The sequence below is a fragment of the Alligator mississippiensis genome, chromosome 2, assembly GCF_030867095.1.
Source record: "Alligator mississippiensis isolate rAllMis1 chromosome 2, rAllMis1, whole genome shotgun sequence".
NCBI lineage: Eukaryota > Metazoa > Chordata > Crocodylia > Alligatoridae > Alligator > Alligator mississippiensis.
This window is the reverse complement of record NC_081825.1, coordinates 188,423,324-188,567,502: the sequence shown is the minus strand read 5'-3', so window position 1 is coordinate 188,567,502 and position 144,179 is coordinate 188,423,324. Positions and strand designations below refer to the sequence as shown.

Genomic DNA, 144,179 nt, shown 5'->3' with positions numbered 1-144,179 from the left:
AAAGTTTTCTGCTGCAACAGAAAACCCCGGTGCAAGAGAATTCCCGCCATTTGCATGCAAATTTGTGTCCCACTATTGGCCAGTTCTAAATTATTCCTACGTGGTGGCTAGTAATTGGCTTGCTGGCCGTATAAAATTCTGTGTGACTTCCGCCCAAGTCAGAGAACTTTGAGCACGCTGCAGAGTGCCTTTAAAGATTCCTGACTTGTGGCTGAGCTGATCGATAGCTTGATCACCTATCGATTCTTCTCCCCATCACCAAGCGCAATCCTTCGACGTACCCTTTTCCCTGCCGGCCTGACTCGTGTACGGATTCGCTGGCCTGAGCTTTGCCAGCTGGAGCAACTCGTGTAGTTGTTTAAGCGACCGGACCACCTGCGTCGGGACTACTAGCGGTGTAAGTAAAGCTTTTTGCAACCAAAACGCTTTGTCTGCCTCTCCATTCACCAGCCCGCCCAATGACCGAGTAATTTCTAAATTACCTCAAGTCGGCTCCGGCTGTCTGAGACAACTACTAACAAAAACTACAAGCTCACTGTATGGCAGGTTCCTTATAACAGCAGTGAGTTAAAGAATGTGGCTGTACATCTGACATTTTGTCAAGCAGTGTCAATGATAACGATGACACCTGTCAGCTTCTCAGACATGGATGCCTGTGGATGTGTGATGAGCAGACAGGCCTTTCTATTGTATACATCCAAGGCTCCACATCTGGTTATGCATCAACCAGAGTATAACATTGTATAATAGAAGTTTAATCACATCTGCCTATCACTCTGTACCAGAGTCCAAAACTGTAGATCACAGACTATACTGACTGGTCATAGGGTATTAGCTTCCCTTGCAGTTCCATCTGGGGAAACCATAACAAAACATATAGCAGAAGTAAGAGATGAAGAGTAAAACTGGAAGGCACAGCCTCAGAAAAAAGGTTCCCTTTCCGTGGCCAGCTAAAAATAGCTAAATACTTTTCAAACGTTAGTTTACTATGTAAGCAACTGCCCCGGGAATGTTATATGATAATGACCACTGCAGTTTGATGCCACCTCTCAATATGGTCTCATCTCAGTTGGATAGCCAGATCTCTATAAGAAAATGTAAAGACTGGGAATTATGTACCAGTTCAAACATAAGAATGAAGACTACAGATGCCCCAGTTAGTGCCACTAATTTAACACTTATGCCAGCAATTTCGCTACATGAGAAATATTGGCTTCTTGATTTAGGAACCATCAAGATCAAGGTCACATCTGCTATCTTGATTAACTCTTCCAGTGTGGCAGTTCCAGAGAAAGCATATTAGGCGCCAGTTATCCCCACCCTAAAATACAAGCAGGTGGTTTGAAAACTTTTTTCTGAATTCTGTTGAATTTTAGGTGACTTGAAAGACTTCTGAGACATGAATCTCCAAATGGAAACCCCTCTGCCCCAGCAAAAAAGCTTCTTTATGTACAACTCTTGGCTGGATAAGTAGTAAAATTGTGACATTGTAAGAGGCTGAATGCTGATTCAGGAAAGCAGTCCAGTACTTGGCTATCCCCATTGCAGTCAATGGGATTTAAGAATGTGTGCTTGGCTCAAGTGTGGCAATTGAACAGGGAAGGAATTTTTATTTAGATTTTTTACAACACCTGTTTAACTGCTAAGCCTCACAAACACTTCGTGGAAAAATGAGTTCTTTGTTAAAGAGTTAACAGTCCTAGTGATTTAACAGTGAGAAAGTTCTCAATATACATATTTAGACCTCTCCTCGACACCACCCAAGAAGTTCTCCCACAAAGCACATGGCATTTAATGTTTTCACTCTACCTTTGAACTTAGACATTAAAATAAACTTTTCAGATATTCTTCATAAGAAAGTAAAACAGACTACATTTAATTTAAGAAATATTTTGTAAATTGGCTTTAAGATGAGCAGAACGTATTATAATGATCAGCATTGCAATTTTAGTTAAGAAAAAGGTGTGAACAACACAACTCCTTTAGTAAGCACCATGGAATTTTTTATGGGTACAGTAAAACAAAATCTAGTTTTACATCTGAACTGAAAGATGGGACTTTCAACAGTACAACATCTTAGAAATACAGAGCCAGATTATAAGGAAAGTGTCTCTTGTTTCAACACCACTTCCTGTTGAACCTTTGGATTTCCTTTGGCTGTTTTCATCCATGTGTGGCCTTATTTTCATTGTTACAGATGAAAGGAACCCAACAAGGAAGTGATACAGTTTTAGCTGCCCCATGATGTACGTATCTACAGCTGACCACTCTTTGTTCAGATGCTTCAACAGTTAACAGTTCACAGTTTGGAGTATTAGGATCTCAAAAGTATGAGCACAATAACTAACTAACTAAATAAAATGCATTTTTTTTCAAGGGTGTCTGAGAGATTTACTGCTAGCTAAGATGGTTTTCAGTTTGCAGTGTGCCTGAGGCTTTATTTGTAGAAGGTGGTACTTTCTTTTACCCCAGTGTTGAAAAAAATGCTGTATCACATTTGATTCAAATACCAGCAGGTGATCGTGGTAGATATGGGTTTGCAGGTTGACTTTAAAATGTGGATGTCCTTTAGATCTGAGAGCTGTGGTTTAAAGGATGCATTGTAGAAGAAATACACAACCTGTAAAACATAGGAAGCTGGTCCCCCATCACATTTTCCAATCTGTTCTTGAGCTCCCCTTGGCGGGATATGACTTCTCACTGTCCCCTACATATAAAGCAGAGCCCATGGGACAGCATCTGTCCCAGCATGTGATTTAAACCATTCTCTGGGTAAGATCTGGATAGCTGCTCCTTCTTTTTCCTCTATCAATGACACTTCAGACTTGTGGGGGTGATTGAGCATTGTTCTCTGAAGGAAATGGCTAAGCCACTCTGGATTAGACTGGCAGATTTGTAAAATGGCAGCATAATATTATCCCTGCCTTCCTCTTCTCCCACAGCAGTTCTTATCAGTTGGCCTCCCTACAGAGTATAAACTGCCCTTCTCAAACTTGTTGCTGCCTTACAGGCAATCACAAGGAGCCACAAGTCCATCCTGGGACTTTCTACCTTACTTCTAGTTACCTTATCTCTAGTTACAGAACACATAGCTGGAACTACCATGTAGGTCCTCCAGATGGCCTTTAATTAACAGACTTCGCTGGAGTGCCAGAGACACTTTTTGTCATTCCTGTGAGCAAGACTACTAGGCAGGTCCAGCTGCACTGGAGTTGAAAAAGTGACCACTCTTTTATCCTACATGAAGGGATATCTTTCAAAAGGGCACAAGACCAAATTGCCCTTTTGTCTGATAAAGACCATTACATCTACTATTGTACCTGTGAAGAACTGGACACTACTCAGACTGCTGAGGTCCTAGAAAGTAGGCCTGTGCGAAGCAGCTAGTATTCGCTTTGGATTTGGCTGATTTGGGGGACAGTGATTTGATTTGGTGATTCGAATCACTGTCCCTAATCGATTCGGCTGAATCTGATTTGGAGATTCAGCTACTGCCAAATCAGCTGAATCTCCGAATCATACAGGCCCCACCCAACGCCCTCTCTCCTAGCTCCCAGCTCTTTGGAAAAAAAAAGCTCCCACTCACTGGCTGCTGCTGGGCAGAGGGCGATCCCCACTGCCCCATACTGTGTGGGGGGCTCTGCCACAAGCCCCCTGACCCCCTCCCACTCTCCCAGCCCCTTCCCCCCACCCCCCATGGCTGCCCTGCCTGCTCCAGCTCCCAGCCCTTAAAAAAAAAAAGTCATGACTCACCAGCTCCTGCCCAGCGGGGGGTGAGCCCTGCTGCCCCACACTGCCCACTGTCCCACACTGCATGGAGGGCACTGCCATGAGCCCCTAGAGGCCTTGAGGCTGCTGCAGCAGCTGGTGAGTTTTTTTGTTTTTTTTTTAAAGGGCTGGGAGCTGGGGCAGGCAGGGCAGCCAAGGGGGGGGGGGTTGGGGGGCGCTCAGGGGGGCTGAGGGAGCAGGCAGGGGTTGGGACCTGCCAGGGGTCCCTCCATGGTCCCCTCCCCGCTCTTTCAGCCTCCCCTCTTCTGACCCCTACTTACCAGCTCGAAGTCCTGGTCCAGCTCCCTGCTGTAGCCAGCGGGGACTGCCCAAATTGCAGAAGGTCTCTGAATCTTTTCTGAATCAGAGAGCTTTGAATCAATTCAGACCTTTTAATTGGTCCCCTGATTTGATTTGGATTCAGAGATTTGGCCGCCAAATCAAGCCGAATCTCCTCCAAATCGAATCAGTACCCAAAGCTTTGCACAGCCCTACTAGAAAATGCCAACAGGAAAGGAGGTTTGTTTATTGAGGTACTGATGCTCATTCACAATTTGAGTCTTTAAAAAAAAAAAAAGTTGACTGAAGATATTTTTGAGTTCTCCAGCTTGAATATCCTTACATTTCCAATTTTATCTTTGCCTGTACAACTAGCAATGGCACAAGAGAATGGGTGGAAACACTGGTCACAGAGTTGTTTATAATGAGGCCACATGAAACACTGGAGAATGCAGGGCAAGGCAGAACCTTGCCTTGGCAATGGAATGAATACAATTACCTTTATCTCCGTGATCTAATGCAAGCATATATCAGTAAAAGTTCAGAACTCATCAGCCTTTCTTAGGTTCTCTGATACCCTGAGACATTGTCAAGAACACCTGATGAGGAATAAAGCTCCATTTAATGCTGTATTTCTCAGGTTAATCTCTGGTAATTTGTCAAAAAGATCAAAAGGTAACAATCAATATCCAAGTATCTTCATGGGATGAAATACTGGGTCCTAAAGGATTCTTTAACCTAGTGCAACAAGAACAAGCAATGGTTGGAAGCCAAAGCCAGATAAATTCAAACACAATATCAGTTTTTAAACAGCAAGTGTGATTGACCATTGGAATAACTGACCAAGGCAAGTGGAGGACTCTCCATCTCTTGGAACCAAAGCTAAATGCCCTTCTGAAATGCATGATTTAGTTTGGCAATTATTGGGCTCACTACAGGGGAAGCTGGGTGAACTTCTGTGGGCTGTGTTATATGGGAAGTGAAGCTGAATTATCTCAATGGTCCCTTCTGGCACAGCAATCTATTCATCTAGGGTACAGATGATAACCAGACAGATGTTACTGATCAGGTTTCTTCTTTGGCTTGAAAAAAACTAGAGATGACCTCTATTAAGCTCACTTAAAGGCAGAGAAGGTGGTGCAGAAGCCCTTCTAGCATGTTTGGCAAATTCTGTAGACCAGGATTAGGAGCACAACCCTGGGAGGGAATGTGCACAGACCGAGGGAGAGCATTCTGCATGCAGAACTGGGATAAAGCAGGCTTAGGCATGCTTCTTTACACTGTTATTCAGGGGTCAGTGTCCAGCTAGCCCTACTATTAGCAGCAGATGAAGCTGCTGGTTAATTGAGTTGCAGCCTCCTCTCTTCTCAAACCTAAAACTTCCTTTCCTTCATGATTTGCCTCTGGGAGAAAAGGTGGTACCCCCGCTCAAAACAACTGCCACTACTTAGGGATTCCAAGTGGGCTTGAAACCCCTCTGCTTCCCTTACAGGGTTGAGAACAAGGAAAAAATAATTTCATGGTCATTATGAGATTCTCTGCATGTAGAGCGGCAGGCAGCCAAATAACCAGGGCATTGTTTCCTTCAAATAGTTTCCTCCTGCTGTAGAAACTAGCTCCAAAATGTGACTGAATTAAAGGGGTGCTGGCTGTGATTCAACCCATTCAGTCTTTCACCTACAGCCCATAATATGGCTATATTCACTTTTGAGCTTGCTTGTAAATAAAAAGTATTGCACTGTAAATCACCCAACTCTCCCCTCACTAAAACACACACAAGCTACATTAATTAAAGCAAGCTCTCCCTCCCTATCACAATTACCTGAAGGGGGAGGGAAAAAAAAGAGAGAAAGAAAGAAACCCCACAGCCAAAGTCTGCATTCTTTGGCTCATCACAAGGATGCATTGTGAAGGCTGATTAACATGCATATAGCACATACACACAATCAAAGCTAAAATAAACTTTTAAACCCGGAGCTGTCTCTTTTCAAGGAGGGAAGGGGGAGAGAGAAAGGGGAGGGTGTTGCATTGCCAAGCTTAAAATTCACGATGCAACTCCATAGTGAATGGACACAACGTTTGCCTGTAGCTGTCTAAGAAGAAACAAAACCAAAGAGAAACCACACGACCTCCAAAAGGATTTTTTTTTTTTTAATTTCCAAATCGTGCCTTAGAGACCCTGAATGGAGCCTCAGGCATTTTCAAATGAATTTAAGATGAACAAGAAGGGAGCTGGGGGAATAGTTATAAGTGTTGTCAATCTTGGAGAATATTACAGATGGAAAAGGCCAAAAGAAAAAACACAAATCTTTTCTCATAAAGAGAATTAAAAAAACCCTTTTGCTAAAATGGTAAGGAATAAACATTAAAAACAAAACAAAACAAAAAACCCCACTACAAACCAATAAGAACACAGTGATCTCTTAAAATTCATACACCTTTCATGAATATTAAGGTAACAGATACAGTTGCTAAAACATCAAGAAATGCAAGTGATAGACTTGAATGTTAACTCTGCTCCTTGCAAAGCATGAAGTGTCCTTGGGCCCCAATCCGGCAAGGGTTTACTCACACACTTCACTGAGTATGCCAGTAGGCTCACACTGACAGCATCTAGGATATTTTTTTCACTCTTGCATGCTTACATTAGTATCTCCTGGAGTCAGATCTTGCAGCTTTTATTCACTCAAGTAAACTGCATACAAGTGGCCCCCAATGAAACAAACTGAATCATTCCAGGGAGTGAGCATTCCATGGTCAGCTCATTGTAGGCTCAATTCCCCATCAACATTTCCCCATCGTGTTCTCATTCATACATGTACAACATGATGTGCTGGTCTTCTTACTTATGCTGGACAAGTACAAACTACATCAAAATGCAGTCATAGAGAATTGGGCCCCTGTGCTGGGTAAGTTTCCTTATCTGGAAGGAATGAGCCTGTTCCCTTTACATTTGTACAGGGTCTAGCACAGCAACATCGTGATTTATTGGAGCCTCTAAGTGGTGATGGTAAATATTTCAATTTTATCTTATGTATGCTCATTGAAGTGGTATGATAAACCTTCCCCCTGCACCTTTGAGACACACTCAGCATCTCTGAACATCCTCTCCAGATTATTACCAGAGGGAGGTACATTAAAATGGTTTATGGTACTTAATGATTTCTTGTGTCACTGCATCTTCTTTTATAGTAGTTAATGCTACAAAGATATTTTAAGATTGATTTTTTTTAAGCTCCTGGATATACTTAAGGAGCATCATGAAACTTATGCCGTTACAATAAGAATGTATTCAGAGTAAGCCTGTACCCTACCAAGGCCCAGGTCCTGCAAACACTCCCAGATCTGCCTAACAGTAGTAACTCTGAAGTCTTAAAGTTAAGCATGTGGGTAGCACTGGCATGACGGTTGCATGTTCTACCTTAATGCTATCTTTACTGACGCTCACATATGTACAAGTCTTAACCCATTTTAATTTCACTATGGTTATTTTTAAGCAATTAAAGTCCAGTTATTACTCTTGAATGTTCAAGCCTTTTTTTGTAGAGCCGAGGAAAATGCAATTTCCTTTTGCCTAGAGAGCCAACTTTTTCAAAACGTGACCTATTTGTGGACTGAAATTCATCCTAAATGAAGTTTTTCTATATTTCAATTCTTGCTGCCATTCTAGCTAAAGTTATTTATGGCATATTCTAGACTGTACTGGGATCTTTGCAAATACTTAAAAAATAGGTCCCTGCCCCAAGCAGCTTAGTGAAAGGAAGTGACCCTGTAACTTTATATGAGCAAATGGGTCCACTGAATACAGTCAAATGACTCACAAGCTAAGTTCCTCCCATCTACTACTGTTTGCAAGATTGGGTTGCAAGGGATGGGCTACCTATGTGGCCCATAGCACCCAACTTTTCCAAGAACCATGAAACATCATTCATTGGTTCTTCAAGATACACAGCATGGACAAAATTTTCCAAAGTGATCACTGCGTTTGGATACTATACCTGGAATGGCTGATTTTCTGTGATGTTATTCTTTGCAGCTTTGCACCTTGACTTCATTTACCCATGTGTAAAGTGAGTACAAACTGCTGTGGTCTTATATGGCAGCAGTGTGAAACCACTTTATATGGACACAAGATAGTATACAACTGGGGCCTTAGGTCTACTTTAGGACATGTCTCACTAGGACTTTCAGACTGGTGAAGAAGGATGAAGACCCTCATTTCCGTATCTGGGCCCCTCACATTCTCCTTACCACTCTCAATTGCCTAACAAACTTCCCACCCCACATTTTTGATTTATGGAAATATGCCCTATCAATAACTTGCCCCAAGGAGCATACAAAAATTAACCAGCCCACACTCCTGAGCATCTTTCCATAGCAGAGACAAGGCCCTCCCTGAAAAAACAGAGTTCCAAGTTGCTGAACTCCATCACTCTTCATCTCTAGCAACCATTTGGGAAGAGATTAAGGGAGTCAAGATGGTTAGGACCCTGAGTTTGCCTCTGGGGAGAAAGCAACAACTATAGATTTATGTGAAAGGTGCTTGTATACCAGGGTAATTAATAACAGTTTAAAACCCCAACATAGATGAACACCTTCCACTAAAAACATCCCACTAGTTGCACCAGATGACCAAATCTAGGGACCATTAATTTATGCATCTCCACTTACATATTGTAGTGCTACATGAAGAAAGCTGTACCAGGTAGGTAAGAAACAAGCCAGAAAGGAGCTGATCCAGGGCCCACAGAAAATAACGGAAAAACTCCCATCAGTTTTGGCATCAGGCTCACAGGCTGTATTAATGAAACAAATGCCTGAGTTGATATTTCAATCCATTACAATTGTTAATTGTAACATATTCCATGTAGCTAACAGGATTTAGGAAGCAAGCAATATATATTTGCAGCAGCTTTAATTTCTGAGAGGCATTTAAGTGTAAGCACATGTAGAACACATTGTAGTAAACCAATCTGGAAAGCAAAGGCAAGGATTAGAGTGCCAAGATCCAAATCTGGAAAAGGTCTCAAGTACTTAGCCTCATATTCCTGTTAAAAAGCTATTTGTCACCTGTAATCCCAAGAGAACCCACAGCCAGTGAATCTCTTGGAGATAATAAAGACCTCCCTCAGGGGGGGAACAGTGTCCCCTCTTCCAGATACTCACCCCACTTAACTGAGTTCCATACCTGTACTTTCACAGCTACATTCAGATCCTAGTTTACAAAACACTGCTAATGTATTTCTAACCATTTACCTATGAATAACTAAAGAGCTAATTTAGCCCTGAATGTGTTTTGTAAACAGGGAACTTAATTTAGTTCCCAGCCCTTCAGGGTGGCCAGCACTATAAAAGCTTAAAAGCTGTAAACTGATTTAGTTGCAACTACATATGAATCATGCCCAATAAGGTAGAGCCCTAATACATGCATTTCTAATTAAGCCAAAACATTTTGGTGTCATCACAAAGATGGAAACCACCACTAAATTCAATCACTGTGAAATTCAATAGAAGTCATTATCTAACCTACACAGATTAACGCTCAGACCGTAATTCCTGATCCTCAACCAATGGACAGATAGGCAGAGGGGGGACAATTACAACACTACCTTTGAATTACAACTCTATTTGCAACAGCGTCCCCTTGTTGCGAGGAAGGCTAAAAGCATACTGGGCTGCACTAGTAAGAATGTTGCCAGCAGATGGAGGGAAGTAATTATTCCTCTCTATGTTGCACCGGTGAAGCCACATCTGGAGTACTCTATCCAGTTTTGGGTTCCCCGCTACCGAAGGGAGGTAGATAAGTTGGAGAGAGTTTAGAAGAGGGCTGAGGAACATGTCTTATTAGGAGAGGCTGAGGGAACTGGGCTTATTTAGTCTGGAGAAGAGAAGACTGAGAGGGGATTTAATTAGGGGTACACCAATAAAGTTTTTTTGAGCTGATACTGAAAGCCAATTATTAACCAGCTGCATCAGCCGATACCTGTTTGGTTGCCAATATGCAGCCTGGCAGCTTGAAGAGCAGTGTCTGGCTGGTAAGTCTGTTGTGGGGAAGGGGTGGTGGGGGGGGAGCAAATCGAGCCCTCTTGTGAGGGAGGGAATGGGGCAGGGGCAGGGGCAGGGGCAGGCACTGCCCAGCCAGGCTGGGGCAAGGCAAGGCATGGGACAGAGCTGCAGCTCTTCTGGGACGTGCAGAGGGGCGGGGAAGGGGGAGCTGCTCCTGCCACTGCATATACCCCTGGGGGAGGCACAGGGAGAATGTGCCCCCCAGATCTGTGTGCAGGGCGAGAGCAGGTTGCCACTGCAGGCTGGGGGCCAGGGGCCATACCAGCTTCTTCCTGGTGGGGGTAGGGCTGGGCTGGGGCTGTGCTCAGGCTAGGGCAGGGTGGGCAGCAGCAGCACTGGGAGAAGGGGTACAGGGGGGCTACACCACCCTGAAATTCACTGTAGCCCCCCCCTGGAGCCACCCCTCCCAGTGCCACCATCCAGCCTGAGTGCAGCCCTTGCCCAGCTCCCCCACAGGGAAGAGGCTAGCACAGCCCCCAGCCCTCAGTGTCTGCAGTGGTAGCCCGCCTCTACCCCACGCACAGATCTGGGGGACACATGCTCCCTGGGCTTCCCTCGGGGGTATGTGCAGTGGCAGGAGCCACTCCCCGCCCCCCTCTGCGCTTCCCAGAAGAGCCACAGCTCTGTCCCGCACCCTGGCCGGGCAGCATCTGCCCCTGCCCCAGCCCCACTCTCTCCCTCACCGCAGGGGCCTTAATCTGCCTCCCCCCCCATACCCCTTCCTTCCCTCCCACAGACTTACTGGCCGGACACTGCTCTCCAAGTTGCCAGGTTGCATTCCTGGCTGTGTGCACACTGCAGCCATGCACATGTATTTATTGGTGACATTATTGGCCACATCAGCCAAAAAAAGCTGATTGGTGATAATGTCAATTTTCCTTTTATGAGTGCCGGTATGATATAGACTGATGTATTGGTGCACCTCTAGATTTAATAGCAGCCTTCAACTACCTGAAGAGTGGCTCCAAAGAGGATGGAGCTAGACTATTCTCAGTGGTGGGAAATGACAGAACAAGAAGGTTGACAGAACCTGGAGGTTTTTAAGAGCCAGTTAGACAAAGCCTTGGCTGGGATGATTTAGTTGGAATGGTCCTGCTTTGAGCAGGGAGTTGGACTAGATGACCTCCTGAGGTCCCTTCTAACCCAGTTTTCTATGATTCTAATTTTATCTACAACATAAGAGTTTAGCCATTAAAAAATAAATCACCCAATTAGCATAGTGTTAACATATGTAATTTTTCTTCCGTCTCAAAGCTCCACTTACATTCTTCAAATACTGCAGGAAACAGTTACCTTTCCTAGAATTGCCTAGCTGCCAATGATGGAGCTTGGGTTGAGGCTCCTGTGTTTGAAAGTAATTTCAGTACAAAGAGAAAACAGAATGTTTGAAAAGAAAAGGTGTGCATGTTGGGGATGAGAAATAGCAAGGAGAAAGTCAGAGACTTCCTTCCCACAGCATCTCATCTCTAATACATGCAGAATAAAGGCATGTCCCAGCCATATTCAACCAATTTAATTTGTACTTTCATTCATTTCAGGGCTCAGTTTACAATTGTCTCTACTTTCCCTCAGCATAGTTTATGGGGCTTCCTAATTTCTGTTTACAGACCTGGCTTAAATCAGGGGTGTCAAATGCATCTGGCTTTGCTGGCCATATGAGGGTTGCTGGGCCAGTCTGCCGACCAGATTAGGACCAACTCCCTGAGCCATGTGCAGCATCTGTGCAGCATGCACTTGTCCCACTCCGGGGCTTGTGTTGCATGTGACTTGTGGATAGACTTAGTGCTGCACACAGCACAGGGGAGGCAATCCAGGGTGCAGGCTGCATGTGGCATCCCACTGGACCAGGCCTGTTCACTGGCTCCAGGTTGGGCCCGAGGCTGCCTACACATGCCGGACTGAGCGCACAGGGCTGGTCCAGTGGGACACCACATATAGCCCATGCCCCAGATTGCCCCCCCTGTGCTGAGTGCAATACCAGGTCCAGCCCCTACAGATTGAACCCTGGGACTGGTATGTGCTGCACATGGGATGCAGGCTGGACCAGCTGTGGTTGCTGCAAGGGAGCTGGCATAGGGCCTGTGTTGCATGTGGCTGCATGTGCTGCATTTGTCCCTACTAGATAGGCCCTGTGTGCTGGCTCCGGCATGACCTGATCTGGACCAGCCTCAGAGTTGATCCAGCGTACATACTGCATGCAGCATGCACTTCCTACCAACCCCCTGTGCTGCTTGCAGTGTAGGGTCCAGCCCATGTGCCACGGGCAGGGCCAGGGCTGATGCATGCCCCATGGTGGTCCAGAGACCCACACACAGCTCCATGGGTCGGATCCAGCCCACAGGCTGTCTGACACCCCTGGCCTAAATACCTAAACTTTGTAACAAGGAAGAAGAATTTTCATCTTGGGAGACAGACAGATTAAGTGACTTGCACAAGATTTTACAATTTGTGGAAGAACTAGCATTAGAATCAAGATTTTACTCCTTTCAATCAGGTTCCTTAGTTGCAAGACTGTTACTCTCTCCATCTAATCCAACCCTCTACACAGCCTAGAAAATGTGGATCTTCCTTTTGAAAGCTCCTATGAACGTAGGCTTTTCCTTAACTTTGTTATTAGTTCTACCTCTTCATATAAGACATCTAAAAATGTCTCATCCTTGTCCTAATTGTGAGGTCCTTAGTGTCCAAACACAGAGACACATGCTTAACTTTGAATCAAATGGAACTTTTCACAGGTTTGAATTTAAGCATGTTTGCCTCATTATTTTAATTTTTCCTTTCCCTGTATCATTGCTCTCCAGAGCTAATTCATTTCTGAAAAAAAGATGTGCTTTGTGGCGGATACCCTTTATCATACTGTGATATACAGAATATGAGGTCTGTATACTCTTTGTTTACATAATTGCCATGGATTCCCTTTCTTGTTGTTACATGATGAATGGCCTTCAGTCATATCATTTAACGTATCAAAATGCAAAGGAATACAGGATGTTACTGTATAACTATTGCATGGTATCTGAACCAGGTAGGTTTATTACAAATACAGAGAGTTCCAGCGTAACATTTAAATCTGTTAAATGTGTTGGGGAAACACAGTGTATTCTATATAAACATATTTTACGGGCAACACAGATTGCACATACTGAGATTAAGGCTGGGTTCCAAGCATAATGGCAAACTTGCACAACCTTATGGCAAGCCTAGCAAGAGTTTGGTATTTTTCCTAAAGCTCTACATTCTGAAATAAAGAGATTGCATGACGACCTCCACTTTGATTAAAAAACACCAGTTCCTTGTTCTCACTGGAGCAGAAAATAAAAGTTTGAAAACTTGGAGCGAGTGAACCCTAGGAGCTCAGAAACCAGAAGACAGAAAAAAACACTGGGAATTTTTTTTTTCTTTTTAAAAAGACCCCATGATATTCAAGGCAGAGACTCTCGATAGAGTTGGGCTCAGATTTAGGATTTCTGGGTGTCTGGTGCTGGCAAAACTGTCTGACCTCTTCTTTTCACACCCTCAATTTATTTCTGAACTCTCCCACGTGTCATCCCAGTCTGGAACATAACGTACAAAAGGCAATTTTTATTGCAGCCTCGGAGTTTGTAGAGAGCGGTCACAGAGGTGACGGGGGGAGGGAGGGGAGGGGGAGGAGTGCAATAAGTTTATTATTCAACTGCTGCGACACAGTGCAAAACCACCTTTTCTATGCTGGTGAGTCTCAACCAGGGTGCCATGGCATCCTGGGGTGGCTTCAAGTCCTTTTAAGACATGCCCCTTACCATGAGCACTGTGTGGGGTGCCCTTCAATATTAGCACTGAACAACATGATGCACGATAACCTGGGGACTTCCAACAGGTATCTGGAGCCTCCAAACTATTCTCCCCTGTTTTGTTTTGTATTTTTTTGCAAGGGAAGAATCCCTCTAGTATTTTTCCCTGCAAAAACTAAGAGGAGGGTTTTCTGAGGAGGTGGGGGGCCTCTGGGCTAAAAAGAAAAAAGAAAAGGTTGAGAGCCCAGTGCCTTGTGGGTGGAGAAGGTGCTTTGGCAACATTTTATAGAAGCAGGGCATTGGCTACTCTGGTCCCCCTGCATTACCTGTGGCAGGTTAGGGTGTTAGGTCTTTGTTGTGCCAGGGTTGAAGGTCTTATGTAGAGTTGAGGATAGGGTTGTAGGGGATGGCTTGAATAGGGATGATCCTGCCTTAGGCACAGGGTTGTACTAGATGATCTCCAGAGGTCCCTTCCAGCCCTGCTTCTCTATGACTTCATGTGTACTCCATCTCCAGATGCATGGGGGGAGCAGGTCAGAAAAGAACCCTCCTGCAGGCACCCTGCCACAGGTAAAGCAGAGGAAACACAGCAGCCAGTGTCCTGCTTCTACAAAACATCATCAAAAAAGCATTTTTATCCACCTACAGGTGCCTAGTGGTTCTCAGCCTTTTTATTTTTCAGCCTGGAGACATCCCTCAGAAAATATGAGCCTTCTAGTCTTTGCAGCCTGCCTGGCTGCTCTCCCTGCAGGTGGAGAGGGGCTGGGGGCTCTGACACATTCAGGTACGTGAGTAGAAGGCAGGCAGGGTTCTTTGGATAAATGTGATCTCTTTTATTAGATCAACTCAATAGCTGGAAGCAAACGGTGCATGCCCCCGGTGGTTGGCGGGGCACAGCAGTGGTGGGAGCACGGCAGGCAGGAACACAGCACCGGTAAGTGGGAATCGGCAGTGGGGTGGCGAGTGGCGACCACCCACAGGCACCACTGACAGTGTTGGCAGCGCCCTTTTACAGGGCATGCACCGCCACGCTCAAGGGGTGCATGTGCACCCATGTGCACCCCCTACGTATCGCCCTTGGCTGGAAAAATTGTTCTTTGCAAGCATTCGGGCACAAACACCCTTCTTCAGGCACAGAGACCATTTGCTGGAGTTTTGTGTTCTCCTGGACAAGGGTGGAGGCTTTCCTGCCCAGAAGCCATGCAGCCGCCTCAGAGAGAAACAGCGTTGCTAGGTCTTAAATATGAAATTATCGTATTGGAAGTTCAAAGTTATTATATTTGCTAAAAAGCTATCATCCACTGAAAAAATATGCAGGTAAATCTTATTTACTGTATATTGCTCACTGTAAGGACCAATGAGTCAGTGAGAACTGGGTTATCAAAGCTGAAGCATTTACAAGGTCTGTTCAAAAAGTATCGTGACTGAATGTAGCACAGGATCTTCCAACTTCAACCCTAGTGGGCAAAGGGATGGCGACAGCAAGGAAGAGGAAGAGAAAAATGGAACTGAGGACAGCAGCAGCGGGCTCTCCAGCAGAAGCTGGAGTGACAGTGACATGGATGACAGGCAAACTGAGTATGTGATCCCACAAGTGGGGTGGGGATGAAAGGAAGGGGTTGCCTGGTCTGAGAGACCAAAGCTTGTTTGTGCGTGTAGCGAAACATTGGAAACCCCATTGGAGTGGAGGATGTTTTCTGGCAGTATGGCTACTTATGGTTCTGGACTGACTCTTGGATTTTGAATTTGTTTTGGCTAATGTGGCTTGGAATACAGAAAATTAAAAAAAAAAACTGGTACAAAGTATTGGGCGTGGGGGATGTGACTTTGCTGAATATGTCTGGGCATGCTGGGACTCCTGTGGACAGGTTTGCGGCTCATGGTGTTTTCCCAGTTTTCTGTGGCCAGCGGTTGACGTAAGATCGTTTGTGTCTTGTGTCCCCTTTCATTATGTCAGAGTGCCCAGAACAACACGTGTGCATTACATTTTGCATGAAAATCAGGAAAATGGCAAGTGAAACATTTGAATGACTTAAAATAGCATTTTGTGATGACACTATGAGCTGTGCAAGAGGTTTTGAATGGTAGTGTTGGTTTAAAGAAGGACGATCATTGGTCAAAAGTGACGAGCTTTCCGGACACCCTTCAGCATCACAAAATGATGAAAATGTGGCAGCGGTTCACAGTTTGATACAAAATGATAGGCGATTGACTGTCCGTGAGATAGCAGAAGAAGTTGAAAGTTCTGCTGGTTCATGTCCTTCAATTCTAACTGGCGATTTGGGAATGAAATGACCAGAAAAACGACCAAAAACATAAGTGTCCGACTCTTGGATGCTTCACCACAACAACATGCCTCCCCACTCAGCACAGCTTATGAAGCAATTTTTAGCCCAATTTTAGCCAAGCACCATATCCCACAAGTGCCGCAGCCTTCATATTCACCTGATATGGCCCCATGAGACTTTTTTCTCCTGCCTCAACTAAAGAAAACCTTGAAAGGAAAAAGATTTTGTGATGTGGAAACCATAAAACAAAATGTGACTGAGCAGTTTTTAGAGATTCCACAAATTGGGCAGGGGCCTAGACCTGATGATCTTACGAGGTCCCTTCCAGCCCTAAAGTCTATGAAATCTGTGAAATTGCTTATCACAGGTACTTCCAACAATGGCAGAAATGTTGGGAGAAGTGTGTGGCTGCAGAAGGAGCATACTTTGAAGGAGACTAAACCAAAACCCTTGTAAATAAAATATTTTGCTTCCTACAGCATCAGTTTCGATACTTTTTGAACAGCCCTCCTATTTTGAGGCAAGCAGTCCTAAGAAAGCGCTCACAGCAAACCCAAAAGTCAGTTAAAACTTGCTGGGAGTGACTTGGGTTTTGCATATGCTGCATCAATTTGTTGCTTCAGAAATTACTGGGGATAAAGGTTGTAGCCGTGTCCATCTAAAAGTACAAGCAGTCAGCGTGGTAGAGGTGATATCTTTTATTAGACCAACTAGGGTTCAAATTACACTTTGAGTCTTGGGGGGGCTGTGCAAAAAAATTGGGCTGCCCATCATGATGCCCTAATAAAATTGGAGACCCCCAGATTATAATTTTCAAATCTTACAGGGGGCCCTTTGGTCAATTATGGGGCTGCCCCCCTGATCTCCCCCATAATTCACACCCCGAGACCAACTAGACAGCTAGAAACAAAATTGTTCTTTATTATAGAATCATTGAAGGACCAGAAGGGACCTGTAAGATCATTGAGTCCTGTCCCCTGCCATGGGCAGGAGGTAACTGGGTTCAAATGAACTCCACGAGGTGCTTGTCCAGCCTCCCCTTGAAAACCTTGCAAGGACATATTTGGGTGCTGCTCTGAGACAAGAAGAAATGCACATCTCCAGAACTCTTGGTTCAGAGATGATACCTTTTATTAGCCCAACTAAGAAGTTGCAGAAAAAGATCTTTTGTTTTTTGTTGTGATTTCTTAGTTGGTCTAATACAGCAGTACCCAACCTCAGGTCACAACCCACATGAGGGTCATGGGGGCAATGCCGGTGGTGCTGCACACAAAGGACGAGCTGCGCCGCGTGCTGGGAGTTCCCCACCCACCCCTGGGCTGCCACCGCCGCTGCACTCTACTCCCAGCAGCGGGTCACGGCAAAAAGGGGTGGGGAACCACCGGTCTAATAAAAGCTTTCATCTCTGAACCCAGGGTTTTGCATTTCTTTATTGATTGGCATGCTTTTGGGCACACACGTGCTCTTCCTCAGGCATAGGAGAAGGCAAAGATGGTACAATTTCTCCTGGGGTAGAAAATTCATATTGTACAGGAGAGCTGGAAGGGGCAGGAGGGGTCATCTCTCCTGGCTGGAGAACAAAGAAAAATGGTGTTTGCAAGTGTCTAATAAAAGACAGGGATGTACTTGGTAGCTGTGCTGCTCCGAGACAAAAAGAAATGCAAAAATCTATAGAGCCATGGGTGACTGGTGCGTCCTGAGTTGGGGGGGGGGACACTTGCCCCCTCCCGGCTGCTGACTGGATGGGGGAGTTCCCCTGTAGCCCATTGCGCTGGGGGGGGGAGGTCCCCTGCAGGCGATCCCTGGCACTCCTGGGTTGGCGCAATCACTGCAGAGGAACCCCCCAGTCCTGGTCAGTGTGATCCGCCATCGGGGAACCGCGGGGATCACTGCTCCTGGTGCCCCCACTCCCTGGCCGGTGCTCTCAGGGGGGGTACCAGCACTCTCCCCTGCCCCTCGTCTCAGCGGGGAACACTGGCTCTGGTCTGGGGGTGCATGTGCACCCCTGCGCACCCTCTATGCGTCACCACCCTCTAGAACTCTTGGTCCAGAAACGATACCTTTAGGTATCACTGACTCCTCTGTGAAATCCTATGAAATACGAACTTTCATTCGCACCTAGGAGAGCTTTTGCAATCTTTTCCTCCCATACCCCATGAAGGCTGTTTGTGCCTGAAAGCTTGCAATTAACATTTGCGGGGGGTGAGGGGGAGAAAATCCTGCTGGTCTAATAAGACCCCTAAGTCCTGACGGCCCTTTGGGAACCCAGAGTTCTCGATTTGGGCACACAAAAGAAGACAGGCCCCGCTGCCACCCCCCGCGCTCAGGCGCGGGGGCCGAAGCCGGGGGCCGCGCGGAGCCAGGCGGCGGCGCTCCCGCGCGGAGGAGCCGGGCGTCCCCGCCAATCGGCAGCGGGATGCAAATGCGGCGCGGCGCGTGCTCCCCCAGAGCGGGCTGTGCCGGAGCCGGCGGCGGGAGCCACGCGCCGGCCGCGCGGGGCTGCCAAGCGGGCTCCCCCCTGGGGCGGGGCGGGGCGGGGCGGCGCCGGGCGCGTCGCGTGCGGGCGGCGGGGGCTCGCGCGCGGCGGCAGCCCCAGCGCGTGCTGATAAAGGGGCCGCGCGCGGAGCGGGTCCGCCGCACAGCCGCCCTGAGCTGCCATTGACACGGCTGGGCTGCTGGCGGCTCGGGAGGGAGGAGGAGGCAGGGGTGCAGCTCCACGCGCTGGGCACGCTCCCAGCCGCTTGCCAATTTTTTTTTTTTTTTTTTTTTTTTTGCGTGCTCTGCCCGATGCCCCGCGATGAACAGCGGGGTGACGGCCGGCGCGGCGCCCCCGCCAGGCTTCGCGGCGCTCGCCCCGCAGCCGGCTAGGGGCCCCCCGGCGGGGCGCTGCAAGGGCCCCAAGCGGCGTGGCGGCGGCTCTCCCGAGCTGCTGCGCTGCAAGCGGCGCCTGGCTTTCCCCGGGGCTGGCCCGCTGCAGCTGCAGCCGGCGGGGCCCGGCGCGGCGGCCGTGGCGCGGCGCAACGAGCGCGAGCGCAACCGCGTGAAGCTGGTGAACCTGGGCTTCCAGACCCTGCGCCAGCACGTGCCGCACGGCGCCGCCGCCAAGAAGCTGAGCAAGGTGGAGACGCTGCGCTCCGCCGTGGAGTACATCGGCGCCCTGCAGCGCCTGTTGGCCGAGCACGACGCCGCCACCCGCCGCCTGCGCCCGCCCGCCGCCCCGACGGCCGCCGCCGCCGTTGCCACCGCCTCGCCCGGCGCGGCGCCCGGCAGCTCCGCGCCCGCCTCCCCGCGCTCCGCCTCCTCCTCGGACGACAGCGCCTACGACGCGGCGCTCAGCCCCGAGGAGCGAGACCTGCTCGACTTCACCGCCTGGTTCGGGCCCTACTGATGCCTCCCGGGTAAGGGGCCCTGCCCGCCAGCCGGCTCCGGTGTGAGCCGGGCGCTAACTGGGCCCGAAAGGCACCAGTTTTGGGGGCACCCCCTGCAGCAGGGCAGCCGCGAGCGAGAGGGGTGGGGGGAGCCTTGCCTGGGGCGTGGGGGAGGTGCCCTCCTGAGGTCCCTTGCCACCCTCGCTTTCTGTGATACCTGGGGCTGGGCGGAGGACGAGCTGGAGGGGATTGAAAGGCAGGTCCTGGAGGCACAAGAGCTGCCTGCAGGAGGTCTTGGGGTCCAGGAGGAGAGGCCCCACGCTGGGACTCCTCTCCTTTTGGCTTCCTCTATGCACTTTTCTCTTTTATAGGTGTTGGTGCATGCACTTCTTTTTTTTTTTTTTTTACCCACGCACATGCCCGCTTTTGGGGGGGGGGGTGCTTAGCTAGCTTGCTCGCACTTGTGCTTGGGGGGGGTGGCAAAGCTTGCTTCATCCAATCCTCTTCCTCATTCCGTCTGCACTCCCACCCTCCTATATTTTCTATCTTGCCCCTGCTTCTGATGTTGGTATTGCCAAATCTGGTGGAGTGCATTGTGGTACTACATGGCATCTTGCAGGTGCCTGACCACTGCAAGCAGCCAGGAGCATTGCAGGGAAGGGGCACTGGCTGTCTTGTAAGAGCTGGCCTTCAGGCAGGGGTAGGGGTTAAACATCCCTGTAGCGGATTGCCCTGGACATCATCAGAATAGGACAGGGGAGTGGGGAGGACAGTAGTTTTACACGCGCTGTTTGAATGGCACTTCACTGGAATTGGCTCCCTTGCCCTCATTGTCCCAGAGCAAAGTGTTAATTCAGATACTTCCCCGGCATCCCTCCCCGGTCTATTTTGAGCCTTGGACTAACTGGTTCCAAAAGGCACAAGCGTTTTTGCAAGCAACAGCCTACTGTCAGGGTCTGGGAAGGAATTGGCAGAGGCTGAGCAGGCAGCTCCCTCTCTGCAACAGTTGGTGAACTTCCCTGGGAAATGAAAAGCGGGGGGAAGCCTGGAATCAAGTGGAGTCAAATGTGGATTTAGCTTAGAACTGTTTGGGGTTGTAAATCAGTCACGATTACAAGCATCTGCAACAGTTGGCTTTCTTGTAGCTTTGTATGTGTTCAGCATGCTAGGAATAGGCTTGGGTTTTTTCAAACAAATGGGGATGGAGATGCTTGAAAGATTGGGGTAGGGGATAAGAAAAGAGGACTTTACAGTGCAAAACCTAAGTTTAAAAATATGAATTAAAAATGCTGGAGCCTTGTGAATGATTTTCTTTCCTGTCTCCTTGTCCCCCATCTTCAAAGCTAGACTCAGTGGCAAAATTCCAAAATATATGAGGAGGAGACTAAGTTTACAAGAGTTGTCTCCCACCCACCTCCATCCCCCACCAGGGCAAAGGGGACAGATTAGAGCAGCGCAAGAGCCAGCTCTAATGCTTGTACTTCATAAGGACAATAAATCACTTGTGTGCAGCATTGTGAGTGAGCCTTAAGTTGAACTGAGGTTGATTAGCCTAGAAGTCATGGCTAGGGAGAAAGCAGCATATCTGTTCTAGGAGCTGTGTGGACTCTGTTAGTTACATACCACTAATGGCCTTTATTTATTTATTTTGTAACAGCCTTGAAAGCAGAGATGTTCAGGACCTCAGTACCTCATTGTCCTTGATGCCTATTATGATGAACAGAAGAGCAAAAAGTTCTCTTCCTACTTCAACCTGTTTTCTACCTTCATAAAGCCCTGCTGCAAAGAACTTTAAGAAACTGGACTTTCAGAAGCCACCTGCCAGGGTTCTTGGAGCAATCTGTTGTGGCTCCCGAGTTCTCTTTTATTTGTTTTTTAAAAGTGCAATTATGTAAATAGGTTCTAGGGACCACTATGTTCACCTGCTGTTGTACAGTAGTTTATGGTGCCCTCCATGTCTTTAATTACCAATGAAATGGTATGCTTGTACTTCAAATGGTAGCTTGAATGCTATCGGGCTTCCACCCTTAATACCTGTGTACTATTTTTGGTGGGGAGGGTGGAAAACTAAACACTTGCAACTTCCTTTTTTATTTCTAAAGGGGGAGGGAATTTTTGTAAAGTCAAACAGATGCTATTTTAAGTAACTTGAACTGCCTATGGGAACACTATCAATATGAAGACGTATTTTTGTATGAGAAACTTTAGAAAAGGGGGAAGGGAAGGTTGAGTTATTTTTAGTAAATCCAGTCCCCTTGTTCCTTAACACTGCCAGCTAGAATGTTTTGAGAACTTATATGATTTAGATAAAGGATCTCTTTTCCAAACACTTTACTAAAAGGACTATAAAATCTTGTTTTGTCTTAAAGGTGGTGTCCAAGTTGTGTCTGGTGTGAAGGCTCATTTATCTGAAAACTGAAGTTTTTAATGTATTGAAGGCATTTTTGTATGCACTTGCTAGGTTTTCTTAAGTTGTACATATGCAGTTTTTAAAGAGTATCATATTTTATGTAAATTGAGTTTATAAATAAAATTATTTATAAATGGCTTCGGTAGCTGTTAGATGTGTACATTCCAGCTATCTATTTAGGTGTCCCATTTTGCTTGGGGGAAGGACCTTGACCTGGAAAGCAGTAATAGAAGAAAACTTACAGGGTAATAAGGAGGACTGTCTGCACGCAAGTGGCATCCACTGTTCTTAATTATAGGGGCTAGATGCATTTACAGTCCCCCTATTCAGCAGGGTGTGGGAAAGAGATGAGCGAGAACCGCTGGGACAACTAACCACTCCATCAAAAACTACAGGGAGGTAGGATTGTAAAGATAAAGGCATACTTCAGCCTCTAAAGGCAAAACACAATGATTGCTCTCCTTAGGGTTGCTTTCCCAAAATACAGTAGAGCCTCTGCCATAGCCCTCTGTGCAAGGCTGTCCTGAAAGCAGTGAAGAGCCCTACATAATACCTCAGGCAATACCATCATTTTTAGTAATTAACTTGTACTGAGAGCTCCAAAGACAGATGCCTGGTACCCTTCCTCAAGCTAAGCAATACTTTGAAATAAAATGAGGTGTGCAGGGGAGCCATATTAAGGGGTTTAGTACTACTTCTGGGTCTATACTGAAGGCATGGTTCAGTGGAAGTGTGCCCCAACTTCTGTTACTGGGGGAAAAGTTAATAAGAGCCAAAGCAAAGATCGGAATGGGTAAACGAAGGATGTTCTCAACAGGTCTTATGAACTAAAGCAAAACAAAAATGCATATTAGAGGATGTACAAAACCAAACTAGTAATCACTGAAAAAAAACCAGACCTACTTCTGGAAGACCACGTGTATGGCTCTTCCTTTGAAAGAAATAGTTCCTATATCTTAGAATTCAGAAAAAACAATAGGATAGTGCAGTTCTACTTCTCTTATTATACTTCAACATGGTGATTTAAGTCCTTTCATATTCTTGAGTTCATCATTCAAGGACTTGTGTGTGCTTGACACATTTTTTTTTTTGTCTCTGAGCCTGAGTCCTAATATAAATAAAAACAGGGTGTGATGAGGTGTCTAAGAAATAAATCAGTATCTATGGCACTCCATGAAGCAAGAAAAGCTAAGGGTATTTGGTACTACTTAAATAAAAGCAGGCCCTATTTATAGTATTTTGAAAGGGCAGCTTGGTCACTTGTGAGCCTCTGAGCTTATCTGTACCTGAGACAATTGCTGAGCAACTCTACATATAGACATTTTAGAAGTGCTTAGAGTTAGAAGTGGACAAGGTTCCTTGGGTGAGTTTGATATCTTTTATTAGATCAACCCAAATGGTTGGAGAATAGTTATTAAGCAAGCTTTCAGGTTCAAAAACCCTTCGTCAGGCTAAGGAAGCTGCAGCAGTTGGTGTGTGCTCTTCCTGGATGGAATGAAAAGTAAACAAGCCAGGGGCTGGGCTGGGCTGGGGTTGTTGTACTTCAAAATTTGCACCCTACCCAAATCAACCTTCAAATGTAGAAAAATCCTCAGTCCACTGGACAGACTATGGGAATTGGACTCCAGAGTGGTGCAAGCAGTGTAGAGAAAAACCTGCTCCTATACGACTCATCAGCATCCCATAGCTCACCAGTGACAAAGCAAAGACTAGCATAGCTAAATCCTAATCTGCCTGTTAAATACATCAACAATTAGACATGGAGAAAGCAAGTAGGTTCTGAGGTTTATCATTTTCATCCTTCCAGCATCCCCTTTTCTTACATTTTAATTTACCATTTTCATTAAAAAATGACTGAGACTTCAAGCTCTTATAATTAGAGCACACCTCAAAGATGAACTGAAATAGGGATGCTTGTATAAATCTTTCACCTGCTTAAAACAAGAGTTTTGAGAGATTTTTTGGCTTGGGCTTTTCCAAGCCTTTTTAGCCTGCCAAAAGTACATAAAGAGACATCCAGCTCTCCTGTCCAGCTATGCACAATACTGCAAGCCACTGGTCTGGACAACTCTGCTACTATTTAATGACTGCATTGTTGTTTACCTTCCTTCAAGAAATTAATACCAAAAGTGTTGCGTTTAAAATGTAGTTAGTAAGTCTTTTTCAGAAGTCAGTCACCCTAGATATTTCCTGCAGCAAAATTAAAGCTGTATAAACTAACTGTAACAATTTATAGCTAACAGTTATTAGCTATAAATGATAAAATATTAAAGTAAACTAGATGTCATACCTTAGATTACAAACAGAGTCCACTATCACTATTCTATACCACTTTTATACTCACTTTTTTGGGTAAGCTGTGATTGAAATTACTCAGGAGCTATAACCCATGCCATTCTCAGTGACCTAACAAAATCTTGCAAACATTTCTGAATCCATATGAAAAGCAGAAAAGTTTACATTTCATATTTGGAAGGGGTTAGTACAAGTTTTGGCAATTCAGGCACAGAGAAGCCACACCAAGTTACCTGAACAAAATATGGGGGAAACAAATCTTTCCCTTTCTGGGAAGACAAACTGATATAGGCTTTTGCAAAGCTTTTGAGAAGCTGAAAAGGAATTTCTCTTCTCAGGCTCAGAGATAGTGAATAATTCATTGTGTGTCATGATTAGAAAACTCCTCCAGAAGCAGAAAGGAGCAAGGTGAGCATATACTGATTCTGACAGAGTTGTGAATGATAAAAGATTTAATTTTTTTTTTTATTAATAATATTCTTGGATAAATCTAACTCAAAGAATTTGCCAAACTATAACCCCAGATTAAGTCACATCTTTCTTCCAGCTGCTTCAATCTCAGATGAGAGCTAAAGGAACTTTTGTCTAAATACTAGAACCTCAAATAGTAAATAAAGAATCAAAATTACTTGGCATCAGGTAACTGTGAAGTTCATACAGAATAATATAGTTCCCCTATAGACACTGTAGACCAGTGGTTCTCAGCCTTTTTAGACTGATGGCACCCCTGGGTAGACTCATGGCATGGCCCCCAATGGAAAATGGCAACTCTTAGTTTTCCCTTTTTTTTCTGACTACATAAAATTAACAGAGCAGTTTTGCTCTTGTAAAGAATGCAGAAAGACCACATCTATGGATCTCTGTTTGAAATCTCTAGGTTTGTCACGTGAATCATGTTGTAAACCTAACAGTGATAACATGCTGTGCTGTACTGTGGCACCCTGGTTGAGAATCACTGCTGTATACAGTGAAGATGCATTTCTTCAAGTTAATCAACTAATGTTTCTTAGGTGAAGAAACACAATGTATTTCCTGTTTTCCAATGACTTCACATGTTTTTAAAACAGGAAACACCGTGTAGGGAGTTTATATATAAACTGGAAAATGGAAGGTCCTTTTTTTGTTACATACAGTCCCACTCAACTCTGCAGTTTATTCTCCACAATCAAGAACAGCTGCTAATTCAAAACTGACCAGGCTGAGTTGAATAGCACCTTGAAAGCTGGCAGAACCAGAAATGTGGACACCAAAATCTTCTATTTGTATAAAAAGATTGCATGGGTGACAGCAGCAGCAGTCCAAGATTTTTGGCACTCCCTTATGTACTTCACCAACCAGGAGAAAGTCATCACTATGAATAAATGGGATTATTCCCTTGCTGGTTCAATGGCTGAGTTTTGTCTTGTCATCAAGGATTCCAGTTAATGACAACTGTGGTGGTACTTGAATGTATTGTGCATTCTGGTCCATGGCAAACAGAATCCTGACTGTTTAGACTTGGAAATACAAATATCCCTTCATCACAAACACCCTTCATCACTACTGATATAGGCTACACTTTGGCTCTCTATTTACCAGTTCATTTTATAAAAGGGATTAAGAGAGCTCAGTTTACTTAGCCCAACAAAATGAAGGCTGAGAGGTGATAAAAGTATTTTGTACCGGATGTGCTGGGGTGAGCCAAGAGACCTACTTAGTTGCAAGATGTAACCTGATACATTTATGGATGGATTTAGGGTGAGATACGTTTGCTTGCAATAACAACAGGGGACTGGATTTGATGATGACCCAAGAAGTGCCTTCCAGCCCTATGTTTCTACCATGTAGGGGATCAAATTGGAGGTTTTCATCAATACAACTGTAGATCTTCCCAGCTTCCTTCCTTTACCATTTTTGTTTGAAAACTCATTGCTCAGATGAAGACATTCCTGTGTTCTGAAACATTTTTTTTGGTTAAGGGTTCCAAGAATTCCAAAATGCAAGCGCCTACAACTAGCTACCTAAACATGTACCTTAAACATCCAGAGCTCTCATGGGCTACAATGGGAATTGTGGAAGTTCTATTTCTCTCAGAAGCTTCTGGCTTTCATTCAGGATACATACAGGAATTATATTTAAATTGACCTAAGAAGTGTTAAGGTGATCTAAATGCCCACTTGTGCAAGTATTTGGAGGGTTTAATTCAGCCAAAAAAAAAAAATGGAGCGCCCGAACTAAGTTAGTGCACCTCAGGAGATGTTCATAGATGTTCATAGGTTGTAAGGGGCTGGAAGGAACCTCAGAAGATCATTGGGTCCAGCCCCCTGGACTAGGCAGGAAAGACAACTGGAGTCAGGTTACTGCAGCAAGGAAGGTGACTGTCCAGTCTCCTCTTGAGACTGCACAGTCTCAAGTAAGTAAGTCTCAAGTAAGTCTCAAGTAAGATTTCCAAAATGCACCAGCTTAGATCAAGAAAGGGTTAACTTGATCGTGGAAATGCCCACAAATGTTCACAGTACAGCCCCAGGGTTAGGTAAACCCAGCCACTTGACACCCCTCCCCCCTGCCTCTGTAGCCCTGAATGGGCTATTTTTAGCACCCCCAACTGAACAATACCCTCTACAGACCTACCAACCCTGCCACCAACCTACCAGCTCCCCATCCCACCCTAAGTTACTTACCTTGGGGCTCCCCACACTGCTCCCAGCAGCAGTGAACAGCTTCACACATCACTCCCAGTCTAGGTTTAGGCAGCTTAAAGTAGGCTGCCTAAACCTAGAACGTGTGCAGCAAATGGTTTTTCGCACCCTTAGATATCTGCCTATGAAATGGAGTGCATAAAGCTAGATACCACATTCTAAGGAGCTCTAAGCAAGCAAGTAGACCACCAAGGTTTGGTATTAAATTGTAGACAATCAATTCTGAGCAAATTAATTGAACAGAGGTTGCAAGGAAGACTTAAGTATTAGGCAGAGTAAATTTGCACCTTACAGAATAATCAGTAGAGCCTAACAGCATATATGTATGTACACACACACACATATATGTATGTATGTATGTATGTATGTATGTACATACATAATAAACACACACACACACAAAAACACATACTGACACAAGCTTTTGTGAGCTGAAACTCACTTCATAAGATGCTGTGAAAGGATGTGCCTCTCAGACTTGCATCTTATCAATTCCTAACCCTTTCCCCTCTACACACTCCCTTGTACTACTTTGATTATATGACTATAGTTAAAACTGTAAAACTCTGGAGGGGTTGTAATTGATACAGCTTATTTCCATACAGAAAGGGGAAAAAGCTATGCCAGTGTAACTGTATACGTATCAGGGGTTGTATTAGTGTGACTAATTTGCTCAAAAACACACCACCCTGTACATCCCTAATCAGCAGTTACACCTTTACAAAAGCTATTCGTAGACCAGGACTTAGCAACTTGCTAATAAGTTATTAACATTTCAGTTTTATATTCTGCTGTTCTCTTCACCATATTGTTCATTCTTTTTAGTGAGGCTTATGGAGTAGTAATTTTTATACATGTGCTTCTTATCCTGCCCCTATTCCCCTCATATTAGATCAAAGTTGTTCCAAGTTCTCACTTTTCTCCTCAGCTCACATGGTAGAAACATATTGCATGATGGTGTCAGATCCAGCTTGTCCTTCTCTGGATTGTAAAAAATAGCCTGTTTTTATATTCATATGCCTTTCCTTTGGCATTTTGAGTTGCTCAAAATGAGGCTTTGTTCTTGCTACCCAAAGCAAATTAATCCTACTGGGTGCATCTACACATTGAATTAGGGTGATGATGTGATAAACTTTGGCACAGTTTGTGCCAGAGTCAGTTGCTTCTAAGGTGCAGTGTTTACATGTATACCCAGGACCACCAGGACCACAGCATTTTGAGCTAGTGCAGAGCAGCCCTGGACTGGCAGGGGACCTGGGGGGTCAGCTCTGGGCTTCAGCTGGCAGAATTGGGCAGTGGAGGGGCTGGCTGGGGTACAAGGGTGCTACATTGTGGGGCTAGCCAGCAGGCAGTCCCCGCACTTTAGCACCCTTGCGCCCCAGCGAGCCTGTCACAGTCTACATGTGTGTTTGAGTGTACATATTTGCTCCACCATAGGACAGTACTGTCCCCAACCGTACTATCCTACAGCAGAGTTAATTAATTTACTGCACCCTAATATGGGTGCATGTGTAACTACAGTGCTAATTAGTCAACTCCTCAAAACAGCGCATGTGTAGATGCACCCAATGGGTGCGTCCACATGAACGTGCACATGCATCTTGCAGCATCTCCAAGCTCTTTGAGACACTGCAAGAGGCATGTGTGGGAACAAAAAAATGTTCCCCGCACTGCAAATTCGCAACCCAGGGGCAAAATTAGACCCCTGGATATCCAGGGGTCAAAAAAAAACAAAACACAGGGAAAAAAGCATGGTAGGCAACCAGAGGCTCAGTCCTCCACAGACACGCTCTGGTAGCCAGCCAGACCGTCTCTATGCCTGGCCCTCACCCTGGTGCTGGAGCACATTGCCTGCCTGTGCAAAGCAGGCAGAATGCCAGCTGCAGGGAGCTGGACCCCGGCTCCTGCTGGTAAGTGGGGGGGGGGGAGCTGGAGGAGTGGGGAGGGGACCATGGGGGGGCTCCATCTGCTCACCCAACCCCCCTAATCACTGCCACACCCGGCCCCATCCCCTGCCTGCCCCTTCAGCCCCCCGATGGCTGCCCTGCCCAGCCTTGTTCTCTGCCTTCCCCCCAAGCCCCCCTGGTGGCTCCCCTGCTCAGCCCTATGCCCTGCCTGCCCACTGAGCCCCCCCACAATTGCTGCCCCACCTGGTCCCAGCATCCTGGCAATTAAAAAAAACCCCCCAAAACAAAAAGCCTGCACTCACTGGCAGTAGCGGCTGCTGCTGGGGTCACTGGGGTCACTGGGGCCTCTTGTCAGAGCCCCCCCTCCCCCCACAGCACGGGGCCTAGGTGACAGCTGTAGTGGCCTCAGCTGCCCAACAGCTCAGTGACTTGCTGATCCCAGCAGCACCCGTGTGATGGGCAGTGGCAGTGCGGGTGCCAGGCAGCCAGGGCTGGGCCCCACTGCCCCATGCTGCATGGGGGGGGAGGTGCTCTGCCATGAGGTCCCAGTGACTCCAACAGCAGCTGCTACTGCCGGTGAATGTGGAGCTTTTTTTTTTTGCTTTTTTTAAAGTGCTGCCGGGAGGCTGGGGCCAGGGGTGGGGAGGGCAGCCATCATGGGGCTTGGGGTCCAAGCAGGGGATGGGGCCGGGTAGGGCAGGCATTGGCAGGTCTGGGGGAGTGGGTGGGGCTGGGTGGGCAGCCATGGGGGGCTGGGGGTGCAAGCAGGGGGTGGTGCTGGGTGGGGCAGCAATCTGGGGGACTGGGGGAGCAAGCAGGTATGGGCATGTGGGACCTGCAGGCAGGGGTCGTAGCCCCTGTGGGGGCCATGTAACCCCTGTTGGGGGGGCTGTAACCCCTGTGGGAGCAGTCTGTAAGCTGTGAGGGGGGCGGCTATGCCCTGCAGGGGGGCAGGGGACCCACCCCTCTTGAGCAGCCCCCTGTGCACAGTCCCCCCACAGCTCCCATGGCCCCTCATATCCCTCCACAACCACCCACACCCCCCTACCCCCCTCCTGCAAACCCCACATCCTCCCAGCACACACTCTGTGTGCCCAGCTGCCAGACAGGATGAGACCCACTGGCAGGAGCTGTGGCTTCAGGGGCAGCTGCCCCACATCCTGGTTAGTGAAGGGGTCACAGGGAGCTCTAACTGCTCTATGGTAAGAAAACCAAAGGCAAACAGCAAAACATATAGGTGTCTAGAATTCATTTTATTATGATAGAGACAATGGTAGTCTTCCAAACTGCTTTAGCACTCTAGATCAGGGGTAGGCAACCCCCGGCACGGGTGTCAGTATGGCACTCGAAGGCATTTTGCTTGGCACACGTGCCTCTGGGTGGATGGCGGGGAAGGGGCCAGGGCTACACAGCAACAGCAAGGATTGGGCCCTTTGTGGCTCCCCCGTCATCCACCCTTGGCACACCAACATCTTACAAGTTGAAGTTGTGGGTGTTTTCAGCACTCCACCCAAAAATGTTGCTGACCCCTGCTCTAGATATATCAATAACACATTGCCCAACTGATCGCTGTCTCTCTGTCTCTCACTCTCTCTTTCTATATATAGTGGTCTTTTGTTTTAATTGTGGAGGAACATGGATTTGAGGGTGTTTTACAGAGTGACTTTGGGATTTTTTTATCAGGGATTTTTCAGTTTTCAAATAGGGAACACCAGAATTCCTGCTAGGGAGGCCAGTGGCAGGACCTAGGCAGAGGAGCCTGCTCAGAGCTGGCACCTCAGACCCAGCTGGAGGTGGCTGACCTCCTCACCAGTTGGAGCCAGGAGGACATGCTTTGACAGTTCAAAGCAGGCCACCACACTGGAAACATCTTCCGGGCGACAGCTGCCCAGATGGCTGGGCAGGGGGCATACATGGCAGCAGTACCGCACAAAGGCCAACTCTGCAGCCACAACCCACTGGCAGCTGGTCCAGAGGGGCAGATGTCTTATCCAGGTCTGGCAGGTGCGCAGCAGGTCACAGCCAGGCAGCAGCCCCCACTGCTGGACTGCTGCAGTGGGTAGAGGGTGCAGGGAACTCTCCGGGCTGCTTCAGCAGTCCAGCTGGCACAAGGGGGAGTGCCCCAAGGTACCAATTGGCCGGGCCCCAGAAGCTCCTGAGAACGAGTAGCCCTGAGCTACTTGACAGGGCAGCTTTTTGTACTTTTGGGGCCAGGACAGGGCAGCTGGGGACAGCACAGGTTCTGGCTCCAAGCTCTAGCTCCTTCTGGCTGCAAATCCAGGAGGAGCCAGGCAGGGCTATTTTGCCCCAGGTGGCACAATTTGCCCCACACCAAAGTGCATGTCCAGGCACATGCCCTGAGGCAAAAGCCCTGGCTCAAATTTGCACCGCTTCTATTTGAGCTGCTGCATATGCATGTGCTTGCATGTGTGGACACGCCCAATAAGTGTTAAAATAACCCTTCACAATGTACTGTCCCTCACTGCTATTCTGAATCTATGCTACCACACATCATGGACCACTTGCTGTCAAGCTCCATTGCTTTCCTACCCCAAGACTACCTTTGAAGAGAGAATACTTCAACAAAGGAAAAAAAGGAGCAATTTTGAAAAAGAGCAGGTATAGGCCATTTTAAACATCAAACAAATCATTAGCAAGAAAACCTTCCACAAAATTGCTCACTTTTACTGTACAACAGCTATGTATAATGTACTTCCTGGCAGCAGATACCTGAAGTGGAATGGAGTACAACAGGGACTCAAGGGGCTGATGATAGCTTTTAATATACGCAGTTTTCCTTAAAATACATAGAAGGAAGAAAAAGTGTCCAAAGAGGATCCAGCATGGGAGGGGTGCCTAGTTTTCTTCATCACCTAAATCATAGTCCAAAAGTAATAAATAGCTGGTTTACAAATGAATCTGGTGCAAAGAATGAGTAACTGTTGGTTTCAGTTTATGATGGCTTGCATTTGTGCAGCACCTCATAAAGAGTTTGTTATGGAACAGGCATGCTTCAGGAAATAGCAGCACAAACTTCCACACATCTCTCTACCTATACCTCTGTTCTGGCTTGTGAGAAATGGCCTCCAGGAGAATTAGGGTCTGTTCAATCTTTGTTTTGTCTACTGAGGACTTTCCATTATGGTGTTTTGTGGGACATGACAGCTGCTTACTAAGAAGTGACCTGAGGTCAATAAACTATTTTCATATAAGCCACTTAATAACTGAATGATTATGATAATTTTTAAATATACCTTATCCAGCTTGGGTACAAACCAGAAACCTAGACATATACATTATTACTGGTGTTCTAAGACACCCAGCTCCCTGAACCACTTGTAGTCAGTAGATTTGCATTGGCTCATGAACAGATGTCCAATAGGTTTGTTATCAGAGGGGGTTAGGGTTAGGGTTTTCTTCTTTACAATCCAGTGTTGTACCAAAGAAAATGTTAGTGATATTAATCTAAGCTACAGGAAATGTGCCAAACTACATTACAACAGAACAGTACAATATTAAACTAAAGTACAATATTTCGTGAATGAGTCCTCAAGAGTATAGTGTGCAATACAACAAGATGACAGAGAAATGAACTACTCCCTTCAATCCCTCCAGCCCCCTCAAAAAAGCCTTTTGGAGATGCTACATACCCAAGCCTCATTTAAGACTGCCTATATTATGGGAAATGTTATCCCTGGGATGCACTTATATTGTATTCAGCAGGTCCTGAACTCATTTGAATATGTCACTGAGGGTTGGAGGGAAACTATTTTCAACCCTCTTAGCAGGTTTAAGAATGTGGGGTACTGCACCACCTCCTGCTGACTTGGAGTTGTCTTCTATTTATAAGCAGGTTTAAATGATTTGTTCTAATGCTTACAAGCAGCAATGATTTCTTTGGGTGATATCTTCCACTGGACCAATTGCACAGATGAGATAAAGTTAGATGAGCTTTCAAACGCAAGGCATTCTTCTTCCAAGTCATTGTTACTTACTTGCATAAGGAGTCACAAAAGGATCCAAACGTTAGCTGAGGGAGAAGATGATAAGAGCTCTGTTTTGGCATCTGCTCAGTCAAGGTCACATCTTTCTTTAGGGGAGGCAGACAGTCAACTAGTTTTGCTTCTTTATTATGACTGACAAGAAATAGCACTACAAGGAAAGTACCTGTGTTGCACACTGCACCCCTGCCCTTAGCTAACAGGAACAGGTCTAAAGGAAGGAGTGATTTGCAACTAGTGTGCCAGCCTCAGTTTATGTGGAAGCTGTGGGAACGCCTTGTAAACATAGGGCTGCCTACCAGATGATGGACTTATTGTACTATACAGTCTTAATCTCCATTAGAAAGTTGTCAGGAAAACTCATTTTTCTGTTATCAGTCCTCTTCCACCAGAAGCATATCTATGTTAAAGGATGGTAAATGGAGCAATTAGGGGCACTTAGTACAGATGTGACTGTGATGTTACAGGGATTGCACGGATATTCAAGGGAATTGCAGCCAGCTGAAAAGAAGTGCCAGTCATCCAAGTGAAGGAAGGAAGAGGCTACATCTTATTTTGTTAAAGACAAAGCAGAGGAAGACGACAACTTTTGATTTGTATCTGGGATGAATCAAAACAGACAAGCCATTGGAATTTGGATTAGAATTGCCTCAATGAGGAGGGAAATGACATGTCAGGATATCATCCAGCAAGCTGGTAACAGAGCTAGGAATAGTTCCCAAATAGCTCAGTGCTCTGTGAGGTAGACCACTATCTTTCCACAAATCCTTCTCATAGCACAGTATAGCCATGACCCTGCAACCTGTCCCTTGCTGATGGACCTTTGTGACTTACTGCTGTTCCCAAAAGACCATAGAGGCCTGATAGCAGGATTGGGCCTATAACTGTACATTCCTACCTGCTTAACAATAACTCAAAGTATTAAAGTAGAAAAAATATTCTTAATTTATTTTTCTCTATTGAAATATTCTGCTTGCTTTTTTGCAATCGATTCAGCTTGGAAAGTCAAGCATGATATGCCATTTTCCCTTTGGTTTACAATCAGCTGCTGTTCCTCATTTGGGAGCATTCATATTTCAAAAAGAAAACAACAGAGTTATATGTTGGAATTAAAACACTCTTTCGTAGTTTCATGGTTGGTAGGGTCAAAAGGGACCTGAGCAGATCATCAAGTCTGACCCCCTGCCATGGGCAGGAAAGAAAGCAAGCTGGGGTCAAACAACGCCAGCCAGGTGATTATCTAGCCTCCTTTTGAAGACATCCAGGGTAGGAGCGAGCAGCTCTTTCCTTGGAAGTTGGTTCCAGATCCTAGCCGCCCTGACTGTGAAGTAGTGCCTCCTGATAACTAGCCTGAATCTACTCTCAGTCAACTTATGGCCTTTATTCCTTGTTACTCCTGGTAGTGCTTAGGGGAACAGGGACTCTCCCATAGCCTGCTGCTCCCCCTTGGCAAGTTTATAGATGGCCACCAGATCCCCTCTCAGCCTCCTCTTGTGGAGGCTGAACAGGTTCAGATCCCATAGCCTCTCCTCGTAGGGCCTGCCCTGCTGCCCCCTGATCATGTGGGTGGCCCTCCTCTGGACCCTCTCGATGCTGTCCATATCCCTCCTGAAGTGTGGCGCCCAGAACTGGACGCAGTACTCCAACTGCGGTCTGACCAGTGTCACATAGAGGGGGAGGATCACCTCCTTGGCCCTGCTTGAGATGCGTCTGTGGATGCATAACAAGGTGCGGTCAGCCTTCCTGACTGTGTCCCCACACAGTCGGCCCATGTTCATCCTGGAGTCTATAATGACACCAAGATCCTTTTCTGCCTCTGCACTGACGAGAAGGGAGTTCCCCAGCCTGTAGGTACGCTGCTGGTTCTTCCTCCCCAGGTGCAGCACCATGCACTTGTCAGTATTGAAACCCATCCTGTTTTCATCCACCCACCCCTGTAACCTGTCCAGGTTTGATTGCAGCCTGTCCCTCCCCTCTAGCATTCCCACTTCTCCCCACAGTCGCATGGAAAATTTCTGAAAGAGGCTAAAAACATGGAGTTTTGAAATGGTGACAATAATGTGATTGTTGAAAAAGTAATAATAACTTTCTAAACAACTGCCCCCACTGCATACATTTGTTTTGAAGACAATTTTCTACATTTAAAAAAGGAGGTATTTAAAAAAAAACCATTCATTTACTCCTTCTTAAATTTATTTTGCTCCTAATGGATTTTGTAAATTTTAAAAGCACCCACATTTAAAGATTAAGCTCATAACAGTCTGGATTTAACATTGAAAGAGAAAGTGGCAAGGATGATACTGAGGTTTAGAACCTGGGAGATGAAAAGGAGGGCAAAATTGTCAAAGATGTTTGGGAAAGGAGACAAGTGGACAAAGATTAGGAAGGTATACAAGCACCAGTCCCAGAGACAAGGGGATATTCTCTATGCAGCACATGCAGTATAACTCACAGATGCCCCATCTTGCTCAGATACCAAAAACAGTATAGCTATTCTAGTGTGAAGTTGTGGCTAGGCTAATATGCTCTGCTACTCACCAGATCTAATTAGCCCATGTGGGGCACTGTGTTAATGAAAGGCTATGTTGCCACTGGGATATTTGTATTAGCTTATTCAGATCTGTCTCATGTATGTGCTGTGTAGATATAGATAGCCTGAATCTAAAGTTCAGGCAACATGTCGAAGGGAGCCATGAGACTGAACATAGGCTGAGACATAAATGAGAGTTAGGTTTGAAATAATTCACTCAAAAGGTGGTAACAGAAATCAGGGCAGTGGATAAGATGACCTTGAAAGACAATGCAGAGGAAGCAACAATGACAACATTTCTGGGGACTCGAACAGATGCAGGAAAATAGGAGGAGAAGAGAGACACACCAGAAAAGATGCTGAATCAAAGGACCTATCACAAGGAAACCCATGATGAAGGTCATCGAAGCCAGAGGCCAGCAGTGTCAGAGGCAGGGCACAGAACAGGAAGGATAGGACTATAGGAATGTCCTTTTAATTTAGCTAGGAGGAGGTTGCTAGCAACCTTGGGCAGTGCTATTTCAAAGGTTGGCGTGTGGAAGCTTGAACCAGGGAAGAAAGGTGAGGTCATGAAGGGAGGAATCCTAAGCCCTGATCTTGTAAGTGTTTATGCACATGCTTAGTCAGAGCACTGACCTTGGCAGCAGGAATAGATAATATAGCAGTATATATGTCCTGAGTGCTGAAAGAAGAAACACTCCCGTTCTAACCAGAGAAGCAAACTCTTTCCTAGAACATTGTGGTTTAATTACAGCAGTAAAGTGGCCTGCGAGCTTCAAATTTAACATTCTTACAGTCTCTCTCCTCTTTATTCCCTTTCCCCTCAGGGTCTCATCTCCAGCTATTGAAAAGCTATAAATATAATAATTATCCAGTCATAGGATACAGTAAACTGTACCTGCTTTTAACTTTTGCTTTCATTGTGAAAAAAAAGAACAGTGCATAGAGTTATTATAGCCCCTGGAAAAAAACTTCCTCCCTAAAGTCATTGCTGAAAGCTGTCCGATTCATAGGTGAAACATGGCTGCTTACAACACAAACACTATCAGGCCTCTCTTAAAAAAAAAGAAATGTGGCAATTAATCACTTTTTGTATTCTTAAAGGAGATAAAATCTGATGAAATATTAAATGTTAGAAAGGGGCCTTAAGGTAGGACAATAACCCTTTTTACACACACACACACACACACACACACACACACACACACACACACACACACATACGGTTTTATGATGGACTTGAGTTTCTTTCAGCAGATTCATCTCTGAAGGGAGCAGGTGCTATCCCACAGGCTGGATAACTTATACTGGAAAAGTACTTGTACATACCATTCCTCCTACCAGTACTGTAGCTAAGGGAGGGCAAATGGGGCACCAGCCCCAGGCACCAAGTTGGTGGCTGGGGATACGGGAGTGGGGGGATACGGGAGTGGCTGTCACTGCCAACAGCCTAGCCAGGGATGCTGGCCTGTGTACTGATGCTACCCAGGGCAAAGAAGCACCTAGGTACGCCTCTGCCTCTTGCCTACATATAATGTTGGCTTCTGTCTCTATAGTGGGCCCAGATTCATCAAGGCCATGACCAACATTAAAGCATGTGAACAGGCACACTGTCTTCAGTGGACTTAACTTACGTTGGCTAAGCATAAGCATGTCTCACTTTAAGAATGTTATTTGTACGTTTCTGAATTAAGGTCATGGATACAAGCTGGGCTGATTGCTACAGCAGGTTTTAGTGTAGATTCATATTTAGGGGACAATTGGCATCACTGTCAAGTATGCACCAAAAGATGCTGACATGGGCTCTATTGAAAATCACAAACAATTCAGCTTAAGTAAAGAGTCTCTTTATTTTTCATCTGAATATATGGCCTGGTCTTGCACCATCCAAATGAGAGGAAAGTTCAGTTGACTTAAATAGAGGCAAGACTGTGTCTTCAGAGCTCAAGAAGGATGTCTATTAGCTGTGACAGACATATGAAAAACAAGTCCTTTGTTTATCTATGCAATAGGTTGTGGTAGCGCATTCTTTCCTTGCTGTCCTAGAGGGACCACTTCCATGTTGCCTCATTTCTCACCTTTCTAAGGAAAATTAATGGTTCAACACATTTAGCATTGAAGTTACTGCAGTGTTTGGACTTTTTTGGACTGTTGCAGCAGGTTGCTGAAGCAGTTTGTGCCAATTTAGTTCTTGGTTTCTCTACAGAGCCAGATGGCCAGGAGTACAGCGACTGGTGTAAACTGTTGTGATTTTTAAAGTGTGCATGTCTATCCACTAGGAGTCCACAAAGCTCATTACTCATATATATCTCACTGAAATGCCATTCATAATAAAACCTCTCTATTCAGAGGAGTAGAAAACTGTTATACAGTTGGAAAAAAAATCCTGTGCCAAATTCACAACTGGTACAAACTGAATTTAGCTCTGCCCATTATGCCAAAGCATTCTAGTGATTGCCAGTATGCGACACTTGAGTCTAAGGACGATTACAGCCTTTGTTACATAAGAACTGCCATAGACACATTTAACCCATCTCATACAGTGGCAGGGAGTGGGTGCTGAAAGGGAGGGTTAACAAGGAATATCCAAAATTGTCCACCCATTGTTCTTCTGCCACTGCAGCATCTAGCATACAGAGGTTTAGGCAGTTTTGATTCAGAGGCTGCACCCCTTATATACCATGTTCAGTATCTGCTGATGGACCTTTCCCTCAAGTATTGGCGCAATCCATTTTTGACCTAGGTTATGCATCCACAAGTTAAAAACTGTATGAGAAACAGCTCCCTTTTCTTAATTTTAAACTTATTGCCTAATAGTTTTATTTTATGCCCTCTAGCTGTAGTAGTAAATAATAAACCTGTGTAGACAGCCTGTTCTGGTGAGAAGCCATGCTGCCATGTTAAGACTGCTGCCTGTACCTGAGCTAGCTCTTTCCACCTAACTTGGCTACATCTCCCTGGCATTGCAGGCTCTGTGTAGACCTGCCCTAAGTAACATGATGATCGTATCAGTGCAAACAGTTACGAACCTGGAATTTTAAAATTACTACCTGATAAAATCCTTTTGTTCTCTAATCTACGCCTATTTTTGTGTGTGTGGTTATAGTTTAATATCAAAAGTACAATATAAGAATGATGTTTCAACTTTGACTATAAACATTCCCTGCACGCAATAGATTTTAGTTAATATCACAGCCATCATGTTGGTTTTAAATTAATTAATTACAAGCTGGGCTAGTGGAGCATTATAGAAATTATTTGTTTACTAGTTATTACTCATAGAGGATATACTAGTCAGTGAATTGGGTATTTTTTCTGTCCATGTTCATTCACAATTAGAGAAAAAAAAATCAGGAAAAATGCAGAATTGGTGCCTCTAATATGCTTTATGGTTTTGAAAAAAAATAAAGGTACTAAAAAAAAATATAAAAAAAATCTGTTCATTATTTCCTCAATGTATTGTTGGGGGGGTGGGTGGGGGGGGTTCTTTGAAAAATCTTTTCATTTAATTTTTTTCTTTATTTGTGTTTTAAAATGACTGAAATAAAGTCAAATTAGTTAGTCTGACCCTACATGAATTTATTTTCTTTACTTTTCAATTAACTGAACCCCCCTCCCCCACACCTCCCAAAAAAACCCAAAACCAGCCCTATTCACTGGCGGATCTTAATTTTCTTCACATCCACTTATTATTTGGAAGTATTTGCTGAATGAGTTGGAAGGACAAGTTTCAACCTGTCGGTCACGCACAAACTGTTTGCTTCAATTTACTGCTGTCCCTAGGGTGTGACTGCTCATCTAAGGTGCAAGGGAACAACAGATCCTGAGCTGTCTGAAGAATGCTCAGTGCAGCTTCTTGAGGAAGTGGGATAGTTGTGCAAGTGTCCTCAAACCACCTTTATTCTCCTCTGATCCTGGGCCATTATGCACCAGATTAATCAGCAGATCAATTTAAAGCATCTGCTTTAAAGCTGCTATCAAGGAGCCATTCCAGCAAGTAGGGATTACTTGGCATAGAAATGACCTGGCCATACCTGCTTTTTCCCAGGTATATCCTCTTTGATAAGAGCCTGGGTTATGGTCAGCATAGAAGCTACTGGACTGATGCTCTAGGAGCCGGAGAAATACATAGCGGCCCAATGAAGCTAAGAATGACGCCCATGTTATTGTTTCCATTCCTTAATTGAGGCTACACACAGACATCCAGGAAGGTTAGGGGGAGGTTAGATTGCGTTAAAAATGGCCACTTGATCTAACTTAGTTCACCCAGGTGCCAACCTTAGAGCCCTACTTAGGTTTATCTAAGTGTGAACGGTACAGAAGTTCACAAAAGTTAGACTGGTCTAAAAATGGCCAACCTGATCTACATAAGTCTACCTCTGAGGTAGTCTAACTTAGATTGGGACTAGTGAAACCAATCTAATTGAATTTCTGTACAGTTGCAGCGCAGCCCTAAAGCCCAGCCTTTGGCCCCAGTCCTTTTCCTACATCCCCCTCCCCCCCAAGCACCAGGCTATTTTTAGCTCCCAGCACCTTGCCCCACCCCTAGACTGGCAACCCCACCCATCTACAGACCAGCCAGCCCCCCCAAGCCTAATACTGCATCCCCCACCCCGATCCTGCAAACTACTCTTGGTGGCAATTTTACCAGCATTTGACAGTGTCAAGGACTGTAAGTAAGATGGGGTGGGGGGAAAGGGCAGGTGGGATCAGGGGTGTAGGTTAACTGGGGGGTTGTTTGTCTGGAGCTGTGGGGGTTGGGTGGATAAAAATAGCCTCTAGGCCTTGGGGGGCAGAGAGAGTTCCCCCATCCTGCCAACCTCCCTGCCCCCCTACAGAGCTGTCGGCTCCCAACCCCCACCTAACTGCCCTGAATGTCTGTACATACCCTAAATGGCCAAAGCTTTTTAAAGAAGCAAATCACAAATAACAATTAAAGAATGGTACATAGCAAAGAGAGAATCCTCATTTTTGCCTGTGCAAACTCTTCCAGCATGCGAATTAAGGGTGTTTCTGTGTGGAAGAGCTGTTTTCCAACTATGTGCAGGACCCACCCTGCTTGCTAACAGTGAAGAAAAACTGGGTATCGGTCTGTTAGAAAGGGGCAACTCTTAGGCATTTGAATGATGGTGAGTTGGGCCATGATGCAAGAATTAAACCACTGGCTTCTGTTGCAAGCTTTCTAGTGATCTAATATAGTATCACCGAACCCCAGAGTCAGAAAAAAAAATCACTAAACTGTCAAAAAAAACTATTGGATTTTTAATGGTAATACATGGGGTTTTCCTTTTCTTTTCTCTTTGGCTTTGAGTCATCAGGGTTTATGCTATCAAGCCTTAATTCTCAAAAAATAAGGCTGGAAACTTATGGGATGGGAGCTGAACATACTTGCTTGACTCTAAGATCTGGTTGCTTTAGGGAACACAACTACTATGACAGTCATGACCAAATCCACAAAGTTGGCAACAATGTAGAGGTATGACAAGTCATCTCAGTTATGTTCCCCCAACCATTATTGTCTATTTAGAGAATGAGGTCACTGGTGTGAAGGCTTTCTATGAGTTTCCAGTGTTTGGCAGATGGAGGTGCCAATCTTCACCTGGAATCTTTAAGCGCCTTTGTAGTAAATACAATAATAGCTACAAGTGTGTTTTTGCCATAGTCAATCAGCATCATGGTTTGTATAGAATGTGCATTTTATTTAGATGTGAAATGGCCTGAGGGATGCGATGAAAACAAGGAAGGCAAGATTTGACAGAAGATCTTGCAAAGCAGTGAGCATGCTCACAGACTGAGATCACAGTGGAAGGAAGCTATTAAAGATGACAGCTGTTTCTCCAGACTGGACAACTACATAGCCAAGGCAAAGGAGTTGATCTAGCCACAAGAAGGCAAGAAGGGAGCACAGTTCATGATGACAGATTTCCCTTTTCGTTGCTATGTATAACAGAATCCCAAACGAACCTTGCAGACTAGCTTTCACACAGCCATGCTGCAGGTGACACGTGCTAGGACAGTTACGGCTCATCGCAGTTCTCTGAGAGCGTCGTGCTGCATAAAACAACTAGTTACTTTCCAAGCTCCTGGGGTAAGTCAGTCCACATCAGAACAACCAACACTTCACTTCTATTTCATTAGTAAGCAATTGTATTTTTAACCTGCATTTTTACATATTTCTTCCTTTACAACAGGGTCAGGGGGCTCAATTCAAAACATAAAAATCTCATTGTCATCAACTTTTAGCGGACTTTGGATCAGGTTTGCTGCCCGCAGTGCAGTTTTGTTTTATCCTCTGGGTAGATTTCCTTATCCCTTTGTCTAGTATATTTTTTTTCCTTTTCCTTCTGAACTGGCAGCAGGTCATGGATTTATGAAGGGCCCCATTTACCCTTTCTTTCGTTCTACCCTCCTTTCATCCTTATTTGCATGTAAAACACCTGCCTCCATCCCTACTTTCCTATTACAGTAACTTGACAGGGATTCTCTAATAGCACATGCAAGCATATACGTATATGTATAGGTATGTTATTTATTTTACCATGGCTCCTTTTTAGGAACATATGTAAAACAGCCTCACACCAGCAAACAGACAAGAACTCTTGATTTTCTGTGCCCTGTAAAACAGCCCTTGTGACCACAATGAAATCTTGGGTCTTTTCTGAATGGCTCCACAATAGTGGCCATGGCTCATGCGTGCAGAGGGGGTCTCTTTTATTGGCTTCCCTCTCCCCTACTTCCCATTTTTTGCCACTGATGTCTTCCATCACCCTCCTCCTCTCCCCCTTTCCTTTAAATTTATTTCATGTTATATATCACCCTGCCCCCTCCTTTCCTTTCTTTCTTTTTCTTTCACAACTAGAGAGAGAGAAAAAAGGGGAAGAGAAAGGAAAGGAAAAAGCGACAGGAAAAATGGAGTGGGGTGGGGCGGGGGAGAAATGGAGGAAGGGGGAGACTCTTTGGAGGAGGAGGGTTTGAAAGAGTTCAGAGCAAAGTGAGGAACAATAGAAGCAGGTCACTGTGCTCATTGTGCCAGGCTCTATCCATCTAAATAAAGGGAAGGCTCTGACTTGTGTCCCAGCTGGGAGAGGTTTTGTTGTGTTTTGTTTTTTGCTGTTCCCTCCCCACTATTTGCTCCTCCTCTTTCTCTCCCCCTCCCTCCCTTCCACTCCCTCCCCAATTCTCTTTCTCAAAATGGATCAAAGTGCTCCCTCCTCTCTCCCTTACTCTTTCTTTCAGCTGCCTCTCCTCCGCCTCCAGCATGGCACAATACAGTCTTTTGTGGGAGCCATTGTTGTGGCCTTTTGCACCTCATTATCCTCATTGTGGGTTCCCCATTATTCTGCCCCGCCCCTTGTAAATAAACTCCATAGTGAAAAGCCAAGAGAGGGAGAAGGGGAGGGGAGTGGTGGTGGTGGTGGTGGGGATGTTGGGAGAGAAGGGGGAAATTTGCTTTTTTTTCCCCCTCCCCCGCAACCTGTCACTTAGAAAAGGCAAACAGCAACTGCTAGAGCCCTGAACAAATACACAGCGAAGGGAGGGATGCACAGGGAGAACCAGTCGAGGATGTAAGGTCCCCGCATGTTTGCAAACATGCGGGGACAAAGGTCCCTGCATGTTTGCAAACATGTCTTGTGCTGCTTTTGCCTACAGTCTCGGTACCAAGCAAAGGAGAGTTCACAAATGGCCTTAGGGCAGTCATTCTCTAACCTTATACTGGCAGGACCCATAAGAAAATCCAAACACCACCACCAAACATGTGTCACAAATCTCAGTTTAGGCAACTAAGGCCAGATTTTTTAAGAGGTCCCATTTAGACACTTAAGTCAATGGCCAAGATTTTCAAACATCCTTAGTACCAAGGTCCCCCTGGGAGCAATGGAAAGTGCTGGATCCTGAGGTCTTCCAAAAACATGGCCAACCTTCTGCATATTCTGAATATGGGTGGCAGCCTCATCGGGGAGGTACAAAACCAAGGCTTGATAATTAGGTAGCTGAGAAATTTTTAGCAGCTTTTGAATGGGTGACTGAGTGCAAACTGGGTGGGTATTTGCTGGTTTGTCTATGGCAGCCAAAATCCTCATTGTTTTCCTGTCTTGTTCCCTTGAACATTTACAAGCCTTGTTTGCCCTTCAGTTTGATTTCTGTGTGAATTATTCTCCCTCTGATTCCTGGTCCTCTCTTTCCCCTTGATCTCTATTCACTTACTTCTTTTGAGAGGCCCAGTCATCTTCTGTAGAACCATGGGGCCCTATTTGTGCCCTTTAATGCTCTGCCAGTAGGTATTTGCTGCTATGGGTGAAGAAACTACACTGTGAAACCACTTGGATCCATATCCATATCCATGTCCCAAGCAGAAGATAGTGACAGAAAGGTATATATGGAAGAACAGGGCACACCTTTTATGACAGCGAATCCCAGAACTAGAATTTTAGCTTCCTCAAGTGAATTGAGAAATAAATACTGTTCTCTCTTAGCACCTCCCTTGACTACATTTCTCAGAAAACAGTCACTAAGGGCACATCTGCATTGCCCACCTGCCATGCCTGGGAGCAATGCTGACAAGTACACTCTGTCCACTTGATCCCAATGGGGTGTATCTACACATGCAATTAATGTGCAGCAATAAACGCTAGTGCACACTGCGCCAGATTTTATTGCTCCCAGGTGCTGCATTTACACTTGTGCCCTGGATCACAGCAGGTTGAGCTGGGTTGGGGCAGCTCCAGCTGGCAGGGGGCCCAGGTTCAGCTTGCCAGCTGGAGGCTGCTCTGGCCCAGCTCAGCGTGCTGCAGAGGGACTGGCTGGGGCATGAGGGTGCTTCAGTTTGGGGCTAGCCAGCAGGCAGCAGGAAGCACGCTTGTGCCCCAGCCAGTCCTGCCAGTATCTACACATGCATTGCTGCAGAGTAAAAAACTCTTCCACAGAAGACTATTTGTGTTTACAAGTGATAACCTATAGCAAGTTAATTAATTTTCTCTGTTCTAATAGCACTGCATGTGTAAATTCTGAGATGTTTACTTGGAGCTAATTAGGCAACTGCAGTAAATGTCTCATGTAGACTCAGCCACTTAGTAGGTTCAAAATCCTGGAAATGTAGCTTAAAGTAGGCTCAATCTACCACAAAACAAACCTGGGACAGGGAGCTTGGGAGTGATGCTGGAGTTCACACTCATGACTGCTCTGTGTTATGAGCTACCTGCTACTCTCATTTCCAGGATTTGCCTCCAGATGTTCAGTCATCAAGAGCCATAGTTATTTAGACACACAGCAGTTAAACTCAAATATTGGAACCGATGACATGGTGCTCAACACAGCAAGAAGATTTACCTCTTATGGAATTACCATCACTAGCCAGGTTATTTTTCACCCCAGATAAGGTCTGAACCATCTGTCATGAATTGTGCTAGCTCTGTGCATACTTTTTAACAGCACTTTAGGATCTTTTATGATGACAAGCATTATACAGGTGTATTATTATTTACAGTGGAGAAAAGACAAACAGATTGGCGCCTTATTATTTCAACGATAGCTTAATCTTATTCCTGACAATGTTGAATTAATACCTATAGATCATATAGCTTAAAGACTGCATCTTCTCTTTGGTATGGGCATACAACTTGCCTTGGAGTAAAAGGGGGTGAGGCTCTGTCTCACACCAGCTATTCCACAGTAACTGCTACTTTGCATGCTCTTATCCTATGGTAAGTGGAAGCTAAACTATGGCAATTTAGCCTATATTTATTCACGATTTACTATTGTAGATTAACTTTCACTTATCATTTCATTCTTCCCTTCAGTCAATTATTCAGTAAATCATTCTTTAGCTCTTTTGTAAAAGACACTGAAGGTATCATTCTGAGATGGTGTAAAAATCAATGAGAGCCTCAAGTCATTTAGCTGCATCCCACAGCTGTCCCTCCTGTCATGACACAGCACTCTGTTTTGGACCCAGTGCTCCTTCACTCCAATCATACTCTGTGCCCATGTGCGTGTCTTAATAAATATATAACAATCACTGTTTAGAATGTGAAGCACAGATAAAGGCCCCTTCTCCAAGGGTTTTTTGTTGTTGTAAGGGTCTTATATTCAGAAGGACGAAGCACCCACAGCTTCTACTGATTGCATTTGAAATAGTAAATACTTACCACTTCTGAAAATCAGGGTTAAGCATAAGAGATTGATCCACAATCTCTTATGGACTGGAAAGAATGAGAGTGGATTCAGGGGAAACATATTTGCCTGGATGGAAGTCCACAAAAGTCTTCCTGCTAACTTTGGTGGACGATCAGTTGGGCCCTAAACTTAACATCATAAAACAGCAAATATGGTGCAGATGATGGTCTTCTGGCTTGAATACTTCATGGAACAGTGGGGGGGGGGGGCGCTGTTTTAGGCAGAAAGTCAAGTTAAGTGATTATTAAAACCTCTTCTGGTCTTAACATTCTTGAATCTATGTGACTTACAGAGTTATGAAGGAGGTGAGGAAAGGCTCTTGACAAATGTTACTTGTGGAACAGTTCTAAGCTTAGTGGAGACATGAAAGAGATGGAGTTGCAACATGTTCCCTTCTATTACACTTAGCACGTAAGGATAATTCCAGGCCTTATCTATGGTGCTGCTTTCTAAAGGCACATGCACACACACACTTTGGTTCAGTTCCTCAGCTGCTGTCAAGTGGCTTACTTCCAATATAGCTCTGCTGTTTGTCACTAGCTGAGGATCTATCCCATTTTTCTTTCCTTAGGACCTGACTTCTGTCATTGTTATTATTTATATGCTGCCCATTTACATCAATGTTGTGCCCAGCATGATCCAAACACACAGAAGAAAAAAGCAAGGTTCTTACCTCAAAGGGATCATCATCCCCTTTTGGGGGCCCAAGATACCTAAAATTAGGATGTTATACCCTAAACTGAAGTTGAACCCAGAACCCCACCCCCAGTCTCAGACAGTTCTGATTACACAATCACCCTGGCTCTCTTTCTTTGAATAAAATGGCAGGATTTTGAAATTCCTTGTTGCTTCACATTTGCATATAAATGCTGATTTTATCTTTTCTGTACACAAAGTAAACACAGAGCTGTTTTACAATAATGTTACCATTGAAACGTGCATCGAGAATGGCAACACAAGCCTCAGTTAAAGCTGACTCCATGCCCAACAATTGTTTCTTAAGTCCTACAGGCAGCCGTGAGCCTGGAACCCCCTTCTTCCCTCCCTACTGATTCAATTCATCATTTAGATATCAAAAGGTGGGAATATAAGCCAAAAGTGCAAAGAAAGCAGTGATGAAGAGATTACATCTTCATAAGGCAGTCTGATCTGGCAAAGGCAGAGGCTGTTCAAAGAAGGATTACCTGACTCTTGCACACACAAAAGTGACAATGGAAGGTTCATAAACATGGGGTAGACCCAGTGCTGGGATCTAAGACAGGGAAGTGCTGGGCACTCTCCCTTACCACTAAGTCCATCAGAAGTAGAGAGCAATAGTATTTTTCAGGAAACACTTTATCGGATCAGATCGATTGAATCCACTGCCCACTGAAGCCAATAGGAAACTTTTTGTAAAATTAGCAGATATTGGATTCAAAGCATCTGACAAAAGTAGGTTGTTGCCTTTGAAAGCTCATGCCTCTCTGAATTGGTTAGTATCCAGTGTGCCACTTTGCCCTGCTTTCTGCCCAGTTTTGATTAATATCTGAGTGAGCACACATACAACAGAATATTGGGTAATGCACAGTGGAGTCCCCTATTAGAGAAAACAAACCCAAGCATTTAGCAAGTATATATATTAACCATGTCATGGAAAAGCAGATTTCCATCTCTTGTATGTATTTATGCTGGTCTACAAAGGAAATTTAATTCAGATTAAAGGTGGGTGTGAATTTGAAATTAAATAACTACTCCCAATTAAATTTGTTGGGTGGCTATCCCTATCTCAGAATCAGAAAGCCTTAATCTAAATTAACTTATTCCACTTCTAAACAGCATTAGAGAAAGATGAGCAAATATGTATGGGAGGGGAGAATGAAAGTGGATCAAGCTCTTTGGGAACAAGGCATTCTTATTCTTAAATAAAACCATACACCCAGAGTTAATTAGCAGTAGTTATTCAGAATCAGTGTAATGGTTTTGGCCATGAGAAAAGTATTGTTAAAGCAATCTAAAATGTAAGTTTTAATAATTATTTTCCCCTTAATAATAGATGTCACAACAGACTTCTCTTCAAAGTACCCAGTACCGGGCAACAAAAGAGACTTGCTGATGTAGTCCATTTCATCTTGAGCATGATTCAACATCAAAAACATGAATACTATTAAGTGGCTGAATGAGCAAGGAATCTGAATCCCTGCCTCCTCCCCTTCTACTTTATATAATTGGCCTCTACCAATCTGAGGGTCCTGATCCAAAATCTACTGAAGCTCATATTGCCAAAGATTTCAGTGAACTCTGGATCTGATCTCCAGGGTGGTATATCAGTGTGACGGTGCAAGAGCAATCTTATATTACTTCTGCTCATTGCTGTACCTGTTCAATGAATGAACAGAAAACTTCAGTCTCCATGGCTGCAAATCGTACACCTGTAATGAGCTCTAAATTCACTTAGTAAAAAAAGAGATATTATGTTCCCATCTTCATTGCTATGGCTTTCCCTCCGGCAGTTGCATTAAATTCAAATCCTATTATGTTGACTTCGCAGCTGCAAAACCTGAAAATGTAACACAATCATCTTATGTACAACAATTTGAAGAGCACAGCTTTGGGATATTAGCTATTTTAAATTAAGCTTCTCTTCTTCTTGTATTGTACTAAACATTTAGCAGAAGGACCAATGTGGGCTTGGGGGTGTTAGAGTACAGGATCCTTGAAATTCTAGTAGCTAGTGCTACATGGAAACCTGGGGTAGGAGGCTGTGAAAAGGTTGCCAAGTGTGGTGGCATTAGAAAGGGATCAAGGGTCTGGTTTACAGCTGTCTGGCTGCTTTCTCAAGCAGTGTTAAGCAGCTGGAAAGCTGCCCTAAGTAGGCAGCTGAGGATTTCCTTTGACTAGGGAAATCTAGAGTGGTGCAAAGCTGATGTGGCTAGCTTTATGCTACACACTCCCGTATCTTGGCTAAGAGGATTTTGCAGTCAATGAAACTTAAGCACATACCTAAATCAGGATCGACTTTAGATTCTAGGCCTGTGGGTTTTTTTTAAAGGAGTGGAGAAGATGAACAGCTAGTTCATGTCGGTGGTGGTAGTAGATTTTTCAATAAATAACAAAACTGGAACTGGAACAAAACTCTACAAACAAAACTGGACTGTTGAAGACAGTCTGACCAAATGATCATATCAACTGCAGTGGACCACACAAGTGCCTGTCTGAACTCTGCTGTAGCCTGAAGGGGTTGCACAAGGGAAGACTGGAGTCATTGCATTCAAAACTCTATATCAGTTGCTCCCCTATCTGTGGGTTAGACTTTCAAATGGTGTACATCTGCCTAGTTATACAGACTTCAGGAGAGATATTTATGCACAAGCTGGAGTTGTGACCTTTATGCTGGTGTCTCATCAGTATAACTATTGGCTTCAGGAGAGTTGCTACCCATTTCCACAAATGTAAGTGAAAGGAATATCATGATCTGCGAGTAATTGAGTGAGCTAAAGTTCTATCGCCGCAAGAAGGGTTTGCGCTGCAGGCAGTCCTTGACTTACAACGTTTCGAGTTACAACGTTTCGCACTTACGTTTCTAAATTGACACCGTTTCAACTTTCTGACATCAGTTTCGATTTTACAACGCTTGATCCAATGTGACACCATGACAGCAAACAAGTCTCTGTGTCACCCATCTCCCTGGAGAACACCTGTCCAAACTTCCTTGGACACTTTCTGTAAGAACGTAGACAAGACTCCAGAAAAACATGCAGCCAAGACTCTTGAGAAAACTCCAGCCAAGAACCCTTCAAAAAGTCCAACCAAGAGCCCTTCAAAAAGTCCAAGTCACCTCAAAGAAGTCCTCCCAAATCAATATGATTGCTATTTACAATATAAATACATTAACGTAGCCATATTACTCATCTATAATTGATTGAGTACAAAATTCTGGGTTATTTTTGGTGAAAACAGGGTATCGGGCCTTGGTTTGGGAACCAATCCCCCATTTATAACATTGTTTCCTATGGGAAAAATCAGTTCTGAGTTATAACATTTTGACTTAAGACGCCATTTTTAGGAGCCAATTGTGTTGTAAGTCTTAGGACTGCCTGTACTTCAAGCACACACCACTGTAGTTGGCCCATGAAAATGCCTCATAAAGACCTTCTGACGTGTAGTCAAGCAGGGTTTGCTTCTGTAACATGCCAGATTAAATTGTGCCAGTGAAACCCATTTTAGACTGCTGTCACCCACCTCTCTGGTCAGTGATTATTAATGGTAACTAACCACAGTATCACAGCACTGAACCAGTTAGCCTCATGCAAGTTTTTTTTGTGTAGTAAAGGGGCTTAATCCGTTAAGAAATCTAAGTATTGCCTGGGTCAGAAAATGGAAAAAAAATAGATCAAATCACATACAATTATATAAAATTCACATACTTTTCTTCCCATCCTGATGTTGAATCCCCAGCCCACACAGACACATTGTCTGACCTCACTTGGGTGGCTTTTATTGCTTTCATTATTCCTATAAAAACACAAATGGATTTTAGTCAATAAACTAAATGGAAACTCTTTTATTGCCTGAATGTTGAAAGACATAAAATAACCCCCAATCCCCATCCCCTGCTGCAGTCCCAAATTTAAAGTCCATGTGCTCTTTAGGGGCATATACTCCATTTCAAAATGCAAGATAAAGCTGCTTCTCTCTGTCTGGACATCTCTTATTTGCATTGGAGGCAGTCATGCACACAGCATCAGAAGCAAATGGACATAGATCTTCATAATACTAACGACAAAAAAGGAGAAGCCCTATGAGAGAAACACTGCTTGGATTTTTGCAGCTTCCAGCAGAGAGTAGATGTGGTAGCCACGTGTCTCTCAGTCATCGAGGGTTCACTGTTGCTACTGATTGGGTTCTGGCTCGCGTCCTGGCATCCTTGCCCTGTTCCCTCAGCCTCCCTGGTGCTTCTGAGTTACCTCCAGCCCCTTTGGTCAGTGATTAATGGTGACCATCAATCAGCTATTCCTGCAATGAATGCAACAGGCAGTTTACGATTAACCTTTATAAACCCCGCTCCTCCGTCACCCTTCCCTTTTCAAGCCCCATGCTGAGATTATCGCATGAAATAAAACAGGATTCATTCAGGGGCTCTGGAGAACAGGTCTCCTGCTCTTTTCATATTGAAATTGGAAGGTATCAATAGCTCCTTTGAAGTTGATTCTACAGGGTAAATATATTTTCCTTAGATAATATAGAAGAGAGCCAGTAATAGCACAGTTTGGGCTAAGGGAATTAAACTCTCAAAGTGAATCATACTAACCTGCTTACAGGCTCCCTGAAAAGAATAGGCCATTTATTTTAATTGAGCAGAGAATATGTAAATACTTCCTATAACTTATGGCAGGGTTCTGTATTTCATCCAATGAATTATGACTATTGTTTTGTTATGGCATAGCTTGAAGATCCCATATGTGCTAGGCACTGTACAGAGTAAGAGATAGTCATTGCCATGAGGAGAGTTCAAGGATGATGACGAATAATTGATTTATTATAATGGTACTGTGCAGTTTCTACTGAGACAAGGGCTCTGTTGAACTTTTTGTCACGAACTATTAGGGCTAAGAGAAGGTAAAACCCCGCTTGAATACCATTCCCTTCAGCAACTACCCTCTTTTATTGAGGGAGAGATAGGATCCTGGGCTAGAGGGGTTTGCGGTCTGATGCGGTGGGGCATTTTTATCTTTTGGTCTTTATACACATTGAGCTCGCCATGATTCTAAGTTGCAATTTGCAATGGTGTCGCTCAGCAAAGTACACTGGCATTAGTACCAGTGCAAAGTGTTAATGTTAGGCCTTTACTTCAGTCTAGCTGAGGCTATCAGGGCTGCAGAGAAACTTCACGGGATTTTGTTAGGTCCTCCTCTCCGAGCTTAGAGTAGGCACAGCGGCTGAAGAAATGGAGGGGACTAACTGCAGATTAAGTCATAGCATGATTTATTTACCAGGATTCTTCACAACATTCCTGTTTTCACTTCTCAGGAAACAGCAAAATGGCTGTTCCTCTTTTGATTTCAACTGTTTGTCCATGCAACAATAGAAGACCTTTGAGACCTGGTGATTACACTGCAGGTTCCAATAAACAGGAAAAATATAGTTCAATGTGACTATATTTTGGGGATCTAATGGTCTTTGGTCTAAGGCTTATCAAAGTTTGGGAGCAGAAGAGTTACAACACAGGCTCTGGGTACCCTATAGGATGCAACTGTATGTCAAATGTTCCAGGAACTAAGCTGTATTGTAACCAGCTTCATCAGTAAGGGTGCTCTGGTAGTATAGATAAGCTTGCAGAAAGGACATGGCTTACCATAGAAGGGAAGTATAAGATGTGCTAGACACTGTATTAACACAGAACCCATAGATGATCTCTGCATTATCAGGTCCTGGTCTATGACTGATGCTCCTACTCATTACTGCATTACAAAAAAAATAAATATATTTATATCTATAGTTATAGTTTCAGCCAGTTGTCTCTTTCCTAATGCCTGTACTCTAAACAGGAAAAGAACTCCTGAAATAACACAAGATTAGTACCCAGCCAGCCTCTCTCCATTAAGACAATCCCAATGAAAGAATTCAGTAGTACAGGCCAGAGTCTAGAGTAATGTAGTAGGAGGCTTAGGAGACGTGGGCTCTGTTTCCAGCTATTACAGTGCCATGTCATCGACCTTGTGCAAGATACTTTGCGTCTTTCTGTTTCTGTTTGCTATCCCACCTTTTGTCTATCACGTCTATTTCTACTGTGAACACAGATGCTGAAGGTATTTATCAATGACATCTTTGCTGGAAAATGAAGTTTTGTCAGTACTGACCCTTTGGTAGGATAGGGTTGGTTGTGATGGACTTTTTTGACTTGAAAGGATTTTTAAATCATCAAAATGCCTCATATCAAAATCTTTTAAATGAAAATTCCTGGTTTTGTGGTTTGAAAATACTTTTAATTTCAAAATGTAAATTATCAAACATAATTTTAAAAACATTCAAAATGGTCAACATTCAAAATGGTTAATATTTTAAATGAAGCATTTAAAAATGATCAAAATAAAATGTTTTAGTTCACCCAACTCACTCCCCCCTTCAGATTTTTGGTTCAAGAAGAGTTTTTTGAGATTTAACATCTCATCCTCACCTACAATGGGAAAACTTGACAATATCCCAATTTTTTTTTCCCCCAAGAAGAGGAAAGCATTTTTATCCTCTCTATAATTAAAAGCTATCTGAGGTAGGGACTCTCCCTCGTGATCTATTGGCACATCACCTAGCTCAACAGGGTGCCAGTCACAGTTGGCATTTTTAGCCCCTAATTTGCAATGAATAATAAATCATAACCACTGGAATTACTGGCAGTGGTTAATTGGCTATAGAATATCATGGTTCTCAAAAAAAAATCTTTGACTGGGTTTGGGGGAAAGGTAGGGAATCACTAGTCAGGGGATCATACTAGAAGCTTTTCTGAATGAGTTAGCCTATTAAGTGCTACTCTTCCCTGCTTTGCTTTCTGCCTTACTTCAGACTAATGTGGCTAAGTACCTCTCTGTTTCAACTGATTGGACACCTGATGGCTCTGACAATAGCAGCACATGAGAAGCTCCTAAAATTTCCTAAGTATGTTCAATCCAGATCAACCCTTGAGGTGTTTTCCTGGGAGTAAGGTTGTGTTTGCTACTAATTGGAGAGGTTTTGCTGAACAGGTAGAAGACCAGTGTCACACTCTGCCCTCTAAAACATCCTTACCCCTTCTCATTTGCTTACAATCACCACAATGCTTTATCTTGTACAAGAAATGAAGTTTTATGTACTTTCATTGTGTGCCTGTGGAGTTTGGTCTAGTCTTTCAGCCCATTGATAAGTATGCAAATTATCAAACGAAATCCAATTAATATTCAAATCAGTTAAAAGAATAAATGCCTGAATATAGTGCCATATTTTTAACAGTATTTTTATCAGCCTCAAGTATTTCTCTCTTATTTGAATCAGTAATGTATACCTGGGAAATAACAACATTCTGAACTGTGCCATACACTGTGTGCACACTTGGGGATTGCTGTGTCTGATGGAGACAAGAGGTTGGTTTTAAATCAACCCAGGCCCTGATTCTCACTAGCTCTGAATCAGCGTTGCCCTGCTGACTTTAGTAGAAATACATCAGTTAACACTGGCTGAAGAGCTGGCCCATAGTTCTAGTCTTCCTTAATTTATACCAAATTATTCATCCTGAGTCAACCTCACATCTCTACCATGACTAGGTTTCACTCAATTTTCCAACATACGTTGATCCTTACTTGATATGATCCTTCTAATTCTAGTCCTAGCCTTTTGTTCTTTGTACCTTAGATTTGTCATGTCAGGTCTAAGTCTGAGTGAATCCGAATTCAGACAAAGGAGCTCCAACCTGGGATAAAAAAAAAAGCCGTCTGGACTATGCATCAGAACCTGAATTGGATTCTCAGTACAGTTGTCTGGGAGTAAAAGGAATCATTGAACTGTGTTGTGTAGGGAACTGGTATTGTTGCTCTTTAATGAATACTCTGGACAGTTTAGTAAAATTCACTGGAATGAATATAGGGAAGGACATATAGGGAAGATCACTTTCAGGCAATGGCTTCAGGATTATGAACTGACTAAGGTGTCTTGCTAGAATGACAACACTTGAGAAGAAGCTACTGCATCACTTGTATGCACAAGGGGAAAGGGGAGATTTTCTGGCTGATAATCCATCCCATGTAGCTAAATCCAAATCTAGCTCTTGCACAAACAAATTGAAACAAAACACCTCCTCAGAAAAACACTCCTCTTTTCCACTTAAATACCTTGCTTTTTAGAGAGAAACAGAAGGGAATTGATTCTCTAGTTTGTGGGTGGAGAACTTTAGCGTGGAAATTCTAGTGCCATCATAGGAATAACGTATAATGATGATTCATAGATCCATAGATTGGTAGGGGCTGGAAGGGACTTTGCAAATCATTGGGTCCAGCGCCCCTGCGCTAGGCAGAAAGACAACTAGGGTTAGGTGACCCTAGCAAGGTGAATGTCTAGTCTCCTTTTAAAAACCTCCAGGGTAGGTGACTGCATCACCTCTGGAGGGAGTTTATTCCACAGTCTGGACACCCTGATTGTTAAAGAGTTTTTCCTGGTATTAAGCTTGAAGCGGCCTTCCAGGAGTTTGTATCCATTGCTCCTGGTCTTCCCCGGGGTGCCTTAGCAAACAGTTGTTCACCAAGTTACTGATGCACTCCTCTGATATACCGGTAAGCCTCTATCAAGTCCCCTCTCAACCTTCTCTTTTTTAAGCTGAAGAGGCTCAGGTTCCTCAGCCTTTCCTCCTATGGCTTGCCTTGCAAGTCCCTGATCATACGGGTGGTTCTTTTCTGGATCCTCTCAAGTTTTTTCATGTCCTTATTGAAGTGCGGTGCCCAGAACTGGACGCAGTACTCCAGCTGCAGTCTCACCTGTGCTGAGTACAGCAGGAGTATCACCTCCTTAGTTTTACACGAGATGCATCGGTTGATGCACGCCAGGTTGTTATTTGCCCTCCTGTCTGCTGCCTCGCACTGACAGCTCATATTCATATGATGATCAATCACTACCCCTAGGTCCCTTTTGGCTGTGGTGCAAATCAAGCTGTCACCACCGAGCCAGTATGTATGTTGAGGGTTTTTTGCCCCCAGATGGAGCACCTTAGACTTGGAAGTATTAAACTTCATCTGGTTCCGGTTTGCCCAACTCTCAAGCCTGTCCAGGTCCACCTGTATCTGCATCCTATCTTCTGACATGACCACACTGGCCCATAATTTGGTGTTGTCCGCAAACTTGGCCAGAGAGCTTTTCACTTCTAAATCATTGATAAAGATGTTGAAAAGCACCAGTCCAAGCACAGACCCTTGAGGGACACCACTGGCCACTTCTCTCCAGGATGACACAGATCCATTCATGAGAACTCTCTGGGTCCTATCATGTAGCCAGTTTTCCACCCACTGAACTGTTGAGCAGCTGAGCCCACCATCTTCCAGTTTTCCTACAAGGATATCGTAGGATACTAGATCAAAAGCCTTTTCATCTGGAAGTCTCAACCAAGATCACAAAATGAGAGACAGTCTCTGCCTCAAAATCCTTTGGCTGAAGATCCCAGACAGAAAAGAATGGGAGGGAAAGAGAACGCTTTTACTGCAGGGCTAGCTCAGCTTCCCCTCATGTCCACACACAAAGCCCATATTAAGTAGCACTTTAAACCTGGACTGAGCCCAGATGGAGAGATGGTATAGAACAGGTGTGGCCAACTGGTGGCACAAGGGACACATGGGCTGTCTTTGCACGTGGCATGTGGCAGATCAGGGAGGTGATGTCCAGTGCACTGCCAGATATGGCAGGAAGCAGAAAGCAGCAGCAGACTGAGCAGGAAGCAAAAAGGAGTAGCAGATCATGGAGCAGAAAGTGGAGCAACAGGTCGGGCAGGGGGAAGACATCAGAGTGGCATTAGGGGAAGATATGAGACTGACTTGTGACACCTGGCAGAAAGGCTAACTCCCACTGGTTTAGAGCCTTAAGTTTGGGCTGCTTAAATCCCAAACAAGCTTTAGTTAAAGCACCCCCACTGCCATTTTTTAGCGTGGAGATGTTGATACACGTGATGCTCCAGGCACTTTAATTAGAGCAGCTCTTTCAAAGCGCCCCCTCCCCCCCACTCCTGAAGCATGTGTATAAACGCCCCTAGTGTCTTCCCACAATAACTCCCACATGCCTATAACAACAGAAGAATTCTCTCAGCAGCTTCTCCTTTAGCTGAACGCTTTCAGTTTCAGGATTAGTAAAACAAAGTGCCTTTTCCAGGAAACAAGGTGAAACCCAATTCCCACTGAAGTCAATGGGTTTCCCATCATGCCCTTAGTGAGTAAAAAAACCAACGATTTGAGGTGGAGAATGATCTTCCCTGTATGTCAACTGACCATAGAAGCTCTTGGAATGCTCTTTATTGTCTCTAGACCCAATATATGGAGGGCTTCCTGTGAAGAGATACTTGTGAAACCCATGCCCTGCACATGGCCTTTGTGCTAAGAGCCACACAAACAAGCTGTAGAATAAAGGAAAGATGATAGGAGAAGCAGAAAATCATGAAAGGAATATAAAGCAAGAAGAGAAGTCAGTAGAAAAAGTTCTAACCTGGAGTGAAACATGATTCATTCTTTAATGTTTACCTGTGAGCAACAGTGTATCCCATACACAATCACAATTCTTATTGCTCCACCTTCACTTTGACCGGTCTGTTTACCTACTTGTTAGGGTAAGAGAAGCTTCTGAATTACCCCAAAATAACGAGTAAAAGCTGAAAAAAAGACACGTAAAGAAATGGGCAGTGAGGACAAAGAAAATTTCTTCCCAGTCTTTGTAGAATTCCCTCCAATGTTCACGCTCTGTGGAAGGTAGTACCACATTGAAAAAGTTTGGCTGCCCCATTGCCTCTTCTCCTCTCCAATGTATACTTAGTGACTGCACCATTAAAAGAAGTATTTTAAGCTCTCTGCTTGGACTCTTCACCGAAGGAGCCAGCTTGCTTTGTAAGTGGCACCCGGGAAAATCTCTAGATTGTGGCCCAGTAGCCACAGATTTGAGGAGCAAGGCTACCTGGGAGCCTTTCTGGAAGCTCAAGGATAGAGAGTACAGGTTCCCCATCCTTTCATGTGGCCCAGCCTAGCTCCTGAACAGTGGCCAGAGCATGTCATGGGATGATACAAAGATGCACCAAAGGCTCCAACTCTGTGTAGGTGAAAATGGTTCCTTATTCCTTTACCTCTGGCATAGTCTTGCATAAGAAAAGGGATGATCTATGAGGTTTTGTGGATGGCTCTTCTTTTCCCCAGACAGCTAGCAGTATAATGTCCTCAGGCTATACTCAGCTGGTATTTTGGTATGATTTTTTACTGATGACAGAATACTGGCCTCCTCATTCAGGAGTCGGGTGGTTACATGGGTGGAGGCCCGTGGAATTAGACAAAACTGGAGATACCTCTTACCTGCTCACACAGTTTCATTTAAACTCAAGACTCTTTCATCCTTTAATAGGCTCAGTTGTTATTCCTCCTGCTCCCTTCTCCCCCTTCAGTTTGTCTCTGTAGTTACATTAATTCCATACACAACAGCCAGTGATAGAGATACTGAAATTATCTTTCAGGAGTGAGGCCACAGCATCTGTCAGTCCACACTGTCATTGTGATAAAAGAAAAGAGTCCTGGAAACAGTGATTTTAGGGCATCTGAGCTGAGAATTTCAAAGCTTTCCAAGAGGTTTGAATGCCCACATCATGGAGAAACTGGGCATCTAAATCCTGAAGGTAGCTTTGAAAATAGCTTGAATTTCCCCAGTGACAACTTTCTGCATGCTACTTGCCCCCAGTTTGCATGTTGCTGCAATTGCCAATACACTAGGCAGTCAGAGACTTGGCCTTCAGGTGAATGGGTGGATACGTCTCAAGGTATCCAAATTTCTCTGCTGAAGTGAGCTGACTCATCAGGGAGATGCACCAGGACATCTGCTGAGAAACTGAAAAAGAAGCCCATGCTTTTACTGTGAATGTGGGGCTGGAGGGGACTGTAGCTATTCAGATCGCCATTCAAATGTTATTAAATAATACTTTGCTGCTGCAGCACAACAGGTGTGGAGACTCCATCAGGTAAACAGAGCCTTTGGTAGGGCAGGCTGCCAAGTCTGTTTCCTTACATAAATCTCTCCACTTCAAGGTATGCAATTAATCCTGACTCCAGTCTCCATTTACCACAGACCTTCTTTGTACACATGATGTATTAATCATCAGAAAGGACTTTTACACTTCTGGTATCATTCTGGCATTATTGGCTGGGCACAGGTAGGTACAAGAGTCCTTAAAGGGCCAGTGTAAAACCAGGCACAGGCAGTGGGATTTCAGGACAAGGCAATCAGAGGTGTTCATGTGAAATTCTATCACAGCATTTGCCTGTGCTATTTCAGGCTATGGACAGGCTCCTACTGCAGAATTCATCTGATCAGCTGTTCCAGCTTTTAGAGAAATAAATCAATTTATAAAGTAATAAGAAAGGTTAATGCCAAATTAAAACCTAGATATCTGGCTCAGCAAATGTGTGCCTTTGTGTTTTTATTTAATGTCCTTACATGTGCTTGGCAAAGCCAATACCCTCCCACCGTCACCAAGCCTGAGTACCTGGGCTATGCGCTTAGATGAGCAAGGGGTTTGCAGGGATGGGATCCTTTCTCCTCCTTTCCCTGAGCTGCTCTCCTGTGGGTTTCTGCTCCTTGTGTGCCCCTGGCAGAATACCAGACCTTCTGTGTGCTGGGCACCGTCTCCTCAATCCTGCATGACTTGTAGGACCCTAGCCCTGCTGACAAGGGACCCTTTTTTTGGCATAGTTGTTCCCAAGGGTGTGAATGTTCTTAGGTCTGTGTACGGCCCCTAAACATTAAGATGTGTTTTCCATATTCAGGTCTGTGTGTTTCTGAATGAGATCAGGTTCTGAATTCCCTAACTTCACTGAGTATGTCTATTTGGGGGTTTAGACCATTATAGTGATAGGAAGGAGTTTGGATCTGGAGCCAGAACAAGTTTCATGGTTCAGGATCCATCTACCAAAGTCCCTATTTTCATGTGCGATTCACCTCCTTATGGTTCTTACCATCACTCGTGCTAAGGCTGGCACCACGGATGCCTTTATAGCCCCTTCTTTCTGTGTAATAATGAGACCCCAAAAACTTTATGGAAGAGGCCACTGGGATCAGGTTTGATGAAATCTGTAGGAAGGGACAGCTTTTACAAAGAAGGGCTTTTACGAAGAAATGTGCAACAGGGCTGGTGAAGCCTTCAGGTTTTGGTAGAGGCGTATGGGGCTAGGGGATAACTCACTCGTAACATGGGGACTCTCCTTTCTCTTCTTCAAGGACTAGTTTCTTGTCCTCATCTGCCCTTTTGCAGTTCCTGTGGCATTTTGGAAGTAGGCTGTACAGTGCACTAGAACAGTAGTTTCTCCCTTGCTCTCTCTCTCTCTCTCTTTTGTTAGCTCCTTTTTGATTGCTTTTGCAAAGAACCCAGGACCTTGAGCATACCTGGCTTTCTGGCTTCAGGTACAGCTCTGTAAATCTTTACTGTGAAGGAAATTACTTGAACTTGGTCTGCGTCAGTGGAAGTGGGGGATGGGGATTTGGCGGGAAAGAGCATTAAAATCACAGCAGATGGCTAGCATTGCTTTGTGTGTACCCAGAGCTCCCATATCTCCAAGGCCTTGTAAAGATTACAGATGCACTTCTTCAAAGCAGCAGAGATTGGCATGTGGGGAAACTGAGCACCCACCCTTTCTGGCTAGGGCTGTGCGGAAGCAGAGAGACTTTTTGGATCCATCTGCTCACAAAGGGTCAAGGGCTGAGCCTTCATACATGCGATAAATAAGGTGGGAGGGAATCATTAGCAAGGCTGGAACTAACTAAGTGTTTCAAATAAAACTGAACTTTGTTCATCTACTGAGACACAGAACATATGGCATGCTGAATACAACATTCCTTGCTCGGAGGAAAACCACCCCAGAAAAGTTGCAGGGCCAGTGGCAGATACCTAAAGACACAATGTGGTGAAAATGTACACAAGGGCATGAAGGCTTGGCCTTTCTTCACTGGAGGCAAGATGAGGCACGGGCATAGGTAAACCGAAGAATGCTGTGATGGTATAAACTGGATCCAGCCTTCCCAGTGAGGAACAAGATATCACCCATACAGAAAAGAGCCAGACTCATGTCACCCTCTCCATGTGCTGAGTTATGACATTCTGTTTCCTACTCAGTGTGTACTTGTGCATGGGCTACTAAGGGACAGGAAGTTATCCCAGTTACAAAGAGAACACATCATGCCTTGTGGACACAGTGCCATGCTATTGACTTCAGTGGATCTATACTGGTGTAACAGCTATCGTATCTCTGTGGAAAGAGTGTCCACTTACATGAAAAACCCACAGAGGTTTTTCCTTCCATGCGCAAGTACATGCACACACACATGCACACGCACACACAGCATGCAGTATCCTTAAAAGGGGAATGCCAAGCTGTCACAGGTGGTGAGCTTGCAGTTACAGATCACCTTCATCTCTGCTGAATGCTACATGATAAATGATAAGTAAGCTCTGCCAGCTGAATCTAGGGAGCACCCCCACCCAGCAAAAACCAGTTCTAAAGTGAGGTGTGCATAGAAAATGCAAGACATTTGTAAATAACTATGATTAAATAAAAGTAAGGGCAAGTCCCAAGACCCCATAGCTTGGCTTTAGGTAACAGAATTTAGAATCTCTTAAATGATCAGATTACTGATGGTGGAAAGATGTGAGGCCTTTCAAAAACATCCTTGTGAATTAGTGCCGGGACAAGAGGGTGGAAAGAAAGCTGCTGAGGATGTGAGAGAGAGAAATGCATCTGTTGCTTCATGTAGCTACTTTGCAGATCCCAGGTGAGAGCCTCAGTTAAGGAGGAAAACAAAAAAGATCCATCTGTCTCAGTATTCATCAAGCACTCCTGGAGCTGCAGATGGGTTGGGATGGCTGTAGCTCTCATGCTGATGCACTATGCCACTGTTTCACTGCAGCCACGAGGGCACAATTTCACTGTTTGCTCTTCCACTTACTGTGCTGCTACCTTGGGAAGTTACAGACACATTCCATCCCTGACCAGTGAGTTACAAAACAGGGTGGGTAGTGGAGGAGCAGTCAGGTATGTAGGGATTGGAGAGCATTATGGACATCAGATCTGGGGAACCCTTGTGAACAGCAGGTGCTCAAAGTCTACATTGGTGCTTTCAACGTGGCCCGGAGAACTGAGAAATGGGACAGTAGACTTGGATTCTAGGAGTACCCATACTATTACATGTGTAGACATCCATTTCCAGCCCTTCTTTTCAGGGAGAGCACACACTGGTGTTTATTTTTGTGGGAGATGCTCAGATAGCCTTATTGAGAGTGACCCTATAAAAACTTATACAGACAGATGCTGTTCAGTCTGCTCAGGTGAGTACACAAATCCAGTTCAGATTTATTTCCCTTGTAACTGTTCTTATCTAGTGTTCCATCTAGTCCAAGGTCTGGTTTCCTACAATGGCCAGTGGTATATGCTTTGATAGAAGGCTCAAGAAACCATGAAGTGGACAATTATGGAACAACTCTTAATGGCTGTTTTATGTTAGGAGGAAAATGCATCCTGTATCCTAAGGCAACTGTGGACATTTACATTAGACATATAAATGTTCGTTGCATTTCCTGCTAAGTAGCAGTACTTGGGTTCTGTTATATTTTGCAACATTGAGTTACATGAGTTATTTATCCTATTTGTAAACGAGAATTTTAAAATGCATTGCTTTGCAATTTCATTTATTTTCTCTTGAAGAAAAATGAATTAGAATAATCTGATGTCTCAGCTCTCTCCACCTCATTATGGTTCCTTTTGTTTTTCTCTAAACCAAAACCAACCTTCTGTTTTCCTGTGACTCTAATCATTATCAACAGCTGTCTTCAGCCGCATTATTTCTCTTTCTGTGTTTACTTCATCAACAAGGGAAAAGCTATCATGCTACCCCTGCTCCTATGATCTTGCCTCAAGACTCCTTTGGTTTAACACTCTTAAGAAACAATGTTAGAAAGACAGCCCATGAACTCATGCATGCTGAACTTGGTGTCCATAAACTCCTCTTGGTTCCAGTGTGAGCTGTGAGGGCTCAGCACATCTGGAAAGCAGGCTGCTTTATTTTGTGATCTACACCTGTGAGTACCTACCTGTGAAACTTTTTTTTCAGGGGTACATCATTACAACTTCACCCCTTTTTGATGGGAATGAGATTTATTATATAACAATTAATTTTCTGTCTTTTGGGTGAATCTCCAAAATATGCTGATTATCCTTATATTAAGCTATGTTACTATCTGGGCTACTCTTGGGCCTGTGAATGAGAAACTCCACTATTTATATCTGAAACAGGATTAGGTCAAGAGCAATTACCCCTGAAATTGTACTATAAGTGTCCTAAAACAGCATCCTGCTTTTCTCTGTTCACCCAGGTGGATCTGGGTCATCCACTGATGCCACTGGAGCAGGTATCCTTGAGTTTCAACTGGGTAGACAGATGTGATAACTACAAGAAATCTTGTTTTTAGTAGCCATCTTTGCTGGAAGTTTACTTTTCATGGTTTGGAAACCAGCTGAGCAGGTGAAAAGGTAAGCGACATTGCCAGTCTCTTCTTGGTGTTGTAAATAGGTTTTTCCAGAGCAATTAGATTTTATTAGACCCAGGTTGCTTGTGCCAGACACAGACCCAGCTTTGTGGCGCTTGGGAAGGCACAAATTGCTTTTTCTTGATTTAATTCAGGATATCAATTGCTATCCATTTAATAGGAAACTGAATCTTAAGAGATTTCTCAACTCACAATAGAAGATTTGCAACCATGCATGCAGAAGGCAAAATATGGGCTGAGAAAGAATTGCTGAGAATGTTGAAGCATCTGGGAGTTAATTGAAGCATCTGGGAGTGAATGTTGCCAAAGATCAAAATTAATTTAATTAGGAGAACATTTTGTTGCAGCATGTTTATTAATAATCATTATGACTGTTTCACAGATATTTTGCTGTAATGCCTACAGGTCCTAATTAGGATTTGAGTATCTGCTGTACTAGATCTTGAACAAGCAGGTACGAAGACACAACTCTCCTGCCAGATGAACTTTTATTAGTTAAAAAATATTATAAGGGTATTGACTACAGAGTTAGCACAGGTGTCACACAAGCATCTACAGAAAGACGTTTTCACTTTTCTCTATAGGGTAAAGTTACATGTTACACTTAGACCGTACTAAATCTGTGGAATGTGAAGTGTTTTAAAGTCAAAACATGCTTTAAACAGTCGCATGTTAAGGGCTGCCTGCACAGCTCTGACTTGCCACTAGAGGGCTGGTAAACTGGGGTGTGACAAGGAGCTAGGACACCTGGGAATGATCCCTCCTCTGGGCCTGGGGGTGAGTGGACGAGCTGGGAGCAGCTCATCCTAGGGTGCTGGAGGTACAAATTGTTTGTTTTATCTCCATGGAGTGTGTAACAGGGTCGCAGCCACGACTGTTACTAAGAAGGGGTAGCAGCTGCCAAAGATTAGAACATCCGGGAAATGGGGAATGTAGTTCCCCAGGCAGCCAATGAGGACCCAGAAAGAGAAATAAAGAGAGGGAGGAAATTTCCCAAAGTTGCCTTCGGGCACCTACAGACTGAAAAAAGCGGGCGAGGAGTCCTGCGAAGAGAAATTCCGAGGAAGTCCAGGAGACAGAGTCACTCTTGGACGACGACTAGATTTGGGGGATCAATACGCCCCATGGGTCACTTGTTACCTGGTAAGACAGCCTCTGCAGTGAGTCATAGAAACGGAGCAGCAGTGCGGGGAAAAACCGCGGCTCCGGGTCACGATGTGGCAGGATTCCCAGAGCGGGAGGAAAATAGAAAGAGAGAGAGAGAGAGAGAGAGAGGGCGGGGGAGCACCCGATCTGGCCCTCAAGACACAGGATCCTGATCCCTCACCGGAGAGTGAGAGGAGGCGTGGAGACGGAAAGAGAAAGTAAAAGGAAACTGTAACGGAGCTGCGCTTCGCACGCTGGCACAAGCCGCAGCCGGGGAATCCCGGTGTCGGCGTTAATCAGCCACTAAAGAGGCTGTTAGTGGCTGATCTTCAAGATAATAAGTAGTGCTTACCGTCTGGGACAGACGGCAAGGACCCACATGGTGAACTCCCCCTTTTTTTTGCCTGGTGTTCCTAGAGAGCATAACAGGCTAATGATAATAAAGCACTCTGGACAAAGACCTGGCCAGCGTGTTCCTTACCGCGGTACTGGCGTGTAACAACTCTTCCTCCCCAGAATTTGTATTTAGATCAAGTCGTGGCAGGGGGGAATTGCGGGAGCTACAGGAGAAGCAGGTACCCAGGATGGGCACGCTGACAAAGTGGTGCATTGGCCAGGAACGCAGAGGACTGAACAGTCGCCATGGACACTCAAGAGCCAACAAATTGGCAGCAGGCTCATAGCCTCACCTTGTACCTCCTACAGGGCCAGCAGGCTCAGCTAGAGGAAATGATGAGGATTAGGACTCAAGAGGAAGAGGCCCGGATACAGCTGTGGGCAAGACAACAAGACCTCTGTGAGAAACTCGCGGAGCAACAAATGTTCGGGTCGAGAGAAGGAGGCGTGACCGGACTTCCCCGGATGACAAGAGAAGATGATGTGGAAGCCTACCTCGAGGCATTTGAATGAGCAGCGACGGCCACAAAGTGGGGTCCAGGGAGCTGGGCTGCTAAGCTGGGACCACTCCTTATTGGTCCTGCGCAGGCGGCATATCGAGCTCTTAACTGAACAGAGGCCCATGAATATTCCAAGGTAAAAACAGCCATCCTTTATCAATTGGAAATTTCACCGGAAACATACAGGAACAAATTTAGGGCCAAGAAGGGGCTCAAATTCAGTCGGCCCCGACTCCTAGTACAGACGCTCTGGGACCTCGCGGAGCGGTGGCTACAGCCAGATGAACACACGGTAAAGGAGCTAGTAGACAAGATAGTCTTGGAACAATTTCTGATGGACCTTACGGGCAACACCCAAAGATGGGTTCGACGCCACCAACTGAAAACAGTGGAGGAGGCACTCCATCTGGCAGATGATTATACGGTAGCTGAAGGGGAAGGAGAGAACCCCAAGAGAGAGAGAGGGGGAGGACCCCCATCTGCACATAAAAAAAAACAGCCCAGCGGTAGGTACCCCTTAGAAGGGTGGAGACCACCTGCAAAGAGGGTCGCTGGGGGTAATACCCAGGAGGTGATCTGCTATCGATGTGGAGAAAGGGGCCACATCTCCTGGTTTTGCCCCAGAACTACCCGTGATTTGTCTCCTCGCGTCAAGGGACACGATGAAAAAATGGATTGCAGCTTCGGGCGACATCAAGGGCTAGGCCAGAAAAACAAACCTGTGGTGGAGGGCTGTGTGGGCAATACCATCATTCCGGTGATAATAGACACTGGATGCTCCCATTCTATGGTACGTTGCGATTTGGTACCTCCACACTTAGGGGCCCGGAGTACACCAGTCTCCATGGTCTGTATGCACAGGACAGTATATACTTACCCAAGAAGGAGGCTGGAGCTCTCCGTATTGGGAAGAACAGAGGAGATTTTGGTGGGGCTAACCAAGACTCTCCCCTGCCCAATGCTGCTAGGGTTGGATTGGCCTCACCTGGAAGAGGTGGTCTGCCAGCAGATGATAGACAGCCCCGGGATCCGGGAAAGGAAACACCGGGGACTTTACTTTGGGGATGAGGAGGAAGAACTGGATATCAAACAGCTGACAGAAGCGGGGAATTTCTGTTGAAGTCAGGAGGACCCCTGAACTCGCCTGCCACGACTTTGAATGTAATCTCAGTGGGGGGGGTCCTCCCTTGGGGTAGCCACCAGAGTTGGCGCGGTCCCTAGCGGGTGGTCTTGGGGCTCCATCCTCCCCTACACCCCAGCCACTCGCCACCTGTGGTTCTGTCCTGTTTTGGCCTCACCGCTGCCCTCAGCCAGCCGCTGTCTCACCGCCGATCCGCCTGCTTACGTATAGGTCTCCGGCCCTCTGTGGCTTCTGCTGGGGCTGCTGCCTCCGACCTTCTCCCTCGGCTCCTCCCTGAATCCGGCCGCTCTTCCCGGCCCTGGTCCTCCTACTTCCGAAGTAGCCGGTTACTCCATCGACCTTGCCGCCCGGGACGCCTCTGGTTCCTTCCCTGGTACTATTGTTTCAGCTGTCGCTGGTTTCTTCATCCGCGCCGCTACATGTGGCGCAGCCAGTTCCGTCACTGGCTCTGCCGCTCCAAATGCTGCCGGCTCCTTTGCTAGCTCGGCAGCGTTCCCTGCCGTCAATTCCCTCTGGAGGCTTCGGTGCCCCAGACACCGCCGGCTCCTTCCCTGGCCCTATGGCGTGCACCAAAGTCAATTTCACTGCTGGCATTGTAGCCGGCTCCGCAATCAAGCCTGCTGCCGGTTGTGTTGCCGGCTTCCTCGGAGCCTGCCCTGGCTCCGCCCCTCACTCTCGGAGCGGCTGAGAGCGGCGGTTTCTCTCTACCACCCTGGGATTCCCTCTTGGTGTCTCCCCATAGCAACAGCCCCGCAGTCCCGGCGGGGCTGCTCTTTATTTCCTCCGGGATGTGTCCTCTGCCCCCGCTGCTCAGCCGCAGCCGGACAAAGGCCTAGCTGATTGCCCGCACCAGCGTCTTTGGCGTGTGTGCCTCCCCCGTCTCCTCCGGACCTGCGGGAGGTAAGTAAGCCTCCTTGCTGCCCTGGGGTTTCTTCGGCGTCCCAGCTCCCCTGGGACACCTTGTTTCAGAATTTCTGGAAAACCCAGGAGGAAGAAGCCACGAGAGGAGCAGGACCCGCACCGAACCCCCCCCCCCCCCCCCCCGGAACCCACGATACGAGGTAAGGAGGGGTCTGCTCTATAGAGTGGAGAATCTAGAAGAGGGAGGTGAGACAGCACAGGTCCTGGTACCCTGAAGATACTAGGAGGGCTTACTACGGGTCGCCCACACCTTACCCATGGGGGTGCATCTGGGACGCGATAAGACGGAGGCCCATCTCAAACGTCAGGTCTTTTGGCCCGGAAATTTTTAAATGACCGAAAAATTTTGTGCAGAGTGTCCTGAATGTCAGAGGACAGGGGTGGTAAGACCAGCCAGAGTGCCACTGATCCCTATGCCCTTGATTGCCCGGCCATTTGATTGAATAGCCTTGGATATCGCTGGGCCTTTCCCGCGCAGTAAGATGGGATACCAATTTATTTTAGTAATCATAGATTATGCCACAAGATTCCTGGAAGTGGTCCCTCTAAGATCCGTGACGGCTCCAGCCATAGTAACAGCCCTACTTCGATGGATAGCCTGGGTGGGAATACCCCGTGAGATACTAACCAATCAAGGGAAAAACTTTATGTCAAAAATCCTGAAAGGGGTGTGCAAGGTCCTAAAAATAGATCAATTACGCACCTCGGTATGCCACCTGCAAACAGATGGGTTAGTTGAGCGGTTTAACCGTACACTCAAGGGGATGCTTAAGGCATGCATTCAGGGGGACTCCCGTGAGTGGGACGCACTTTTACCCCCTTTGCTATTTGCAATAAGGGAGGCTTCTTAGACCTCAACAGGATTTGCCCTGTTTGAACTAGTTTACGGACATAGCCCACGGGGCTTACTCGATCTAATATGAGAAAGATGGACCCAAACACAGAGGGAGGACTCCCAAAACCGGGTGATAGGAGAGTTCTGGGAAAGATTGCAGAAGGCGCTAGAGATCACTCAGAGACATCTCAGCCAAAGTCAAGAAAGACAATGACAACAGTATGATGCGAGAGCCGTGGAGAGAGAGTTACAGATAGGGGATTGGGTGGTAGTACTACTTCCCAATAGTACCCATAAACTGACAGCCCGATGGCAAGGACCCTTTCAAGTAACCAGACGAATGGGGCCGGTGAACTATGAGGTACTACGCACCAACCCTACGCGGCGTAAGCAAATATACCATATTAACTTCCTGAGGAAATGGCAACAAGGGGAAGGATGGTTGGTGAGACAGGAGGAAGAAGAAGAAGAGGCTACTACAGTACAGTGCCTGACGGGAACACCGGAGGTACCCCAAGTGGATGACCAATTAGACCTATGCCGGCAGGCCAAAGTGAAAGCCCTGATCACGGAGTTTCAAGATGTGTTTAAGGAGATGCCAGGGGAAGCAAAAGGAGTCTGTCACCATATTGTCAACCCTCCCAGAAGAATAATTAGGGATCATTGGTGGAGGTTACCACGCCACTTATGGCCAGTGGTCCGCCAGGAGATTAATCAAATGAAGAAAAGAGGGATAACTGAACAGTCCCAGAGTCCCTGGAGAAGCCCGATAGTAGTGGTACCCAAACCAGATGGATCTATCAGATTGTGTGTGGATTACCGAAAGCTAAATGAGGTAGCGAGATTTGATGCATTCCCGATGCCTCAGGTGGATGATATGTTCGAGAAAATTGGTCAGGCACAGTTCATATCCACCTTGGACCTCACGAAGGGTTACTGGCAGATCCCAATGGCAGAAGAGGCCAAAGAGAAGACAGCGTTCGGGACCCCATGGGGGCTATTCCAATTTAGAAGAATGCCATTCGGATTACATGGAGCAGCGGCATCCTTTCAATGACTCATGGAACACCTACTGGCTCCACACCAAGAATATGCCGCAGCGTACATCGACGATATTATTATATTCTCCCCCAGCTGGGAGACACACTGCAAACACCTAAGACAAGTACTGGACAGCCTACGACGGGCTGGTCTGACGGCGAACCTGCGGAAGTGTGCGTTGGGGAAGCGAGAGATACAATACCTGGGGTTCATGGTGGGCCAAGGAACTATAAAACCCATAACAGAAAAAGTGGCGGCCATAAAACAACAACCCCTTCCTAGAATGTTAAAACAACTTAGATCGTTTCTGGGATTCGCCAACTATTATCGACGATTCATTCCGGACTTTTCAGAGAAGGCAGCTCCTCTAACCGAGTTGACAAAGGGACAACGAAACCCAATAGCCTGGAATCCAGGGGCTATACAAGCCTTTGACCAATTAAAGGAAGACTTAGGCCAACATCCCGTCCTATACACCCCGGACTTTAGGAAAACCTTCTGCCTCCAGACCGATGCCTCGGCAGTAGCACTGGGGGCGATATTATTTCAGAAAGATCAAGCAATAGAGAGGCCAGAAGCTTTTGCGAGCCGGAAACTAAAACCGGCGGAGACATGGTATTCCACTATAGAAAGGGAACGCCTAGCGGTTCGCTGGGCCATAGAATTATTCCAATATTATTTATTAGGACGGAGGTTTGTGCTTATCACAGATCACGCACCCCTGAGGTGGTCAAGAACAGCCAAATTAAGTAATGCTAGGTTTATGAGGTGGTCTTTGGCCTTACAACCTTTTTTTTTTTTTCAGTGGAACACCGAGCAGGGAGAAGGAGTGGAAATGTAGATCTATCACGTCCAGGTGACAATCCGAAAAATGCAGCAACAAACAAGCGGGACACCAGAAAATCATACATCCAGCTCGGATCTCCAAACAGGAACAAGAGACACGGAAACAAACACAGGATAACACAGAGGAAGAAATGACCCACTTGAGTCGATACAGAGATGTTTCGGCGACTTGGAAAAAAAAAAAGAGAGAATCACAATGACAGTGAATCCACGGAGCAGGTGGACTACGTAACTGAAGGGGGAGGTGTGTAACAGAGTTGCAGCCGCGACTCTGTTACTAAGAAGGGGTAGCAGCTGCCAAAGATTAGAACATCTGGGAAATGGGGAATGTAGTCCCCCAGGCAGCCACTGAGGACCCAGAAAGAGAAATAAAGAGAGGGAGGAAATTTCCCAAAGTTGCCTTCGGGCACTTACAGACTGAGAGAAGCGGGCAAGGAGTCCCGGACTTCCTCGGAATTTCTCTTCGCAGGAGATAGAGAGTCACTCTCGGACGACGACGAGATTTGGGGGATCGATACGCCTCATGGGTCACTTTTTACCTGGTAAGACAGCCTCTGTGGTGAGTCATAGAAATGGAGCAGCAGCATGGGGAAAAACCGCGGCTCCGGGTCATGACATGGCAGGATTCCCTGAGCAGGAGGAAAATAGAAAGAGAGAGAGAGAGAGGGCGGGGGAGCACCCGATCCGGCCCTGAAGACACGGGATCCCGATCCCTCACTGGAGAGTGAGAGGAGGCATGGAGACAAAAAGAGAAAGTAAAAGGAAACTGTAACGGAGCTGCGCTTCGCACGCTGGCACAAGCCACAGCCGGGGAATCCCGGTGTCGGCGTTAATCAGCCACTAAAGAGGCTGTTAGCGGCTGATCTTCAAGATAATAAGTAGTGCTTACCGTCTGGGACAGACGGCGAGGACCCACGTGGTGAACTCCCCCTTTTTTTTGCCTGGTGTTCCTAGAGAGCATAACAGGCTAATGATAATAAAGCACTCTGGACAAAGACCTGGCCAGCGTGTTCCTTACCGCGGTACTGGCGTGTAACAACTCTTCCTCCCCAGAATTTGTATTTAGATCAAGTCGTGGCAGGGGGGAATTGCGGGAGCTACAGGAGAAGCAGGTACCCAGGACGGGCACGCTGACAGAGTGCACTGAAGTTACCCTGAGACAAGCTAGGTAGCATGGCCCAGAGTTAACCCTCACCTAAAGTGGTGTAACTTTGAGATACTCAGAGGGCACTTAGCACACGCTTGAAATGTGCAGGCACTCACATTTTAAGTGTTCTTAGTATGTGATTCTTCTCCATTAGTTGCAATGATCATTTTGGAAGATACTGGGGCCCCCATCCTAGGGTTTATATTATTCTCCCAGGGGGCTAAGATGGGATGGAGCAATACAAGGAGGGCACAAAACTTGATGCCCAGAAAAAAAAAATATCCTCCTTCATGTATTCCAAGGTTTTAATATGTTCTGTTGTTGACTTTTCATTGACTTGATCAGAAATGGGTGACCAAAAATCAACCTGAAGGTAACAGCATCAAAATGTGCGTTTCATTTACACAAGCCTGGGAGACCTCATAGGGCAGGCAGAAGTGGTCAGAAGTATGAGTCAACAAAGCCTACAGGGCTTCTGGAGACCACCTGAGATCAAACACTGGAATTTCCAGACACCAATTGGTATCCTTAGGTGGGGGGAACTATAGTGACTTTTATGCTAGTAGGGAGTGGAGGACTATTTCTTGCTGGTAGTCTAAAGATAGGAGTGAAGAACAGGAAAGGTCCTGTTTTTTCCCCCCATGATGATCTCCTTGGGAATGCTGGTGTCATTCGAGTGCTTTCAGAGGGTCCTAATCTCTTCATCTCTGAACACCTTGGGACATGTTGCTACTCAACAGCAGTCAGTGGTCAAAGACCTCCAGCAGCATGTTTGCTAAGTAGCAACCTGCTACGAGCATCTAGAAGCAGGATGTTAATTTTCAGTTTCAAGACCTGCGGAGAGGAAGGGAAGTAATAATCTTAAGATATTGCGATAAAACAGCAGGCCAACACTGACTAACAACTGAGACTGAGTGGGCTTTCTACTAACTCAATAGCAAGCACTTGCCAACAGACTTCTCTCTTTCCCCATGTTGACCTACAGCAACACAGGAGAAGATCATGGAGCAAGAGCCAACTTGCAGCTAATATTCATTCTAGGATTCCAAGGGGAGCATCCTACTAATGGGAAATGCAGCTGCAAAAGACAGCCTCATGTCAGCAGGGGAGTTTAGCAGCATGAATTAAATGTTATGGAAGAGATTTTGACACTTTGCATTCTCTCAGTTTTTCTCCCTTTCTCACAGATTTCCAGGTTCCCAGATTACTATGTTGCCACCACTTAAACCTTGGGAGTTAGCTTTAGCAGCAGCTTATTACATGAGTGTTGAATAGCATGACATGTACAGCATGGCAGGGGGTTGCTGAGCTCAGAACCAGTTCTCAGTAGCTTCTGGACCACACTGGTCAGTCACCTCTCATTATTCAGGGAGTTCACAGATATTCAGAACGAGCACTTAACAGCCAACTCAGAGCCACCTCCAAACAAGAGAACTACATAATCCAGAAGTAGTTCTCATCAGCATGTTATGCTTCATGGTAAAGATATTATTACCTCGTCTGAAACACTATCCAGGTCCTCCACTCTACTGTGCTTTGCAGGACAAGACCTCTGAATATGAGCAGCCTAGGTTTCAGAATTTGGTTTGCATGTTGCAAAGTGGCAACCTTGCTCCAGATTCTCCATTGCCCTCAGGCGTCTTCCAGGTATGCCAAGAGGCCATAAAAGCAACAAAACTTCCCATCCACAGCATACCTGTATTGCATGAGGGTGCCTGAGCCCATGGTTCTAGACAGGGCTGGAACACTGCTGTGCTCTGGCTATTCTTGGCTGCACACACCTTGTAGAGAGAAATGGACAGCCTAAAAATAAGTGGGAGTAGGTGTGAGCCTTTTCTAATTTATACCAATGTTAAAATAGACTCTAGGGCAGGCCTGGAATGCTTGGAGTTATGAAGGTGTTTAAAATGTCAAGTGCATCTTGGTTGTGATGGAAATGTAGAGCTCTTATTTGTGAATTACATTTGCATTATTTGTTGAGACAGTCCATTTTTCCAAGAGGCAGTGCAGCTTTGCCTAATTGTTTTGTACTTCAAGCCAAACATAAATGGGGGTGCTCCCAAAGGGGTCAGACTCTTCCAACCAGGAAGGGAAGGGGAAAAAACCCCATGCCATTCTATTTCTTCAAAGTCACTAGTTTCAGAAAACAGCAAATGTTCCTTACAGTTGCTGTGCAGTTAGAAATAAATGTTCAAGGGGCTATGGAATGCAGGGGCTGCAAGCAAACACAACTGGACTGCATACGAGGTCACACTGAACATGAAAGGTCGAGGAGAGGGAAAATATAATCAATAACAGGTGAATTTATATGACATTTTTGTTTCTCCTATCTGGGTCTGCCCCCAGCATAGGTTGCATTAACCTCTTTTTATCTTAACTGGGAGTTTCTCTCTTCATTTGAAATCACTCTACCATCTTTTTATCCCAGATCCTTATTCACTTGGTTGTATTTGGTTTCCTGAGTTCTCTTCTGCATGTTCATAAATACTAGCTGAACCCTGCAGTCTAGATACTGGGAGATGATTGTAATTTCTCCAAGTATCTCTGCTTTCTTAGTATCAGGTTGAACCTGTTCAATAGTGGGGCCTGAGGCAGTGCAGATTCCAGCTTTCTCTTTCTGCTCCATTTAATTTGAACACACTAACCTCTCCCTTTCTCCTCCTCCTCACTTGCCCTTAGGCCTCAGGCTTTGAGCTGTGAAAGGCATGAGGCAGGGCATCACTTACACACCTGGAACAGGTCACAACAAGCCCAGCAGCCTTTTATAGAAAGGGTTAGGACTAACCCTTGTTTTGGAAAGTCTTTTGCAAAGCTGCCTTCCTTGGGTAAAAAAAAATAAATGCTGAGCTAACAGCCATCCAACAAGCTCAGTTCTTTCCTGGAGGGTTGGTTTTCTGTTTTGCTTTTGTTCTTTTTCTGTCTAACATTCCCTCTGCATGTGCGCTCGTGTGCAGATGCACACACACAAACACATGTCTTTTCTTTGGTTTCAGAAAGAAACCCTGTATTGATGTGCCTCCATTATTTCTCTAATACCAGGGACATGCATAATACCATGGGCACCGGTGTCCCCCTCCTCAGTAGCTGAACAAGAAGGTGCAGGGAGGAAAAAAATCACAGGCACTGATCAATGTAGGTATGATTCTGGCAGTCATTACATGCTACTTTCTACACTTGCCATTTGGACCCGTGGCCCCAGTGTATTATATCCTCTCCATGCTGACTAAGGTTTTGGTGGAAGCTGTTTAGAAAAAGATCTCAGAATAATGACTCCCCTCCCCACTGCCACTCAGCACATCTGTTTTGATTAATAAGTCTTCTGGCAGCTTTATCAGTGCTTATAATTACCAAAGCTCCCTAGACAGTTTGATGCAATTACCATTAGAGCTACCCCATGTACCAATCCCAAATGCAACTCTCCAAGGTAGCCACCACCATTCAGATAGACCCTCCTGACATGGAGCAGATCCAGATACTTCTTCTTCATGAGATTTCTGAAGTGTGCATGAACTCTCACTCCCCTGAACTAGAAGAAGACTAACTTATGCCAGATGTAGTGCGGTATAGCTGTAGGTGGGTGAATTAGCTCTTCAGCATCCATGTAAGTGTGAGACAGCAACGTGCAGAATTATTAATGTGTGAAGAACTAGCCCAGTCTCCTGGCTGGGAAGCAGTTTAGCCATGTTAGCATGGTGCTGTCAGAGGTATTTAATTAGATATGCCTCTCAGAAGAGCTAATTAAACTGTCTGTAGCATTACACAGCTATACTGCTTCCCGTTTGGGACATAATGCAGGCTGCTTGGTGTCTTGGGAATGCTCAGTGGAGTTGGCTGGAACATATCCACAACTTCTGGATAGGGAGGGAGGGGAGCTCATGGGGTCTCAGCACAGTCTTGCCTCTTGTTGCAAGCACTTATCTTTTTTCTTTGCTATTGGGCATTTTTTCTCCCTAATAAACTTGACCCTGCATTCTTTACCACTGAAAATTCCCAGGGAATGCCATCAAGCTTTTGAACAGGCATTTACTAGAAAATGGCTGCCTGTGTTGGCAGGCTCAGTTGCTGGGATTGCATCCACCTTCTTCAGCTGTTTTGTGAACCACAAGGCCAAGGCCAAGAGCCTTGTCAGAGGATGGGTCTACTTACATGGTGATTGGAGAGAGTTTTGTGTTTACAAAATAGTGGCCATATGCTGGATTATTCACCTTCAGTTCTGGAAGTTTTAGTGTTCATCTTTCTCGAGTATGGTGTTACACAGTAGTGGGTATTGCATCTAATATTATTATGCTGACCAATTTAACTAATGATAACATGGTATTAGGACACAGCAGGATCCTGTCTTCTGTGTGAACAAAGGGTGTTTAAAATGTTCTGCCTGCAATAAGCAAAAATCTAGAAAAGTTTTCACTCTGAGCAGCTTTGATTTGTATGGTAAGGAGATGCAATCCAAGCAGAAAGGAACCAAAGTAGTTTCTCTAGAAGAGAGCATGTTCTCTCTCTCTTACCCCATAAGAGCAGCTATCTTGCAATGCCTCCCAGCCCTGCTCACCTACAGCGTGAAAACAGAGAGATTGCTTGCCTTTACAAGGTGTGATCACTAGCATAACTGATGGGTGCGGGAGTTAACTGTGGCATCAACTCCAGGTACCACCTTTGGTGGGAGTGGGGGGACATACAGATAACTGCAGCAGTAGCTCACCACTCTCAGCAGAGCAGTAGCTGGTACTTCCCTGTGCACTGGTACTGCTCTGTGTATGCCTCTGGGTGTGGTAGCTTGCAAAGATGCCCTCGAGATGCATGTATCAAGAAACATTCCAGGGTCACAGTAAAATATATGTGCAAATGCTCATGATGAACTCCGAGGGGGATGGGGATAGCTTAGATAGTATATGCAATAAGGTAGGAAGAAGAGGAGGCTTGAGAGGTTCCTCCTTTTCCTTGAGCCCCTGAGTAATGGCCAGGGCATCGCTCTAGGCCTCGCAGTCCCCCTGTTGTGCCTCACCCTCCCTTCTGTACCAAGAAGGAGAGCTTGCCAAGGAAAGAAAGGAAGAGGCAGACAGAATGGCTGCACTCTTTCTGTGTTCTGGAAGGCACTGTACCTATTTCAGGAATAATGACTTCCAGATATCCCATCAGAAATTGTTCCTTCTTGTCCCACCTCATCATACATATGACTGTGCCTCAAAGGCATGATACAAGCCTGCCCGGTTATTGAAAACTATTAGAGAGTTCAGAGTTACTGCACACCAGCTCTGATTAGCTAAGGCTATTCTGCTTTATTACAAACTTTATTCAGCTTGTTCCATGAAATGTTTTTGGATCATGTTAAAAAAAAAAGAACTTGGGATCCAGCTAACAAGCAACCTCAATGGGAGATTACATTTTCCTTCTGAGTGCTGTATAGTAGAGCACCCTGGATCTTGCCAAGGGAGATCTGTTCTCAGTAGGCAAACTGCAGTGTGTTTTGTGTGAGCAATGTGACCTGACAAGCAGTACATTGCTGGATGACTATACCATGCCTGGGGGTGGGGGCAGGGGGGTGTTATGAGGCATAAAGCCAAAGGGGGTGACTTTTACCATCTGAGACATGCAGTAATCCTTTGCAAACGAACAGCCTGAAGTACTCTGGTGCTATTAGGAAATTAAATTTATGCCTAAAAATAAGGAGAACAATCAGACCCTTTAAATCATACTCTTGGGAGCTTCACAATATCAGTAAGAACCAATCAGAAATCTCCAGTTGTCTGCATTGTCCTAAAGTCATTTTATCACCACTCATCTTCCTTAATATCACCAGCTGCCTGAAAACTAACTGATGCCTATGCAGTAAGAGACTGCAGTGTGAAGGATTTCTTGTAGGCACCTTTCTAAGATGCAAGAAGTAAGGACAGATTCTCACACCTGTACCACATGGGAGCCAAAATTTGGCTGTAGCTAACTACTCACAAATTCCCTTACCAGTTACTGCTCCTCACTTCCCAGACAGTGCTGCGGTAGGTTTGGTGATTTCTAGGACAGAGCACAGTAGTGTCCATCTATTCCCAGCTGTTGCATGGCCTCAAAGCAGCCCTTTCCACTATATCATATCTTTCAAAAGATTAACACCAAACTTATGCACGCTAGTGAGAGAGCATCTACTGAGCAAGGATCAGTGCACATGAAGCATGACTTCAAATGTGCTCTCCCTTTACCACAGCAGATCTTCATGCAGGCTACAGGGTCCAAAGAAAAGAGGGAAAAACATGCTCTGCAGTTTAGAGGTACATGCAGTGTTGACTGCTTTATTCCATAAATAGCCATCTCTGATATAGTTAATGAATTTAGCCTCTTTTCCCACCAGTAAATTGTTTAGAAACTGATCTGGACCTCTGCAACTGCATTCATATATGTAAGTACTGACAGAATCACTTGGACAAGCAATTTGCTGCTTCTTATGAAACTCTTCATTTACACTTCTCCAACCACTGTTTGCTGCTTTTTCTTTGCAGGGAGCAGGGGAGGTAATGGCTGACCACATGGCTTGATTTGGGATCTCTGATTGGTTGACTGAATGTGATTTTGGTTGTAATTTTGCAGTGTTCACCTGGCTTCAGTTGTGGGGTCAAATTCTTCACAAGCAGGAGAAAAGTGTGGAGTCAGTAGAGCTACACCCATTTCCATACCAGCTTAGAATTTGGCTCCTGAGTTGAAGGTAAGATATCAGCAATGATGTAGACTGTTGACACGTCTATACATGCATTAAGATGCTTTTCGTAATGCACGCTAAATTTAGTACCTCCAAGGTGAGGTACTAAACAAATGTGTATCAGGGTGCCTTAATGCTCATTAACAAATGTTTTTAAGTGATGTTTAACGTGCAGTAGCCTCTTTTACTGCACAATAGCATAATAGCACGATTTTTTAATGACGCTTTAATGCACAGTAAATAGGCTACTGTGCATTGAAGCACACATGTAGACATACCCAGTAATACCAATATAAAACATATGACAAATATTCTTTAATGGCTGTACCACGCACTGTCCACATAAAAAAAAAAACAGCGTCTGCTAAAAAACTCTCTCGTATATTTTTTTCCAGAGCTTATACCAAATTGTGTATGAATAAAAGGGATAGGCCTAAAGCGGCCACACAGCTCAGGTTGACCAGGATAGTTGTGGTTTTCCATTTGATGTCTTCATGCATCAGAAGCATTATTTTAGGACACTCAAATGGTCCTAGTATTTTCATTTAACCAATCTAAAAATTAGAGCTTTTTTTGTTTGTTTCAGAGATGCAACATGCTTGGCCCAGACATATTCCTGTATCAATTATAACATGATTACTTTTTTTTTTTTTTTTTTAACCAGAAATAAAGACTCTAGTACAATGAAAGTTTAGTGATAAGCAGTGCTGGGAGCCCCCAAAAGGTGCTAAACAAGTGCAGAAACTCAAAGTTTGGCTTGGGTTTTTTTTGCGTAAAGTGAGTATTTATTAATGATACCTATTATAGCATTTCATGACTGACCCAGTCAGACAATAACTTACTTGGAAACACTCCACTGCAAGAAATAAACCTGTAGTGTTGTTTTTTTTTGTGAGGAGTTGGCATAGTGACCCTATTATACAGGGTGAAATATTCGGGCTCTGCTGAAGTCAATGGGAGTTTTGGCACCAATTTCCATGGGAGTAAGATTTCTCCTTACAGGTTTTTATAGTGCATTTTTGTCTTTTGTCCATGTATTTTACAACTCTCGAATATGCAGCCTCAAACCTGTTTTTTTATTTTGAAATTACAGAAGGTGACCATAAAGATCTCTACCACCAGCCACTTTCACCTGACGCCTTCAGAAATGTTATTGTCCAGTGTTTGTCACTTTGCAATTGGTTCATGGGATTGGATTGTGATCTCAGTGCAGGGGCCAGGTGGGAGAAGAAAGCTGCTAATAAAAGTAGGGCTTGTTTGGAAAAAATCTGACAAGATGTTTTTTCAGTGGAATTTGTCAGGAGTCAACTAGCCTGAGGAGAGAGTTTGGCTATTGAGAGCCTTTTGTGGGGAGGGTGGCATATAAATCTAATAAATAAATTGTAAATAAATATAATTTAATTCAGTTGAGAAACCTGCACATTACAAGGAGCATTTAATTCAGCCTACCAGAACTTTGTACCAGAGCCAACACTGGTGCTGTACCAGAGCCAAGGGTTTCCAGGTTCCTGGTTCTCTGATAACCTCCCAGCCAGGCTTACCAAGGTGCAAGGCTGCCTAACCTTCAAGGTTTTCTGATGCCCACCTCTAAATGTCAATGGGGACACTGACTCTACTTTTATTAACTTGCAAGTGATTTTCTGGCTTGTTTCACTGCTGCTGGTTGGTGGTGGCCAGCAGTGGGACTGTCAAGGGTCATGTGCATTTCAGCCAACAGCTGCCAGGCCTCTTAGGCCTTCTGCTTCTGCTACACTTCTTCAGGCAGTCAGGCATGGATTTCAGAGAGAGTAATATTTCATTTAATCAAAACATTGTGGGATTGAAGTTCTGAAAAAAAATTGCAGCGCATTTGGCTTTTGGAAATCAGTTGCCCAGATAGCTCTATGTAAATCATACACACATTTTTTGTAATAACTACATCTTTTCAACTGCAAACAAACAAGCTGAGCATCTACTTTGGGACCTGGAATACAGGAAATCTCCATGACAATTTTTTGGGGGGTAAAATATTTGCAAACGTTCCTGTTTGTCAGAGAGAGGTGGTTAGCCATGTTAGTCTGAAGTCGGGCCGAAAGCAGGGCAGGGTGAGCACGTTAGAGACTAAGTGGCTCAGAGAGACATGAGTTTTGGTGGGAAACAGCCTACTTTGTCAGATGCTATCACCTATGAAAGCTTCTGCCTTGCTGAACCAGTTAGTTTCTAAGGTGCCATCCTGCCCTGCCTTCTGCCTGTTTGTCAGAGTGTGCCTTTAAATAATGACCTTTAAATAAATGATCGATAAGGGCTAAGGTCACCTGAGAGCAAATCTCCTGCAAATACCATCTGTGCATCAAGTTTGCTTGGTGAAAACATGTCGAGGGGTCATTCTTGGTAGTCACTCCTCAGCTTTGAACTGTTTCCCTGTTAAGGACTGTCAAAACTGAAGCCCAAGCCTGTACATCCTCAAGAAGTGATATAAGACCTTTTTAATTTGGGCAGGCATTTAACAGGTGGGGTTAAATTTTGGGCATTGTTTGGGGGATTTGTTTTATTATCTACTATTTTATTTTAATATTTTATGGGTTTTTATTGTAAACCACCCTGAGCCTTTTGTGAAGAGGGTGACATATAAATCTAATGCTGTACATAAATATAACTATAATTTAATTCACTTGGGAAACCTGTATAACAGAAGAAGCATTTGCTCACTGGGAGAAATCAAGGGTCTCAGTTCATATGGGCAGGAGTGGATGGGCAAGTTGTTTTGGGGATCTCTCCTCTGAGGACCCATTGGGGATGTGTAGACTGTACTTTACAGAGCCTTGCAGTCTTAGGTTGCTTCTTCGAATACAGTCCAGAAGTATGGTGAAAAAATGTTAAGTTGTAATGACTATTTGACGGCCTCTGTGAAGTGAGCTAGTTTCAGTTTAGCTCCAAGAGGATAAGTGTTCCCACAGCATGGAAACGTGGTACCTTTTTTTTTTTTCAAGGAGTCTCAGGAGGGAAGTCAAGAAATGGATGGATATATGGCATGAATGACCCATTAGAGTTCACTCATCCACATTAACAAGGTTCAAGTTAGATTTGTGGAAATTTGCATGGCAATGAAAATGGCTTTTGACCAAACATAATAGGAAAAATAATTTGTGGCCCTTCTTCTGATAACTCTTTATTCTTCCTATATGTAACCACCAGGAACATAATAAAGTGTCCAATTTCTAATGCATTTTCACATTGATTTTTCACTAATTTAAGTATTCTTCTACCAAGAGCTTTTTTAAATAGAAGTGGCTAATTTTTCTATTGATTCAATGTTATGTCATTATTAATACTGCATAACTGTTTTTGTTGCTTAAATATTTACCAAACAATTATTGCAGGAGTGCATGAAGTCAAAGATTTTTTCCCCCATGCATCAGAACAATACAGGGCTCCAAAGGGAAGATAATATGACTTTCCTCTTAAGTATTTTGCTTGGGATTGTCCTGTTTGCACTAAAATCAACTCTTTTCATTTCTTCCTATCCACTGACCAAAGGATTGGTGAAAGTATTTTTTTACTTAGTTGCATGTAATACTATATGGAACACAATTTACCTGCATCAGCAAGGGAAAGGGGAACAGAGAGAAAGGTGAAGAAACAGACCGGAAGATGAAGGAGGGCATGATGTTTCAAAAGGAAAAGGAGGAAGAAAAAAGATGACAACTAGAAAAAGTGTGAACAGAAAACAAGAGAGAAGGAACTGTAAAGGGTAGGTCGAAGGAGATGGGAGGAATGCTGGAAGGGCAGCAAAGGGGAATAAGAAAAGAGTAGAGAGCCATGGGATATGGAGATGAAGAGTTAAACATGACTCCTAATAGAGCTTCTTTCACATTAATGCTGCTTTTCAAATGGAAATAGTGGGGTCAGAAGCGCAGGGCTGATGCTGCCCTTGGACAATGGTGCAGTTAGCTCTGCCCAGAGCAAGTGACAAAGAGAGAGCGAGACAGAGAGAGAAGGGAAGATGTTTGCTGGAGGAGCCCCCATTCTTCACTGGGAGGTGGACTGCTTGCTACTGTTGTTCCCCGAGGCTCCTGTGGGGAGGGGAGGGGATGGGATGGGGTGTGGGGGAGGAGGTCCCTATCTGGGCTGCGGTTCACTTTGCAGGCTCTAGTCAAGCTTGTCACAAAAGTCCCTCAGGGCACGAAAACTGGCTCAAAGAATGTTAAAGGGGGGGGGGGGCGGAGGAGAAGAGGAAAGCCAAAAGATTTCAACACAAATAATCTTCAAGGAGTGTTCTGTAAACAAAAAGGACGGCATCACGCCAGGAGCACCTGCCTCTCTACATCGACATTAATTGTTTAGGGAGGAAGAAAAAAATGCCTTTTGTTCATGCTCTCTCTCCTCTCTCTTGGACTTCGCCAAGGCTGTGTACATTCTCTCTATCATGGACTGAGCGGCCAAGGGATGCGTGATCTGCCTGGCCAATTGCCTGCTGGGCCAAGCCAAGATAGCAGTCCTGAAAAGCCGCAGGAACTGCTCACGGGGGCTATCTCCAACGATGCCCTCCAACTCTTCCACTTCTTGGTCTGGGCACTTCTCTTATTTGCGTTCAGACACTTCATCTTGCAAAAACAAATGCGGACCAGTTCGTGTCATGCTGGGCCACTGAGTGGGCCCTCTGAAAAGTAGAAGATGGATTGCTAATGGTAAATGTGCAATCCCATAATGGGCGTTGAGGGGAGGGGGTTTCAATCTTTGGCGATGTGAGTGTTTTAATTACTGACAAGTTTTTCATGCCCCTGGAAGGGCCATACTTTTGCACATTCACTTTTTGTTTTCAACATTTTTATGATAAAGGTTTTAAAAGTCAAAAGTCTCTCTCTCTCTGGTGTATATGTGTGTGTGCATGTATGTGTGGGAGAGAGAGAGAGAATGAGCTCAGCAGAGACAATGAGAGATTGGCTCCAATGATGGAGCAATATAGCATGAACTGCTGCATTTTTTATTGGTCCTGTCCTCTGTGGCCAGAGCACAGTCCTTACTGACTGCTCAGAGGGGCTCACAAGGAGGGACTTGAGGGAGATAAAATCTATTCCCTGTTATCTAAATGCACAGATATGATTGTGCTGGTCAGGTTCTTTTGTCTCATGGTGCTCAGGTCAGTACTCCACTGTGCTGGCAGCTGTGTGTAGATGTAGTCAGAAGCCATTCCAGCCCCAAAGCCACAGTCTAAAGACAAGACAGACAAAGGTCAGGACAGGAAGAATTATTATTACCATTTTACAGACTGGAAGTTGAGGCAAAGAAAGATCAAATGAGTCGTTCAGAGAATGTTGTGGAGAAGTCAAGGCCTGAATCCAGATCACTCGAGTGCCAATCCAGTATCTCTAAAAAAAATGGTGTATGATAACCTGCCATAGCTTTCTTCCCATGATTTAAGGAAGGTGCTTTATGGTACCGTGGTTTATTTCCATTTAAAACTCTTGTCAGTTTACATCCTTACTATCATCACTTTGGATACATTTATATATATCTCCATCCAATTATCCATGTTAAATTTTTAATCCCTTGTTGAATGCTGCTTAGTTTTAGGCCTCAGTGATACTTTCTGGCACTAATTTCCACAGATTGAATATGATTCTTTGCTTATCGTTGGGTTGGAAATAAGGTAGTTTACATCTCACTAAGGAAAAAGGAATTACATCAAGAGAGGACAAGTCTGAAATAATTCCAGGTCAACAACCACAAAGCTAATCACCTTATTCTTTAGTGTTTGCTTGAAGTGGGGAATATATTGTCCAGAGGTTCTTGTACAATACAGATTATATCTCCAGATAAGGATCACTTTAACCCCTGTTTCTTCTGCCCAGGTCTTCTGAAAATCATAAAATTCTGCCAAGCTCATCGAATCTACATTTTGAACTATATAATCTGTTACAATATTTCCATAGCATATCTTGGCCAGGCAGCATTTGATTGCCTTTCATATTCCAGTATCATTTCTCTCCTAACATGGAAAATCCCATGGATTGCATCCATGCCAGGCACAAGTATATTTGAAAATCTTTACATGCCTCTTGTTAATGTGATTCTGAAAAGGTTCTTAGACCAACAGTGATTCTTTAAGCCATGCAGGCTGTAGAATAAGTGCTTACCTGGTTAGCAGCACCTGTATCTATAGACATACTAACAGGTAGCTTCTTCATTCAGTGTGGATGAGGCATAAATCACTCTTTGTAGATAGTTCATTGGTAACCAACCCCATGTGACAGTCAGCTTTCTACAGAAAAACAGATATTCTATCTTTTCAGTGAAAGAGGCCTAAGGGCTTTGAAATGAAAGAGACTGCTGTAAATCAAGGGGTGAGGGAGGGGTGCAGATGGAGTCCAGCCATTGTAATTAACACCTCAGGCTCTGATTATCTGTGATGTACTTCTCTGGGAGCACCCACATTTCTTTATGCTGTAAGGCCTGGGGGTCCCAGCAATGCACAGCCTTCTAAAGCAATAATAATTTGGGAGATGCTTTTCCTGCTGGCTGTACCTTGGTAGAGATCACTCTGAACATTAACCACAAAAGGTCAGATGCCCGATGCTGATCTGCAGGAGAAGGAAGGTCATTTCTGGAACTTCCAAGATGGAGCGAGTGGTTTTAATGATGCCATTATTCTCTTAACAAGAGAACAGCATCAATTTTTCCATATGCAGACTTGTGAGATGGAAAAAAAAAAAAAGATTTGACTTTTTGGAGCAGTGCTTAAACCCAGAAAATAAGAACCAGGTTCCTGTGTCAGGGCCAGTTTGAGCTCACGGTTTGTGAGATCACAGCTATTGGAAAAAGAAAAAAATCTTGAAGAGGTCACATAAACAACCCAAAGGCAGCAGGGCACAGAGCCCCAGCCAACAGCAGGCAGCCCGCCTCTGCTCTGTGCACAAATCAGCGGGGCATGTGCCCGCCATGCCTTCCCCAGGGGAGCCATACTCTCCATCCCCCCCACGCATAAGATGCCTGCAGCTTCATCCCATGACCTACCCTGGCCCTGAGGCTCTGTTCACCCCTGCTCCTGCCCCCCTACCTCACCATGGGGGCCTTAATCTGCCCCCCTGCCCCTTCCCTCTCCCCCTTCCCCTTTCCTCTCCACAGACTTACCTGCTTGCTGCTGTGTCTGTGCCTGTGTCTATCTGTCCCTCACTCCCAAGCCACAGCCTCCTCAGCCCTACTGCTGTCCCTCACTCTTGACCCACAGACCCCTGGATCCTGCCAGGGCGTGTAGGGACCCCCTCTCCTCAGGCTCCAACCCCCCCCCACCCCCACAGCCCCCCCCACCCCTTCACAAATTCCCACCCCCCACCCTACCCCCACCCATATAAAGTATCTACATAATTTTGCATAATTTTGAGTTTTTAGCTGTGCAATTAAAATAGTGATTAATTGCAACTAATGTTTTTAATCACAATCAATTTTTTTAATCATTTGACAGCCCTGAGCAAAACTCTTCTAGGACAGATGTAGTTTATACCAACAAAAGGGTGGTTTTGCTAGGAAGTTTTGCTGATACAGCTATGTCACTCGCAATCAACATACCTATGCAGGCAACCCCCATGTAGATGCCTATCAGTATGGCTTTTGCTGGAATAGCTATGTTAGAAAGAAAGATATCTCCAGCTGACTTACTATCTGACTAGCATAGTCCTGATCTTAGACAAAACCATAGTATGTAGAGATAGAAAGAGAGCTGCCAAAGGAAAACACTAAAACAGTACAGAAACCAACCAGCTTCCAGCATTTAATGACCAGCTTAAGTCTAACTCCTCTTTTGCCTGTTCTGTATTTTGCCCTTTCTTCATTTTGCTATCATACACAGATCCTCCCTTCTTGCCATCTTGCACTCTTTCTTGCTTTAGATCATCTTAAACCTCATTTTTATGGCTTATTGACTCATTTGTTTGAATTTCTTACTTATTTGATAGCCCTCCTGTGCCCATCTTTGTAACACCTTTCTCTTCTTTGTTACTCTTCACCCAATAGTAATCTTTCCTATCATACACTCTGGGGCTATACGCTTTACTGTGAATTGTATGCCCTAAAGCAGAGAAGAACAGTCAGGGCCCAGCAGGAAGGTGGACAGAAAAACTGTGCCCTAAGCAAATAGATCTTCTAAGTTAAAGAGGAGCCTACTGAAGATATGCAAGGAGATGAAGGGATCTATGGCATCTTGTAACGTTTTGGAAGGTAGAAGGGAGATGTGGCTGTACTAGGGACAATTCATTTTCTCCTACATTCCCAAAAGTAAAGCGGGGATGGTTGTGTAGTGTCCATCCCCACCCCTCGCCCCTTTTGATTCATTCCCCACTCAAAGTTTCAAACCAATTTTGTATGCTTTGCTGTGCTGGTGTTAGTGTCAGACGTTCTGGCACTCTTAAGATTGGAAGTGACCTGGTCATGTGCTTGGCACAGTACAGGACAGAGCAGTGGTTAGGAGAAAAGTATGAGTTGTGTTAAATGTGATGCTACATAACACCATCTGCACCCCCTTTTCCAAATTGTACATCCACTGCTGCCTTTCACTAGCTACCACTGACCCTAAAGTAATCCTAATTGTCTCTTCCGCCTCAAGTTTCTAAGTCTCAGATGTGGAACACAATGTGGGAAAAGATTCAAGAATGAAAAGTATGAGCAAATTTGAAGTGAAGCTTAGAACAATCAGGGAGACATTTTTGTTACATAAAAAATCACATTTCTATAGCTTTAGCATTGCTGATTCAAATATTAGTGGATAAAGGAAGATATCATCAGGTCTGTGTGAGAAGGAGGTAAAATCACAAACAAAATGAGTGCTGTCTATGGTAAGTGAGAGCTATTATGAGAGGTGTGCCCTGATGCCCTGGGTCTGCCATGCAGTCTATGTTCTATTTTTGCAAGAATCCCATATTCACCTTTTGTAAGGAAACATTTTGGCATGCAGCGAATTATGGTCACTACTTGAAAGGTAGCTTGCTCCAGTAGATAGGACACCAGTCTGGGTCTATGGAAAACTGGATTCCATTCCTGGCTCTGCCATTAATTTGCTAAAAAGCTGAATGGCTCTCTTCTCATCTGCAAAAATACAGGATTCCCCCCCATTTGCCAAGTACCCTGGTGTCAAGGTGTCGGAAATGCTGCTAAAGAGAATGATGGAACATGTTATCTAACTGGGTAATGGTTACCTGTCTATACCATCATGAAGTTACCATTTTTAAGTCCTGTAGGTTCTTACATCTATTAATGGTCTGTATAATGAAGTCCCTCAGGGAATTTTACATCCTCCAGTTAAAACATGCAGAATTATTGATGCCAGGACCCAGAGACACTTGCAGACCTACTGCAATAGAAGGTCATGGCAGAAAGCTGTGGCTTCAATAGCAAACAGGGTAACAGCCCCATGTCATGCCCCCAGCACCTCTCCTTTTACCTCTACAGAAGGGTCTGTTTCCATGCTCTTTGCTGTGGCTGCAGAATTACAGATGGCTATGAACTCCTTGATTAGTCTATAGCTGACATGGGAAACACTTGGGAAGTCAAAGCCACTTCATGTGGGTTACCCTGTGATGGTTCAGGGTCATTTCCCAATAAGCCCATTCCAGAATTCCTCTCTTTTCCTCCATCTAGTCTCCAACCCCTCTGTCCCAAGGTGAACAGTTTGGAATGTGTTAACAGGAGTCTATCAGTGCCTTGATGCGATACAATAAAACTTCAGACACAAGCCAACTCTGCGGCAGCCCAACTGCAGTTTGATGCCTCATCCTGTGTCTCCCCCCTCCCCAGTTTAACCATTAACAAGCCCCATGGAGACAATGGTCTGTTTGTTTAGCGCCAAGGGCTAGAAAGGAGCTCCTATCAGGGGCCCTGGCAGATTTATCAAAGCGCAGTGATTAGCTCTATTAGAAAAGGGATTTGTGTAAACAAAAAGACAGGTGCAAAGAGACTATTCCAGCTGGCAAACTCTTCATAGAGCTTTCAGCATTTCAGCAGCAATAAAACTTCTTCCAGGAAATAGAATCAAACTGGAGAGTGAGCATGTATATTTTTAACTCATTAGCTCTGACCTTCCTATTGTTCATCTTTTTTCTGGGGAATCAGCTCCCTGCTGCCCCCGCCTCCCCACCCCCCTTCTCAGCTGCCCCTAGTTTGGAAGAATACAGTTTTTTAATTTTTCTCCACATTCTTCATTGTCCCCCAAAAAGGAACAGGGAGTTTCTAGACCCTGTGTGCTTCCCTGCATCTAACCCTGGGAAGGGAGCTTCCTCTAGCCGCCCCCAGCATTTACCTGGTCACACACCCTCCTTCTCATCACTCCTTGCACAGCACTTTGGGAGGTGGGTGGTGTGACATCTTTAACCTACATAACTGTCCCTAATTCTGGGGCAGGAATTTTTTTTCTGGTACCACAAACTCTGTGTTTCCCATCAAATTTTAGCTATTTTATATTGGGAGCTCTTTCCCAACACTGTCCCTATAACTCCTCAAAGCCGCAACAGTCATGGAAACAACATAACCCAAATGAAGGCACTTATAAGGCAGGCATTTACCATGTACTTCACCTGTGTAACATCTCTGCAGCTAAGTGGCTTGTTAGGCACTGAAAGGGGGCATTTGTGCCTTCTCTCATAGAAAAATAGGGTGGCACATCCCTATGGAAAGTGGCAAAGAACATCTCTGGAAAACCCCAGGATTCCAACCAATTCTGAGAGCGATCTTTGGAACCAGAACAATGACATGGGCCTTGATTGATTGCAATAAAGTGGTCCCTTCTTAATATATTTGCTTTCTAACTGGCCTTGGAAATTTATGAAAATAGCCGTTCTGGAATAATTATTCTCATTCTAGAATGTGGGTGCCGTTTTCCAATTTAGCTTAATCCACTTGGGGGATGGAGGGGAGGGGAAGCCCTCATTCCAGAATAAGAGTGTCAGCATAACTTTTTTTGATAAATTTCTAGTTGTAGAAAAATCCTGTGTTTCCTTATATCACAACAGCTGACAAAAGCATGTTCTCAGTCTTCCAAGCAGCTCTCCAGACCAAATCAGGGCCATAGAATAAGAGGCTGAATTCTGTTTGTCCTCGTGGATCATGGTTAAAAAAAAATCACCTAAACTTGTGATTATAAAACTCTTTGTTGGCAGGGAAGATCAAAGGAAAAGGATGAATGCAGGCTATCAATTGAATTTACAGCACTGAGACTGAGGAATATAGTCACTTGACTTGTAAACTGTACAACCTTGAAATAGAAATAATTGAGAGGGAAGTAGGGAACTAATTGACAGTTTTCAGAGGGTAACACAGCCACCTAAACACCATGAGAATATGGTGTTCTGTTTTGCAGTAATCTGCACATCTTTTATCTTGTATTGACTATATCATTTTCCTTAATGGATAGCCTCAGAGTAGTTGTATGAAAATATGATTTACATTGCCCAAATGAGGGTAACATAACATTAAATCAGTCTTCAAATCAAGTCGCATTGTATTGCCTAATGGCTAGAATTGTGGATGTGTTAGGCAGCAAAGATGCAGATAGGCACTTCATGAGGCTTTCAAAACCACCTCAATCCCTTGTGGATTTTTTAAAAAGTATTCTTTATATCTTTAGATATTTTCATACATTTTTTTGCAAATCTGGCCTTAAGTATTGTTGCAAAGTGCTGAATGGTGCTGCTAAGGGTGATTTTTCTTTTCTACAGGTTTGTGGTAAAACCACCCCTGCATTATCCTGTTCAAACTTCTTTAAAAGAGTCTCTATACACTTAACCACAGAAGGCAAGGAATTTTTGTCTGTGTGTTTGCCCTCCAGGACATGTCAGGTGTGTGCACACTCACATACCTATGGTAGGTACAGCATGGTGAGTGACAGGGAGCTGTGACTAATTTTAAGTTTGACCAGTTTTAATGAGTTTGAATCAAGCTTAGTCTATGCACAAAGTTGCACCGATTCAGGAAAAGGTATGAAGTTGCGTAAATTTGATTTAACTGGTGCAACTCTGTGTGCACGTGCGTATGTGCTGCGTGTTGGCTCTCTGCATGATTTTGGACTTGGCTTGCAGAGGTTTAGCTAGGCCCTGTTAATTTGCCAGGGTGCTTGGTACCTCTTAATGTAACTCTTTTGGTAAGATCTGTCCATTTATTTTGGTACCTAATGGGACCTGAGTTTTTTTGAACATTTTGCCCCTGTTGTGGCTCCTAAGCTCTTGAGAATTTGGTTGCACCAGAAACCCAGAGGTAAAACAAGGGAGGTACCTATGCAGGTAGCAAGCAAGCTCTTACCACAAAGACCTCAGTCTTTCTTTACCAATTCTGTTCCCTCTTCCCACCTTCTCATCAGCCTCTTTCTGTCTCTCCACTGTCCCTGTTCTTTGGGAGCATTCACTGGCAAACATAGTGAAAGCGGTTGGAGCAAACCAAGAAACCTCTAAATGACTAGGGTACCTACAATATTAGCTTCATTTCTGATACTAGCCAGGTAGATGTCTGGGTTCTGTACTTACATAAATTATGAGTAAGGCAATGTGGGGTTATTGAATAAAGCACCAGATTAGGAGCTAGAAATGGGCTCTATTCCTAACTCTACTACTGGCTTACCACATGCCCTTAGGCATGTCTTTCCATCCCCCTGTGCTTTGGTTTCCCCATCTGAAAAGTTGGGAAAAAGACAGTCCTTTCCTTTGTAAAGTACTTTGAGATCTATGGATAAAAAAAGGCTATAAAAATGAGGATGTATGAGTTATTACCTTGCTTGCAGCAGTGAGCATTAATGACCACATTCTGATGCTGCTTGAAGAGAGTGTTTGTCATTTAATGCAGCTATAAAACAAGTGCCTGGGGCTACACTTTCAAAACACAGGTGCCTCTCTCAGGTTCAGGGAGAATGCACACCCAAAAAAGAGGGCTGTGCCTGCAGAGCTGGGACTTGTATGCTAAACTGACAAAATACATGTTTCTGTGGGTGATGACCAGTTTCCACATGTGCACACGTACTTCGTAGATTCATTTTAGGCAACCACGTATACGGAAATGTTATTTTTTATGTCTTTTCCTGAATCGGCCTGTGGTGGTTCACTCAGCAAGTTAACCCGGGAGAGGTCTGATGTTCAGGATGACCATTCAGTTCTTTATAATTCTAACAAAGGCTCCTTTGAGTCCCTCGCCCCTCACATTACATTTCCAAGCCTGGAACTGCGTCTGCAGTGAAGGTGAATATAGTTGCAGCTATGTCTCAAATAGAGAAATATAAGAGGAATTAATGGCATAGTCAAATGGATCCTCTACACACAGAATTAAAGGTTAATGTTCATCCAGTCCAGTGCGCAGTACTGTGGTTGGCTGATTATCTCCAAATGTTTTCTGTGATACAACTATTATACACCTGGCTTATTCTTAACTGTACAACAACATCCACTCTCTGACACCAAGCTGCCCTCAACTCTCCGCAGCTCCCTCTTGCATCAGCTCCCTTCATTACAGTCTCTCTCCCCTTTTCCCATAGCTGGGAGGGATCTGTCCCATTTTTTTGTTCTCCACATGTATCCTGACAATGGTGCCGACACTAGAATTGAGGAATTAGAGAGGCTACCTTTTGAACTCTCTCTAGGAATGACAGGCCTAAACTGATAGGGCATGCTGTTCTGTTCCCCCATGCCAGAATGGTGAATAAGTGCTCCAACACCCTCTCATTTGGAAAGAGGCCACCCCTCTCTGTGATCTTCACACTTAGGTATCAGAGCTACATGGTTGAAAAAAATCTTTGTTGGTATGATCAGCAATCCCTGCTCTGTAGTGACAGTAGCAGTTTCACAGTGGGGAAGCATACTCTATTCAAATTCAGAGGAGCTTAGAAAATTGCCTCATTTCAGCAATACAGTTCTCTGACTCAGTTGCCTTTGGTGCTATATAATGTCCCCATTTTGTAATGCTATTCAAACAGAAGCGTGCCTCTCCCCTCCCATACACTTACACACCTTGTGGGTTTATGACAGTATGCCGCTGTTTATCTTAACTGAAAATCATGCTGTGACAAAAGGCGCGTGGAGAGATAATTAAAGCCTCAGCTGGCAGGGCCAGAAAGTGCACCACAGCCCATTGGTCCCTCCTAACTTTTGGTTCCCAGAGCTGCTGCCTTTTTGTGCATGCACACACATGTACTACACACCTGATACCTCACATTCACACTTAAATCCCTCTGCACAGTCACACACAAGCCCTATCTTTTCCTACTATACACTTAATCACCTATGGTAACATGTTCAGCCATACATATGACCTCTTTTAAGCACACCTAAATATATTCACTTGCACAATCTCTCTCTCTTACACACACATGTGCATGCATGCACGCGTGCGCACACACACGCACATGTCCACACAGTAGGTATATCAACCCTGCAGTGTGCTGTGATTGCAGTGTTGTACAGATATGTCTGAGCTAGCTTTAAAAGGAATGGTGTAATGAAAGCAGCAGAGACCTCTGTACCAGTTGCAAAAAAGACTCACCTGAGAAGCTGAGTAAATACTTGGGCACTGAGCTCTACGCTGCTGGGCTATATTACCAGCCGTACCTAAGCTGGCTGATTTAATGCTGGCATGGGAAATTAGGCATCTCTAGTACAGCAAGGACTGGAGTGCAGACACACCCTTGAGCACACTCATACCCTACTTATGTCAACTTCCTTTCTATACAAAACAGTCACATACCTCACACGCAAACAAAATCTGCACAGGCAGAACATGCTTATTTTCAGACATAGCTAAACAGTCTGTGCTTTCTGTCTTTGTTATACTTTTGGAGCAGCAATACCATAGCACAATATGGAAGCAAGAGTGGCGCAGGCACTCAGGTACATGGTTGACAGCTTAGAGATAGCAAGTTTGAGGCTATAGCAGAAGTACCCATGGCGCAGCCTTGTCAGATTCCACCAAATCTGTGAATTCTGCTAAATACCTTGTCACAAGGATATGAGAAGGAAATATCACAACATTTGCATAGGCAGTGAGGGAGAATGGTTTCACTTCATCCTGCCTGATGCTATTTCGCTGTTTGAAACGGACAGCTCAGAAACCTCTATTCTCTCACCAGTCTACATAAGAGATAACACATTTCACTTTCTTAATGCAAAAGCATGTATTATTCTCTACAAATTGATGGGCAGAAGAGACCCATCCGCATGAAATCTGGGCCATAAGGGACTACCTTTAATCCTTTCCCCTAAGGGTTAACATTGGAGCTGGGGGTGGGGGTGGAATAGATGGAAAATATACACACATGAAAATTCATGCAAGTATTTTTGGGCAAGTCGTTTCTCACCATTTTGCTTCTGCAAGAAGTAAAGTTGCTGCTGTGTACCAGTTTTATAGTTGTAGTTGTATAGTATAGTCTATAGTTATTCAAGATAAGGGCAGATTCAGGATCTCACTCTCCTTGCCTAGCCCTTCTGCAAGGACATAAGCACTATAATCAGTAAATTAGTATTTTTTAAACAGGGTGCTGCTCAATTCACAAAATTTATAAGGTATAATGAGGGGTGATGAGTCTAAAAAATGGTTGAGAACCACTGGTCAAGTGGATTAAACTTGCTTTTTGCTAGAAGCCAACAAAATCAAGTGACGTGGGTGGTAATTCTAGGTCTTACATCTCTTTGCTATTTTGTAACCAATGCAAAGAAAATTGGATAAAACGTACTCTTTTATACAATGTTATGCAATGTAGCATTTTAATTTTCATAACTGTAACTCCCTCTTGGCTATACCTTACATGTGATTGCATAATCACACACAGTGTAAAGTAGGAACTTAAGGCCAGTGTGCAAACAAGGAGAGGGAGCAAAAAAGCTGTTGCCTATAGTACTTCTAAGCAGAAATACACACACTGCACTGTGTCACCTAATCAAATCCATGCAAATGTTCAGCGTCAGCAGCAGCAGGCTGTGTGCAATGGCTTCTGTAAGAACAGACATTCTTGATAAACACAAGGCGAGGCTTACCTAAATGTAAAAACACCTGTATTTCTGGTGTATGGATGACCCTCTTAAAACCATGGGAACTAGAAGATCTGTGAGAGATCTCTAGATTGCATGGATATAGCAGAAACAGGTAGGCAGAAAGAGTGTGCATTTCAGCTGAATAGGGAATGTGAAGGCAGTCCATAGTCTATAGGAGATTAATTGCTCAGAATCCTTGAAGAGAATCAGGGCCCTTTAAAAAAGAATATTCTCTTGACTCAGATGCACATTTATAAAGAAACACGGGCTGTATCCAGTAGGCAGCCCATGCAATGAAGGTCTCACTGATACTTATGTTGAAGAAGGCAGAATTCTCTGAATAATATTACGCGTGAAACCATTCAGCAAAGTAAAAACACTGAGATGGGTCACCAACCAACACATACTGCAGAAGCATCCATAAAAACAGAACTGTCTTTATGCTTAGCATAGAAAACTAAGGCTTACATTCAGCTTCACTCTAAGTGTCTTATTAAGTTCCTTTGGTGATGACAGTATTTGAGAATCATTTGAACGTTTTGTTGAACTGAGACCGACTTGAGGTTATTGCTAACATTTTTTTACTTTTTATGGTGCCTGCTGTGTCATGCCCACAATAGACATCTGATCATATAGAGATAGATTTACAATGGATATAGGGTCCTCAATGAAGCCACAGGTACAACATCAAAGCAGCTCATATTTCAATGTGGTCCTGCTCTAGGTGAGCTATTAGTATGGCAGGAGACATCCATTATGAATATTCTGATAACACCTAGAAGCTCTTTAAGATCCCTATTGGTCTAAACACTGTAAACTCATAATTCAAAGAGACCTGCCTGCTACAAGGAGCTTCCCAATCAATGGCAGACAAAGGGTAGGAGAAAAGAATGCTACTTACTAACAGAAAATTATGGACAAACTCAGAGAAAAGGTAAGTGGCTTACCCAAGGACTGACAGAATTAGAAGGCACTCAAGTGTCAGTCCAGTGCCTTAAAAATGAAAGCATCCTTCTACTATTAACATTTGTGTTACAGCTTATCATGCAATAAACTTCTCATCTCCTGACAGGCAAACAAAGTCCTCTCACAGCAATGATTAATAGCACTGTGCTCAGAACCAAAGTGGTGCAAGTAAAATGCTGTGTTCTTTTTTATCCGGCCTTGGGAGGAAAGATTCAGCTAACACCCATTCTTCTGCTTAGGCCAGGCTTATTTTTCCCTACAGAAAAGGCAGCAAGACTTGCAAAACCTCTTCACCTTCCCCACTTCCACAGAAGCACAGGAGACTAATCATCGTTGGCACTCGTTTGGAAAGGAACAAATGCATGGTTGTTAAACACAGGGCATTTGGCCAATTAGAAACAACAGGCAAGCAGCTGAAAAGATTCAGGGGGGAATTTCCATCCGTGGAATAGGCTTTTGGGACTACTTTTTTGGGAAGGCCGCTTTAGGTCACAGTTCCCTGGCTTGGCAGTGAAGGACCACGTCCCGTTCTGTAGACCCTTCTCATGCATTGCATTGTGCTATTGCTAAGCCACCAGCTAGCTAGCTATAACAACACTTGTCCTGCAGCCTGGCTTATTGCTTGATGAAATGACCTACCCCAGATTGCATGATGGCCTGGAGTGGTCATCTATCATCTATCATAAAGGATCAATTCTGATGGGTGGACTGCAGGCAAACAACACAACAGATTAATACCTTCTCTCTTCTCTCTCCTCCACTCCTTGCCTCCCAGGGCTAAGTATTTCATAGCATTTTAGGACTAAAGCGGTGTCACTAGTCTGTGTTAAAAAAAAAAAAATCCAAGCAAAACCCTTCTGGCTATGTGTCCAAACACTTGTTTGAGTGAAAATGCCCTGCTGAATGTTGTGTCTTCCCTCACTGGGCCGTCTCTCGGGAGGGCAGTGCTGTCCGTGGTGGAATGTAGGTGTGTGTTGGGGGGTGGTCAGTAACAGTCACATTCCTTCCACTCCTGCAAATAAGTGAAGCTCAAAGATTTCAAGAGAGATGCAGTGAAGTGGCTCTTTTCCTGCAGGGTTTAGCCCATAGAAAAGGAAACAGCTCATCATTCCTCTTAAAAATTCTTGCTTTGATATCCCAGTGACAATGAACAAGGGACTGGTGAGCAGTGAGGGAAATTGAAGAGGAAATGGGTACTTGGGGATCCCCAAAAATCATGGCCCTGCACACTAGCCTAGGTCACAGGGAAGTGCAGGGTCTGATCTTTGTGTGTGGGGCCAGGCAAAAGTAATGCATGGCTCCAGTGTAGGGCCCTGAGCCCGATCTAGGTGCAGGGTCAGATCTGGTCAGCCCTAGCCCTGCACCATTCCACTGGGCCACAGGACCAAAACACTGAGCACCACTGGGCTAGAAGATTGTAATGGCTTTTCTTGGCTTTAAAAATTGCTGTGTCTGCATTGTTAGATCATGTGTTTGAAGCTTAGGCTCACAACTTTGTCATGCTCTATTTTCTGTGTATTATTTTCTCTTGTCTAGACTTCCATGAATATAATCTATTTAACTCTTGTAGGCAAAGCAGGATCAATGATATTTTGATAGACTCCTTAGGAAAATTCAGATCACTGTGGTGCTGGTGATTCAAGAGGAAGCCATTCTTCCCTCTGAGTCAGTGCTGAGTCAGTGTCCCAGCCTGATGTTTGGAGGGAGAAGGTGATATTTTTTTTTCTTTTGGGGGACAGAGAGGGGAGGGGAAGGGGAGTGGGAATGGTCTTTGCAAAAGAAAAGGGAGACTAATGCCAAGTCTTAGATGAACTGAAATTGAAATCACCACCCTAACTAGAAATTTGTGTAAGGCACTCATTTTTTAAGGTCCAGGTCCTGAACTGCTCTTCACTTCTTTTCCCACTCTACCATATACAAATAATGTTCTTTCTGTCCTGACAGTGATCTGGTGAATGAAACCTAATATTATTTACAATCAGGAACTTGGCCTGCAGTGGCAGGGGGAGGTGTGAGGGTCAGACCTGCTGTGGCATGCATTACTGTTGGAAAGGCCTACAGAGTGTGAAGTGGTAGGGGCAGGGAAAGGATACTAAGGGATTTGGGGAGAAACCTGGGCCTTTACAAAAGTCAACAGCAAAACTCCCATTGGCTTTAATGAGACCTGAATTTGACCCTCTGTTCTCCCAAGAGGACATCACTTCTGGCATGTTTTCAGCATCTTCCTTGGCTTTTATTAACCAAGGAGTTCTTGTGGTTTTCAGAGTCTTGTGGGGTGGCTCCAAACCCTCGTCATTCACAATACCACCTGGAGGTCTTCTTTTTCTGGGTTTTATTTCCTTGCAGACACATTATTGTTTGTTTGGAATCCCTTGAAATGAACTCTGGACTATTCCAGTGCAGTCATGTTTATGTCTCATGAAGGCTCTGGTTGGAGATAGTTCCACACGGCTAGTTATGCATTCCTAGTCCACCTGCCTACACACACACATGCCAGTCTTTTGTTACCTGCATGAAAAGCAGTGAAACAGGATTGCTCAATTAACATATATGTATCTTGGCAGGCCACCAGGCAGAATCACTGGCTCCACCCTGCCTTTCCTTCCCCATAGCCATGTAGCTACCCCCTCCTTCTTTTACATACCATTCCTCCCCTTTATCTAGACTAATCTTCATCAGTCACTGCTCCAATGCTTTCTTGCTCTGACATGCTTGGAGTTTCAGTACAATTCCTACAGCAGGTTGTGTCATGTCCTCTAATGCTGGCTGCTTTACATGGATCCAGGCCTGTACAATGCCTTAGCCTTGAGCAAGACTCCTCTCTCTCTCTGAATAATTTAGGGCATCTTTCTTTATTGCTCAGGATGTTAGACTCCTTACTAGGAAGAGCTGGCACTTCAAGTTGGCTTTGCAGAACTGGCTAAAAATGCAGTTCAGAGTAGAGACAACTTGGCCAGTGTGGCTTGAGATTTTGGCCAAGTGCCTTACACACCAAGGGATGCAGTTGTGTTATTTCTGGAATGTCCAATGAGTTTCACTTGTTAAAAAAAAGGGGAGACACAATTAATGCCAGGTTTATGGGGCCAGCACCGCTCATTCTTTTGTGGAAAAGGCTGCTGTTTTTCCAGTTACCTGCCCCCATCTCCTGTACTACCCTAGGGATACAGTATCTCCCTCCCTCTCTTTCCTCTACAGAAGCCTGTCTTCACAGGGAAGACAGTGGAACTTTTAAAAAAGAAAGATGCCTGTTTCTTTCTTTCTTTTTCTCTTCCACATTCACTCTCTTCTGCTCTGACTTGCACCTTAGTCTCACTCTTTTCTCACTATGCCTCTGTCATTCTTTCCCCTTGTCCCTCTTAGGCCTCTTGTGTCTATTCTCTCGGTTTCCATGTTTCTCTTCTCTCTTCCTGTTCATTCCATTCATTTGTGGAAGAGGTGTTTTGTCCTCTTCTGCCAGGGGGCAGGCACCCTGACATATTTTCTGATGTGGGTAACATGTTCTCTGACTAGTATTTGAATACTATGTTCTCTGTTTTTTGGCAAGAAGCCTTGTAAAGTAGCCTGCTGTACCATCATGTATGTCCAGTCAGGTTATATCTTGCCAAGGGACATGAAAAAAGTAGTCCACTGAACAGAATGACAGGGTGGTAGGGGTCTTGACAGGGTTTATGGGGCTGTTCATGTTATAGAGACAGCATGTTCATGTACATGAAATGACTGAGAAGTCTCAGATATTAGTTTCTTTCAGTAGCTTTCCAAGTCTGGAAAATTAAAAAGCATTTGATGCAACTGGATCTGAGTGCATACTGAAAGGGATCTTTTCTGCAGGGGCTCACTCAGTCTGAACTCTCCACTAGATCAATTAGAGTGCTCAGAAAGTCATAGGGTGCACAGCTTGCTTGATTCTTTTGGATGCTGTGTTAATATGTGAACAAAATATGGAATTTCCTCTTTATTATGCATTTATGTGAAGTGTTACTTCACTGAGGAACTCAAGTCTAGTTCATGGTCAATGCGGTGGGCTGCCATCAGCATGCAATGTGTTGTGATATATAGCAGTTATGTATTCTGATATTTCAGGGATATTTTGAACAACAGCATACATTTGCATAGTACCTTCCACATGGAGCAGTTGCAGTGGCTTAGTCTGGAAAGCCACCTGTGTTCAGTGGGTAGCAGCAGGCAACCTACAGGCAAAGACAAAGAGGGAATCTTTTTGACCAATGAACTACAGCCATCCTTCCTCTTCTGCAACTTTTCAAGGAACGTTTAGGACCAATTAAAAAAAGAAAAAAAAAAATCAAAAGCCAGTCTTTATGTTTGAACTTGCAATGTCTTTCTACATGCAGTTACCGCTAATGAGCGCTCATATTGGGTATCAAATACAGCAGTGGTTTTCAACCTTTTTTCATTTGCAGGCCCCTAAAAAATGTTGAATGGAGGTGGAAACCACTTCGGGAATTTCTAATGGAGGTGTGGACCCCTCTGAATTGGAAGTGTGGGTATTCACATGCTTTTGATGGATCAGTCACCTTTCATGGACCTCTTAGACATGTATAGTCTGTGGGCCACAGGTTGAAAACCACTGGAATAGAGCCATGAGGGGGACTGAAATTTCATCTCATAAAGGATTTTCATATTTCAAAACTTGATTTCCCTCTGAATTGGAACAAAAGCCCTATATTTTGAAATTAATTGCAAGGAAAATTAAAAAGAAATAGCCATCTTACATTGATTAAAATATTTTGATTTTGATGCTTTGATTTCATACCACAGTACATAATACAAACACATCAATAGAAAGTCATTTCAAAATGAAAACAAACATTTAAAAGGGTTGTTCTTCCCCCAAAATTGTTGAAATGAGGTATTTCATTAGTATCAGAACTTTTCTCCAAGTTTCCTCCCCCCAGCATGAAATTCCAGTGAAATTGATCTGATGTTACAAGAGTGGTTGTATTTCACAGAAGCACATATTCCAAAAGAAAACAGTGCCACAGAATTTTTTCCACCGGCACTGGTAGTAATGATGTGTTTCCTGCAGTGAGCTGTGACAATGCCATCTGGATGACCAAATGCAGCCTTTGGAAAGGCACAATATATATGAGGACTAGCTCAAGAAGTCAAACTAACAAGTACTAGAGCAGTGATTCTTAATCTTTCTGCACTCAATTTCAAAAACTAAGTTTTATATTACATTGCTTGCCTCCTTGCAGAAGGGCCAGGGCATGGAAGTGGAGGATCAGCCAGGCAGGGAGAAACATGAGCTTGCACTTATTTGCTTATCACCTCAAACCTCATAATACCCTTCAGGGATCTAGTGGCACTGCAGAGTGCTACAACAACCTGGTCAAGAATTGCTGTACTAGCCAGAGGAACCACTCACTTCTAATGGAAGGAAAGGTGGAGGGATGGACAGCTTCTGAGCCCTGGAGGGCTCCCCCTGGCCCCTGAAAGTGGGAGAGTATGGGAAGTCATGCATCAACACTGACTCTTATCCATCCTGCCTCCACTTAGTGGCCCCCAAACCAAAGAAACAGTGGTATGAAAAGTGCTTAACCATATCTATGGTTCCACCCAGAGGAACTGCTGAGTAAAGGACAGCATAGGGACAGAAAAAGGGACCTGTCCCAAATGGCAGGTTTGGGCAGTAATTGTCTCCTTCATTTCCATCTCTTTAAACTAGCAGTTATTATTTTATTTAACAATAAGGAACAAGGAAGTTCCTAACCTACTCATCTGAAAAAATATGCTGGGATAGAAAGCATGAACCTTGCTGAAATTAGTTCCAAGGAAATTACTTTCTTCCACACAGAAAATATCCTTTCCCTCTCTCCCCATCTATACACATAAAAAGGAGGTAAAGTAAAATGTTGCCTTATGCAATCACTAAAAAGACCAGTCAGAAGAGGTTTCTTCATGCCATTGGTCTTCAAATAACAGTGTAACAGAATAGTACTTGTTAGAGGCCTCATTCTATCATCCTTACTCATGTTGACTAGTACCATAGTCATTGAGCAATCCCAAGAACAAGCAATTCCCCAGGGAGAGCAAAGGTGGCCCTGCACTTGGGGGTGGTCTCATTATGCAACAGGTACAACAGGTTTTCTAGTTTGCATGTTACTTTCTCTTGGAGGTCAGACAGCATTATATGTTGCTATGTTAATTAGGAACAATTTATTCCTACTTTTATTTTGAATAATGAAAGCAATATCTGAGACCTCAGATGAATTCCAGGTCCCATGAAATCTATAACAAAAGTATCTTATAACTCTCATCTGTCTTCTCTACCTGCGAGGTAAAGCTGAAGCAGTAAGTCAGGGGAGGGGTGAAGGAGGGACACAGGCAAATATCCCCCCACAATTTATGATTCCTGCTTAACGAGCACATTTGCTCAGTGCAGCAATTTATGCTGTATCAGTCATCTTATCAGTCTTGGCCTGCCTTCGCCACCTGCAATCCAAGATATCAAGCAGGTTATAAACCAGTTTAAGTTCCTATGCACTAAAGACAAGAGCAGATTTCAAAGCGAACTTATCATTTTATTTTTGTCATAAAACATGACCGGCTCTCTTTATGATTCACTGATTGTACACGTTTCCTGTTGAGAAGTGGTGGCACCCTGCTCTCTGCTGCAAGCCTCAAAGGAGCTAGGGTGGCTATGGGCACGTGTCAAGTGACCTCTGAGCCACTGACACTTCCATGCCACCTTTTTGGGTGGGTGAGGTGCCAATGCTTCTTGCCTGTATTTTCCTGTGAAGAGGTGAAATGACTTTTTCTATCCATACTCCTTCCTTTGGTCCTAAAAAGTGTTTCCAAAAAATCTGAGCAGCTGGTAGGAAAAAAAAAGGCAAGCAATGGTAATACTCAGTAGCACCTGCCTCTTCAACCAGGTTTAACATTCTACAGTTAACTGTTCATTTTCCTTATTCATTCAGTGTTTGGATCAGATTTTTTTTTTTCTTCTCATACAGTCTCTTCCTCCACGGGAAGTCTCATAGGGTATCAGCATTTAGCCCTTAGTGTACATTTACAAATTCCAGTGCTAATCCATTTCTAATCTCTTATTCTCTTGTGTCTAGGCATCAAAACCAGAGATAAAATTTTGGTTGTCATTGTTGATTTTTTAAAAAAAACAGGCTCATTTCTTGAATTAAAAAAATAAATAAAAACATGGCGCACACTGCATTTTAAAGGAACCTCAACCAATTTTGTAGCATTTTGTATGCATGCAGAGCCTGATGATTTTTTAAAGAGGCTTTGAGATGACCTCTTTTTGTGGGTATAATTACTTTTTAAAATGGTGGCTTTGTAAAATGGTTCAGATATCTGCAATGTTAAAAGTCCAAGGGGAGATGGAATACAGTGGGCATAAAACAGGTGATATTATCAGAGCCGATGATCCAGATATTCTTATTTATCCCATGTTAATCAATGACATGCATTCCTGGGAGTTGATACGTGTATGAGTTAAATGAAAGGACACCTAGTAGCTATGGTGCCCTGCCCTGGTTCCAAACTCTATAGCTAGGGATGGAAATTACACATAAACCTGTAAAAGTGATCAGGAACTGGTCCAAATCTGTAACATAACAGAAGTACAGTGCATATAAACTGTTTTCAAAATGGCTGAAACTGGTTTACTATAAACATGGACGGATGTAGTATCAGACTGCACTGATTTAGGTTAAATTCGATTGATTGAACTTCTGCCTCAGATCCCCTCCAGATTCAAGTGAACTCCCAGTCCCTCAGCATCCCAGGATGCTTTGCACCTCCCCTGCAAATCTCCCCCAGCTGAATTTTTTACTACAAACTCAGAAACCTGAATTTGGACCTCTGGACTTTTGCCAAATTGTCAGAACTGGAGATACAAATGTAGCCAGATAAGGTGCTGGCCCAAACACTCCTGGTGCCATTGGTGCAGTGGGAGCAGGATGCCTTATAATGTCTGAATAGTTTTAAATGGGTTCAAAATACATTTTATGAAATTAAACAGCCAGTAACAACATAATATATTTTCCTTATGACCCTCCAAAAAACAAACGTTCTCCCTGATGACCTGAAGTCTATAACTTCATCTCTCAAATTTCCATGTTCCCAGCATCCCAAATGCTAAAGTGTGCTTCTTTGGCTGAAATGGGGAACCTCACTTAATTACTATTTGTTAAACTAGCTTTACTGGTGATCAACCTCTTTCAAAGGGCTTCCCTTTGCCAATGGAAAAGTTAAGACCTTTTCTCCTTTTCAAATGGATGGAAGCCAGAGGATGTTTCTTGAGAAAACATTTTGTTTAATTTTTTTCTTTAAAAATCTTTAAAGGATTCTTCTTTTTCTTTAAAATCTTTAATTTTTTTTTTAAACTTTAAAAATATTTCTTATGATAAGAGGTAACTTGAGCCCAGGTGAATTTTTTTTGCCCATGGAGCTGTACAAGGCCTAATATCTAGGATCAAACCAAGCACTGAGATCTGGATACACTGAGCATATACACAAGCCTGCACATGCAGTTTGCAGTGCCACAAACCACACATAGCACATGTGCATGTGTTCACTATGCTGCTGGTTTGCAGTGCAGTGGATTTTTTTGACACGAGGGGATCCCAGTGTCAAAAAACCAAAAACAAAAAAACCCCCAAAAACTCCGCTGCAAAAAACCCCAAACAACCCCCCCGTCCCCTGCTCTCCACAAAAAAACCCTAAACAAAACCGTAGGATGGATATGGAAGCAGCATGTGCCACCTGAAAGGGAGCCTGCTGGCCAGGCCCTGAACACCTGGATTGCCACTGCTGCTGCCCCAAGAAGCCCCCAAGACCTCAGGTAAGGCTGGTAGAGCCAGCCCAGGTGCTGGCCCCAGACTCCCGTACCCCACCCAGAGCAATTTGCCATGCACCAGAGCACAAGTGCATGGGCATGCCTGGGCATCAATAGCAGTGACACAAATACGTGCCACTGCTATTTGTCTCAGGGAAACACACGTGTGCTCTCACGGGGATGCACCCACTGTGGCTGGTGCGGAGCTATAACAAGCATCTTCTGTGGCTGGGGCAGCAGCAAGGCCCAAGGTTACATCTGGGCCAGTGGCAGTGGCTACAGTGGTGAGGCTGGCAGTGATAGTGGCTGCCATTCTTGTGCCTACTCTAAGTTGGTGCCTAGGTCTGATGTCCTGTTCATCCTACCCTCATTATGCTACTGGTTTGGCACCCTAGTTCTGTTAAGAACTAAAATTAGAAATAAGAACCTAATCCCTGGTGCAGCAGAGAGAGGGAACAGGATTATTGAGGCACTCTCTGCGGAGGTTTAGCATTCATTTCCTCCTCCCACAGTTGGGTCGGTCCAAAGTAATATGACTGAGATCAGAGAGTTGTCCTGCTTTTCTTCATCTAGTATAGCAGATCAAGCAAAGGCATCAAACCCTATGCTTCTTTTGAAAGTGTTCCAAACATAGGTGTGTCTACACCCTCTGCACAAAGGCACAAGGGGTAGGGCAGCTTTGTTTTCCCCACTGTGCATGCCAGTATGAGAGAATCCAGGCTGGCCCTTCACCTTTATTGCATTAACAACAGTTCTGGTTTGCTCATGTGCACGGTGTTCTTCTCTCCTTTCAATAAGTCAAGAGAATTCTTTGTTTGCTTTGCACCCAACCTTGAAATAAGTACCCGTGCAATCATCAGAGCCAAGGATCCCTACACTTGCTATGCCATATTGTGAAAGAGGAGGATGCAAATTCCCCAGCACAAACAAAGAACACACTTGGCAATTTTACCTACCCCAGGACAAGGTTGCATTAGAGACTGTAGGTGTGTATTTTTCCTAGAGGAGGATCAACATTTTTTTCATGGGTTGGGTGGGGTGTGGAGGAGGAAAAACAATGAGGATTTGCATGCACTGTGTGTAGAGGGCTATGTTTTACTCTCATACAGGTGAAGCATAGACACACATTTTTCCAGTCCACCAATATACCCGGGACAAATTCATATGAAAACATGCAAACTGTATCCATTCAGCTACAATGCTTGTATGGTCCCTTTAACGTAGTGCCTGAGTAGATCACAGTTGATCTATACCCAAAACACCTCCAGTGGAAGGCCATGACTATTATCATCACTTTACCAATGTGGAACTGAGGCCTAAAGAGATTAAACTAGAAATGACCCAAGGCCTTGAACCTGGGTCTCTAGAGTCCCAGGCTAGTATTCTAAACACTGAGCCATGCTTCTCTGAATGTGTGCACAAAGGTGAGCACAACATGTACACACACCCATGCAAGCATTCATGCATACCTAGTCAGAGCTTCACATGCACACTTAGACCTCTCCTACAGACCCACACATGCACCCAACAAGGATATGGAAACACTGGTTATGGACTGGAACCAAAACCACAAATTCAAGTATTTCAGATTTTGAGATACGGATCATGTCTTTTAATCTGAGGATTGTTAAGTCATGTTACCACATAAGCCCCAGACAAAACTAAGAAAGTGCAAGTGTGTTTACAGGTTTACACGCTCACAGCTAGCACACACACAGAGGCAAATACACACCAACACTGATGGAAGCTCCAGAGCATTATTTTTTAAGAAAATGAGATACAAAAATGAGGCACTCAAGGGTTTTTTTTCTCCCCCTCCCTTGCTGAGCTGTAAAGAAGTTGGTTAGCTGGAGGCTTAGCTTACTCACAATCTGTCAACTCCCCAGCCCTACCCTGCCCTTTTAAACAGGACAAACAGGTTATGACATTAAAGTTTCAAAACCTGGGGGGTTCCTTACACAGGAGAGGTTAATGCAGGGGCACCTTAGGCCCCCAGAGAAGGGGAGTGGATGCTTGCAGATTTAACACAGACAGAATTTCTTCAAATCTGGGAAAGAAGGTGGTTCAGAAGAGAGCTCCTTCCTCACTCTTCTCCTTCCTCCCCAAGACATGGAGATTTTTTTGTACGTTGGCAGCCAGAGGTCTCATTATGCATAGCAATCTGTAGCCAGATCTGAAATGTCATTGCCCCTGGCTATGTTTCTCTTCTACCACAGTCTGAGTGATTTTGGCTGGATCTTAATCCAGGTTCAGAATGGATAAGGGTTCCCTGCCTTTGAATGAACAAAAAGACCTCATGCCACTGCCAGGTTTCATACCCTCAGCTTATGAATCTGCATGCTAGCTTGCTGGTGCCAAAAGCCACACTCCTTGCTATTTAACACAGTAGAACAATAATACAGGAGGCATTAAAAGTAGGATTAGTGTTCCACGAGTCTAAATGCAATCAAATGAATGCACAGGCGCACTATGGTTAGGGCTGTATAGCCAATTAGGCCACAAAATATTACACTCTTACTCCAACCTAATGAGCACAGGCAGACACCATAAATATAATCAAATGCTGCTTGTGTCTTTGTGGGTGGGAGCAGTGCGTTACCTAAGACTTGCAACAATTACTGTTGCTGATAAAAAGTTTGTAGAGTATGAAGAAAGCCTGTGTGCCTTGTGGTGTGGATAGGAAAGCATTTGATCTGGTTTTATTGTCTGTGTATGTCTGTTTTAAAATAGTTCCAAGCTTGCTGTCTGGAGAAGTCCAGACCTTTTATTCTCTCATGCTGCTGCACTGTGTGTCAAGGGCATGCAGAGCAATCTGGCTTGGAGACTTTTTTTCTGCTCGTCAGCTTTCCTTAGTTTAAAATAAACCTCATATTCAAATAAAGATTTAGGAATTTGTTATTTATGTATAGAACTATACTCCAACACTCTTCCCAATCCAGAACTTTGAGCCCTGTCTTTTTTATAATCTTAACACCCCACATACAACAATACATTTTGGAAGAAAAGAAGTCTTTGAGAGCAAGGCAAACTATTTCTTGAATATGATGCAGTATCCTTAGCCCTTGGAAGTGGTTGACTAAGGATACTGCATCTTATTCAAAGAGGGCAGGAGCACATGCATCATTCTGGCAATCGTGGGCCAGGAGAACTATGTCGGGAGAGAGAGAGTGTATGTGTGTGTGTGTGTGTGTGTGTGTGTGTGTGTGTGCGTGCGTGTGTGTAAAAGCATTCCTGAGGTTACTCTATATGCTGGAGGCTGAAACTCCCAGGGGTCCTTCAAGCTGGAGGAGCACAAAGTTTGTGTAATACCAATTTGCCTCTGCTCCTCAGGTCAGCCACTAAGTGTGGCTCAGCTGGATCAAGCTCTGCTTGAGAGCCATGAGAAGATGCTAATGCAATTTTAGATCACCTTCTCTGCCACTTGAAGCAAATGCATACACCTTCCCCATTTCTCACTTCATTTCTTCCCCTTGCTTTCTGTGGGAATGGCTTAATCCTTATGATTAAAATTTTATCCAAGACAAGTACTTTTCTCCTGATCTCAACACAGCTCAAGGACCTGAGGCACTCTGACCTAGTGCAGCAGACAATTTTGGGCCTAGCTGCATGAGTGAAAGGCACAGGGGTACTCAGCTTCTGGGAACAGATAATGATGTCCGAGGTTGAAAAAAGGAGCTTGGAATATTTAAAACCTGTGTTGTTGGTCCTTGCTAGGCTAGGAGATGAGAAAGGCAGCTTTCTACAATGGAAAAAATGGAGCCCTTAAAGAATAGTGACAACCCAAACTGTCAAGTCAAAGGGAAGTTGTGAGGAAGTAGCTTCAGGGTCATATTTTACCTTTAGCACTTTATCCAGTGATGCAGATTGTGGGGAACCTAACAGGCATGTACCTTTGGGGTGTTCCCTGTAGTCACTGCTCTACAGTGGGTGAAAAATTATCGCCTAAGGACATCTACATAATTCTTAACTAGTGCCAAGTGACTTTCAAAATGTTTCTATTTTGCATAGGATTTTTCTGTGCATTGTACTTCCCTGCTTCTCACACTGCAGGTCCTACTGCTTATCCACAGAGAGATAATCCTGATAGCAGTAGTCCCTCCTAGTGGAGTCAAGACCTTTACTTCAGCGGTAAAGAGAGGTAGTTAGCCATGTTAGTCTGAAGTCAGGCAGAAGACAGGGCAGGGACAGGTTACCTTTAAACCATTTCCTTGTACCCTCACTTTTAAGCCACTTGAAGTTGAGTGTACAAACATTAAAGGGTATTAAACTGTGCTAAGTACCCTCTAGGCATCTTAAAATTATACCACTTCAGGTAAGGGTTATCTTTGAGCTGTTCTCCCTAGCTCAAACTTGGGCATTGTTAATCTCCTCCATGGAGATAAAGCAACCAACTTGCAGTCATTCAGCATCCCAGGATACATGGCTCCCAGCCCCTGTACCTCTTACAGACTTTACACCTTCACAGGCTCTACTGCCCAGGGCTCTGGCTCCAAGCCAAACCCCATCTGGCCTTAGTGGGTATGACCTCAATCCACAAGTCACCATGCTCCCAGCTCCAAGGACCCTGGGAGACCCAATCCAGGCCCCTGGGCCAGGAGCCAGGCATGTGGCCCTCCCCTCAGAGGACTAAACCATTGCCCCACATCCAGGCAGCTCTCCCCTAGTCAAGAGAATCCGGTTGGGAGTGGGGGCCATGGCTTCCCTCCTCAGCCTCCTGCTTTCTCAGGGAGGAGGGTGGGAAGGTGGAGGGGACCAGTTGCCTAGGACAAAGCATGGTAAGAGCACAGAGCCTAGGGAGTCATGCTTCCCTGGGGTCCATGCTCTTGCTACAATTAATCCCCGGTGGCTCGAGCATGGAGCACAAGGAGGCATGCTTCTCTGAGCTCCATGCCCTCATTGCACTTAAAACCCAGGGCTCTGCTCCCAGAGGAGGGTAATAGTCCTGGCTCCTGGCCATGCCCCTGCTTGCCAGGCCTGCATGTCACAGTTGTGCAGGGCAGAGATGATATTAAGCCTTAACCTACAACTGCTCTGAAACTGTTCTAACTTTAACACTGCCTAAATTTGCACAGGTTTAGATTGGTAACCTGTAACAGCAACCTAACTCATTCAGAAATGCATAAGCTTTTGTAGCCAACAAGTTACTTTGTCAGATGCTATACCCTGCCTTATCTTCTGCCTCAGTGGTACAGATTTGTGATCATCCTTACCCAGCTGTTGGCTTATGGTAAGGGTTGATGCCATTAGTTTGTTTTTTGTTGACATTTTCCACAGAAAACTTCTGACTCCTTGGCAAAAACCCCCCAACTTATATTTAATCTAAACAGCAAAATAATAGAAAATTCTACAGAGTGCCTCATGCACATTGAATTTCATTTGGGTGAAAACCCAGTTCTCCATTGAAAGACGGTTTCAATGGCAAGTTTTCAACCAGCTCTAATTGCTACACATTTGTCTCCATGTTGGTCATGTTTACATAAATCTGAGCTGTATCTTTTGAGAGGGCCTGTCCAAGGCTGTCAAAACTTCTGCTGCTTAGTTCTGGAGTTCAAATACAGAGGGAAGGAAGGAGGAAGGAAGGATACCAGACAGGAAGGAGATATGTTTAGGATTCCGTGCTATGCCAAGAGAAGAGAGCTGGTACTGCATGGAGGACAGAGGGAAATGTACAGGATAAAAAGGTGTCCCTCTTCTCTTCCATCCTACACTTTCTTTAGGCTTTTCTTTGCTCTATGCTCTTCACAGAATTCAACAGGACACATTTATGACTGACATGCAAGAAGATAGCCTTTAACACTCTACACAGTTCCCTTCTCCTAATCCTGGCCCTTTCAATCTGTCCCTGAAAACTTGTCTCACATTTTAACAGACCCTCTCCCCTGTGGGAGAGCTACCTATCTTTTGCTCTTCTGCTTCTATGCTCTATCCTCCTCATCTTATCTTGGAGTACTGCATTCTTCCCAGTTTACCATGCCTCTGTTTTAGTGTTAAGGGACCAAGACCAGACTATGACCCAAAAACATGCCCTTGAATGTAAAGTCCACTAGGATGAATGGGGCACAGCTAGTTTGCAGCCCAGTTTGGGCCCCATGCCACTGCCATGTGCTGGGATTGGGCCCTAGGGAGCTGCATCACTTCTGCCCAGTCAAACTGCAATTCCAGCTAGGTGGGGACAGTGTGGGGCCCAATCCTGGTGCGGGGGGCCCAGGCAGGAATGGCAGAGGGGTCCACAGTGCCCCTGCTGGGATCAAGTTCCTGGCTGCCCCTGTCCAGCAGGGATCAGGCTCCAGGAAAGATCAAAGATTCCTGCTAAGCCATTCTCCCTGGACTCCCACAAGGCTCAACTCCCTTCTGCCTGTTAAGACATTGGTTAATTTCAGAGTATTGAAGCCCTACTGGCTAAGTACAGACAGTCAGAAAACCTGAGGCTGAATCGATTCAGTCTTTGCAGGTTAGTTTAAGCTGTGCAGATTGAACCAATAAGCAAGTGACCAGGTGGTCACTTTTGATTCCAGAAATGCAGCCACATGCCTGCAGTGGCCCAGGCCAGAGGCCAGGGGGTGCTAGAGCACACCTCCCTTCTTGGCTGGAGCAGACAACTTGGGCCAAGGCTAGCCCATTCACCCTGTGAGGTGGGATTTGCAGGGGAGAGGCAAAGCATCCTGGGATGCTGGGGGACTGTGAGTTAACTTGAATCTGGAGGGGATCTGGGACAGAAGTTCAATAAACTGATTTAACCTAAATCAGTGAAGTCTGATACTGCATCCATCCAGGTTTATCTTAAACTGCTTTCAGTCATTTTGCAAGCAGTTTGTGTGTACTGAACTTCTGTTGTGTTCTAGATTTGAACCAGTTTCTGATCACTTATACAAGTTTACGTGTAATTTCTGTCCCTATGTAATATGATCCTGTTCCTTCTTCAATGGGTGACTGGTTAGCTAGCTAGTTAATTAGCAGGTGACTGGTTAGAGCTACCCCTTGCTCTTGCGGTGGCCATTGGTATGTTCATTCCCTTCTTCAGGGCTGGGCTACTCTCTCTGAAACCATGTATAGAGAGAAACAGTGGGACACAACTGGTCACAGTCCTTGGCATTGAAGAAGCCTCATGTGAAATTCTTGTGATGGATATCAGTAGGGTCATGGAGTCTAATTCTGGTTCTTACCTGGCTCAGCATGTGACCTTGGGCAAGCTATTTTATTTATCCATGCTTTGCTGGGTGAGCAGAGAAGAGGTTTATTATTTGAACAAGTATTGGTTCTTATTTTATTCTGAATGAGTTAAGCCATTCCTAGTCCAAACTTGCCTGTCAGTAACCAAGTCAATTTCTTAGAGAGGCTACACTGGTTCAGTTGAGTGTTAACTCTTCTATGTACTGTAACCCTTCATGGCTGTACAAAGAGATTCTGTTGATATCAGCCAGCCGCATGTACATGGCACTGAAAATAAAAGTCATGACTGGGGGGCAGAATCAAGAGGCTTCAGTATGGTAATTTGCAACTTCATCTTTTCATTAGCTGGTCATGAACACCATGTTTTTTTATGGCTTTCAGCATGAAAATGAATCTGTGTATGGCTCAGTTTCCCAATATATGTAAAACATCTCTGCCTCACAGTTCTTTAGAGAAAGGAATACTCCAACTGGGCAGTGAACAGTTCTCAGAAAAGTCGAATTAAAACATAATGCCAGACACACCCATAGAAAAGAAGCTGAGTGATACAATATTATCTCTCTGCTGGAGGTTTCATTTGCTTTAGGGTACAAGGTGTGGACTCATTCTCATGCCAGCTCAGATGCCTGACCAGGGACATATGTCCAAACTTGCATCCAAATACTACAATTAAACTGAAGAGTTTCAGGCTAGTAAACTATCCTGCTGCCAAATGGGAAAATAAGCCGTTGGTGTTTGAAAAATTTCATTTAAAGAGGCTATACATTTTACAAGGGTGAAAGGATGCAGTGATGTGGAAACACATATTTTATACAATATTGCACATACACAAGAGGAGACTGCATTCTCAATGACAGCAGCTCTTCATAGGGCAACCTTGGAAAAAGTGAAGAGTTAGACAAGGAAGCAGTTGCCATTGTATTCTTATTACTGTTAGTATCTAAACAAAATCTTTCTCCATCTGCTCAGTTAGCTTCATGAAACTGTAAAGCAATGCTAAGTCTATGATACCTGGGACATCAGTGCTGCTGTAAAATTGATGAGGATTTCACAAGCTGGGCGTTATGGCCTCAATGCAGGCTGGAGAAGAAGAGCTGTGGTTGTAACACAAACATTTTCCATTAATCTCTGGAAGACGTGATCAAGAAAACTGAACCAGACTGCATAGTTTTTTTTCTGATAAATCCCAAGAGATACATTGTAAAGCCAGATCTTCATCTAGCATAAATCAGTATAAACTCTAATTACTTCATATAGTATTCCCCAATACTAGAAAGGAATCTGCCCCCCACCAAAAAAGTGTGTGTCATCAGCTCCTTGAAACAAAAATAAGCATGAAGAGTATGTGCAGCATACTCAGCACAGCAGGATTCTGATCTAGAGACTTGCTGGTGCTGCTCTTTTATAGCAAGGAACAGATATTTTGTTTTCATAAAACAGATCATAGTTTCTAGGGTATCCAACCAGAACTAATTGTATGACTTTACTAGGAGAGCTGAAAATTGCCTACAAGGGGGTTCCATCTTACCAATAAAGCATCAGCAAAGTGCTTTAGGACAAGAAAGAGATGTGCAAGCATGCAAGCTCTCTGAGTGTTGTTTAGTATTCAGAATAGGGTACTTATATTTAGTCTCGCTAGGTCTAAATGCCAGTTCGGTTATCAGTCAAGTGCATGGCCCTGGATAAGATGCTTTGGCCAAGATTTTAAAAAGTGACTAGAGATTTGGGGTGTCTTGGAGGGGCCTGATTTTAAAAGAATGCACACTCAAATCCTTTTTTTGGGGGGGGGGTGGGGGGGAGAAATCAGTCTTTTCAACCCACTGAAGACTCGACATTACAAATCATTTTTGAAAATGTATGAAAATCTTGGTTGTATACCGACCAGTATCTAAATTTATCCTTCTGTCACATGATGATAACTACCACACCTCATGTTGTAAGGCTTAATTAGCTGTGTGATGCACTCTAAGGTTGGAGGTAAAAGGCAGGATTAAAGTTATGTTACACTCCTGAGATGTTAAGTTCTCTTTTCTTTGAAGTGAAGGAAGAGGAGAGAGAAATTGGCAGTTGGTGGTCCACAGTGGCACAATACAATGTTTTATTTCTCTTATAACAGATAACACTTCAGCAAGACACACATAAAACAACTCAAGAACTTGTTCTCATGGTTGGAAACTTGAAATGGGAGTTGTCTGCAATCTAGAGATTAGGTCAGAAGGATAATTTCTTCCCCACCACCTCCCATTTAAGATACTGAATCATTACTCAGAAGTTGCCCAAACTGTTGGTCTGATGGCACAGGCCATTAGAGGTGATAGCTAGTTGGATGCATTAGGGGTCACTGACATAGTGAAAACCAGGATATAATTCTAGGTAAAGTGATTTGGAACAATCCAGACTCACTTATGTTTCCCCTATTATGGTCTGCTGAATTAACCCACATGTGTGTTTGCTGAATGTCATTACAGAGCTTTTTGACATCTCACTTGTGGATGAAGCTCAAGTTCTTTTGCTCACTCAGTCACCAAGGAGCTATCTGAAGCAAAACAAGAACCCATCCTCTTAGAGGAAGCTTTGTTTCATAGTTTAGAAAGCTAAAACAGTGGCTGGAAGGTCTGAGGGTGTCTGCACTAGCTACTAAGATAAGCTAAAGAAGGAGTGTATGTCTTAGTGTTTTATAAACACATGTAGTGTTTAAATATATAGTGTTTTATAGCAGTGTTTAAAGTCTTCAGCTCTAATTGTAGCACTATTTTGCTAGTTGCTATACAAACAAAGTAGCCAATAATCCCTGACTCTAAGAGCTTCCTGTCATGAGCTGGACTGAGACATGGAAAGGTCAGGGTTCAGGAACCAGGGATCAACAATACCAGAAGTCCAGAAGCTGCAACCCAGGGTCATAATACCAGGCAGGGATGAAACAAGAACAAGACAGGAGGGTCTTGGCTAACAGGCCTACAAACACTGTTGCCAGAGCAAGGCCCCAGGGTAAGTGGGAGAGTTTTTAAAGCCCTCCCATCAAGGGCTCGTGGCTTGCATTGGTTCTCCTGGGTCACATGGTCCCCCACTGGGAACCTCATGGGACAACCCAGGTTGGGCTGCGTCCAGCATCCTTGCAGCTGGGTGCAGCCACTGGGTGGTGCTGCAGCCCAGGCCTCCAATCCATGAGCCTGGGCGACTTGGGTTTCAGCCCCAGGGGTCCTGACACTTCCAGTCCAAGTAGACAGAGGCAGGAAATGGAAGCACAATTTTTATCCCCATTTTGCATTTTGAGTAGAGTCATAAGACACTATTAAATGTCTTGCCCAAGGTCACATTGGTAAGCTGTAGCAGAACTTACAGACTAGATCTTACATGTCCTTTAATCACAGGGCCAGGCTCCCTCAGCACCTCAGGGGAAAAGCAAGACTATTCATTGTTTCACCTTGGGGCTGCCCCATTTTATAGGTCCTTTCATTAAGGATAGAGAGCAGCTGCCTTTAAAATGAGCTGACACAGATACAACTCAGCTGTCCTCTGAACAGCCTAGAGTCTCTCCTGCATCTTAACTTCCTTGGGAGCCTCTCAGCTCAATGTCTGTGCAACTGTCACATCTCCACTTTTCAGACAGCAGGACAGGGATATAACGCAACTGTAAGGACCCCTTAGGGTCTACACCACCCATCAAAACATCTAAGTGTGATGACACTGGAGTTATGGTGTCATGTTATGATACCAAACACAGAGGAGACTGCTCTTCAGAAGCCAGGTCTCTAAGCAAGGAGGACAGGAATGGCCTAAGAGCAACAAATACCATAGCACAAGGCCCTGATAGGTAAATGGCAAGGCTAGGTTGTCTAGTTACTCCCATGGTCCAAGTGGTTGAATATCCCTAAGTGTTTTTGTACCTTACTCCCACAAAATAGACATTGTTCACTCATCATGGAAACAACCTATTCCTCCTCAATGCATACACTAGAACAGTCCCAGGGCCTTGTCATCCTGATGTAGCCTGTTACATCTTGTGGCAACGCTTGTGTTGAAGGCCATCCATGAAGAAAGGCACAGTCCCAATGGACTGGAATATCCACAGGCTAAGTTAGATAACTGTACAACTGAGCAGGGAGGTCCCCTTGCCAAGTACTTTTCAGTCCAGCCTTGGCTACATGAAGTTAGTTTGTTAGCCAATGAATGATCTACAGGGAGGACAATGCAGTGGGTTTTGTGTGTGGTGGGGGGTACTGTCCTCCTTAGGCAGGTGTCCTTGATTCACTTCCATTCACTCTGAGTTTTGTAATGACAAGTGTGTGCCATGCTGAACTTCCCTTGGAACAGAAAATCCTACTGAGGGAGGGAGCGAGCACTCTCTCCTGCTTTAGGAGCAGTTGCTGAGCCCTGAGGATTTTTTTAGACCACAGCCGTAAAAAGAGCAAGCAGAGGGAAAACTGCACTCCTCCTTAGACTCCACCCCTCTGCCTTTCTGCCTGAAGGAGCCAGCTGTGCCTTCAGATTAAGCACGTGCTGGCTGAAGGACCCCCAAGCTCATTTGGGGTGATACGGTGACATTTCCCTTTTCTTTTTCTTCCTCCAAGTGTCACTTCTTAGCATAGCTGAAGTGCTGCTGAGCTTTGACTCCCCCTGTGGTATTTAAGAGGGCACCAGCCACTGTAGCTGCTTTTGAGCCCTGCAGGAGAGAAATGCCGAACCACAGACATAAGAAATGAAGGGGAGGGGGAATGTAGCACACATGAAAAATTATAACCTGGGAGCAAAAATCAAGTTTTCATTGTGAGTTGCTGTGAGAACTTTCTCTTGGATCTACATTTTTTGGTTTCAATTCTCCTACTTTATGAAGCCCTCCAGTCCCAAGCTGTCATTTTGCTCATTTAATTTTATTTTGTGTTCATATGGCACTATAGGCAAGTCGATGGGGCTCTTTCCAAGAACTATGAGAATTTAACCATTTAGTGCCTCCACGAACATTTTATAGTGTGAGATTTGTGGATCAAAATAGTCAGTGAAGCCTTCTCATTGCTTTTTTCTTTTTTGAAGGGGTAGGGGGAGTTGTTGGGAAGCTGCTAAGTTTTTGCCCTACTCATCCTGTGCTATCAGGACACATATTTCCTCTATGGCTCATATGTCAGTCACACCCTCTTCCTTGTGGTCTCTCTAGGTCTTACATATCAAAACAGTGATCTTGAGAGAACTAGATCAGCGGGATGGGTTAAAAAGTTTTCTTACAGATTAATAAAATCTTCTTTCATCACCCAAAGGAAGATACTTTGAGATTCCCTTCATCGTTATGAAGAACAGATTCTTACTCCTCAGGATACAGACTCATCCTGAGTTACCCAAATCCCTTGGGAAGGCACCTGCTGACAAGATATTTGGATTAGCTGAATTTATTAGAAAAAGTGGCATAATTACATGTTGCTGTATCAAGCTTAATAAGAGACCTAAAGTATTGTATTAAATAAAGATTAAAATAGAACAGTTTGTTACACAATACCAACGTTACAAGTATTTCAAGCTTCATCAAAGCACCTGAAGGAGTGGAGAGACTGTGCAAAGTAAGGGTACATGCAAGTAGTACATTTAGATCAACCCAACTAAGATTAGGTCAATCTGAAGACTGGTCGTGCAGGCATTCACAGGGCTTAAATCATCACTTGCCTCAGAAGGCTGTGTAGATGGACTGTGCTCTTTCTATTCCCACCCCACACCGTGACTGGGCTATTTTCAGGCCAAGCCCAACTATCTTCCTCTGGACCAGGCAACCCTCCCAGAGACCCATCAGCCACCCCCCCAAATTACTTAAGACAGGCAGCCCCTGCTGCTTCCGGCAGCAATGAATGCCTGCACACGCTGTTCCTGGGTTAGGTGGCTTATTTTAAACAGCCTAAACCTAAACCAGGAGCAGCAAATGCTTGTATATACCCTAAGAGTATTGAGACATGACCCAGAGAAATCCTGTTGATACTAATGAGTAAGTAATGTAGTGGAAGGAGAGTATTTGGTGGACCACAGAATAAAAGACCCTTTGTTTACGTAAGACCTCGGGGAAGGAAAATATAAAAACAAGTTATTTAGGTTTAAACCTTAGCTGCGCTTGTGAACTCCGATTGTGAAGATGGATATGTGAACTGGATTTTCATGGGTGAAAGAGAAAGCTAAATGAAGCTTGTAGATTTAGGAGATGTACCTTTGCATGAGATGGTTATTCTGTTTGCCAAATGACAGCCAGTAGGGAGCCTGAAAAGTGGCAACCAGTTATCAACCTCATCTGTTTTGTTTTGATTGGCCTTATTCCTATCCCACCTGTACAAAATATCAGCTGAAATGCTTGTAGGCCAAACGTCTTCAGCAGGTCTGTTTCTGGTCAAGCCAACAAGTGATAATGAACATATTCTTTTCATCTGGAAGTCATTTTTCCTTTTGGAATTGCCTGGGTGATATAAAGGCAGAGCTCAGATATAGCAAAGCATTTGCAAATTCCCAATACCTGTATATCCTACCACAGAAAATTATCCCAAAGGAAATGTGTCTAATTTCTGTGTAGATCATGGGAATCCAGTGGGTTTATTAGAATTTGTTTAGTCACACATTCACATAAACTGGAAAGAATTTAGCTGGCCAGGGCAATCTGCTGGAACAGTGCTCGTTGCAATACTGAATATTGTTTGGAGATGACTTGAAAGCTTATACTGTAGGAAACTCTAATCTAGAGGATGAGGGCTTCAGAATATCTTTGCAGAAAATGAACAGGAGTCCACATTATTGCATAGAAGTAGTAGAGCAGGGAACTAATCCCCCAAATACAAAAACAGCTGAGTAAAATGTCTTAATCCTATACAGGCAGTCCTCAGACTTAAGACACAATTGGTTCCTGAAAAATGTGTCTTAAGTCGAAACATCGTAACGTGGAACTGATTTTCCCATAGGAACAATGTTATAAATGGAGGATTGGTTCCTGAACCAGGGCCTTATACCCTGTTTTCACCAAAAATAACCCAGAATTTTGTACTCAATCAATTATTGATGAGTAATATAGCTACAATAATGTATTTATATTGTAAATAGCAATCATATTGATTTGGAAGGACTTCTTTGAGGTGACTTTGTTGGACTTTTTGAAGGGCTCTTGGCTGGATGTTTTGAAGGGTTCTTGGCTGGAGTCTTCTCAGGAGTCTTGACTGCAGGCTTTTCTGGCGTCTTGTCTGCTTTCTTAAAGAAAGTGTCCAAGGAAGTTTGGACAGATGTTCTCCAGGGACATGGGCGATGCAGCGAACTTGTTCACTGGCATGGTGTGGCGTGGCATGGCATGGTGTGGCGTGGCATCACAGCATCGTAAAGTTGAACTGATGTCAGAAAGTCAAAACAGAGTGTCAATTTATAAATGTTGTAAGTGTCGTTCATTGAAACTCAAAACATCTTAAGTTGAGGAATGCCTGTAGAGAGATAAGTAGGCAGGGACCACTGGTAAACAGATGCAGAGAGGTCTCTGTAGTTAGGGTTGTCTCAGCTTTTCTGTTTTAAACCTCTTCTTTGAGATTGTCCTAAAAGATTTCTGAATTAACTGTTTCACACAAGGGATTGTGGACTAGGGCTTTCATGTTTACAGACAGGTATGTACCTGTATTTTTTTTAAATGATGTGAGTGCTGCTTCCTTTTCATGTAAAAAAGGGCAAGCTCTTCAGGACAGGGCCTTTTTGTGCTTCTCTGATGGCAAAAATAAGCCAGAAAGGTTTGTCCTTTTGTAAAGAGGAATTTCCACATCAGGCCAGCATGATTTATTTTGACGTAGGATCAGTGGTGGTTTGCACCTAAAACGGGTAGAAACCAGGACAGGAATCTATTAAAGGTGACAGAATGGCTATATCAGCTAGAGGATTTGCCTTTTCACTTTAGTCAGTGCACTGAGGGAGGGGAAAGGGGTCATCATAGACTTCAGTGGGCTTTGGATTAGCACCTACCACAAGTCACCAGTTTTGGGTGGCTGAAAATCATTTCCTTTTGCAGATGAATTTGTGGCTTACATGAAAAATGTGCAAGGCCTACACGAAAAATGTGCAGGACCTCAGTTTAGATTATATTCACAAGGATAGCCATCGCAAATCATGCTATCTGGCAATCTTTTAGGCTTTCTAAACAAAGTCCCCCTCTCAACTTTGTCTTATGAATTCGTAAGAGGGCCCCTCACTGTAGTATCTAACTGTAACCATAGGAGCTGAACTATCTCCTTGCCCTTGTGGCGGTCCTGGTCAAATTAAGGCCAACTCATATTAGCGTGCTGGGGAAATTTTCACCTTGTCATTATAATTTAAGGAAGTTAATTGCTGCGGACAAGGCAAATGTGGCACGTTTCCTCAACCAAAATGACAACAAAACAAAATCACCTCAAATCAAGTAGAAATAATAATAATCACCCCCCGCCCCAACCGACCCCTTAAATAACTTCTTTCCTTCCCTCTCCCCAACACAACCACCACTATGTGAATTTTCTAGTTCTGGCTCCCTTGTCCAGGCAACACTGCCCAAACAATGACACCTGTACGCAGATCCATTTTTGGGCTTCTGCCTTCAGGAAGCTGCCTGCTTTGCCTAATGATTGAGAGGCAAGCAACTTACTTGCTGGTTCCATGGAGAAGGCTGGAATATTTGTTAGGAGTGGAAGGGGTATCTTTCCCAATGATGCTGTGCTGCTGTTAGTAGCGAGACCAGACCTTCTGTTCTCTATTTGTTGGTTGCTAAGCAAACCTTGGGCTCACTGGGAGCCTGGAAGCCAGACAATAGATCAAGACCTAGTGCTTTGTGTGGCCTGCAAAGGCTGTCAATTAAGGCAAGCCTGCTATTGATCCTTAAAGGTCACCAAGTTTACCTCCAATTCCTCCCTCTTACAACAGACTGAGGGGAGGGAGCTTCAGTAATGGTTTCTCCAATTGCTTCCTGAGTTACATCTTCTTTTGCCTGCCCAGCTGCCCAAGCAGGCCTCAGGGAGCAGAGCTCCACAGCATAAAACCTTCAATAACCATGCAAAGGGTAAGGAAGTCTAAATCATTGCTACCTGAAGCATGGATTCTGAAAAATTCTGTAGCAATGTGTAAGGAATGCCTCCTTCCTCACCTCCTTGTTAGATGTTTTTAGTAGGGATAGGGTTGTTGTGATTTGAGATAAGAAAAAACGAAACAGTCTAAAAACATATATTTGCCATGCATGAAGACAGCTTCTTTATGTATCCACAACATAAAGAAAGGTGCAGGCATCTACTCTGAATTCCTTTTAGAAACACTTGAATGTCCATCTTGCTGGGATCATTTGACCACTGCTGACTGCCATCTTGTGAGGTCGCTTCCAGCTCTAATGTCTATGAAATCTATGAACATTAATACATCCTCTAGTGCTTGTTTGGTCATAAAATCTGTGTGAAAATGGACCCTTCTCACTCAGGAGATCCTGTTACCTCTGTTTGCCAAGTCAGATCCATTTACTCTAATAAGAAAATACGTTTCTTGTCAAAATATATTTTTCTTAGCTCTGTAGAGATGACATGGTGGGATCCTATTCCTCTTCACCAATAGGAAAGGGGAAAAGAAAAGAATAGAAAAGAAAAGAAGAAAGAGTAGATTTACATGATTGAAACTGGGGTCAAAATTTGAGGATGACTGTCTTGATAGGTATAAAAGGCAGAGTGAAGGGTTGTGCATGTACTGTATAACTGAAGACTTAATATTTCCAGCTGCTGCTGCTGTTTCTATTAGAGCTGTAAAACAAACCAAACAAACAAAAAGCTCAGCTGGTAGAGCTGCATGAAGCTTCGGGTGGTGATTTGATTTGAAGGAGATTCGGCCCGATTTGGTGGCCGAATCTCTAAACCTGAATCAAATCAGGGGACCAATTAAACTGTCTGAATTGATTCAAAGCTCTCTGAATCTTTGGTAAAGATTTGGAGAACTTTGATGATTCAGGCAGTCCCTGGTGGCTGCAGCAGGGAGCTGCAGCCAACTCCAAGCTGGTAAGTAGGGGCAGGGGAGTGGGGGCTGGGGGAGAGGGGAGGGAACCGTGGGGGGGACCCCTGCCAGCTCTCCTGACCTGCCCACTCCCCCAGCCCCCACTGTGGCTGCCCCCACCTGCCTAAGCTTGGTACTTTAATGAAAAGCCCCAATGCTCACCAGGTGCTGCTGAGCGGGGGGTGATCCCCGCTGCCCCCACTGCCTCACAGTGAATAGGGGGCTCTGCACAAGCTCCCTGAGTCCCCTGCTCCCTCAGCCCCCACAATGGGTGCCCTGCCTGGGCCAGCTCATCCACGAGCCCCACAAAGCCCCAAGGCCGCTGAAGGAGCCTCCCCCACCCCTACTTACCAGCTTGGAGTCTGCTGCCTTAATTAACAGCCTCTGACAGCCCTTTAAGAAAAAAAAAAAATGGAGAAAACCCCTGGGACTCACCGCTCCTGCAGTGGCCTTGGGGCTTCGGGGCCTTGTGGAGAGCCCCCCACATGGTGCGGGGCAGTGGGGGGGCAGCGGGGATCGCCCCCTGCTGGCAGAAGTGGTGTGTCTGTGGGGGTTTTCATTTTTTTTTCTTAAAGGGTTGGAGCTGGCCTGTGCGGGGTACCTGTGTGGGGGCTGGAGAAGCAAGGAGGGGGATTGGGGGGCTCATGCAGAGCCCCCCATGCAGTGGGGGGCAGCAGGGATCACCCCCCACCTGGCAGCAGCCACTGAGTCGGGAGCTGGGGCAGGCAGGGCAGCCATTGCCAGGCTGGGAGAGGGGCGGGGGACGGGCCTGGCTGATTCAGAGATTCAGCAGCAGCCAAATCTCTGAATCAGATTCGGCTGAATCAAATCAGGACAGTGATTTGAATTACTGAATCAAATCACTGTCCCCCTGAATCGTCTGAATCCAAAGTGAATACTAGCCATTTCGCACAGGCCTATCAGCTGGGTTTTTAGTTCCTGGACCTGATGGTTAGATAACTGCTCTAATAAAAGTGGTTAGATTTGAGCTGAAATTAAATTTCCCTATCGTGTTTGGGACAATCTGATGCTCACGTAAGTCAAGTTCTGAGGACTCCTCTATACTGCCTCCAGGCTGAGTTGAGGAACTTTGTCTATAAATGTGTCCCGCCTACTTGCTCTCACTTAGCAAATGCTGAAAGCTGAATCATAGGCAGTGCTGCTTATTTAGAGTGGTTCACAATTGGCAGCCCATCCCAGCACTGCCTTTACCTGGAGCACAATACTTAGACTTCTGGTGGCCCCGGGCGAACTTTTGATATCGGCCCCCCCTTTGCCAGAGATAATGATAATAATAATTAAAAAATTACCATTTTTGGGCCCCCTTTCTATCCAGGCTCCGGGTAGCTGCCCAATTTGCCCATGCCTGTGTCCAGCCCTGTTTACTTGTGCTTTTCGACACGTGTTCTGGGCTCCTCTAAAATGGCTGCTTTGCCTAATTTCTAAGCTTTAGTGTACGCAGTAAGGGAGTAAGCAGGTGGGACATGCTTCTCAGGTGCAGACCTGGGCTTAGCACAGAGTCAGTGAAGAGGTGCTCTAAATAGGTAGATCCAGGCAAAGTAAGGTTGCATAAGTTTCCTTTCAAACAGCTGTACCAGTGTACTTCAATCCCAGTCTGCCACAGACTATTCTGCTCCTGGCTTTCTCTTGAGACAAAATACTGTCATTTTCTGTGTCATGAATTTGAAGAGAGGCCAGACTGGTCTTGTGGTGAGATAAGTAAACTAACTAATTTGTGACCTAAACAGAATTTGGACCCAGATCTCCAAAGGGGAAAACCGAAGGCCTGACCCAAAGCTCACCAGTCAATGGGACACTTTCCTGGAGCATTAATGCATATTACTCGGTGGCCTCCTTTAGGATCCCAGCTTTTACTTTACAAAATAAAAGTCATTTTCCACCTGATAACTTACATGAATCTCCCATTTACAGGATGCAAAGCCTCCTGTTCCCTCAGACTCAAGAATAAAAATGCCTCATTAAATTCCTTTAATTAATTGTTAGCATTAGTAATGTTGTTGTTTCTACTACAGTGATACCTAGTAAGTGCCTTCAAGGAGCAGAGAGACCCCACATAAACTATGTGATGACTAAAGCACAATGGATGATGTAGCTTTTGCTTTGCAGTCCCGTGCTTTGAAAAAGAAAGGGCAATGTATATCTCTTCATTTAGGGCCACTTTTATGCTTACAGTTGAGTGCAAGAATGGTTTTTGAGTGTCCTTTTTTCATAAGAAGACATACAAAAAACTAAAACTCTTGGTTCCAAAATGATACCTTTTATTAGACCAACTGGGAAATTGCAAGCAAATTATCCTTTTCTGTAAGCTTTCAGGATCAAAGTCCCTTTGTCAGGTTCTGAGAAAAGAATAGATGGTACAGGATGGTAAAAAGTCCCCATAGTTAGGAAATAAACTTCATTTTCGCACAGAGGGAGCTGAAGATGGAAGGCTGTCTCTCTGGGTCCGGGAGAGTGTCTTTGTGAGCTGTGCTGAGTAGCTCTTTGATGTGTAGATCAGGTAGAATTCCTTCCCTGGAGGTGTCAGACGGCAGGCAGGATGGTAAAAAAAAAAAAATCTTTCTAGTTGTTCTGCAATGAAGTTTAAAATCCCAAATCCTTTTTCATAAGGCACCTTTGGAATGTACTCCTTATATACGATTCCTTTCCCCGTGCCCAAAAATGTCACCAGGCATCAGGGGCAGTGCCAACCTCTTCCCAGTTGGGGGCTGAGGTGGGCTAGACAGAAAATTTGGTGGGGAGGGGGACAGGGAGGCTGTGCTATACATCTTCTGGTCAAACATACTTATTCATTCTTTTTTTTTTTTTTAACAATACCCACTTAAAACATGTGCTTTATCTACGTTATCCACAAAGGGAGAAAAATATATACTGTATGCAAACAGATCAGTCTGGGCTGGGCTGGACTGGGCTGGGCTGGGCTGGGAGCACTGCGCCTCTGCAGGTGGGAGTGGGGTGGACTCAGCTGTGCAGGGTGGGTGGCAATGACCTGGGGGGAGGTGGGAGGCTTGGATAGTGGTGGCACTACTGTGGGGGAGGAGGTGGCTATGGGGGGGTAAAGTGAATTTTGGGGTGGCTATAGGCCCCCCCCCCCCCCCGAGCTCCCCTGCAGCACTGCCCCTGCAGTCATCATGTATAAGATGAATGGAGCATGAAACTACCCTCATGGACCAAGAATTTCCAAGTCTATTTTATTTTGAATCTGGCTCTCCCTTTTCTGTGTTTTGAGAATGTATAACAGGGCCCTACATAGATCCCAGCAAAAGCAGTAACAGGGATTGAAGGAATGACTAAGTTTGGAAGCCATCATCCTTCTATCTTACTCCGAGCAAACCCAAACTCCCCAGCCAAACAGAACAAGTGTTAGTTAGCACTGACTGCTGCCACGGCTCCCTGAGCCTTAGTCAATAAAGCTTGTCTATAGTGTTTGAGTTCTTTGTTATCCCACAAGTTTTGGTCTCACATCTGACAGAGAACTGTGCGTCTTCAGGGGAGGGGATGAAGAGGGCTCAGGGTGTGCATCATCTTCAGAACAGGAGCATCTGGATGTGGCAGGCATGAAATCCCAGCAAGAACTTCATCATCAGAGCAGATAAGGGAAAGACTGAGTTGAAGTGGGAGGAAGGAGGAAGAGGAGGAGATGGCTAAGCAGCCAGGACCCCCTTTACCCCACCCTTCCCTGCACACTCTTATTAGAGCAGATGCATTGTAATTTCCTCCTATTGTCAGTGACCCAAATGGTTATGGTGTAGTGGGGACCCCTGGCTGAGCCTCCCCAAGGACCTGGACGTTTATCAGCTGGAGTCAATGCCGAGCTGTGACCATTCATCACCCCTCCTCGGCGTGTGATAATGGAGCTGCATGCTTCCCAGCAGGCCCTTTGGTCTGCATAAAGGACCATGACACTGTTGCATTCATGGCAAACTTTAAGTAGTTTTCCCTTTCTTGCTTTCCTCCTACCCCCCAGCTCCTTTTACGTTCTTTCCCTTTTGTTCCTTTCTTCTGGGTTTTTGTTGTTGTTGTTGTTGTTGTTGTCTGCTGTGGCTGCTGCTACATTCATTTTCACTCCCTGCTTCTCTTTATCCCCTCAACTGGAAGAGTTTCTCTCTAGCATTTCTTCACTTTCCCTTTCTCTAGAACTCAGAAGAAAGGAAGAGCTGTTTGACATTGGGGTGTTTGGTGGAAAGGGACTCAACCCTTGGCCACAGTTTAGGTTTTGGTACAAGCAAACTTTTACAAAGCCAAAAAGAACAGAAGTGCGAGCAAGTTTAAAAGCACCAGTAATAAAAAAAATTCCAGTCAGATTGGCTGTTTAAAAGCAAATAAACACTCCCCAGCCATATCTGACACCCAGACTTTGTGGCACTGAAATTGCAACTCACTATAAGCAAAAATGAAATGGACTTTGCTGATCTGCATAGTCCAAGTGAAAGAAATGCAGAGAGTAAAGAGATACCCAGGGCAGTGAAAAAGTCCAAGGAATTTCTATAATTCTTCCCATTTGGATATTCTATGGTGTTATATGGGATGTAAAATGCAATTCACCATGTATTTCAGTTCTGCATTAGTATCATGTAGCAGTATGGTGTAGCGAGGATAAATATTTTAAAGAATGTGAGCTGCCCCAATGTTATTGTAGTGGAAACCACATAATATATAGGCACATAGATAGATTTTTCAAGTTGCCAGCTGAGGAGCTAGGTTCTTCATTCTCACCCAATACCAATAGATGCTTTGAAAGTCTCACTTACAAACAAAGAAACATGATTACTTATGATATCTAATCTTTAAGCTAACAATTGGTCTAATGTCTACACCAGCATTAACAACATGCTTCTTTGATTTGCATTATTTGCCTGATGTACATATATAGTGCATGTGCTTGTGTGTGTCTCTGGGTTAAAGGAAGGGAAATTTTACAAAGAAGAGACAACAGTTCCTTTCCACTCTACTTAACCAAAGAAGGGAAGAACAGAGGCAAGTTTGTATTCTACAAAGAAACTGTAAGTGGGTACCTGTTCCCCCCAACAAGACACTTTGAAACAATGAGTTAAGTTAGGTTTTGTTATGGATGAAGTATGTGAAGGCTGGAAGTGGAGACCGGAATAGACTGCTGCCACATTATCTTGCAGTTAAAGGGAGGTAGAAGGTTTTAAAAAAAAAAAAAGGTTTATAAAGGGGGCTCACCTGTAAACCTATCTGTTCAAACCAACCAGTGGGTATGTCTGTTGTTCCTGCATAGTGACTTGATTATTTTGAAGCATTTACTACAAAGGCTGGATGTGCAGTGGCTAACTTTAATTGTGGGGATCACTAGGCCAATATCTTTACTGGAGGCTGGGAGAGATCCCTAGTGATTGTTCTTCCTCCCAGTAATGGAGGTAGTCGAGCAGCATTTGGCTCTAGACCAAGCATCAAAGAGCTAAGGTAAGCAGGGAAGCACGTGCATCTTTGTGGCACAGGCCAAAGCACTAACTTTTGCAATAGAAGCTGTTAGTCAAGCACATTTTGGCATGTTACATATTAGGGCAAAGTGAGGAGGTAGAAGCCATGGAGGGAAACAGTCCATTGAGGATGGAAAAATTAACTGTAGGTGATTCAGGCCTGGGGATTGAGCCCCAAAAGGATCTAAAGAGTGATCCAGAAGGCATATAGAAGAGTCCAGGATATAGTCCTCATACTGGCCCTGAGCTTTAGAGGAATCTAAGTCTCATTCATACTTCCATCATCAGGAAGTAGGGAAATTTTACAGCAGCAGCTGTCTAGTCCTGACAGCTTATGTCAGCAATTTTTCAGGGAGCTACAGCCCAGCCCTGGGTCTCAGAATGACCATGGTGAGACAGAATGGGAGGGACTCAGCTGCCACCTCCTCTTATGTTTAACACTGGCCCTCTGCTGGGAGACCATCTGCTGACTGTCACGCTGTCACTGGCCCCTCAAAGATAACCAAAGAAAGAGGGAGGGAAGTGAGGCAGCCGCTATGGGAGCCTTTGAGTGATGAAAGGAACATCTTCTCTTTCAGAGCTAATTTAGGAGGTCACAGAGGGTGCAGGGGAAGGAAAGTTAAAGACCCTGATCTAAGTCCTGATAAATCTCTACCAGGAGCACAAACATATCTTTTCTGATGGCTTAGAGAGGCCTATCTAGCAAGAACTTCTTATCAAATTAGGGCCAAGTGAGCTCAGAGACAATTCAGCAGGGTACTCTTGGCTAATCTTTGTAGCAGTTTTGATGAAACTGAATTCAGACCTTAGTCTGCTCAAGAGTTTAGTGTAGACATGGGAAATGGGAGGTTGTGGGGTAAGCTAGAACGTGGCCACCTCCTTGCACCATATGTATAGGTATGGGGTTCTCCAGGTGAGAAAATAATGATTGCGGGTGCAGAAAAATCACTGCAGGCATAGGATCTGGAGAATACACTCTAGAAGGTGCTGACACTATTGTGGCTCAAAAGCAGTGCACTGGCCTCATATCCTAATTTAGACTAAATTCTTTCAGCACTTTATTTTTGTACATCAGCGTCTAGGACAATGGGTTTCTGAAGCCATCTCCATATCACCTCCTTGTCAAATCCAGGACCATTACTTCAAAAACAAGCCCAGCCCACTTCTGCTGTCATGGGTACCCAAGCCCAGCAACCAGGCAGTGTAGATAGCTCAGAGGGGTCTGAACCAGCTGCCCTGGGCTGCTCTCAAACTCTGAGCACTCAGTTTAGCATATGTGCTTTGAGAGTTTATCATGGACTCATTCTCACATTCTGCCACATGGTAAAAATGAATAACTATGGGCTGTGTTGCACGTTACACTTAGGACACCCTCACAGCACTTAACACACATGCACTGACACATTCAAGCAGTTAAACACATGCTAAATATGAATATACAGTGGCAAATTTAGGACTTTCCATAGGAGGAGTATATCTAGATTGCAGTAGGTAAAACATATTCAGCTATTGTCAGATTGTTCCACAGAGATAATATACACACAGCTTACTGATTGTTGGACCCAGCCCTGGCATTGTACTGGGGCTGGTTCAAGACTCCAGTGTGGCACAGGCTGGGACCACACTAGAGCCAGTTCAAGACTTTGATGCAGTGCTGGGCTGGGACTGACAAATCAACAAGCCGAGCATTAGAGACCATGTTAGGGATCATACTAAACACTACTGTGCAATCCATCAGAACACTTTTAATGTAGAATAGTAATGCTTACTACAATCTATATAAATTCCATGTGACAAGGCCCTATCTGAGACCTCCTTGTGCCTTACCAGGCTGGGCAAACTTTGCTCGGACACTACTGCCTTTTCAGAGAGCTCACTATAAACAACCAGATTCTGATATCCTTACAAGAAATCTCACAGAAGTTGATGAGCATCTTTTGAGGTCAGGGGTTATTCAGCTCTCCAAACCTGGTTCTAAGTCTTAAGTCAACAGCTGACCATTTGATGTTTGAGTAGACATCTGCCCTCAGTGCATCACTGTATTTTTAAAACACCTTAAAACTTTGCTGCTTCCTTTCTTTTCAACACAAGTGTGAACATCTCCCTATTTGTCACTTTTCCCTTGGCACCTGGTTTTGCTCCCTCAGATGTCTTCTTCCCTAATACATCCCATATTGTGGAGATTTTATGATGGTATGCGTTTTACTTTACAGTTGAGACAGTGGTTTTGCTTGGACTTGTTCAAGGCCACTGGGAGATTGTTGATCAATGCCTCCACCATCATCTTTGTCCTGTATCCCGCAGTGATACCTGAATATAGGAAGGGATCAGGGTATTGGCAGCTTGTAATGATGTGGGATAAGGCCCAATAAGCTTCTCTGCTTGCACAGGAATAGGAGGCAGCAGGAACTGAACCCTAACAACAACAATATTTAGATCCTACAAAGCAGTTTCTGTCCTTGGATCCCAGAAATTTCTACAAAGGAAGTGAGAGGGAAGGATTTTTGTGGGGGGTGTCTTTTTACTGGACCAACTGCATGGCTGGGATAGACTTAGGCAAGCTTTTGAATGCAATGTTTTCTTCTTCAGGTAAGATTTGAGGAGTGTGGTATATAAAAAGCTGCCTCCTTTTACCTCTGGTGAGCTTTTGTGGCCCCTGGGCACTGAAATTCATCGTGTGCTTTACTGCAATTTTTCTGTCTCTGCAGGGTATTCTTAAATAGCAGTCACCGCAGTTAGTGGAGCATAATGCAGACCTACCCAAGATAAATTTAACTTTACTAGTTTGGATACCAATAGCAGTCTGGCTGCATCAGCCGATAGCTCAGCACAGGCTGATTTGCCTTGCTTGCTTTCTTTCCTATGTAGGACTTGCAGCCCCCACTCAGCTCTGGGTCATTGCAGCTAAACTGCTACTGGTACCGTGTTAGTGTTTCAGCTTCTGGACAGCAGCTTTCTGTCTCTTCTTCCAAAGCACTCCAAGAAAATTGGGGAATAACTGGGACAGAAAGAGGATCTTAGCAGGGAGTCAGATGACCCTAAAAGCAAAGTATGTTTGTTTTAGCTTTTCTGTACCTCAACATCTGAGAGTTTCCTTGCTCTTTATGGCACTTCATTATTCTTTGACCTTGGCTTGACTATCCTTTCACTTTTCCTTTAAGTACAATTTATTTGCCTAATCCTGGACTCTGAAATTTCTGGTAGCATTTTCCCATATCTGACTCCTGGCTACATTCCTCTGTAGCATTCATTATTTATTTGGTATAACAAGGGCCTGGCAGTCACTAGCTCAGTGATAACAGTAAGTGATGACAAATCACTTATCCTCTGTGCCTCAGTTTCCCTGCCTGTATTTGGGAATATTTTCACCTACCATGCAGCAACCTGGCAAGGCTTAATTCTTGCTTGGAGCACCTCAGAAGACAGGTGATACAGAAAGGCAAAGCTACCATAGGCCTCTCTCAAAGAGCATGGGTTTAAGTGGGCTTTGGATTTAACCCTTAGCTTTTATTACTGAAGCAGATCTGAGGAGATTTTTTTTTTTTAATTTTGCTTCAAAAATAAGATTGTTTAAGACTCAGCTTCTCTTCACTGGCTGTGCAAAAGAGAAAGGCCAGAGAGAGTTGAAAGACAGTAAATGGGGTGGTAATTTGCTATCTTCTTGGGCTTTGGAAGAAAGCATTATTTGAAGCAGTGTTGGTTTGGGCTTTTTTTAAATAAAAATTGTCCTCATAGCACCATCTTGCGTTAACTTGGCTGCATTGCTGTTGATGTTTAGAAAAATTAAGATCCCCGGTTATGTTCTTAGCCAAGTTCAGACATTCAAGGTGAAATTTTGTAGTTGCCAGTGGGAATTTGGCTATTGACCTAGGTGGGATGCAAGCCATTAAGAATTTCAAGGACTAAACAATACTTTTTAGATTTCTGATGAACCCAGAAAGGCTTTTAAATTCCTTTCCTATTCTGGTGTATGCAGTAGCTCCTCCTACTCTTTCATTTCTATTTTGAGGTGCTGGGCTCTTTGTTTCTCATACAGATGGGTGCAGGATGTTTGTTCATACCTCAGTTCCTATCTGAGTTATCCCAAAGTCATGATGAACATAGCTCCCAAAGGAGTGCCAGAGAGAGGTTTAGATAATTCCTGACCTAAGTCAAGAGGGGGGTAGACATGTGTGGTTAGGAGGAAGAAAACAAGCAAGAGGATGTGTAGTTCAGTGACATGACTGAACAGAACAAGCTTCAGGTTTGGACCCTTGTTTCCAGTGGGGCAGATATTTCCCTACTTCACTGACTTCCTTCCATTTTTTTCCAGTACCCGAACGTAGAACCCAGCTCTCTGGCCTTCTGGGCAAAAGTCCTAACTTCTCAGGTACTGGAGCTAAAATATGAAGAGGCTCTTCTCCCCTACACTTGTCATCTTTTCTGAGACTTATGCTCAGGTACATGTGCACATTTTATGGACAAGGTGTAACCCTAATGTTCATAATCTGTGCTTTGGACATGTAAAACTATGCATGTAAAGTGGGGTTCAAAAATAATCAGGTAAATGGCTAAAAAACTGCCACACTAGACTCAGAAGGCATACAAAGGAAGACTAGACTCACAACAGAACATAGAATTCCACCCTAAATGCACAAACATGAAAAGGGGGATGCCTGACTTTGCATTAGCTCTGTTGCAAAGGATTTGAGTAATAGGAGAACATACTACCAACATTTGTCAGAGATGTGACACTGGTGCAGATAGGCAAATGAAGTTTGGGCTGCAGTAACAGAAGCATTAAGGGCAACACACAAGAGGTAATAGTGCTACTTCACGTGGTGCTGGTTAGGCCTCAGCTAGGGTCACATGTACAGTTTTGGATGCTGTATTTTAAGAAGGGTGTACAGAAATTGGGGGGGTGGAGGGTCCCAGAGATAAGTGATGAAGATGACAAAGAGGGATGTACAGCTAACCTGGGTTCTTACCTGGGTTATAATTCTAGCTTCCTACTATCCACAAAGAAAAACTTCTGCCCCATGTTTTCAGGCACTCTCAGCTTGGTCTAGCTTATTTGGCTGGGATCAGAGAAGAGTTTTAGAGCCCAGGCTCCATTAGAACCTGGCTGTTACCAGCTCACTTTGCCACGAGTGTGTAGGCAAAGGCACTCAAGTCCTGGTAGTCCTTCAGCGTCGAATCCAAAAGCATGTCACCACAAATTACCATGGGGTATGCTGCCCAACACACAGGCAAATGCAGAAATACAGTAATATGAAAAGGGATTTCTGTGAGAATACTTTCACACTCATTAGGCTAAATCAGGGGCTTGTTGATAACCCAGGTTAACTGTGCAGTGTAGCCATTACCTTTCAAAACAGCAGCACTGCCATGCCTTCCTGGAAAGAAACCAGAGGGACGAGACAATTTACAACAGGGTTAGAGATTGGGAATCTGTTGTGTAGTAACTGCATGTGCCCATGTTACTTCACAGTAAGGTAAAGCTGTGGCATTTTATCTCTCAGTGAAAAAGGGATGAATTACTATGGTTTAGATGCCATGCTTCCATGGGGCAAGAGCATTAACACAGGTAATCAGTGTGGAGGAGCTGACAGGTGTGTACATCCCTGCCCCCTTTTATCCCGTGGAAAATTGTTCATACATCCCTACCCTCAACTTCTTATTGCCGGATGGATTCTAGAAGCCTCCTATGTCTTTACAAAACATGACCAAAAATCCATACTCCTTGAAAGCAGTGTGTGCATCACCCACCAAATAGCTAAATAGGAGACATAGACCACTTGAGAAACAAATCAATAGACTTGCCTGACATTGATGGCAGGTACATTGCACAGTGAAACAGTCTAAAAGCTCAATTACACTTCCTTCCCCTCTCCTTGCCTTCTGACAATTTCATCAGTTAAGCTGTCTTCACTTTTCTTAAGTGGACTGATATCTAATGAAAGACTGCAAAGTACCATAACCTTCCTTATTCGCTTTGGAAGGTCACTCAACTGTATTTCTATTCAGTATTATTAAAGGGGCATTGCCCTAAAAGAGAGGATTTATAAAAGGGACATTTATGGTTTTACTGCATACAATAACAGGAATTAGAAGAGTTTCATGTGCTTTTATAGAGTTCCTAAAGAGGCTGAGCATTTGTGTCTTCAACTGTTTGGAAAATCAGTCCCAAGATTTTAAAAAACAGACTGCTTATATTAATAGGAAAATCAGCTTCCTCAAAAATAGACTAAAAGTTATGGTACAGTACAAGACTTTACCCGTTATCAAAAGATACCTTTAAAGTGCGTTTTATACTGCTGGAAGTAAACAAAACCACCAAAAAAACTCAACCAAAAAAAAACAACAACCAACCACCATCTCAGTGCTGAGTTCAATAGCTTGATTTAAAACACACTGAACATTTAGAAACTTCTGTTTACTTCAGAAAGGAAATAGAGCTTCTAGAAATTGGGCTATTGAGTTAGACACAGATGTATAGACCCAAGAGCCTGATTTGGAGCACCCTGTTTTACAAACCTTGACCTAAGGTCTTTTGGAGTACTGTTTCCTATTACTGCAGGATTGTTTTTCAGCACGTGAAGCAGAAAGTGAATTGAATTGCTTCCTGTCACTGTCAAAGAAAATGCCAATGCAAATCATAAAAGTAAAAACTCTGCATAAATATTGAAAAGCAAAAGAAGTATTTCCAATTTTATTTCAGATGTTCCAAAGAGCTCAGTACCTGGTTTTCAACTATTCAGCACCCACAATTCAAAAGCTACTCAGATCACATACGGGGGTTTGTTTTACTATTTGAATTTCACCCATCCAATGTCCCTTTGAAATGACAGAATCATATTACAGTTTTTTTAAAGAAATGTCTTCATTTTTTTCTTACTTAAAACTGGCACATTTTCCATTGGTACTTCCTTTTTCCTTGGTCATCCTATTCAAGTTGTGAGTAAAGACATGGTGGCAGATTCTACAACTACTGCTGTGTTGCAGAGCAGCCTGGATGCTACACTAACTCAAACTGGGACTGGGAGAGACAAGATCAGAAAGTCCTAATAATCTCCTTGATATCCCCTGACTCCCCATGCTGATTGGAGCTTGGATGCGGATGAGAATAAAGCCCATAACATCTATGTCTGTGCCACAAATGTTAGCATTGCTCTGCCTATTCTCCCACTATGCCACAAACAACTTCTGGTTAGTTAAAAGGGCAGGAGTACAGAAAGCAGCAGGTATTTAAACTCGTGTACTGTTTTACACACAGACAGGAAAAGCCAGAAGTGCATAAGATAGCATGCCCCAGAGGGACATGTTTATAGAGGGGAAAAAAAAGAGAGGGGGAGAGGGCCAGGAGAATTGGGGCATGGATGAAACAGTCTTTGTCACTGCAGTGGGGCTCTGACAGCCTCATTGATGGATACTGATAAGAAACAATCTGATGCGAGGAGAAGAAGGGGGAGTTATATCCTGTGACCATCCTGCTATGCCTAAGGGTAGGAGGATAGCAAATGGTCACGTTGAGTCTGTGAGCTGTTCCCCATCAGCCACTGTGACATATTCCAGGGCTGCAGGTAGACAAAATGGAAATGAATAGAGAGCAGCAAGTGCTCACTGGCAGAGCTTACAGAAAGCAGCCTCAGGGTGAGGCAGGTTCCAAACTAAATGGAAAAAAAGAAAGCATGTTGTTGTTTGTAGACAAGAGACAGGAGGCCAGGCTGGGCCTACATTCAGCAACCAGTGTTAGTGAGCGTAGTCAGGTTCCTGGAAACGAGGGAAAGAGCTGCTACAGACTTCCCTATTCCCATCGGCACCTGCTAAGAAAACTTCTGTTTACTGAAAGTTAGGGACTAAAGCCAAGACCTTGTTGTCTCAGGACATTGTTTTCCTTTATGTACCTCTCCTGGGTTTAGTGATTCTACCAGAGGAAACAGGAAGTGCAGGAGGTGGGAAAGTGAGCCCAGGGTGCATCTTAACTCCACTGAGGAGGAGACAAAACGGAGGAACCCAGCCTAGCCCAACAGAGCACAGAAAAAGATCATATCTTGAGCATCTTCACAATCTGCTATGATGGCATCTCATTTTGGTGGCTTGTGTGCATGGAGTTTGCCTTGCTGAGGAAGCTTACGAGAGTCATTCTATATTCCTTCCCAAAATTCAAGCCATGATAGAGAGTTAATTTCTGGTGTTGGGACACAGTGAAGATTTTGGAGGTGCTAGGGAGAGGAGAAGAGTTGTGATGGGGAGTAGGACTGGGAAGAGATTTTAAATAACAGCATACTATCAAAAGAATGGGACTTACCAAAAACAAAATATCACCATGAAGAACAGAAGTTGACCGCATTGTATTGATCTCCCTTGCTTATTGATACATGCCTGATTGGATCATTTAAAATCTAGTAAGTATACAATTTACTACCAAATTTTGTAGGCCTGGTTCTTTACATCTACAAATTATGCCTTTTGGAAGGCACAATGGATTTCTAATCTAGCTTTTAGAATCAGTTATATGAAACATTTGCCCTTAGATGCAGGTCCTAGCCTCAGCATTACCTAGCCCTATTTTTATACCTAGGGCAGAGGGATTTTGAGCTAGTAGCTCCCATAGCATATGAAAACTAGAGGCATTGCCACAATGGGTTACGGTCAGAGGGGAGAGCAACCAGGGTGATGTTTTGGTGGGCGTCTGCTATAGACCGCCAGGCCAGGAGGCTGAGGTAGATGAGTCTTTAAATAGTTAGCAGAAGTTTCTCGATTGCAGGCCCTGTTTCTCATAGGGGACTTCAATCACTCTGACATCTGATAGGAGGGCAATACAGCAGTGCACAGGCAATCTAGGAAGTTTTTGGGGAGTGCTGAGGACAATATGGGAAAGTGCAAAGTCCTGTACTTAAGCTGGAACAATCCCATGCACTGGTACCAGCTGGGAATCAACTGGCTAAGCAGCAGCTCTGCAGAAAAGGACCTGGGGGTTACAGTGAATATAAACTGAATATGAGCCAACGATCTGCCCTTGTTGCCAAGAAGCCTAATGGCGTACCAGGCTGCATTATTAGGAGTATTGCCAGCAGACTGAAGGAAGTGATTCTTTCCCTCTAGTCGGCACTGGTGAGGCCACATCTGGAGTATTGTGTCAGTGTTGGGCCCCCCACTACAGAACAGATGTGGACAAATTGCAGAGAGTCCAGCGGAAAGCAACAAAAATGGTGAGGGGGGTGGGGCACATAAATTATGAAGTTATGAGAGGATGAGGAAACTTAGTTTATTTAATCTGGAGAAGAGAAGACTGAGGAGGGATTTAATAGCAGCCTTCAACTACCTGAAGGGTGGTTTCAGAGAGGGTGGAGCTAGACTGTTCTCAGTGGTGGCAGATGACAGAACAAGGAGCAATGGTTTCAAAGTTTGGGGTGGAGGGCGGGGGGGGGGGGGAGGGATCAAAACTGCAGGGGTGGTAGCTCTTACTGAGGCCACAAAGCCTGTCAGCTGTGTGTATGTGTCCTAGAGCAGGCCTGAGTGAGTGTTGGGTCCTGCTAGGTCGCGAAGCCTGCCAGCTGTGTGCGTCTTGCTGGGGGAGTCTGTCATTTGGGGCTTGAAGTAGTACTTAAAAAAATGTATCTTTTGAAGCTTTAGGGTTGAAAACCCCTTTGTCAGGCTGAGGAAGTACCTGCAGTTGGTCCTGGAAGGAATAGTAAAGAAGCCAGAGGCTGGCCTGGCCCACAATGCAGGCAAGAAAGCCAGTCAGTGAAAATGGAAATGGAGGTGTCGAGGGGGGGGCGGGTGGAAAGAGGGATGTAGCAACACAGGTAAAAGTGCAGAGGTGCCTGGGGTGTCAGATATCTGGCAGGTTGCAGTGTGCCAGAATTCCACTGTCTATATTGAGTCCACCTACTACCTAGGAGGCTGATGAAGTACAGTTCATAGGCCCAGCTCTGAAAAGTGGTTTGTACATTCAAACAAACACCTAACCTCATCACCAGAACTGAAGCCAACTTCCTACAGCTCAAAACACAAAACCTGCCAAGTATCTCCGGTACCCCCACAAACTGCACACCAGAATCTATCAAAGACAACAAAACCCAACTACCTGTGGGAGCACGTTCCTCACCAAAAAAACACTGCCTCCAGTCTCTCAGGCCCGATCCTGAGTGGGAACAAATTATGATGCAAACCACTTTTCAGAGCTGGGCCTATGGACTGCACTTCATCAGCCTCCTAGGTAGTAGGTACAGAAACTCATGGAACTCCATATAGACAGTGGAATTCTGGCACACTGCGACCTGCCGGACATCTGACACCCCAGGCACCTCTGCACTTTTACCTGTGTTGCTACATCCCCCTTTCCACCCTCTCCCCCACACCAGCCTGTCCCTCCCACCCAACGCTTTCATTTCCATTTTCACTGACTGGCTTTCTTGCCTGCATTGTGGGCCAGGCCAGCCTCTGGCTTCTTTACTATCCAGTATCAACTGCAGGTACTTCCTGCAGGTACTTCCTTCCATTCAGTATCAACTGCAGGTACTTCCTCAGCCTGACAAAGGGGTTTTCAACTCTAAAGCTGGCATCCCGGGCAGCTAAGCTGAGCTCACCAGGAGCCTCACAACTGCTCTGCAAACAGCAAGCGTCAAGCCTGTCAAAGACGTGACAGATCTGGGTGTTCCTCAGCCAGAACTTTGTGTGTACATGCATTAGTCGGAGTTATGGCACCTCCTACCCACCTTTCACCAGGGAATCATTGGTCCTGGCATTTATGGGGCTTCTGTGCCACCAGCAGTTCCACCAGGCCTCCCTACCCTGGCAGGGTGAAGTTTTAGTGGTCATGCCCAGGACCTGGGTCCTCCTCATTCCCCATAGCCCCAATCCCATACCTCCAAGTTTGTCCTGGCAGGGGAATGAGCTCAGGAGGGACATATTCTTCCCCTGCTGGCTGGTGATGCAGTTAGTGCTCCCTCCAGCTGAGAGCAGGGCATTACTTGGCTTTTCAAAACCTCAGAAAAGGAAATTGGTGCAGATGGAGTGAGGAGGGTGGCACTCAGTCCATCTGCAGATGGAGCTTGGGGAACCACAGCAGCAGGAGGGTCACCTTGAGAAACACCAGCTGCTCCACCAATATAGGATCCAAGCAGATGCGGTGTGGTGTCACAACTTCCCCAGCAATGCTGAACACCTTCTCACTTGGAACACTGGTCAGTGGACAGGACAGGCGTTACCAGGCAACCATGGCCTGATCCTGCCACATCTGGCTGCAGCTGGCCCAGTAGGCCAGTAGCCCCATATCCTCAGCAAGATAGGTAGCCACCAAAGCCTTGGCGCTACCTGTCCGAAGCTGGGGTCTGGTGCGTTTGGACCCCAGCATTGAAGCCATGCCCATGGCCCACATTGGCAGTGGCTGGCATGGAGGTGACTGGCTGGTGCTGGTGCTGGGAATGCTGGCACAGGAAAGTGGATCCCCCTCTTCCACATCCCCTCACCTTTGCACTTTGGCCTCCCTGACTTTGTTCACCAGCACCTGGGTCCAGTGATCAAGGGTTTGGGGGCTGCCAGTGCACATGCTGCCCTTCACCCTTCATCATGTGGATCATACTGGACTGCAAGGGATCCAGTTGTCTCCTGATGCCCTCCTTCAGCCGCCTCACCAGTGCCTGCACATCTGGTGACAGTGGCCTGCCCCAGCCAGGAACATTGATCCCCTGGAACTTCTCCATTTGGTTCTCCAGTTCTCTCACTAGGGGGATCACCTGGCTGAGGAGGGCATCACCAGCACTAAGGGTCTCGGTGGCCTCAAGGAAGGGCTTGAGGACCAACATCTGGGAGATGGTACCACACTCAGCCCTGTTTAGGGAGGCACTGATCCCTATCTCCCCAAGCAAGGCCATCTCATGGATGGCCTTGTGTTGGTCCACCAGCCTCTCAAGCATCAGGTATGTGGAGTTCTACCGAGTCTCCTCATCCTGCATGATTTTGTGCTGTGGGATGCTGAGCTCTGCCTGTTTCTCCCACAGCATCTTGCCCACCTTGATGCTGCGGTGGAAGTAGCCCACCACCTTCCTGCATTTCAAAATCAGCTGGTTTGTAGCAGTACTGGTGGCAACGCCATCACCGGCAGCCCTGTCCCCCTCCAAAGCATCCCTCGCTATTAGGTGCAGCCTGTGTGCCACACAGCGGATGCCAACAAAGTTGGCATCATGGACAGCCTTCACCATATTGGCCTCGCTGTCGGTGACCATGAACCCGCAGGTGAGCTTGGCCTGCCCAATGAGCCACCCCTGCACCATGCAGTTCATGGCCCCCATGATCTCCCTTGCTGTGTGGGACTCATCCAGCACCTCGGCTTGCAGTAGAGTCCACCGACGGCCTGACTGAGTGCACCAGTGCCCCGTGAGGGAGAGGTAGGCATGATCACCACCCCGGCTGCTCCAGATGTCGGAGTTGAAGTACAAGGCTACCTGTGGACTTGTGCAGCTCCTCCCTCAAGTACTCCCTGAATGCCTGAAACAGAGATGGCACCGCCACCCTGCTAAAGGTGGTGCATGCAGGCACTTTGTAAAATGGGGCCAGAAGTGCTACAAAGTGCCTGAACCCTGGTCGCTCAACTAGGGAGAAGGGCTGGCTATCCACAGGAAGCATCTCCCCAATGCTCTGGGTGATCTCATGCACCTTGGGAACGCGCCCCCCTTTCTGTCCACCTTTCCCCCACTGGCCTGGGGTGCCTGCCTCTGCTTAGGGGATAAAGGGGCTTTGGAGTGAGTGGAGGACTTCCCTTTCTGCACACTCGCACTGGTGCCAGGCTGAGCAGCAGGAAGAAGGGAAAGGGGGTGGTGCCTCCACAGATACTTCACCACGGCCATGCTGCTGCATCTCATGTCCTTGCCATGGCTCATGTGCCTTCAGCAGTGCTGGCAGATGGCAAGCCTGGGATCATCTGCCACCTCAAAATGATCCCACACTATACTACTCCCCCACTTCTGGGTTGAGGGCAAAGATCCTGCCTTCTCCTCCTTCTCAGCAGGCTGAGTGAACAGAAGGAGGAGCTGCCTCAGCTGAACTACTTGCCTCCACAACCTCAGCCTCCTGCGAGGTGCTGCTTTCCAGAGGAGACCTGGGTCTAGGGGAAACTTGAGGGGTGTGGAGCACAAATTCTGATTCCCCCTCAGTCCCCAGAATTGCTTGAGCCGGCATGCTCAGCATCCCTGGTTCCAGCTCCAGTTCCTTCTCTGGTAGTGGGAGGCTCACGCTGAGAGCTGAAATCGGAGTGGAAGAGGCAGTGATTCCACTGCTGGTGCCCACTTCTGGACTGAGCGGAGGTGGTGCAGATGCAGGGATGTTAGGTGCAGACACTGCTCCCGCCACCTGGCTTCATCTGGCAGCACTGATGTCACGGCTGCTCGGGAATAGAATGCATCTGTGTTTGGGATGGAGGGGGGGGCTTACAGCTCTAGCTCTCCCTGTACCCCCTCTCCCTCACCTGCCAGAAGATCTGGCACCTGCCTTTTCAGCATGCTTCATATTGATCTTTCCTGTGCCACAAAAGGTCTGTGTGCGTGTGTGAATCCTTTTGTATATCTGTCTGTCTTGTTCTCCTGTGAATATCTGTGTCTATCTTGTGGTGTGAATGAAATTATTTGTGTGTCTTCCTGTGAATCGATATATTATCCGTGTCTTGCTCTTCTGTAAATATCTGTCTGTCTTCTTCCGCTGTGATTTTTTTTATATATTCTGGGTCTCTGTGTATGTGTGTGCGTGCAAGCAATCTGTGCCTTCCTGCACAGTGATAGATAACACTGGCTGGGAAAACACAACTGTCTTTTTGCAAAGTTTCCAAAACAAGTTCCCCAAAAAATTATTCAAAGAAATAAATTGAATTGTAAGACTACTAATTGAATAAAATAGCTAAGCTAAACTAAGCTAAGCTAAATCTTAACCACTTCTTTTATAACACGAAACAGCAGCAGGCAGGTCGCAGTGTTCCTCTCTCACACAGCTGCTGATAGGGAATGAGCTGCGAAAGGTACAGTAGGGCTGGAAACAGGGGCTTTTATACTTTTTTTAGTCCCACCCCACAGACGCTGCCATTGGAAAGGTAGCCAGGGAGAAATTCTTCTCACTGGCTACCTACAGATGTCAGTCTTCCCCCCATGTTCCCCCTCCCTCCCCCCCCTCCCTCCCTCCCCCGCTCCCCCTCCTCTTCTAATTGGCTCAGAATGGTCGAAGCGGGTCCGAAGCATCCAAAGTGGGTCCGAAGTGCTTCGGATGCCCCCAACCTGCTCCGGACACCATTACTGGGATCCCGCTTTGATCCAGAAGTGCCGCTTCAGATGTTGAAGCATCTGAAGCGGGTCCAGATCCAAAGCCTTGCACAGCCTTAGATACTAGGAAAACCCCCCCTCTCACTAGGAGGGTAGTAAAACACTGGAACAGGTTCCTTAGAGAGGTGGTGGAAGCTCCGTCCTTGGATGTTTTCAAAACCTGGCTAGATGTCTGGGATGATCTAGCTGGGAATATTTCTGCTTTGAGCCGGGGGTTGGACTAGATACCTCCTGAGGTCCCTTCCAAGCCTCATTTTCTATGATTCTATGAATCCATTAAATGGATTCCTTGAGGACCCACTCTATGATTTTTCCAGGGTCTGAGGTGAGGCTGACTGTTCTGTAGTTCCCCAGGTCCTCCTTTTTCCTCTTCTTAAAGATAGGAACTATGTTTGCCCTTTTCCAATTATCCATGAGTTTTTAAAGACAATGGCTTTGCCATTGTCACATCTGCCAACTCCCTCAGCATCCTCAGGGTCATCGTGTCTGGCCCAATGGACTTGTTACACATCCAACTTTTCTAAATAGTCCCTAACCTGCTCTTTTGCAGCTGTTGGCTGCTCACCTCCTCCCAAACCATGCTGTCAGGTGCAGTAGTCTGGGAGCTGACCTTGCCTTTGAAGACTGAGGTAAAAAAGGCATTGCCTTTTCCTCATCATCTGTCACTAGGTTGCCTTCCCCGTTCAGTAAGGGACCCACACTTTCCCTGATCTTCCTCTTGTTGCTGACATACTTGTAGAAACCCTTGTTACCCTTCATGTCCCTTGCTAGCTGCAACTCCAATTGTGGTTTGGCCTCCCTGACTTCATCCCTGCATGCCTGAACAATGCTGTTATATTCCTCCCTGGTCATTTGTCTGGGTTTCCATTTCTTGTAAGCCTCCTTTTTGTATTTTAGCTCATTCAAGAGTTCCCTGCTAAGCCAAGCTGGTCTCTTGCCATACTTGCTAGTTTTCCCACACATCAGGATGGTTCATTCCTGCACACTTAGTAAGGGTTCTCTGAAGTACAACCAGCTCTTCTGGACTCCCCTCTGTCGCAGGGCACTAAGGTGCCTGCTCCTTTAAGAGCAGAAACTGCCTCGGGAGAGGGCCCTAAGAGCCAGACAAAAACCCACAGGTTTTTGCTATTATGGCAACAGGCTAGAGAGTAAATTAGCCTGCACCTGTACCCAGTCAGCGGACTGGAAGAGGCAGGGCCCTGGGCATATATAAACCCCAGGGCTGGGACTAAAGAGGGAGTTCTCTATCAGCAGCCAAGGGGGAAGGAGCTGTCAGAGAAGAAGCTCACCAGAGAGGCTTGACTGCCTCTTCTACTCCGAGTAGGATTAAGGGGCTCTGGGAGCTCACCAGAGACCCTGGCCTACAAGCCACTTAATGCTGGGAGAAGTTTGATTTTTGTTAAAGGGACAGAGCACCCCTGAACTCCTTGTATTATGATCTAGCCCAGGGGCTCATATTTTATTTTCTGTTTATACACTGGTGGATCAGACTGAGGCTATTGGGGAAGGAGGCAGCCTCATTGGGGGCTCACTATAGTGTGGGAACCCCAGCTCCAGGGAAGGGCACAGCGACAAGGGGGTGACCAGACCCCAGTGCCAGTGTGGGGTGCAGAGACAGGGCTGCGGAGAGCCCGGTGAGGACAAGAGGCCAAGCTATGGCAAGGCCCCAGGAGAAACAACATTTAAATTCCATATGTGAGGCTTGGGACGTGGTAAAGGGATGGTTTTGGAGCCATGCATCTAGCCCATAAGGCTGACAGTGTCCTGTGAAGCATCCGTTTCATAGCGGGACCCAAAAGGGATCTAAGAACCCACAGGGTTCAGTGGGGTCCATCAAGACCATGTCCAGAATACAAGCTCGAGGGCAGCTTCCTGATTTATTAGAATTGCCAACAAGATGTGGCAGGAGAGAAAGAGGGTGCCTGTGGTCAAGGAGCCCGAGAGGTATCACAGCCATCCCTGGGCACCCCATGCCATGACACTCTCCCCCTCAGACTGGCCTCCCAGGGGATCCTGCCCAACAGTTCCCTGAATGAGTCAAATTCTACTTTTCTGAAGTCCAGGGACTTTACTTTGCTGCTCTCATTTCTTCCTTTCCTCAGGATCCTGAACTCAGTTATCCTGTGGTCACTGCTGCCCAAGTTGCCATCCACTACTACATTCCCCACCAAGTCTTCCCTGTTTGAGAGCAGCAGGTCAAGAAAAGCATGGCCCCTAGTTGGCCTTTCTAACACTTGCAAAGTGGAGGATTGGACCGAAAGAAATCTTACAAGATTCAATAAGGACAAGTGTAAAGTTCTGAACTTAGGACGGAACAATTCTATGCACTGGTACAGGCTGGGGACTGATTGGCTAAACAGCAGCTTTTTCAACCTTTCTCGGTGACCTGTTTCAATGCTTTACTACCCTTCTATTAATTTGCTATATAATATATTATATATAAAAACACAACAAACTAGGCAAAAATAATCCAAAAATGTGGTTCCATTTGGCCTGCAATCATTATAATTAAATGTGTGCCTCTTTTTCAGGTTCATATAACAAAATCAAGCCTTCTTGAGCATCTGCACAATATCTCCAATGCTTCATTGAAAATGATTCCCACACCTGAGCTAATATTCACCTGAGGTTATATTCCCCCACCCTGAGTTAATGTTTTTATCTAGAGTTAAAAAAACACTCTGCAGGGCTGTGAAATGGGAGCAACATTATTAGGAGTAGCAAACAGACAGCAGTATTGCAGAAGGAAGGAGAACTGCGGTGCGTCTACATGAGACACTTAACTTTGCATTAGCATAGTTTACTGCAAAGTAAGCATGTGTGTCTACACCTGCACAAGCTTAGTTCACAGAAAATCTCCCTAATCCTGAGTCAATTTGCTTCCTGCAAATGCAAGTAGCAAATTTACATGGGATTAGTAATGGCACTGTAATGCTTGTGTAGACACCTGACCAGGAGCAAAATCTGCTTCCAGTTAGCCATCCATCAGGGGTGGGAGTTTGCTCCAAGACCCTGGGAACTGCCTGCTGCCATGGTGGGCTTCACCACAGGAGTCCGCACAGGGACTATGTCCCCCTTCCCCAGTGGCAGGAAGCTCCAAGCCCCACCCTCTGATTGCAAATGGGGATTGAGGGCTGGGAGATCCTCATCTCTCAGCCCCCACTCCAACATTGTGATCAGGGAGCCCCTTATCTCCCAGCACCAGCTCCATGACCATGGGGCCAGCGCTGGGAGACCCTTAGCCTGAGCTCTCCAGTTACAGGGCTCAGCTTGGGTCAGAGGACCCTTATCTCCTGGCCTGAGCTCCTCAGTTATGTGATAAAAGTCTCCCAGCACTAGCCCCGTGATTGTGGAGCTCAGGCTGGCAGATAAGGAACTCCCAGCACTGGCCCTGCTGTTGCAGAACTGGCGCTAGGAGTTCCCTGCTGGCAGGGGCAGTAGAGCATGTTCCCAGCCCAGCTCCACACTCATGGAGCTGGGTGGGGAACAAGCTCCCTAGCCCCCACCCTGTGTGCCCAGGTGGGGACAATGAACCCCTGCCCTGGCAGCAGGGATCTTCCAGCCCCTGTTCCCTGATTGTGATTGCAGAGTGAGGGCTGGAAGCTTGTTCCTGGTGCCAACTTGGCACAGGCTGAGAGCAGAGTAAATGCATGTGTACACATGCCCCTCGAGTAGTGGAACCATTAAAAGACTATTTAAAAGGAAAGAGACTTGTTAACATCTGTGGAATGAAGGATTTAGAAGGAATCAAGAAAAATCTAAAGAACCATTAAGTCAGTTGATTCCCTCACTGCTGCCTGAATAGAAGTGCTGCTGTCACTACTGGGCAGTTGCCTTTAAACTTTGCTTGGAGCAGGAATCAGAGTGGGTGGGGAGTGCACCCCTCCTGGATATAATGATATTAATAAATATCAGCTTTTGAAAAAATAATACCGAGCACTGATGTGGCACTTTTCTATCCCAAAACTCTCAACACAGGTTACAAAGACAGGAAAATATCATTATCTACATTTTATAAAGCCAGAGAATAACACAGAGAGTATATCCAGGATCACAGTGCAAGTGT

General features: G+C 44.9%; 1 protein-coding gene across 1 annotated transcript; it reads left to right on the top strand.

Annotated features, from left to right (window-relative positions):
- The first annotated feature begins 18,599 nt into the window (after positions 1-18,599).
- On the top strand, positions 18,600-22,087 carry ASCL2 (achaete-scute family bHLH transcription factor 2). The gene is made up of 2 exons (XM_059722587.1): positions 18,600-19,569; positions 21,197-22,087. Exon 1 carries the CDS (start codon positions 18,969-18,971, stop codon positions 19,557-19,559), a length of 591 nt encoding a protein of 196 aa, XP_059578570.1. The 5' UTR covers positions 18,600-18,968; the 3' UTR covers positions 19,560-19,569; positions 21,197-22,087.
- Positions 22,088-144,179: the final 122,092 nt, after the last annotated feature.

What these genes read in the sequence shown, in the direction of transcription:
- ASCL2 (XM_059722587.1), top strand. Translation starts at nt 18,969, where the DNA reads ATGAACAGCGGGGTGACGGCCGGCGCGGCGCCCCCGCCAGGCTTCGCG.